The sequence below is a fragment of the Haematobia irritans genome, chromosome 2, assembly GCF_050003625.1.
Source record: "Haematobia irritans isolate KBUSLIRL chromosome 2, ASM5000362v1, whole genome shotgun sequence".
Lineage (NCBI taxonomy): Eukaryota > Metazoa > Arthropoda > Insecta > Diptera > Muscidae > Haematobia > Haematobia irritans.
Genome location: NC_134398.1, coordinates 21,485,683 through 21,629,861, shown reverse-complemented (window position 1 = coordinate 21,629,861; position 144,179 = coordinate 21,485,683). Strand labels below are relative to the sequence as shown.

The window sequence follows — 144,179 nt, the reverse complement described above, 5'->3', positions numbered from 1 at the left end:
TATATTTAGGAAGGTAGTTTCAAGCTATCAGATGATTACAATTTTTTCATTTGAGCAGAACTTTGATTGTCGGTATCTGCTTAATGGCATAGGCGTAGCTAAAGGGGTTTTATGGGTTTTTCATCTCCCCCTACCAAATACCATTCAGTATTTCTTCAAATCATGATTATATATCATTGAAGTAAATATTATGGTTTCTTCCCATCTATAAGAATTTATTTTTTTCTCTTTTTGAAGTATCTTCACAATGAGTACACATCGTAGCTTTTACCCCCTACGAAAATGTTGCTAGCTACGCCAATGTTTAATAGACAATTGTGACAAATAAAAATAAAAATTCAAAATAAAATTATTTTATACCAAAAATTTTGAATTTTCAATTTGCTTTAAATTTATAACAAAAAAGTATCGAAATAAATTATCCTCATAATTGATGGTAAGAATTACTTCAATTATTCTTGTAGACTGTATCATATTTCGAAGCATACATCGATCATTTCCAGATTTTCTCTATTTTAAATTTCCAACTTGTTGAACATATTATACAACAAGTGAGAAATTTAATTCAATTTGACTGACAATCAAAGTTTCAATATGGCGACTGACATTTTTGTTTTTGTAATACTAAAACTACCTTACTAAATCTGCCTTGAGAAAATTTTGACAAAATATTCTATAGAAATGAAATCTTGCAAAATTTTGTATAGTAATAAAATGTTGACAAAATTTTCTGTAGTAATAAAATTTTGACAAAATTTTCTATAGTAAAAAATTTTGAATTTTCTTTAAAATAAAATTTTTGGTAGATATTTTGACAAAATTTCGTAAAGACATAAAATGTTGACAAAATTTTCTATAGAAATAAAATTTGGCAAACTTTCCTATAGAAATATAAAATTTTGACATTTTCTATGGCAATAAAATTTTTGTAGATTATTTTTGAATCAAGTGGCAATCGTTTTTTCTGTGTTTGGGGACCGGTTTATTTGGGGGCTATACATAATATAGATCGATACGGACCAATTTTGGCATTATTGTTATGAACCATACACTAGCGAAATGTACCAAATTTCAACCGAATCGGATGAATTTTGCTCCTTCAAGAGGCTCCGGAGGTCAAATATGGAGATCGGTTTATATGGGAGCTATATATAATTATGGACCGATGTGGACCAATTTTTGCATAGTTGTTAGAGACCATATACCAACACCATGTTCGAAATTCCAGCCTGATCGGACGAAATTTGCTTCTCTTTGAGGCTCCGCAAGTCAAATCTGGGGATCGGTTTATATGGGGGCTATATATAATTATGGACTGATGTGGACCTATTTTTGCAAAATTGTTAAGAACCATATACCATCTCCATGTACCAAATTTCAGCCGGATCGGATGAAATTTGCTACTCTTTGAGGCTCCGCAAGCCAAATCGGGGGATCGGTTTATATGGAGGCTATATATAATTATTGACCGATATGGACCAATTTTTGCATGGTTGTTAGAGACCACGTACTAACACCACGTACCAAATTTCAGCCGGATCGGATGAAATTTGCTTCTCTTAGAGGCTCCGCAAGCCAAATCTGGGGATCGGTTTATATGGGGGCTATATATAATTATGAACCGATCTAGACTAAGTTTTGCATAGTTGTTAGAGACTATAAACCAACACCATGTTCGAAATTTCAGCCTGATCGGACGAAATTTGCTTCTCTTTGAGGCTCCGCAAGTCAAATCTGGGGATCGGTTTATATGGGGGCTATATATAATTATGGACTGATGTGGACCAATTTTTGCAAAATTGTTAAGAACCATATACCAACTCCATGTACCAAATTTCATTGTCGTGAGTCACGACAATTTCGTGCCATGTGCACACCTCTAATCCACACCTTAATAAATACTCCAGTTTTACAAATGCGGCGCCTAAAAGTATGCTATAAAAGTATTTCAATAAAAAAATAACATAAGATTAAAGCAATTATTTTTGACAAATTGGAAATGATTTTTACCCAATTTGCCTCAAATCGGAAATCTAGAGGTATTCTAGGACCATAAGGAGGTGTGCCGCAAATGGTGAGTATCGGTCCCTGTTTGGATATAGCCCCCATATAGACCGATTGCAGCCTAGTTTTTTAGATAGTCCTGAGGTCGAAACCTCTAGAGATTGCACAACGGGTCTCTTTTTTCCTTTATAAAAAAGTTTTACAAACAATGTATCATTGTAATGTTTTTTATTTTCACAAGAAATCATTCGCATTTCACACGTAGTATATAAATCTAAAACATTAATGCTCTTAAAAACAATCACAGATTTTGGCCTTGTTATTTTTTTGTGGATGAATTGAATAATCACAGCCTTTGATATCTCACATATTTGTACGTAGAGGAGTACTACCAAAAAAGATTAAATGCATTTTATAGGTCATTGCCTTAAAGGGTCCAATTATGGATATGACCAAAATTACAAAGGTCACAAATTTAAACAAACGTTTGTGGGTGAAATTGCGATTAAAGAATCCAGTATCATAGCCAAAGATTTGAGCTAACATGCCAGTAACAAATGTCAATAATCCCAATGAGGAGTGTATGAGTTTCATGGTCATACGAGTTGAAGGTAGTATCAATACACAAAAACCAGCCACAAAATTGATGAAACAGAATATACAGGCAGCCAAACCTGGAAATCACAAACAAAAAATGCCATTAAAAAATAGTTTCTTACTATTATGGATAAATCACAAATCTTACCAAACTTAGCATGCCTTGATTTGAAATGAATTTCTTTACCCCAGTATTTTTGTAAAGTTCCTATAATACCAAGAAATCCACCAATGAATTGTAACAAGGCATGAAGTAAAGTTTTACTCTCGGGTGTATAATCGGAAAATAGTATATTTGCTCGGTAGCGTACCATAACACCTTCAGCCATCAGTAAGACAAACTGGGGAAATAAAACAAAAAAAGAAAAATTCAATATACCATAAAATTTCCTTACCGCTGCATCTTATACTTACACCAATTGTACATAAATGAGCATGTAAAGCTGTCTTTTGAAATTCCAGAAGCCAACATTTGTAGACCATATATGAAGTGAGGGTCACAACTAACATGTGATTAAACAAATTCATTCCCACCGCCATAAGGGACGAGAAGCTATGTATATGTAGGGGACCCAAGGTATCAACTGGGTTGGTTATATTATATTGACCACCCATAAATGGATGTGCCATTGCATTTACATCAAAAACTGAAATGACAAAAAATATTGACGATAAAATCTGGAGTTGCATGAAATTGTGGTTATATGTACATACATATATGACATTTATAGATTACACTTAGAAAAATGTATACTAGCTTAAGTGTATCAAGAGAAAAATATTATTTTTGGTCGAGGAACATGTAACATGTTTGTCGAAACCATGTTATGTACTCGGAAATTATGTATCTGATTTCGGCAACCATGTATATGTTTATCGAGAAAACAAATTTTTGCCACAAAAATATTCCACGTTCCTCGTCCAAAAATAACATTTTGCTCCTGAAACATGTTTGAGGTGATCATATTGCTTCTCTGCGTGTATCTAGAGAAATAAAATTTTGACAAAATTTTGAGAAGTTTTCTATAGAAATAAAATTTTGAGAAAATTTTCCTTGGAAATAAAATTTTGAGAAAATTTTCCTTGGAAAAAAATTTTGAGAAAATTCTGTATAGAATTAAAATTTTGGCAACATTTTCAATAGAAATTAAATTTGGAGACAATTTTTATTTGAATATATTTAAAAATTTTAATTTTCGTACTAACCACAAAAAATTAATCAAAAACTTCAAAATATTAATTTTTTAAATTTGGTAGATTTTTGGTAACATTTTGGAAGATTATTTGAAGAAGATATGATAATTAAATTTATTCACCGTGTGGCAATGGTTTGCATGCCCGCCTTGCTTAAAAAAGTCGCGGTTACCAGAGAACGGCTGCGATCTACCGCAACCGACCAGTGTATTTAGTAAACACCACAATTTCAACCACCATTATCCAATGCATCCGACGACTGTAGGTGTTTGTTAGTATGAGTGTTGGTCTCTCGAAAACACCGTAGTAAAGCAATCACACAAATTACCCATATCTCAGCAGTTTGGTATTCTCTTATTTGGTACTCTCTCAATTCTCTTGAGCTAATGCCAACTGCTGGTAATTTTGTAAAATATTCTATAGAAAATTCAATGTATATTTAGGAAGGTAGTTTCAAGCTATCAGATGATTACAATTTTTTCATTTGAGCAGAACTTTGATTGTCGGTATCTGCTTAATGGCATAGGCGTAGCTAAAGGGGTTTTATGGGTTTTTCATCTCCCCCTACCAAATACCATTCAGTATTTCTTCAAATCATGATTATATATCATTGAATTAAATATTATGGTTTCTTCCCATCTATAAGAATTTATTTTTTTCTCTTTTTGAGGTATCTTCACAATGAGCACACATCGTAGCTTTTACCCCCTACGAAAATGTTGCTAGCTACGCCAATTGTGACAAATAAAAATAAAAATTCAAAATAAAATTATTTTATACCAAAAATTTTGAATTTTCAATTTGCTTTAAATTTATAACAGAAAAGTATCGAAATAAATTATCCTCATAATTGATGGTAAGAATTACTTCAAATATTCTTGTAGACTGTATCATATTTCGAAGCATACATCGATCATTTCCAGATTTTCTCTATTTTAAATTTCCAACTTGTTGAACATATTGTACAACAAGTGAGAAATTTAATTCAATTTGACTGACAATCAAAATTTCAATATGGCGACTGACATTTTTGTTTTTGTAATACTAAAACTACCTTACTAAATCTGCCTTGAGAAAATTTTGACAAAATATTCTATAGAAATGAAATCTTGCAAAATTTTGTATAGTAATAAAATGTTGACAAAATTTTCTGTAGTAATAAAATTTTGACAAAATTTTCTATAGTAAAAAATTTTGAATTTTCTTTAGAATAAAATTTTTGGTAGATTATATAAAACTATAGACCGATATGGACCAATTTTGGCATGGTTGTTAGCGGTCATATACTAGCGCAATGTACCAAATTCCACCACGTACCAAATTTCAACCGGGTCGGATGAATTTTGCTCCCCCAATAGCTCCTGAGGTCAAATCTGGGGATCGGTTAAAATGTGGGTTATATATAATTAAGACCGGTATGGACCAATTTTTGCATAGTTGTTAAAGGCCATATACTAACACACCGTACCAAATTTCAACCGGATCGGGTTAATTTTGCTCTTCCAAGGGGCTCCGGAGATCAAATCTGGAGATCGGTTTAAATGGGGGTTATATATAATTAAGACCGGTATGGACCAAGTTTTGCATGGGAGCCACCGTGGTGCAATGGTTAGCATGCCCGCCTTGCATACACAAGGTCGTGGGTTCGATTCCTGCTACGACCGAACACCAAAAAGTTTTTCAGCGGTGGATTATCCCACCTCAGTAATACTGGTGACATTTCTGAGGGTTTCAAAGCTTCTCTAAGTGGTTTCACTGGAATGTGGAACGCCGTTCGGACTCGGCTATAAAAAGGAGGTCCCTTGTCATTGAGCTTAACATGGAATCGGGCAGCACTCAGTGATAAGAGAGAAGTTCACCACTGTGGTATCACAATGGACTGAATAGTCTAAGTGAGCCTGATACATCGGGCTGCCACATAACCTAACCTAACCTAACCTAACCATGGTTGTTAGAGACCATATACTAATACCACGTACCAAATTTCAATCGGAGCGGGTTAATTTTGCTCTTCCAAGGGGCTCCGGAGGGGAAAGGGGGGGTTATATGGGGGCTATATATGATTATGGACCGATATGGACCAATTTTTGCCTGTTTGTTAAAGACCATATTCTAACACCATGTACCAAATTTCAGCCGGATCGAATGAAATTTGCTTATCTTAAAGGCTCCGCAAGCCAAATCGGGGGATGGGTTTATATGGGGGCTATGTATAATTACGGACCTATTTGGACCAATTTTAGCATGGTTACGATAGACCATATACTAACACCATGTACCAAGTTTCAATCGTATCGGATGAATTTTGCTCCTCCAAGAGGCTCTGCAAGCCAAATCTGAGCGTCGGTTTATATGGGGGCTATACGTAAAAGTGGTCCGATATGGTCCATTTGCAATATCATCCGACCAACATCAAAAACAACTAATTGTGCCAAGTTTCAAGTCGATAGCTTGTTTCGTTCGGAAGTTGGCGTGATTTCAAAAGACCGACGGACGGACATGCTTAGATCGACTCGGAATTTCACCACGACCCAGAATATATATACTTTATGGGGTCCTAGAGCAATATTTCGATGTTTTACAAACGGAATGACACAGTTAATATACCCCCCATCCTATGGTGGAGGGTATAAAAAAGCCACCGGTTGCAGTTCTCTGGTGGTTACATTATCTTAGTTATTTCACTCGTAATTCTTTAAGCTACTTGAAAACTACTAATGTAACTCTGGGACTGTATTTCATCTAATAAATATGTAATTAACAAAAGAATATTAAATAGATGTTTTTAGTGCTAACCGGTTTCAATTCCGATAAAAGTTGCTTCGAGAAGAGATAAAAATAAAAATAAAAAATAAAATTTTGACAAAATTTTCTATAGAAATAAAATGTTGAAAAAATATATAAATAAAAACAAAATTAATTCCAAAAAAAACTTTAAACCAAAGATACAAAATCGTCAAAATAAGTATTTGCCTATATTATAAAAATGTCTCCAATTTTCCCATACTTCTAATACATATCTATCGACCGGTAAATCATATATACACTTTTGCGAAGTTGCCTAAAAATTGTTTCAGATTTAAGTATTTCCCATATTTATACCCTGCTCCACACTGTGGAACAGGGTATTATAAGTTAGTGCATATGTTTGCAACACCCAGAAGGAGACGAGATAGACACATGGTGTCTTTGGCAAAAATGCTCAGGGTGGGCTCTTGAGTCGATATAGCGATGTCCGTCTGTCCGTGAACTCATTTTTGTAATCAAAGTCTAGGTCGCAGTTTTAGTCCAATCGACTTCAAATTTGGCACAAGTATGTGTTTTGGCTCAGAATAGATCCCTATTGATTTTAAAAGAAATCGGTTCAGATTTAGATATAGCTCCCATATATATATTTCGCCCGATATGGACTTATATGGCCCCAGAAGCCAGAGTTTTAACCTAATTTGCTTAAAATTTTGCACAAGAAGAACAATTAGTACTGTAGTCAAGTGTGCCAAATTTTATTGAAATCGGTTCAGATTTAGATATATCTCCCATATATATCTTTCGCACGATATGGACTAATACGGTCCCAGAAGCCAGAGTTTTACCCCAATTTGGATGAAATTTTGCACAGGGAGTAGAATTAGCATTGTAGCTATGCGTGCCAAATTTGGTATATAGCTTTCGGCCGATTTACGCTCATTTGACCATAGAGGCCAATTTTTTGCTCCGATTTAGTTGAAATTTTGCACAGGGAGTAGAATTAGCATTGTAGCTATGCGTGCCAAATTTGGTTGAAATCGGTTCAGATTTAGATATATCTCCCATATATAGCTTTCGCCCGATTTACACTGATATGACCACAGAGGCCAATTTTTAACTCCGATTTAGTTGAAATTTTGCACAGGGAGTAGAATTAGCATTATTGCTATGCGTGTCAATTTTGGTTAAAATCGGTTCAGATTTAGATATAGCTCCCATATATATCTTTCGCCCGATTTACACTCATATGACCACAGAGGCCAATTTTTAACTCCGATTTAGTTGAAATTTTGCACAGGGAGTAGAATTAGCATTGTAGCTATGCGTGCCAAATTTGGTTGAAATCGGTTCAGATTTAGATATAGCTCCCATATATAGCTTTCGCCCGATTTACACTCATATGACCACAGAAGCCAATTTTTTGCTCCGATTTTGTTGAAATTTTGCACAGGGAGTACAATTAGCATTGTTGCTATGCGTGCCAAATTTGGTTGAAATCGGTTCAGATTTAGATATAGCTCCCATATATAGCTTTCGCCCGATTTACACTCATATGACCACAGAGGCCAATTTTTAACTCCGATTTAGTTGAAATTTTGCACAGGGAGTACAATTAGCATTGTTGCTATGCGTGCCAAATTTGGTTGAAATCGGTTCAGATTTAGATATAGCTCCCATATATATGTTTTTCTGATTTCGACAAAAATGGTCAAAATACCAACATTTTCCTTGTAAAATCGCCACTGCTTAGTCGAAAAGTTGTAAAAATGACTCTAATTTTCCTAAACTTCTAATACATGTATATCGAGCGATAAATCATAAATAAACTTTTTCGAAGTTTCCTTAAAATTGCTTCAGATTTAAACGTTTCCCATATTTTTTTACTAAAATTGTGTTCCACCCTAGTGCATTAGCCGACTTAAATTTTGAGTCTATAGATTTTGTAGAAGTCTATCAAATTCTGTTCAGATCGAGTGATATTTAAATGTATGTATTTGGGACAAACCTTTATATATAGCCCCCAACATATTTGACGGATGTTATATGGTATCGAAAATGTAGATCTACAAAGTGGTGCAGGGTATAATATAGTCGGCCCCGCCCGACTTTAGACTTTCCTTACTTGTTTTTAGTAACATTGTGTTCCATGACAGGTCATTAGCCGAAATATATTTTAATGTCCATATTCATAATAATTTACTGACAGTTTATCGAAGGAATTTGTATGGTAATAGTAGGTTTAAAGTTAACGTTAACTTTTATGAATATGAGGGTAAGTCTATAGATTTTGTACAAGTCTATCAAAGTTTGTCCAGATCGAGTCAGATTTAAATATATATGGGAACAAAAACCTTTATATATACACCCAGAGAAGGAATATGATCACCTCAAACATGTTTTAAGAGCAAAATGTTATTTTTGGGTACCACCATGTAACATGGTTTTCGCAACCATGTAATTTTCTCGGAAACCATGTATCTGATTTCGGCAAGCAGGTTATATTTGACGGGAAAATAACATTTTAGTGACAAACATGTTACATGGTCACCATACAAAAATAACATTATGCTCTTGAAACATGTTTGAGGTGATCATATTCCTTCTCTGCGTGTAGATAGCACCAACATATTTGACGGATTTGACATGGTATCGAAAATGTGGACAAAGTGGTACAGGGTATAATATAGGCGGCCCCGTCCGACTTTAGACTTTCCTTAATTAATAAATATTAATTATTTTAAAGGAATTTGTCCTTAATATTTTGTACGCGTTAGAATTGTTGTTGTATCCTGGAAACCAGTTTCTGTAAATTGTCACATGTTGTAGTTGACTGTAGAAACAATAAGCATTGTTCGACTGTTCACCACTTAGGTGAATTCTAACAAGTTAGCTTTCTAAAAATAAATTTCGTGTTGTTGCATTACTATGTAACAAAACGAAATAAAAATAAGATTAAGGGACTTGTATGTTATATGAAAAGATGATGTACAGTGGGAGAAAAGATGATTCAATTTGTAAGAGGAAATTTCCGAAATGTTTTCTCCATAAGGAGTTAGCATAAAGGGCCCAAAATGGAGCTGTTGAAAGGTTCATTCGCCCGAACCGAAACATGTACAGTCCCGGCGTGTATAGATTTGTATCTGGCGTTTTCTTTTCAATGGCTCTATTAACCATGTTCCTTAATCTATATCTGTCCATAAAGCTCGAAAAATAATTGTATAATTAGGTAAATTGGGCATCAGAAAATTTTTAATATCACTTTAATATATTTTTCAGTGCGCTTTAGGTTCACCAGTGTTGGCTTTTGTTTAACGCAGTCCATGTTTTGATAAAGCCCCCATGTGGACCGATGTCCTTTCTTGGTCATATAGTTAGCGTATTTGTTATCCGATTTGCTTGAAAAGGAAAACTGTTTTTTTTTTATGTAGCCGACACGAAGCGATACAAAGTTCACACTTTTGTTTATGCGTTTTTCGGCCGAGCCTTTGCTTTTTTGTGTACTAAATATTTCGATTCATTTGATTACAATTTTGTCAATATTGGACCTAGGGCTTATTTGGAGATGCTATCGGGCTCTGGCCTTTACTCCAAGAAGTAGAGGTTTCTATTGTCTGTCTACATCAGCATACCAAATATCATATATATTGGCCACTTTTTCGCCAACCCTTTTACAAGATCTTGTTGAAAAATCACTTAACAAATTATAAGAACATTCTAATAAAAAAATCTCACCTTCGAAATTATTACACGACATTATGATGGTTAAGTCAATTAAAATCTAATATAGATAATTTTTTGCGATTAGCTTAAGAATAGAATAAATAAATAAATAATTGAAGCACGTTTTAGTGGCAAATGCCTTATCACAGATTTCACAAAATTAACACAAAACGGATATCTACAGCGATTGCAAATCTTATGCGAATTAACCAACGATTTGAACCGCACGCGTTCGTATATGTCTCGTGAATGAAACAGCAGCTTTTGTTACTCTCAAAGAACACTCACTCACCAAGCAGCAACAAATGTGATTCCTTTCAAATCTGGTAAAACAACAACAACGACACTAACCGTATATAGACAGAAATCCCCCCTTGTAATAATGATTCTTATGTATGTATTTTAATATGTATTGTTGTTGTTATGGGGCTTTTTCGACCTTAAACTAGAATAATGTAAAAGCATACAGCAAGAGAATAAACTTTAACGTTCATGTTAAAAGTTTAATTATCAAATCAAAACAACTTCAGTGCATAATAATATGGTTTGTGTGACGTCAAAGTTTTTTGCTTTTTTATTTTAATTGGTAGTAGTAAACCCCCACTTTTTGGCAATCGCAACAATTCCATTTGTCTCAGTTGTAGTTGTTGGTTGGATACAGTGTATTTTTAATGAGTCATGATCATGTTTCTCCAGAAGAAGAGAGAATTAGAGCAAACATTAAGATCAGAGATGGAAAAATAGTGTACTATAGTACTTTTCTAATGGTTGCCATAAAAGTACAACAAAGTAAACAATCAGTCAGGCAGACGGACTTCATTACCTACTCATTGTGTAGTGCTTGGCTCACTAAAAGTCCAAATAGTCAGATTATGGAGTTTTATAGAGATATAGTTACCTTGACATTATGCATGTGTAGCAAGGTTGCCACTCAAGCCAAAAATTTTAAGAAAATTCTACCAAAAAACAACCAAACAAAAAATCTTATTTTGTCAATATTTTATTTTTATAGAAAATTTTGTCAAAATTTTATTTGTAAAGAAAATTTTATCAAAAATTTATTTCTATAGAAAATTATGACAAAATTTTATTTCTATAGAAAATTTTATCAAAAATTTATTTGTATAGAAAATTATGACAAAATTTTATTTCTATAGAAAATTTTGTCAAAATTTTATTTCTATAAAAAATTTTGCCAAAAATTAATTTCTATATAAAATTTTGTCAACATTTTATTTCAATAGAACATTTTGTCAAAATTTTATTTCTATAGGAAGTTTTGTCAAAATTTTATTTCTGAAGAAAACTTTGTCCAAATTTTATTTCTATAGAACATTTTGTCCAAATTTTATGTTTATAGAAAATTTTGTCAACATTTTATTTCTGTAGAAAATTTTGTCAAAATTTTATTTCTATAGGAAATTTTTTATTTCTAATTTTGTCAAAATTTTATTTCTTTAGATTTTTTTTCTTCAAAATTTCTTTAGATTCTTTTTTTCAAAAATTTGTTTCTATAGAAAATTTTGTAAAAATTTTATTTCTATAGAACAGTTTTTATTTCTAATTTTCGTCAAAATTTTATTTCTATAGAAAATGTTGTCAAAATTTTATTTCTATAGAAAATTTTGTCAAAATTTTATTTCTATAGAAAATTTTGTAAAAATTTTATTTCTATAGGAAATTTTTTATTTCTAATGTTGTCAAAATTTTATTTCTTTAGAATTTTTTTTTCAAAATTTTGTTTCTATAGAAAATGTTGTCACAATTTTATTTTATTTCTATAGAACAGTTTTTATTTCTAATTTTCGTCAAATTTTGTTTCTATAGAAAATGTCACAATTTTATTTTATTTCTATAGAACAGTTTTTATTTCTAATTTTCGTCAAAATTTTATTTCTATAGAAACTTTTGTCAAAATTTTATTTCTATAAAAAATTTTGTCCAAATTTTATTTTTATAAAAAATTTTTTATTTCTAATTTTTGTAAAAGTTTGATTGCTATAGAAACTGTTCCCAAAATTTTATTTCTATAGAAAATTTTGTCAAAATTTTATTTCGTTTTGTTTTGTTATTGTTGGTTTTGTTTTTTAAGCATTGTTGTTGTTTTTTATTTCAGCTTAAAACCATACACCAAGAGAAGGAATATGATCACCTCAAACATGTTTTAAGAGCAAAAAGTTATTTTTGGGTGGTGACCATGTAACATGGTTTTCGCAACCATGTTATTTTCTCGGAAATCATGTATCTGATTTCGGCAAGCAGATCATATTTGACGAGAAAATAACATTTTAGTGACAAACATGTTACATGGTCACCATACAAAAATAACATTTTGCTCTTGAAACCTGTTTGAGGTGATCATATTCCTTCTACATTGACTAAACTACAAGTGTAGCTTAACCAACAGAGGAAAAGAATGTTTGTCAAATTTATTTGGGCAAAGCCCTATAATTCTATAATTGGTTGATAGTTTTGCTGCAAGTAGAGGATGCTAATGAGGAATGTGGTAATTCCGAAACGTGCGTCCATCCAACCCTCTTGCAGTCTATAGGGCTTTGCCCAAATAAATTTGACAAACATTATTTTTCTCTATCGGTTAAGCTACACTTGTAGTTTAGTCAATGTATGGTTTTAAGCTGAAATAAAAAAACAACAACAAAATTTTATTTCTATAGAAAATTTTGTCAAAATTTTATTTCTATAGGAAATTTTTTATTTTTAATTGTGTCAAAATTTTATTACTTTATAATTTTTTTTCTATAGAAAATTTTGTCAAAATTGTATTTCTATAGAACAGCTTTTTGTATTTATTGAGTTTGGTTCCTGCACAACAAGACTCAAGGTCCTATAATTTACAGTAAAGGCATTTGATTGTATGCGAACAGATTTATTTCTCATTTTCGTCAAAATTTTATTTCTATAGAAAATTTTGTCAAAATTGTATTTCTATAGAAAATTTTGTCAACATTTTATTTCTATAGAAAATTTTGTCAAAATTTTATTTCTACAGGAAATTTTTTATTTCTAATTTTGCCAAGACTTTATTTCTATAGAAAATGTTGTCAAAATTTTATTTCTATAGAAAATTTTGTCAAAATTTTACTTCCATAGAAAATTTTTTTCAAAATTTTATTTCTATGGAAAATTCTGTCAAAATTTTACTTCTAGAGAAAATTTTGTCAAAATTTTCTTTCTATTTCAAAATTTTATATCTATAGAAAATTTTGTTAAAATTGTATTTCTATAGAAAAATGTTTATTTCTAATTTTGTCAAGACTTTATTTCTATAGAAAATGTTGTCAAAATTTTATTTCTATACAAAATTTTCAACATTTTATTTCTATAGAAAATTTTGTCAATTTTTTTCTATATTTTATTTCTACAGAAAATTTTGTCAAAATTTTATTTCTATAAAAGTTTTATTTCTGTACAATATTTCTATATAAAATTTTTTAAAAATTTTATTTTTATAGAAAATTTTGACAAAATTTAATTTCTATACAAAATTTTTTAAAAATTTTATTTCTATAGAAAATTTTGTCAAAATTTCATTTCTTTGGAAAATTTTGTAAAAATTTTATTTCTTTAGAAAATGTTGTCAAAATTTTATTTCTTTAGAAAATTTTGCCAAAATTTTATTTCTTTATTTATTTTGGCAAATTTTATAGAAAATTTTGTCAACGACACTGAATTTTATCAATATGTTATTTTGTTAAAATTTTATTTCTATAGAAAATTTTGTTAAAATTTTATTTCTATAGAGAATTTTGTCAAAATTTTATTTCTATAAAAAATGTTGTCAACATTTTATTTCTATAGAAAATTTTGTCAAAATATAAAATTTTGTCAAAATTTTATTTCTTTAGAAAATTTTGTCAATTTTTTTTTTTCTATATTTTATTTCTGTAGAAAATTTTATCAAAATTGTATTTCTCTGGGAAATGTTGTCAAAATTTTGCAAAATCTACCAAAACATCAAGAATTCTACCAAATAGTGAACAATTCAACCAATTGTGTCAGCCGTGATAGAGGATCAGATAAACAGTAAGATCCTGGGAGCCACCGTGGTGCAATGGTTACCATGCCCGCCTTGCATACACAAGGTCGTGGGTTCGATTCCTGCTTCGACCGAAAAGTTTTTCAGCTTTGGATTATCCCACCTCAGTAATGCTGGTGACATTACTGAGGGTTTCAAAGCTTCTCTAAGTGGTTTCATTGCAATGTGGAACGCTGTTCGGACTCGGCTATAAAAAGGAGGTCCCTTGTCATTGAGTTTAACATGGAATCGGGCAGCACTCAGTGATAAGAGAGAAGTTCGCCAATGTGGTATCACAATGTTCTGAATAGTCTAAGTGAGCCTGATACATCGGGCTGCCACCTAACCTGACAATAAGATCCTGCCCACCGTTCTGGCTTATTTTCGTAATGCTGAGGGATTATATTTGGTGAAGGCTATTATTCACCAATTATTTTTCTTCATAAATCCGACTTTGACCTAACATATAGAACGAAGCCAATTAAAGGAATACTTCAAGGACACAGATCAGAAATTAGAACGTAAAATTCCTGCTCTCAAACTAACCTAACTCAACGATATTAATAATAAAACTTATTCATTGAAGTTCTCATTTATTAATAACACAAAAAATTAATTCCCTTCATTTTATGGATTAACTGGTTCGCTGATTTTTCACAAGTTCATTCAACTGTGAAAAAGGTTTTTTGTTTTGTGGCCCAATAAACTGAACGAAAAACAAATACGAGCTATAAACAACCCAAAATGATATATTATTGAAAAATGATATAATTAAAATCAAATGCATTAAATATAGTCACATAAAAAGACCATACAAAACATTAAAAAGGAAAGTACATTAGTGCCCCCCAATGCCAAACTATGAACAAGTTTAAATTAACAGGTGATTTATCCATGACGAAAATTTCAAATATATATTGTACTTGTTTCCTTGTATACCACACTGTTGTTAGTCATTAATTACTCAATTATATTTGATTATTATATAACAGTGGGTTAATAAATTATAAAAAATATTAAGTCATTATAAATCTCAAATTCTCAAATTTACATTCATTTATTTTGTCACAATTTACATTTAGTTTATTTAAAATGTCATGATAAATATTAAACATTTGACATCAATGTGGTTTTCACTAATATATGGAACATTTTCATCAAAACGAGTAAATCCGAAGTAATTGAGTAGAGCGACTAATTTGCTATGCTAATTTGTTATTAATTTAAATAAATTAAAATTCCTCATATTTTAATATAATTTGCTATGTCTTAAATAATATTGGTATACATTAAATCGATTTAATTTTATTTAATATAATAAAGGTTAATTTCATATCATTTCATTACGTTATAGTGGCGCCCGAGTAGAGATTACAGTTGCCACTCGTGCCAACGACAATCTACCAAAATTCGAGGAAAATATTATCAAAATTTAGCAAATTAAAAAATCTTATTTTGAAGTTTGTGATCAAATCTTGGTGGTTAGTTTAAAACAAAGTTTTTCTTCGAATGAATGAATGAAATTTTGACTGTGTAACTACCCTTGCATTGTAAATCTGTCAAATTTTATATTTTTTACGATTTTAGAAGTAGCTAGTGAAAATTGCCACTTCTACTAAAAGAGGAGACCTTACTCACAATGGACTTTGATAGTATGAAATAACACGAAAATTAAAATTTTTAAAAATATTAAATTATAAAAAAATTTTGTCAACATTTTATTCCTATAGAAAATTTTGTCAAAATTTTATTTCTATAGAAAATTATAGAAAATTTTGTCAAAATTTTATTCCTCTAGAAGGTTTTCTCAAAATATTTATGGAAAATTTTGTCAAAATTTTATTTCTATAAAAAATTTTTCTCAAAAATTTATTTCAATAGGAGATTTTGTCCAAATTTTATTTGTCTAGGAAATTTTGTCAAAATTTTATTTTTATAGAAAATTTTGTCAAAATTTTATTCCTCTAGAAAGTTTTCTCAAAATATTTATGGAAAATTTTGTCAAAATTTTATTTCTATAGCATATTTTGTCAAAATTTTATTTTTATAGAAAATTTTAAATATTTTATTTTTATAGAAAATTTAAAAAAAAAAATATTTCTATAGATTTTTTTTTAAATTTTATTCGTATAGAAGAACATTCTTTCAAAATTTTATTCCTCTAGAATTTTTTTGTTTCTATGGAGAATTTTGTCCAAATATTATTTCTATAGAGAATTTTGTCAAAATGTTATTTCTATAGAAAATAATCTCACAATTTTATTTCGGTGGAGAATTTTCTCAAAATTTTATTTCTATAGAAATTTTTTCAAAATTTTATTTGTATAGAAAATTTTGTTAAAATGTCATTCCTCTAGAAAATTTTATCAAAATTTTATTCCTCTAGAAAGTTTTCTCAAAATATTTATGGAAAATTTTGTCAAAATTTTATTTATTTATTTTTATAGAAAATTTTTAAATATTTTATTTTTATAGAAAATTTAAAAAAAAATTATTTCTATAGATTTTTTTTTTAAATTTTATTCGTATAGAAGAACATTTTTTCAAAATTTTATTTCTCTAGAATTTTATTTATTTATTTTTATAGAAAATTTTTAAATATTTTATTTTTATAGAAAATTTAAAAAAAAAATTATTTCTATAGATTTTTTTTTTTTAAATTTTATTCGTATAGAAGAACATTTTTTCAAAATTTTATTCCTCTAGAATTTTTTTTGTCCAAATATTATTTCTACAGAAAATGTTGTCAAAATTTTATTTCCAACGAAATTTTTCTCAAAATTTTATTCCTCTTTATTCCTCTAGAAAGTTTTCTCAAAATATTTATGGAAAATTTTGTCAAAATTTTATTTATTTATTTTTATAGAAAATTTTTAAATATTTTATTTTTATAGAAAATTTAAAAAAAAAAATTATTTCTATAGATTTTTTTTTTAAATTTTATTCGTATAGAAGAACATTTTTTCAAAATTTTATTCCTCTAGAATTTTATTTATTTATTTTTATAGAAAATTTTTAAATATTTTATTTTTATAGAAAATTAAAAAAAAATTATTTCTATAGATTTTTTTTTTTAAATTTTATTCGTATAGAAGAACATTTTTTCAAAATTTTATTCCTCTAGAATTTTTTTTTGTCCAAAAATTATTTCTACAGAAAATGTTGTCAAAATTTTATTTCCAACGAAAATTTTCTCAAAATTTTATTTCTATAGAAAATGTTCTCAAAATTTTGATTTCTATTGAAAATTTTGTTTCTATAGAAAATTTTCTCAAAATTTTATTTCTATTGGATTTTGTATACCATACCACCATAGAATGGTGACGGGGGTATAATAAGTTTGTCATTCCGTTTGTAACACATCGAAATATAGATTTCCGACCATATAAAGTATATATATTCTTGATCAGGGAGAAATTCTAAGACGATTTAACCATGTCCGTCTGTCTGTCCGCCTGTTGTAATCACGCTACAGTCTTCAATAATAAAGCAATCGTGCTGAAATTTTGCACAAACTCGTCTTTTGTCTGCAGGCAGGTCAAGTTCGAAGATGGGCTATATCGGTCCACGTGGGCTTATAGAAACGGTAGTTTTTATCCAATTCGCCTGAAATTGGAAATCTTGAGGTATTTTAGGACCATAAAGAGGTGTGCCAAAATTGGTGAGTATCGGTCCATGTTTTGGTATAGCCCGCATATAGACCGATCTCCCTATTTTACTTCTTGGGCTTATAGAAAACGTAGTTTTTATCCAATTTGCGTGAAATTGAAAATCTAGAGGTACTTTAGAACCATAAAGAGGTGTGCCAAAATTTGTGAGTATCGGTCCATGTTTTGCTATAGCACCCATATAGACCGATCTTCCGATTTTACTTCTTGGACTTCTAGAAACTGTATTTACTAACCGATTTGGTTGAAATTGGAAATCTAGGGGTATTTTAAGACCATAAAGAGGTGTTCCAAAAATGGTGCGTATCGGTCCATGTTTTGGTATAGCCTCCATATAGACCGATCTCCCGATTTTACTTCTTGAGCTTCTAGAAACTGTATTTACTATCCGATTTGGCCGATATTGGAAATCTACAGGTATTTTAGGACCATGAAGAGGTGTGCCAAAAATGGTGAGTATCGGTCCATGGTTTGGTATAGCCCCCATATAGACCGATCTCCCGATTTTGCTTCTTGGGCTTATAAAAAGTGTAGTTTTTATCCAATTTGCCTGAAATTGGAAATCTAGAGGTATTTTAGGACCATAAAAAAGTGTGCCGAAAATGGTGAATATAGGTCCATGTTTTGATATAGCCCCCATATAGACCGATCTCCAGATAATACTTCTTGGGCTTATAGAAACCGTAGCTTTTATCCAATTTGTCTGAAATAGGAAATCTGGAGGTATTAGGGGACCATAAAGATGCGCGCCGAAAATGGTGAGTATCGGTCAATATTTTAGTACAGCCCGATCTCCCGATTTTACTTTTTGGGCTAATTGAAACCGTAGTTTTTATCTGATTTTCCTGAAATTTAAATATATTGGAATTTTAGAATTAAAAAACAAAAAACGTGTATCGGATTTAGTTTTTATCGGTCCATTTGGTAAGGCCTCGATATAACATGTTGGCTGATAAGTCCCCGGTCTAACAAAGAAAAACACATTTTTTGTCAAAATTCGTTTTTATTATTCAACATAGTTCCCTTCAAGAGCGATACAACGATTATAACGACCTTCCAATTTTTTGATACCATTTTGGTAGTACTCCTTCGGTTTTGCCTCAAAATAGGCCTCAGTTTTGGCGATCACCTCTTCATTGCAGCCAAATTTTTTCCCTGCGAGCATCCTTTTGAGGTCTCAGAATAAGAAAAAGTCGCTGGGGGGCAGATCTGGAGAATACGGTGGGAGGGGAAGGAATTCGAAGCCCAATTCATGAATTTTTGCCATCGTTCTCAATGACTTGTGGCACGGTGCGTTGTCTTGGTGGAATAACACATTTTTCTTCTTCATATGGGGCCGTTTTGCCGCGATTTCGACCTGCAAACGCTCCAATATCGCCATATAATAGTCACTGTTGATAGTTTTTCCCTTCTCAAGATAATTGATAAAAATTTTTCCATGTGCATCCAAAAAACCAGAGGCCATTCTTTGCCAACGGACTTTTGAGTCCTTCCACGCTTCGGAGACGGTTTACCGGTCGCTGTCCACTCAGTCGACTGTCGATTGGACTCAGGAGTGTAGTCCATGGAGCCATGTTTCATCCCTTGTCACATATCGACGGAATAACTCGGGTGTATTACGAGTTAACAGCTGCAAACACCGCTCAAACACATCAACACGTTGTTTGGTCAAATGTGAGCTCGCGCGGCACCCATTTTGCACAGAGCTTCCGCACATCCAAATATTGATGAATGATATGACCAACACGTTCCTTTGATATCTTTAAGGCCTCTGCTATCTCGATCAACTTCATTTTACGGTCATTCAAAATCATTTTGTGGATTTTTTGATGTTTTCGTCGGTAACCACCTCTTTTGGGCGTCCACTGCGTTCACCGTCCTCCGTGCTCGTTTTACCACGCTTGAATTTTGCATACCAATCAATTATTGTTGATTTCCCTGGGGCAGAGTCCGGAAACTCATTATCAAGCCAAGTTTTTGGTTCCACCGTATTTTTCCCCTTCAGAAAACAGTATTTTATCAAAACACGAAATTCCTTTTTTCCATTTTTTCCACAATAACAAAAGTTGCTTCACAAAAGGCGCTCTATCTCACAAACTAATTGACTTACAGACGTCAAATTTTGACACGAATCATTTGAAGGTTGGTACTATATAAAAATAATATGCATTCAATACTAGCGACGCCATCTATGTGTCAGACCGGGGACTTATCAGCCAACCTGTTAGGCCGATTTCACTTCTTGAGAGTATAGAAGGCGCACTGATCATAAAAATTGTTTGAAACTGAATGTAAAATTTCCAGATTTTACTTCTCGTAAACATTTAAATAATGGGGATGAAAATCTACAGATTTTAGATTTCAAATCAAGGCGTAATTTCATCCACACTTAAAAGAGATTTGAATGATTTCTCTAAAACTCAAACAAAAATGGTTCTTATAAATCACGAATCTTCTATAGTCTTCATAGGTAAAATCTTTAAATTTATCCTCGGGAAGTGTACAGGTTGAACTGCTGTGCTTGGGAGAATATCTCTCATCAAACCTCCCTGAAATTTCAAAGGAAACTATAATATTTGATTCATGGTGGTGGGTATTTAAGATTCGGCCCGGCCGAACTTACTGCTTTATATACTTGTTTGTACATATTTACGGTTCTGGGATATTATTAAAACTTACAGTCCATTCCAGCAAAAACCAATCTGGGAGTTGTACAATTTCTTATAAAAATTCTATAAAAATTGTATATCTACAGAAAATTTTGTCAACATTTTTATTTCTACAGAAAATTTTGTCAACATTTTATTTCTACAGAAAATTTTGTGAAAATTTTATTTCCAAAGAAAATTTTATTAAAATTTTATTTCTATAGTTTAATTTAATTTCTGGCCTTTAAATGCAATGAATCAAAGGCTGTTACAACACGTGCTCGCCACTGTATAATTTATAGTAAAAATTTACAATGATAATTTAGTATCTTTCAAGAGTATCGTAGAAAATGTAACAATACGAATCTGAATAGAAATTCCGACACGCGTTATAATTGAATATTTTGAATAAGGGTATACCGATTTAGAATTGTATTTGGACATCCAGAATGCATACATAAATATTGTAATATTTTTAGAAATCTACCTAAGGGAACCGTAGCGAAATCTCACAACCAAACCTAGCCATTATTCAAAAATGTGACATTATTTCCGTTGATGTACATTCACTTTCTAAAAATATCACGAATTACAATACATTTGAAATTCTCAAGAAAAAAAAAACGAAATTGTTATCTTTCAAACATAAAGGGTTTCATGCAATTCTTATCATCTACGTGAGTTCATTGAATATTTTCAATAGGAGATAAATTGAATCAATGAATTTTTCAGAACACAACCCACACCCATAACATACAAGACTGTTGGCCATTCAAAACGAATCGATTTAGATACCAATAATATTTGAAATTCAATAAGATTCATTGCGACATACAAATGTTCATTTGTACGTAATTATCAATGTATACATGTCAGTGCGTTGTACATAGGTTATCAAAGGGGATAACTTGCAAGGCCTTATAATTTGGAGCCTGTATTAATGGGAACAAGTACAAATATATACACAATCAACATCCATGTTTTAAACACCAAAACCTAGAGCAATATAAAGTTAAAATAAATAATTACACACAGCAAATTTTTTCCAATTTAAATTTGAATTGTAAAAATAATCCATTAAAATTTAATTGATTCAAAAAAATTGTTTAATTAAAAAAAATCTAGTTCAAAAAATAACTATATCAATTTCTTTATTTTTTTTCCAACGGTCCCATCACCCACTTTCCCGTCCCTTCCGACCGTGAGGGCCTCGTTCCCATGACGTAGGGACTTGGACCAAGAAAGTTTTTAATTGATGATTGTTAACGGTACTATCATTTCTGTGATTGAAGAAATTTCAATTAAAAAATCATTATTTGAATTAATTTGGTTATTGAATAAAAATATTTTTCTGTGCAAGTGAATATCCCAGAAATGTACTCTACCACTTCGCCCACATTTTATACACAATTGGTAGGGGTTCAGTAATGAGAGGTTTATTTTAATGTAATATCCCAGCAAAAAAAAATTGGAAGTTGTTCCACAAAAATTTCTTTTAAAGCCCATCCCAGAATCCCACATCGATTTTTTTGACTTTGTCCTTTTGGACAAGTCCACAAACATATCTTCTAAAGCGCATCGTGGGATCCCCCAATGATTTTTTCCACTCCCGATGCAGTCCTTTTGGACAAGTCCACAATCATTTCTTCTAAAGCGCATCACAAATGATTTTTTTCTACTTCCGATGCAGTCCTTGTGGACATGTATTAGAAAGTACGCAATAAGGCTATTTTAAGTGCAAATTTTGGACAATTAAATTTCCCAAAAACAAAATAGAAAATTAAAAAAAAAATAGAAAATAATAAAAAAGTAAAAAATAATAATAAAAAAATAAATTGCATCCCCGCTGGGATTTGAACCTGTGTCGTTTGACTTTTTCGCATCCATGGAAGTTCTTTTGAGAAGGGTTTGCAAATTACGAGGATTTTTAATTTTTTTGTTGATTTTGAATAGAAAAAAATATATTTATACGATTATTTATATAAATATTTATACGATTTATATATATTTTTATTAGAAAAATATTTGATAAAAAAATTGCCCCTGGTGAGATTTGAACCTGCGTTTCTTATTTTTTCGTTCATACTAATAAAGAACATCTCGAGAAGCAATTAGAATGTTATTCTTTGGTGTCGTATTACGATCATATCACAAAAATTTGAATTGACCTTTCGACGTTTTATGTTCAATAACGTTTGTGGCTGAGTGTGCTAAGGCGTTCTGTTATGGTGCCATCAAACCCAGGTTCAACCCCTGGTCGGAGCGAAAAAGTTTTTCAAATTGTAAAAAATTAGATAATAGGAAAATAATATAGTGTAATAAAAAATATAGTTGAACAAAAAAAATGAAATTGATTGAAAAAAATTTTTTTCGCGTTTTAAATTTCTTCATTCAAATTAACTTCCAGGGCACAACTTCTAAAGCAATGCAAAGGATCCAAAAAGGGAGTACTTCCGTCCTATGACAAGCCCATGTAAAATTCATTGGAGATGATCCAAGTTTGCACTACTTCCGGATGACAGATTGGGGATCCAAACTACTTTTTTGGAAGCTCTTTTTTTGCTGGGATGCATCTCGCGAATGCCCAATGTTTTTTTAAGAGTGTCCAATTTTGAGTGTTTTTATTGTATTACTATATTTAATTTTTTTATACCCACAACCATACTATACTGATGGCGATAAAATAAATTTGCTATTCAGTTTGTAACATACCGATATCCGACTATATAAAGTAAATATATATTCTCGATCAGGGAGAAATTCTAAGAATATCTAACGATATCCGTCCGTCTGTCTGCTTTACTCATCCTAAAGTCTAGGATGAGTAAAGCAGAGGTAACACCATATAACATAACACCATATAGATAAGTGACCATCTTAGTAAATAGTTGGTATTGTAGAATATTGGAGAGGGAAACGAAGGTAAAGTAAATAATTAAGCTAGAGGTGTGCGATCACTCTAGCCACGTGTTCTTACGTCTCCTCATCTTCCCCTTTCCCACAGCTGTGCGACCACCAGGGTTGCCATTTTGGTCTGATCGGACCAAATATTAAATTTTAAATTTGGTCCGATGGTCGAACCAAATGGAATTTGGTTGATTTTGTCCATTTTCGTGAAATCGGTAATTTTTGAAAATTTTTAAGATTTTGACAAAATTTTCTGTGGAAATAAAATGTTGATAAAAATTTCCTAGAAATATAATTTTAACAAAATTTTCTATAGAAATAAAATTTTGATACAATTTTGTAAACAAATAACATTTTTGTATATATACAAAATTATGCAAAAATTTTGTACAAATTTAATATAGAAATAAAATTTTGCGATAATTTTCTATAGAAATAAAACTTTGGCAAAATTTTCTATAGAAATAAAATTTTGGCTAAATCGTCTATAGAAATAGAATTTTGACAAAATTTCCTAAAGAAATGAAATTTTGACAAAATTTTTTATAGAAATAAAATATTGACAATATTTTCTATAGAAATAAAATTGTGACTAAATTTTCTATTGAAGTAAAATTTAGACAAAATTTCTATTGAAATAAAATTTTGACAAAATTTTCTATTGAAATAAAATTTTGACAAATTTTTCTATATATATAAAATTTGTGTAGAAATAAACTTAAAAAAAAAATTTATAGAAGCAAAATTTTGTACAAATAAATAATAAAATTTTTGGCTACATTTTCTATAGAAATGAAATTTTGACAAAATTTTCTATAGATATAAAATTTTGACAAAATTTTCTATTGAAATAAAATTTTGACAAAATTTCCCAAAGAAATGAAATTTTGGCTACATTTACTAAAGAAATGAAATTTTGACAAAATTTCCTATAGAAATAAAATGTTGACAAAATTTTCTATAGAAATAAAATTTTGACAAAATTTTCTATAGAAATAAAATTTTGACAAAATTTTCTATAGAAATAAAATTTTGACAAAATTTTCTATAGAAATAAAATTTTGACAAAATTTTCTATAGAAATAAAATTTTGGCAAAATTTTTTATAGAAATAAAATTTTGACAAAATTTTCTATATAAATAAAATTTTGACAAAATTTTCTATTGAAATAAAATTTTGACAAAATTTTCTATAGAAATAAAATTTTGACAAAATTTTCTATAGAAATAAAATTTTGACAAAATTTTCTATAGAAATAAAATTTTGGCAAAATTTTTTATAGAAATAAAATTTTGACAAAATTTTCTATTGAAATAAAATTTTGACAAAATTTTCTGTAACAATAAAATTTTGACAAACTTTTCTATAGAAATAAAATTTTGACAAAATTTTCTATAGAAATAAAATTTTGGCTAAGTTTTCTATAGAAATAAATTTTGACAAAATTTGCTAAAGAAATGACATTTTAACAAAATTTTCTATAGAAATAAAATTTTGACAAAATTTTCTGTAGAAATAAAATTTTGACAAGCTTTTCATAGAAACAAAATTTTGACAAAATTTTCTATAGAAATAAAATTTGGACAAACTTTTCTATAGAAATAAAATTTTGACAAAATTTTCTATCCAACATTTTTACTTCTAAATTGTATTAATTAAATTTGGAAAAATGGTCCGCTGGTACGAATTTTAGTCCAATTTTGGAAAAAAGTTGGTTCAAAATAAAAATTCATTGTGGCAACGCTGTAGAAACAAAATTTTGTACAAATAAATAAATGAAATAAATTTTTGGCTACATTTACTATAGAAATAAAATTTTGACAAAATTTTCTATAGAAATAAAATTTTGACAAAATTTTCTATAGAAATAAAATTTTGACAAAATTTTCTATAGAAATAAAATTTTGACAAAATTTTCTATAGAAATAAAATTTTGGACAAACTTTTCTATAGAAATAAAATTTTGACAAAATTTTCTATAGAAATAAAATTTTGACAAAATTTTCTAGCCAAAATTTTTACTTTTAAATTGTATTCATTAAATTTGGAAAAATGGTCCGCTGGTAAGAATTTTAGTCCAATTTTGGAAAAATGTTGGTCCAAAATTCATTGTGGCAACGCTGGCGACCACTCTAGCCACGTGTTCCTACATTTCCTTCTCCTTTCCTATCCGATAGCTAGAGGCGTGTGTGATCACTCTATCCAAGTGCTCCTAGATTTCCTCCTCCTTTTCGCTCTGATAGGTGTGCGTGCTCATACTTTGCCTCATTCTTACCTATTCAACAGCTATAGGTGTGCGACCACTCTAGCCACGTGTTCCCACATTTCATTTAGGCCTAATCCACAGCTAGAGGTGTGTAACCGCTCTAGTCAACGTGCTCCTTCTTTCCCATATTCTTTCCTAGTCCGCAACTAAAGGTGTGTGTGTGATCCCTCTAGCCTCGGTGGGCAGCGTTTTTTGATTCTCTTCGAAAATTTCAATCTTTTATCACCAAAAAAAAAAATTGTTACAAAATTTTCAATTTCTACAATAAAAATATAATTTTTGATCCAAAAACACAATCCATTCCGTTTATAACAAGCACTGTTCTTTTCTGACTTTAAGTCTATAATAAGACATATTTTGAAGTTTCATAGTAAAAATTTAATATAGTATTAATATCGAACATCTTTTCAAAATCTTCAGAATGTATATAAAACCAAAACTTTTTGAACCCACGATGCTTTGTATGCAAGGCTGCTTGCTAACCATTGCTCCTCGGTAGCCAACTAAATGTATTTTTCTGTCAAATAAAGTTTCTTTACATCGACTCGTGGGCGCCGAAAACTATGCTATATAAATATAAATGTTTGACTGTTTGCGTTGCTCGTGCGCTGATGGCTACGATAATTGTCTGTTGATGACAATAACAGCTAAGTAGGCTAGTGTATATTGTGTTGGCTTACAAACTGTATGATCTGCAGTTCAATTTTTCGTCCAGGCAAAAGGTAGAATTTAAAAAAATTTATAAAATCGAATAATTTCTTCTACATTGTTTGTATTACAGAAAAAGGTGCTAAAAAGTAAAAAACAAAAAAAGAGTGTAAAGAATTTTTTTTTTTGCGTGTAGCATTAGATTCTCTTCACGCGTATATGATGTATTTAAAGTCCAACTTATATTGATAATAAACTCCACCATAATGTTTTTTAATCATCATATTTGGGCCCAATATGTCTGTACCTGCACTAATTTCAAATCATTGTAAGTTCACAACTCCATCTATTTATGTGCAATATTTTCAAGAGAATACAAATTCAAAAAGTTTTTGCTATTGCCTATTGATCTGAGATGTTATTTAAGGTCAAATTTGGTATTAGTATGTGGCAAACCAACGATACGTTTATGTCTAACCACAATTTACTCAGAACGCTCATTTGTTTTTACAATAGGTAATTTTGAAAAGGTTAATCGTCAAAATGATCATTGTTTTATTAACAATAACCCTACAGCATATATGTATGAGTTTACAAAAAATATTTGTATAGTTTGACTTGTTTCTTGATATTGATATAGAAAATGTTGTCCAAATTTTATTTCTACAAAAAAAAATTTAGTAAACATTTTGTTTCTATAGAAAATTTTATATAATAGGTTGGCTGATAAGTCCACGGTCTGACACATAGATGGCGTCGCTAGTATCAAATGCATATTATTTTTATATAGTACCAACCTTCAAATGATTCGTGTCAAAATTTGACGTCTGTAAGTCAATTAGTTTGTGAAATAGAGCTTCTTTTGTGAAGCAACTTTTGTTATTGTGAAAAAAAATGGAAAAAAGGAATTTCGTGTTTTGATAAAATACTGTTTTCTGAAGGGAAAAAATTCGGTGGAAGCAAAAACTTGGCTTGATAATGAGTTTCCGGACTCAGTCCCAGGGAAATCAACAATAATTGATTGGTATGCAAAATTCAAGCGTGGTGAAATGAGCACGGGGGACGGTGAACGCAGTGGACGCCCGAAAGAGGTGGTTACCGACGAAAACATAAAAAAATCCACAAAATGATTTTGAATGACCGTAAAATGAAGTTGATCGAGATAGCAAAGGCCTTAAAGATATCAAAGGAACGTGTTGGTCATAAAGGGTGATACGGTCAAAATTTGGTCAATATAAACTTGACGTATTTCTTTCAATTTTGCATTTAAAAAGACTGAACACCCCTCATTTTGAAGGTGTGTGTGTAGAATGTTGCTCCTATTTTGATTTTGGAATTCACTCTTCAGTTGTCAAAATGCCGTCCAAGCAAGAAGAGCAGCGTATCAAAATTTTGCTCGCACATCGCGAAAATCCGAGCTACTCGCACGCAAAGCTGGCAAAATCGCTAAAAGTTGCCAAATCAACCGTTACAAATGTAATTAAAGTGTTTGGGGAACGTTTGTCGACAGCCAGGAAGTCTGGATCGGGGGGAAATCGAAAACCGGAAGCCGCTGAGACGACAGAGAGAGTTGCCGGTAGTTTCAAGCGAAACCCTAACCTCTCTCTCCGAGATGCCGCAAATAAGCTGGGTGTATCGTCTACAATCGTACATCGAGCCAAAAAACGAGCCGGACTATCGACTTACAAGAAGGTAGTGACTCCAAATCACGATGATAAACAAAATACGACGGCCAAAGCGCGATCCCGGAGGCTGTACACGACGATGCTAACGAAGTTTGAATGCGTGGTAATGGACGACGAAACCTACGTCAAAGCCGACTACAAGCAGCTTCCTGGACAGGAGTTTTATACGGCAAAAGGAAGGGGAAAGGTAGCAGATATTTTCAAGCACATAAAACTGTCAAAGTTCGTAAAGAAATATCTGGTTTGGCAAGCCATCTGTACCTGTGGCTTGAAAAGCAGCATTTTCATAGCTTCCGGGACTGTCAACCAAGTAATTTACGTGAAAAAGTGTTTGAATAAACGTCTGCTGCCTTTCCTGAAGAAACACGGTTGTTCCGTACTGTTTTGGCCGGATTTGGCATCTTGCCATTACGGTAAAAAAGCCATGGAGTGGTACGCCGCCAACAACGTGCAGGTGGTTCCCAAGGACAAGAACCCTCACAACACGCCAGAGCTCCGCCCAATTGAGAAATACTGGGCTATTGTCAAGCGGAACCTAAAGAAGACCAAAAAAACTGCTAAGGACGAGCAGCAGTTCAAAGCAAACTGGCTTTCTGCGGCGAAGAAGGTGGACAAGGTGGCTGTACAAAATCTGATAGCAGGTGTCAAGCGTGAGGCCCGGCAATTCGGATTTGGAAAAGCGAAAGCCTAACTGAATATTTTTCCTGAATTTTATACTAATTGAACTTGAAAAAGAAATTTAATTTGATTTTTTAAATAAACGATTTCACCGATTTACACGCGTTTTCCCTTGACCAAATTTTGACCGTATCACCCTTTAATGGTGAGAATTATGGGGGGGTGGTCTGAAACGTCATAGACGCTAAAGATAAATTTGGCGAACTGCTGCAGTCACGCATAGGTTAGGTTAAAGTGGCAGCCCGATTAAATTTCAGGCTCATTTAGGCTATTCAGTCCATTGTGACTATCACCCATAATTCACGTTTCTTTTTTCCGCGTTTGTAATACAGTTTAATTAAAATTTTCTAAAATTACTTTTCATGTTAGCCTGATACTAATTAATTATTATTCGAGCTTTATGGAAAAAGAAGATTAAGGTTAGGTTAGGTTAGGTGGCAGCCTGATGTATCAGGCTCACTTAGACTATTCAGTCCATTGTGATACCACATTGGTGAACTTCTCTCTTATTTTGCAAAATCTACCAAAACAATATTTCTATCAATCTACCAAACAGTATAAAATCTACCATTTTTGACCAACTACCAACTGTTGCAACCGTGCTTGCAAACATACTTATAATACCATGTTCCACATTGTGGTGCTGGGTATAAAACTATTGAATACTAATCTTTGCTAACCGAGCAAAATTTTCAATTTTATTGTTTAATAGGAATACATTTATTTAATTATACCCTCCACCATAGGACGGGGGTATATAAACTTTGTCATTCCGTTTGTAACACATCGAAATATTGCTCTAAGACCCCATAAAGTATATATATTCTGGGTCGTGGTGAAATTCTGAGTCGATCTGAGCATGTCCGTCAGTCCGTCCGTCTGTTGAAATCACGCTAACTTCCGAACGAAACAAGCTATCGACTTGAAACTTGGCACAAGTAGTTGTTATTGATGTAGGTCAGATGGTATTGCAAATGGGCCATATCGGTCCACTTTTACGTATAGCCCCCATAAAAACGGACCCCCAAATTTGGCTTGCGATTGCTCTAAGAGAAGCAAATTTCATCCGATCTGGCTGAAATTTCGTACATGGTGTTGGTATATGGTCTTTAACAACCATGCATAAATTGGTCCACATCGCTCCATAATTATATATAGCCCCCATATAAACCCATCCCCCGATTTGGCTTGGTACATGGTATTGGTATATGGTTTTTAACAACCATGCATAAATTGGTCCACATCGGTACATAATTATATATAGCCCGCATATAAACCGATGCCAATATTTGACTTGCGGAGCCTCTAAGAGAATCAAATTTCTTCCGACTCGGTTGCAATTTGGTACGTGGTGTTAGTATATGGTCTCTAACTGAGACCATATACTAACTGCCCTGAGTGCTCCCGATTCCATGTTAAGCTAAATGACAAGGGACCTCCATTTTATAGCCGAGTCCGAACGGCGTTCCACATTGCAGTGAAACCACTTAGAGAAGCTTTGTCACCACATTACTGAGGTGGGATAATCCACCGCTGAAAAACATTTTGGTGTTCGGTCGAAGCAGAAATCGAACCCACGACCTTGTGTGTGCAAGGCGGACATGCTAACCATTGCACCACGATGGCAATGAGTCATTGAAAAGAAAGCGCCAGATACAAATCTATACACGCCTGACTGTACATATTTCCGTTCGGGTGAATGAACTTTTCCACAGTCTTTATATAGATCTGGCCGGGATTGATAGATAACTCAATTTGGGACCTCTATGCTAACTCTTAACCAAAATTTTCCTTCCTGTTGGGTTAACTGTTTTTTGAGTGTACGATGACTTGTCTTATCCATATGAAGTAGAAGAGGTAGTTAAATGCTATGTGGAACGAGACGTCATATGGATCTTTGAGTATATGTGCATAAATCGATTATTCATTGGAAGATCAAAACCAAATTTAATGCAATTTTGGCTTCAAGGACGATTCAATACAGTATTCTAGTTGACGGTCAAGAGTTACATGAGGTCAGTATCAATAAAGTATTTCGGTATACACTTACAACCTTGCCTAGGATACGCACATTAAATATTTGAAATCGAAAATTTTGCCAGCAATTGGAATCTGGTTCAAATTTAAAATTTAACAAAGAAATTTTTTTGACATTTTTTTGCCATAAGTGGGGGACATTATATGCTTTAAATTCTAACTCGACTTTATTAAATACAAGTTTGCAGTTAACAGTTTAAAACAAAAAATATTAGTCCGAAAATGTTAAACAAACAACAAGGAACTTTTAATTTTAGGCCAAATATTTGTTTTATTTTTAATTCTGAATATTATTAATTTGCATTTTTTACACATAAGTCAAAGGGAAATATCTCTCGAATATCATCTTGTGCCAGAGGTTTATTTTAACATATTTTTTACTTTCCTAAAAATAACCTAACAATATTTATTGTACGTTTCTTTCAATTCGTTTTAAGCGAGACTTTTGAAAATTTTCCTCTAACAGATGCTCTGGTCGCTGGTGGTGGCTGTAATTTTATTGCAATTTTTATAGATTGCTGCTGCAGTAATTCACATGGGCAACAACTGAGGGGATTTTTTTTTATTTTAAACTGTTATTCTTTTGTTTGTTTTAATGCAACCACAATCATATTTGTCAGATTTTTCGTAAAATCGCAGTTTTGTTTTAGATTTGCGAATTGAAGGGCGTATTGTGATGAGTTAGTAATAATTTATAAGTGCGAGGGAATATTCAAAGTAGAAAGTAACGGAAAAATGTGTAGGGAGTTTTAAAAATAAAACTCTAGCAAATACGTAGGCAAAGACGAAAAGCCAGATCTGATTTATATTTTTAGTTTTACTGGAAAAAATAAAAAAAAAAACGTAAAAAACCCATATCATGTCAAATTAAAACCCCATATCATGTCAGATTAAGATCAATTATTTTTAAATCACGAGAGTGTTGAAAACAGGTATGAGAATTATAATTACACTTTTAGTATATTTGTTTCAATTAAAATATAAATACGTCATCTTGCATGCAAAAAAAATGTGTAGAAGTTCAAAAAAAAGTGAGAAATTCAATGAAATACATAAGAGTGTCAGAAAAAGGAATATTGAGACTCTTCCCGGAACCAGGGTCTCAAAAAGTCCATACAAATTAGATAATGACCTGTTGGCAGGGTTGCCACAGTTGGTAGAATTCTACCAAAAATGGTAATTTTTTACTTATTGGCAGATTTTGCAAACTTTTCCTCTCCAACTAAGAAACTTCTACTAGAAATACAATTTTGACAAAATTTTCTATAGAAAAAAATTTTAACACAACTTTCTATAGAAATAAAATTTTGAGAAAATTTTCTATAGAAATAAAATGTTGACAAAATTTTCTGTAGAAATAAAATGTTAACAAATTTTCTATAGAAATAAAATTTTGGTAAAATTTTCTATAGAAATAAAATTTTGACAAAATTTTCTATAGAAATAAAATTTTTACAAAATTTTCTATAAATTCAAAACTTTGGACAAAATTTTCTATAGAAATAAAATTTTACAGGATTTTCTATAGAAATAAAATTTTTACAGAATTTTCTATAGAAATAAAATTTTGACAAAATTTTCTATTGAAGTAAAAATTCGACAAAAAATTTAATTTATTCTATACAAATAAAATCTTGACAAAATTTTCTAAAAATAAAGCCTAGACAAAATTTTCTATAGAAATAAAACTTTGACAAAATTTTGCTATAGAATTAAAATTTGTAAATTTTTTGGCAGTAGCCGACTATCAAACCTTTTTTCGGAAGGTTCAAGTGTTGTTCACTTTGGGTTGAGTGAATTACCCGAATTTATTCCGATAATTGCTTCAATAGATTGAAATTATTGACAAAATTCTCTTTAGAAATAAAATTTTGACAAAATTTTCTATAGAAATAAAAGTTAGACATCATTTTCTTTCCATAGAAATAAAATTTTGACAAAACTGTCTATTAAAATAAAATTTTCAAAAAATTTTCTATAAAAACAATATTTTGACAAAATTTTCTATAGAAATAAAATTTTGACAAAACTTTTTATAGAAATAAAATTTTTACAAAATTTTCTATAGAAATAAAATTTTGACAAAATTTTCTATAGAAATAAATTGTTGACAAAATTTTCTATAGAAATAAATTGTTGACAAAATTTTCTATAGAAATAAAATTTTTACAAAAATTTCGAACTCACGACCTTGTGTATGCAAGGCGGGCATGCTAACCATATATTTCTAAAGAAATACAATTTTGTCAACATTTTCTATGGATATAAAATTTTGACAAAATTTTCTATAGACATAAAATTTTGACAAAACTTTCTATAGAAATAAAATTTTTACAAAATTTTCTGTAGAAATAAAATTTTTACAAAATTTTCTATAGAAATAAAATTTTTACAAAATTTTGTATAGAAATGAAATTTTGACAAAATTTTTTATAGACATACAATTGTGACAAAATTTTCTATAGAAGGTTAGGTTAGGTGGCAGCCCGATGTATCAGGTTCACTTAGACTATTCAGTCCATTGTGATACCACATTGGTAAATTTCTTTCTTATCACTAAGTGCTACCCGATTCCATGTTAAGCTCAATGACAAGGGACCTGTTTTTTATAGCCGAGTCCGAACGGCGTTCCACATTGCAGCACAGAAAAAAATTTCACGAAAATTTTTCCAATTAAAATTTTAATTGAGTTTTAAAAAATATTCAATTAAAAATTTAATTGAATCAACAAATTTTTTAATTGAAACTAAAATTAATAGTATCAATTAATTATTTAATTGGATCAATTAATTTTTTAATTGGCCTTCAATTAATTTTTTAATTGATACTATCATTTCTGTGATTGAAGACATTTCAATTAAAAAATTAATTGGATCAATTACTTTCGTGATTGAATCAGAAAATTTTTTTTTGTGTGAGTGAAACCACTTAGAGAAGCTTTGAAACCCTCAGAAATGTAACCAGCATTACTGAGGTGGGATAATCCACCGCTGAAAAACTTTTCGGTGTTCGGTCGAAGCAGGAATCGAACCCACGACCATGTGTATGCAAGGCGAGCATTCTAACCATTTATTTCTAAAGAAATACAGTTTTGACAAAATTTTCTATAGATATAAAATTTGGACAAAATTTTCTATAGAAATTAAATTTTGACAAAATTTTCTATAGAAATAAAATGTTGACAAAACTTTCTATAGAAACAATATTTTGACAAAATTTTCGAACCCACGACCTTGTGTATGCAAGGCGGGCATGCTAACCATTTATTTCTAAAGAAATACAATTTTGACAACATTTTCTATAGATATAAAATGTTGACAAAATTTTCTATAGAAATAAAATTTTGACAAAATTTTCTGTAGAAATAAATTGTTGACAAAATTTTCTATAGACATAAATTTTTGACAAAACTTTCTATGAAATAAAATTTTTACAAAATTTTCAATAGAAATAAAATTCTGACAAAATTTTCTATAGAAATAAAATTTTTACAAAATTTTCCATAGAAATAAAATTTGTACAAAATTTTCTATAGAAATAAAATTTTGACAAAATTTTCTATAGAAGGTTAGGTGGCACCCGATGTATCAGATTCACTTAGACTATTCAGTCCATTGTGATACCACATTGGTGAATTTCTTTCTTATCACTAAGTGCTACCCGATTCCATGTTAAGCTCAATGACAAGGGACCTCTTTTTTATAGCCGAGTCCGAACGGCGTTCCACATCGCAGTGAAACCACTTGGAGAAGCTTTGAAACTCTCAGAAATGTAACCAGCATTACTGAGGTTGTATAATCCACCGCTGAAAAACTTTTTGGTGTTCGGTCGAAGCAGGAATCGAACCCACGACCTTGTGTATGCAAGGCGAGCATTCTAACCATTTATTTCTAAAGAAATACAGTTTTGACAAAATGTTCTATAGATATAAAATTTGGGCAAAATTTTCTATAGAAATAAAATTTTGAGAAAATTTTCTTTAGAAATAAAATGTTGACAAAATTTTCTATAGAAACAAAATTATGACAAAATTTTTTATAGAAGTAAAATTTTGACATTTTGTATAGAAATAAAATTTTGAGAAAATTTCCAATAGAAATAAAATTTTGGCAAAATTTTCTATAGAAATAAAATTTTGACAAAATTTTCTATAGAAATAAATTGTTGACAAAATTTTCTATAGAAATAAAATTTTGACAAAATTTTCTATAAAAGTAAAATTTTGACATTTTGTATAAAAATAAAATTTTGAGAAAATTTCCAATAGAAATAAAATTTTGACAAAATTTTCTATATATACATATTTTTTATGCCCAATTAAAACTGTGATACTATCTGTCGATAAATTCATTTTCGTGCTTGAAAACATTTCCATTAAAAATTTTGCTTCTATAGAAAATGTTGTCAAATTTTTATTTCTATAAAAAATTTTCTCAAAATTTTATTTCTATAGAAAATGTTGTCAAAATTCTATTTCTATAAAAAATTTTCTCAAAATTTTATTTTTATAGAAAATGTTGTCAAAATTATATTTTGTTGACAAATTTTTGTCAAAAGTTTCTATCTATAGAAAATTTTGTGAAATTTTTATTTCTATAGATTTTTTTTTTAAATTTTATTTTTATAGAAAATATTTTGTTGATATTATTTACTGTGTATCATTAGTATTTCCTGTGGAAAAATATATAAATAAATGTTCATGTATCTTCTCACAGATCAATCATTATATGGGGTATGTATACACTTGATATTAAATTAAACAAAGCATAATGTATCGGAGCACGTTTTTCTAATCGAAGTCAACAAACCCAATGCCATATTAATCCTTGGTACAATGAAAATCATTATGAATTATTTTTTGTTATTTTACCAATAAGATAAGAGTGGCTGGGCATGGAAATATTGAAAATTTATAAATATTAGAAAAATTTATAAATAAGATCCATATGATACTGTGACATACTATTGTATCGGATAGTAGTATAACGGGAAATAAGTTGTAAAAATTTATCACTTCGCTTTCGGACTCATAATAAATTGACCTCAACATGAGTCAAAGTTTACCTCAATTAATTATTCAACGTATTGAATATTTTTTCAATATTTTAACTCAAATTTGCATAGGCTTTGTTACCATCTACATGAGCTGGTTGTGCCTGCGCACAGGATTAGCAGGAACAGCTTTACACGCATGGCTCGCAACAATAGGGGTAGGTAGGTGGTGATAAAGTGAATTTAAATTTGAATAAAAGTGAAAAAGACACAGAGTGGTAACCAATTTCATGTTGCTATTATTTATAAACCTCTCACCTGATATCTCGTCGATTGGCCACTAAAACTATAGAGTTGCCGATACTGTAGGCGGCGTAACTGCCGACGTCCATAATAACAAAAGGAATATATTCTCTATAAATTTTTAACAAATTTTTTATGAAAATAAATAAATAATAACTAAAGGAATAGTCGGATTTTCTACAGCAGAGCATATTCCTTTAGTAATTATTTATTTATTTTCATAAAAAATTTGTTAAAAATTTATAGGGAATTTTTGTTAGGGATTTTAATTTAAATTGGGGATTTTTGGAAACGAAAGCTTCCAAATTTGGGAAGAAGAGACAGAGAAATACTGGCAACTTGAGTCGGATGCCTCTATATACGTCTCAATATATTCGATCGCCTCATGTAAGACAGTTTCTACTACGCCAATAATATTTCCATTGTTCTTTTAAAGGGTGATACGGTCAAAATCTGGTCAATATAAACTTGACGTATTTCTTTCAATTTTGCATTTAAAAAACCTGAACACCCCTCATTTTGAAGGTGTGTGTGTGTAGAATGTTGCTCCTATTTTGATTTTGGAATTCACTCTTCAGTTGTCAAAATGCCGTCCAAGCAAGAAGAGCAGCGTATCAAAATTTTGCTCGCGCATCGAAAAAATTCGAGTTACTCGCACGCAAAGCTGGCAAAATCGCTAAAAGTTGCCAAATCAACCGTTACAAATGTAATTAAAGTGTTTGGGGAACGTTTGTCGACAGCCAGGAAGTCTGGATCGGGGGGAAATAGCCAGTAGTTTCCAGCGAAACACTAACCTCTCTCTCCGAGATGCCGCAAATAAGCTGGGTGTATCGTCTACAGCAGTGCATCGAGCCAAAAAACAAGCCGGACTATCGACTTACAAGAAGGTAGTGACTCCAAATCGCGATGATAAACAAAATACGACGGCCAAAGCGCGATCCCGGAGGCTGTACACGACGATGCTGACGAAGTTTGACTGCGTGGTAATGGACGACGAAACCTACGTCAAAGTCGACTACAAGCAGCTTCCGGGACAGGAGTTTTATACGGCAAAAGGAAGGGGAAAGGTAGTAGATATTTTCAAGCACATAAAACTGTCAAAGTTCGCAAAGAAATATCTGGTTTGGCAAGCCATCTGTACCTGTGGCTTGAAAAGCAGCATTTTCATAGCTTCCGGGACTGTCAACCAAGAAATTTACGTGAAAGAGTGTTTGAATAAACGTCTGCTGCCTTTCCTGAAGAAACACGGTTGTTCCGTACTGTTTTGGCCGGATTTGGCATCTTGCCTTTACGGTAAAAAGGCCATGGAGTGGTACGCCGCCAACAACGTGCAGGTGGTTCCCAAGGACAAGAACCCTCCCAACACGCCAGAGCTCCGCCCAATTGAGAAATACTGGGCTATTGTCAAGCGGAACCTAAAGAAGACCAAAAAACTGCTAAGGACGAGCAGCAGTTCAAGGCAAACTGGCTTTCTGCGGCGAAGAAGGTGGACAAGGTGGCTGTACAAAATCTGATGGCAGGTGTCAAGCGTGAGGCCCGGCAATTCGGATTTGGAAAAGCAAAAGCCTAACTGAATATTTTTTCTGAATTTTATACTAATTGAACTTGAAAAAGAAATTTAATTTGATTTTTTAAATAAACGATTTCACCGATTTACACGCGTTTTCCCTTGACCAAATTTTGACCGTATCACCCTTTAGTAGAAGTTGTCATTATATGGCAACCCTATTTTTGTTGAGTTGACAGTTAGATGTATATTAAAAAACAAAAATTATGTCATCAGCTGATTATAAGACACGACCTTTATTAAATGTCATCAACGCCATTTCAAACCCTATTCCACAGTTCTCATTTCTTATGGCTGAAGCGATAATGTGTCATTACAATCACAATGTCTTGACCTTTAACTATAGTCGTTCTACCAAAAATCACCTGCATTGGATACTACAGGTATTGGGTGGAGGTTGCGGTATAGCTGCCGCTCTAATCAAATGTATACAACACAATTTCCAATTCTCCGATACACATGGAAAATTAGGTGAGAAATTTTGTAAATAAAATCTAGGAAAATTGAAATCTTATGTAATTTAAAAATATTTCTCACTTATAGGTTTCTCTGCCTTCATACTTTGTTGTGTGAGTTTGGTTTCAGGGGTAGCTACGTTTTTCTCGAAAAATTTGCGAAAATGTCTAAGTCCACTTTTCACGAAGATCTTTCATAATCTATTGGGTATTGGAACATTTGCTGTGGCCTTAGTGGCTCAATATTATGGCTATAATACGGGATTCTTTAAGCATTCCTCACCATCTGATGATTTTACGATTTTAATGAAGGTCATAACACTAATGATATTGATTCTGTCGTGTTGGGGACCCCTGAAATCTTTGTTTCATAAAATGTATTGCATGTGTAGAAGAGAATAATTGTAATTGTCATTGAATACTCTAAATAGTTTATAAGTAAATTTTGTCTATAATAAAAAAATGTTTATAAGTTAATGAAATGTTTTCATTTTTATCTAATTTATATATGACCAGCAAGGTGATGTTTTTTTTTCACAAAACGTGCTATAGAAAAAAAATTGTCAACATTTTTATAGAAATAAAATTTAGAGAAAATTTTCTATAGAAATAAAATTTTGAGAAAATTTTGGAAAAATGTTTCTATAGAAATAAAATGTTGACAAAATTTTCTATAGAAATAAAACTTTGACAAAACTTTCTATAGAAATAAAATTTTGACACAATTTTCTATAGAAATAAAATTTTCTTTAGAAATAAAATTTTTACAAAATTTTCTATAGAAATAAAAATTTGAGAAAATTTTCTATAGAAATAAAACTTTAGATAGAAATAAAATTTTGACAAAATTTTCTATAGAAATAAAATTTTGATAAATATTTCTATAGAATTAAAATTTTGGCAAATATTTCTATAGAAATAAAATTTTGACAAAATATCTATAGAAATAAAATTTTGATAAATTTTCTTTACAAATAAAATTTAGAGAAAATTTTCTTTAGAAATACAATTTTGAGAAAATTTTCTATTAAAATAAAATTTTGTGAAAATTTTCTATAGAAATAAAATGTTGAGAAAATTTTGAAAAATTTTCTATAGAAATAAAATTTTGACAAAATTTTCTATAGAAATAAAATTTTGACAAATTTTCTATAGAAATAAAATTTTGTGAAAATTTTCTATAGAAATAAAATTTTGAAAAAAATTTGAAAAAAATTTCTATAGAAATAAAATTTAGAGAAAAATTTCTATAGAAAAAAAATTTTGATACAATTTTCTATAGAAATAAAATTTTCTTTAGAAATAAAATTTTCAGATAATTTTCTATAGAAATAAAATTTTCTATAGAAAAAAAATTTGGAAAAAATTTTCTATAGAAATAAAATTTTGAAAAAATTTTCTATAGAAATAAACTTTCTATAAAAAAAAACTATTTTCTATACAAAAAAATGTTGCTAAAATTTGCTATAGAAATAAAATTTTGAGAAAAATTTCTATAAAAAAATAATATTTCAAAATTTTCTATAGAAATAAAATTTAGAGAAAATTTTCTATAGAAATAAAATTTTGAGAAAATTTTGAAAAAATTTTCTATAGAAATAAAATGTTGACAAAATTTTCTATAGAAATAAAATTTGGATACAAATTTCTATAGAAATAAAATTTTCTTTAGAAATAAAATGTTGACAAAATTTTCTATAGAAATAAAATTTTGACAAAATTTTCTATAGAAATAAAATTTTGACAAATATTTCTATAGAAATAAAATTTTGACAACATTTTCTAGAAAAAAATGTCAAAATTTTCAATAGAAATAAAATTTTGACAAATATTTCTATAGAAATAAAATTTTGACAAATATTTCTATAGTAATAAAATTTTTAAAAAAATTTCTATAGAAATAAAATTTAGAGAAAATTTTCTATAGAAATAAAATTTTGTGAAAATTTTCTATAGAAATAAAATTTTGTGAAAATTTTCTATAGAAATAAAATTTTGACAAAATTTTCTACAGAAATTAAATTTTGAAAAAATTTTCTATAGAAATAAAATTTAGAGGAAATTTTCTATAGAAATAAAATTTTTACAAAATTTTCTATAGAATTAAATTTTGAGAAAATTTTCTATAGAATTAAATTTTGGGAAAATTTTTTATAGAACTAAATTTTCTATAGAATTAAATTTTCAGAAAATTTTTTATACAAATAAAATTTTAGATAAAATTTTCTATAGAAATACAATTTTGACAAATATTTCTATAGGAATAAAATTTTGACAAAATTTTTTATAGAAATAAAATTTTGAAAAAATTTTCTATTGAAATAAAATTTAGAGAAAATTTTCTATAGAAATAAAATTTTGATAAAATTTTCTATAGAAATAAAATTTTGTGAAAATTTTCTATAGAAATAAAATTTGACAAAATTTTACAGAAATTAAATTTTGAAAAAATTTTCTATAGAAATAAAATTTAGAGGAAATTTTCTATAGAAATAAAATTTTTACAAAATTTTCTATAGAATTAAATTTTGAGAAAATTTTCTATAGAATTAAATTTTGGGAAAATTTTTTATAGAACTAAATTTTCTATAGAATTAAATTTTCAGAAAATTTTTTATACAAATAAAATTTTAGATAAAATTTTCTATAGAAATACAATTTTGACAAATTTTTCTATAGGAATAAAATTTTGACAAAATTTTTTATAGAAATAAAATTTTGAAAAAATTTTCTATTGAAATAAAATTTAGAGAAAATTTTCTATAGAAATAAAATTTTGATAAAATTTTCTATAGAAATAAAATTTTGTGAAAATTTTCTATAGAAATAAAATTTGACAAAATTTTCTATAGAAATAAAACTTTGACAAAATTTTTTACATAAATAAAATTTTGACACAATTTTCTATAGAAATAAAATTTTCTTTAGAAATAAAATTTTGTGAAAATTTTCTATAGAAATAAGATTTTGACAAAATTTTCTATAGAAATAAAATTTTGACAAAATTTTATATAGAAAAAAAATTTTAGAAATTTTCTATAGAAATAAAATGTTGCCAAAATTTTCTATAGAAATAAAATTTTGAGAAAATTTTCTAAAAAAATTAAATTTTGACAAAATTGTTTATAGGAATAAAATGTTGACAAACTTTTCTATAGAAATAAAACTTTGACGAAATGTTCTATAGAAATAAAATTTTGACACTATTTTCTATAGAAATAAAATTTTCTTTAGAAATAAAAATTTGTGGAAATTTTCTATAGAAATAAGATTTTGACAAAATTTTCATAGAAATAAAATTTTGACAAAATTTTATATAGAAAAAAAATGTAGAAATTTTCTATAGAAATAAAATTTTGAGAAAATTTTCTATAAAAATTAAATTTTGACAAAATTGTTTATAGGAATAAAATTTTTACAAACTTTTCTATAGAAATAAAACTTTGACAAAATGTTCTATAGAAATAAAATTTTGACACAATTTTCTATAGAAATAAAATTTTCTTTAGAAATAAAATTTTGACAAAATTTTCTACAGATATAAAATTTTTGACAAAGTTTTCTTTAGAAATAAAATTTTGACAAAATTTTCTATAGAACAAAATTGTTGATAAAATTTTCTATAGAAATAAAATTTTGACAAAATTTTCTATAGAAATAAAATTTTGACAAATTTTCTATAGAAATAAAATTTTGTGAAAATTTTCTATAGAAATAAAATTTTGAAAAAAATTTGAAAAAAATTTCTATAGAAATAAAATTTAGAGAAAAATTTCTATAGAAAAAAAATTTTGATACAATTTTCTATAGAAATAAAATTTTCTTTAGAAATAAAATTTTCAGATAATTTTCTATAGAAATAAAATTTTCTATAGAAAAAAAATTTGGAAAAAATTTTCTATAGAAATAAAATTTTGAAAAAATTTTCTATAGAAATAAACTTTCTATAGAAAAAAAAACTATTTTCTATACAAAAAAATGTTGATAAAATTTGCTATAGAAATAAAATTTTGAGAAAAATTTCTATAAAAAAATAATATTTCAAAATTTTCTATAGAAATAAAATTTAGAGAAAATTTTCTATAGAAATAAAATTTTGAGAAAATTTTGAAAAAATTTTCTATAGAAATAAAATGTTGACAAAATTTTCTATAGAAATAAAATTTGGATACAAATTTCTATAGAAATAAAATTTTCTTTAGAAATAAAATGTTGACAAAATTTTCTATAGAAATAAAATTTTGACAAAATTTTCTATAGAAATAAAATTTTGACAAATATTTCTATAGAAATAAAATTTTGACAACATTTTCTAGAAAAAAAATGTCAAAATTTTCAATAGAAATAAAATTTTGACAAATATTTCTATAGAAATAAAATTTTGACAAATATTTCTATAGTAATAAAATTTTTAAAAAAATTTCTATAGAAATAAAATTTAGAGAAAATTTTCTATAGAAATAAAATTTTGTGAAAATTTTCTATCGAAATAAAATTTTGTGAAAATTTTCTATAGAAATAAAATTTTGACAAAATTTTCTACAGAAATTAAATTTTGAAAAAATTTTCTATAGAAATAAAATTTAGAGGAAATTTTCTATAGAAATAAAATTTTTACAAAATTTTCTATAGAATTAAATTTTGAGAAAATTTTCTATAGAATTAAATTTTGAGAAAATTTTTTGTAGAACTAAATTTTCTATAGAATTAAATTTTCAGAAAATTTTTTATACAAATAAAATTTTAGATAAAATTTTTTATAGAAATACAATTTTGACAAATATTTCTATAGGAATAAAATTTTGACAAAATTTTTTATAGAAATAAAATTTTGAAAAAATTTTCTATTGAAATAAAATTTAGAGAAAATTTTCTATAGAAATAAAATTTTGATAAAATTTTCTATAGAAATAAAATTTTGTGAAAATTTTCTATAGAAATAAAATTTGACAAAATTTTCTATAGAAATAAAACTTTGACAAAATTTTTTACATAAATAAAATTTTGACACAATTTTCTATAGAAATAAAATTTTCTTTAGAAATAAAATTTTGTGAAAATTTTCTATAGAAATAAGATTTTGACAAAATTTTCTATAGAAATAAAATTTTAACAAAATTTTATATAGAAAAAAAATTGTAGAAATTTTCTATAGAAATAAAATGTTGCCAAAATTTTCTATAGAAATAAAATTTTGAGAAAATTTTCTAAAAAAATTAAATTTTGACAAAATTGTTTATAGGAATAAAATGTTGACAAACTTTTCTATAGAAATAAAACTTTGACGAAATGTTCTATAGAAATAAAATTTTGACACTATTTTCTATAGAAATAAAATTTTCTTTAGAAATAAAATTTTGTGGAAATTTTCTATAGAAATAAGATTTTGACAAAATTTTCATAGAAATAAAATTTTGACAAAATTTTATATAGAAAAAAAAAATGTAGAAATTTTCTATAGAAATAAAATTTTGAGAAAATTTTCTATAAAAATTAAATTTTGACAAAATTGTTTATAGGAATAAAATTTTTACAAACTTTTCTATAGAAATAAAACTTTGACAAAATGTTCTATAGAAATAAAATTTTGACACAATTTTCTATAGAAATAAAATTTTCTTTAGAAATAAAATTTTGACAAAATTTTCTACAGATATAAAATTTTTGACAAAGTTTTCTTTAGAAATAAAATTTTGACAAAATTTTCTATAGAACAAAATTGTTGATAAAATTTTCTATAGAAATAAATTTTTGACAAAATTTTCTATAAAAATAAAATTTTGACAAAATTTTCTTTAGATATATAATTTTGAGAATATTTTCTATAGAACATTTTGTTGTTTTGTTTTTTGCTAATATACACAATCAATATTTCCTTTTGTAATGAACGTATAATTTAGTTGTGAAATTTAATATTTCTCTACCGGTAACATATGATTCTTCCTCACACATTTCCCAGTTTTTTAACCTGTTTCTATCTTTGATGCATTAAATTATGCGTTAAAAACAAATGAGTTTCCACATATTCTTACACCTCGAAAAAAAATGAAGAATTGAAGAAAATTTATTTAAAAAAAAGAATATTTCATAAAATTGGAGTTAAAAAAATTTTGAACTGCCTTTAGACCTATATGAAATTCAAGAGGGGCACCTTTACTCATTTTAGAAACTTATGAAAACAATTTAAACTTCACTCATCACCCATTTGTATAAATTTTGATTGTAGTGAAAGAGTATTTTCTCCATAAGAAAATTTGTTCTAAAACAGGGGAACTTTGTTTATATAAAATTACGTTCTAGAGGAAAGTGTTTTTTTTTTCTTTAGGTGTGCGCATACTATTTATGAATAAAATTTCATATTGTTCTACAGGCTGGTTACGCATTATTCTTCCTCCACCCACTTTAAAGTTGATCAACTTGTTTCACTACTCGGAATAATTATCGATGCATTAAATTATGCATAACAAATGACTTAAAAAACTTTGCATATCATTTGCAAAAAAATTATTTGTCAGTAGTCAATTAAACGACACCAAAAGCTATTCTACAAGTTGTGCAAAAAAAGGTGAAACAATTATTTTAATTACTTCATAAAAAAATAATATTTATGAGTTCACACGATAACGCTAAAAATGTATGCTGGTGTACACAAAAATTTCACATATAGATGGCGGTGGTCATTAAAGTGAAAACATATACATTGGTCGCAAATTTGATGACAATTGGTGTAGGAATAGTTTGCAAAGATTTGATATCTCCATCTCACAAAAGTATGTAGAATAGTGAATTTCCTCATTTATGTGAATATTAAAATAAAATAGCCAGTGTCACTTCTACAAAAACAATTTTTTTTACTTCTAACGGCCATTTTCATATAGCTCCGTTAGGCTTTAACTGCCAGTTATCAGAAAGTAAATTTCAAAAATATTCTCTCCGGTTAACTATAACTGAAAATTTTTCGGCAGTTAAGTTCCTAACTGGCATATGGAATATATAGGAAAGATGACAGCGATGTCCACAATACGATTTAAAAATTCGTTGGTTAACGGAGCTTCATGAAAATGGGGGTAAGAACAATTTGTGCTAAATATTTTTAAATAATAATTATAAAAATTTTTCCCAAAATTTTATTTCTATAGAAAATTTTCTCAAAATTTAATTTCTACAGAAAATTTTGTCAAAATTTCATTTCTATAGAAAATTTTCTTAAAATTTTATTATTATAGAAAATTTTGTCAAAATTTCATTTCTATAGAAAATTTTGTCAAAATTTCATTTCTATAGAAAATTTTCTTAAAATTTTGTTTCTACAGAAAATTTTGTCAAAATTTTATTTCTATAGAATATTTTGTCAAAATTTTATTTCTATAGAAAATTTTGTCAAAATTTTATTTCTATAGAAAATTTTGTCAAAATTTAATTCTATAGAATATTTTGTCAAAATTTTATTTCTATACAAAATTTTCTTAAAGTTTTATTTCTACAGAAAATTTTCTCAAAATTTTATTTCTATAGAAAATTTTGTCAAAATTTTATTTCTATTATGTCAAAATTTTATTCCTATAGAAAATTTTGTTACAATTTTATTTCTATAGAAAATTTTCTCAAAATGTTATTTCTATAAAGGGTGATACGTTCAAAATTTGGTCAAGGGAAAACGCGTGTAAATCGGTGAAATCGTTTATTTAAAAAATCAAATTAAATTTCTTTTTCAAGTTCAATTAGTATAAAATTCAGGACAAATATTCAGTTAGGCTTTCGCTTTTCCAAATCCGAATTGCCGGGCCTCACGCTTGAGACCTGCCATCAGATTTTGTACAGCCACCTTGTCCACCTTCTTCGCCGCAGAAAGCCAGTTTGCCTTGAACTGCTGCTCGTCCTTAGCAATTTTTTTGGTCTTCTTTAGGTTCCGCTTGACAATAGCCCAGTATTTCTCAATTGGGCGGAGCTCTGGCGTGTTGGGAGGGTTCTTGTCTTTGGGAACCACCTGCACGTTGTTGGCGGCGTACCACTCCATGGCCTTTTTACCGTAATGGCAAGATGCCAAATCCGGCCAAAACAGTACGGAACAACCGTGTTTCTTCAGGAAAGGCAGCAGACGTTTATTCAAACACTCTTTCACGTAAATTTCTTGGTTGACAGTCCCGGAAGCTATGAAAATGCTACTTTTCAAGCCACAGGTACAGATGGCTTGCCAAACCAGATATTTCTTTGCGAACTTTGACAGTTTTATGTGCTTGAAAATATCTGCTACCTTTCCCCTTCCTTTTGCCGTAGGTTTCGTCGTCCATTACCACGCAGTCAAACTTCGTCAGCATCGTCGTGTACAGCCTCCGGGATCGCGCTTTGGCCGTCGTGTTTTGTTTATCATCGCGATTTGGAGTCACTACCTTCTTGTAAGTCGATATTCCGGCTCGTTTTTTGGCTCGATGCACGTTTGTAGACGATACACCCAGCTTATTTGCGGCATCTCGGAGAGAGAGGTTAGGGTTTCGCTTGAAACTATCGGCAACTCTCTTTGTCGTCTCAGCGGCTTCCGGTTTTCGATTTCCCCCCGATCCAGTCTTCGACAAACATTCCCCAAACACTTTAATTACATTTGTAACGGTTGATTTGGCAACTTTTAGCGATTTTGCCAGCTTTGCGTGCGAGTAGCTCGGATTTTCGCGATGCGCGAGCAAAATTTTGATACGCTGCTCTTCTTGCTTGGACGGCATTTTGACAACTGAAGAGTGAATTCCAAAATCAAAATAGGAGCAACATTCTACACACACACACACCTTCAAAATGAGGGGTGTTCAGGTTTTTAAAATGCAAAATTGAAAGAAATACGTCAAGTTTATATTGACCAAATTTTGACCGTATCACCCTTTAGAAACATTCGTCAAAATTTTATTTCTATAGAAAATTTTGTCAACATTTTATTTTTATAGAAATTTCGTCAAAATTTTATTTGTTTAGAAAATTTTGTCAAAATTTTTTTGCTATTAAAAATTTCGTCAAAATTTGATTCCTAAAGAAAATTTTTTCAAAATCATATTTCTATAGAAAATTTTCACAAATTAGTTTTCCATAGAAAATTTTATTCCTATAAAAATTTTGTCAAAATTTTATTTCTATAGAAACTTTTGTCAAAATTTTATTTCTATAGACAATTTCGTCAAAATTTTATTTCCATAGAAAATTTTGCTAACATGTTATTTCTACAGAAAATTTTGTCAAAATTTTATATCTATAGAAAATTTTGTCGTTTGTGTTTCGAAATGTAATCTTATTGCAAAACATATTGGAGATTTTTTGTGAGGAGTTTCATTTTAAATTGGGGAACGAAAACCTCTCAATTTAGAGACAAGATCCAGATGAATAGTGGCGACATTGAAACTCTGTTCCACAGAGAATTTAGTTAACAAATCAAGATACACTGCTAATATATACAAATTTACTTAACCCTCTAATGCCCCAATTTTTTTGCCAGCTGATTAAATTTTCAATGTTAACGACACAAAAGCAAGAGAACTAAGCAAAAAAACTTTATACTGTAAAATTCAGCATATGCTGCAAAGCCTCTTGAATAGTTTCAAATAAGTTTTCTTTTTATTTTGCCCGTTTTTGTTGTCTTAAGGTGTGTTTTACTAAAAGCTTCCTAATTAAATGAAAGCTTGGGCATTAGAGGGTTAAGACAGATTCTAAATACTGGTGCAAATTGTAAATATTCATGTAAACGATAAAATATTAATTTAATGATAAAGTATAATAAATTATTTTATTTTAATTTTTGCTTAATTTCACACAAATTAATTTAATTTTTTATAATTATTATTTTATTTTGTCATATAGTATTATAAAGCAAATATTATTAATAACTTTTACTATTACGCATAGTTCTATTCTATTTAAAACTAATCGTTATCAAATTTATGTGATTTTTGTTTTCATCAAATTTCTAAACATTTTCATCCCCAGATTCTAGAGACCAAACGAACGTCAAAGGTTTACGAAACTTTCAAATGAGACAAGAAAATAAAGACACACATTTGGAGATAAGGGAATTCCGGCAAGAATAACAAAACAACATTTGTACAACAACTTTAAAATTCATTTAAACAATTAAAAATACCAACAAAAAAGGAGAGGGAAATACATAAAATAAATAAAACAAAAAAAAAAAACAAAAAAAAAACAACACGATCTCTTTGCAACAAAAGTACCGACAAACTGAAAAAAATGGCATCTCGCAATACCACAACGTCCAGCAGTACCATACGAACCGACTACGGCAGCACAACGTTAAAAATTTCAATTGACAACGATACCCTCGATACCAATTCGGAGGATAACATTGTTGGAGTCTATCAGAGTTTGCCATATACGTCTACAACGAATTTATATGCCAAATCGTCAATGACTTCACGTTTTTCCAAAATGACCATTGACACCAAGGGCAATAATGATGCAAAACAAATTGGCCAACGAATTGAATCGGTTTTAAATGTAATCAATCAAATTTCTATTGGATTCGTAACCATCTATATGAGTTGGCTATGTCTAAGCATGGGTTTATGGGGAACAGCTTTGCATGCATGGCTCGTAACAATTGGGGTGAGTAACTAACCAGCTAAGCTGTGTCTTAAATGTGCCTTAAGAATTCAGATTGCACAACAATTAATTTTATATTAACTGCAAATAATGTGAGATAATTTTAAAAAACCCGGTTAGTAAACAAAAGGCTTCATCTTGTTTGCATTGTGTATATTAGTGAGGAGTGTAGAAAAAAGTGATATATTTTAAAGCCGGTAAAATTATTTTCGAATTTTGAAAATCAGTTTCACTTCGCGCTTAATAATTAATAATAACATTTTGACAAAATTTTCTATAGAAATAAAATTTTGACAAAAAATTCTATGTTATAGAAATAAACTGACAAAATTTACATTAGAAATAAAATTTTTACAAAATTTTCGATAGAAATAAAATTTTGACCAAATTTTCAATACAAATAAAATGTTTACAACATTTTCTATAGAAATAAAAGTTTGACAAAATTTACTATAGAAATAAAATTTTCACAAAATTTTCTACATAAATTAAAATTTTGACAAAATTTTCTATTGAAATAAAATTTTGACAAAATTTTCTATTGAAATAAAATTTTGACAAAATTTTCTGTAGAAATAAAATTTTGACAAAATATTCTAAAGAAACCAGTAAGGAAAGTCTAAAGTCGGGCGGGGCCGACTATATTATACCCTGCACCACTTTGTAGATCTAAATTTTCGATACCATATCACATCCGTCAAATGTGTTGGGGCTATATATAAAGGTTTGTCCCAAATACATACATTTAAATATCACTCGATCTGGACAGAATTTGATAGACTTCTACAAAATCTATAGACTCAAAATTTAAGTCGGCTAATGCACTCTGGAGCAATTTTAAGAAAACTTCGCAAAAGTTTATTTATGATTTATCGCTCGATATATATGCATTAGAAGTTAAGGAAAAATAGAGTCATTTTTACAACTTTTCGACTAAACAGTGGCGATTTTACATGGAAAATGTTGGTATTTTGACCATTTTTGTCGAAATCAGAAAAACATATATATGGGAGCTATATCTAAATCTGAACCGATTTCAACCAAATTTGGCACGCATAGCAACAATGCTAATTCAACCCCTTGTGCAAAATTTCAACTAAATCGGAGTTAAAAATTGGCCTCTATGGTCATATGAGTGTAAATCGGGCGAAAGCTATATATGGGAGCTATATCTAAATCTGAACCGATTTCAACCAAATTTGGCACGCATAGCTACAATGCTAATTCTACTCCCTGTGCAAAATTTCAACTAAATCGGAGTTAAAAATTGGCCTCTGTGGTCATATGAGTGTAAATCGGGCGAAAGCTATATATGGGAGCTATATCTAAATCTGAACCGATTTCAACCAAATTTGGCACGCATAGCTACAATGCTAATTCTACTCCCTGTGCAAAATTTCAACAAAATCGGAGCAAAAAATTGGCCTCTGTGGTCATTTGAGTGTAAATCGGGCGAAAGCTATATATGGGAGCTATATCTAAATCTGAACCGATTTCAACCAAATTTGACACGCATAGCTACAATGCTAATTCTACTCCCTGAGCAAAATTTCAACTAAATCGGAGCAAAAAAGTGGCCTCTGTGAGCTAATGAGTGTAAATCGGGCGAAAGCTATATATGGGAGCTATATCTAAATCTTAACCGATTTGGCTGATATTTTGCAAGTTTTTCGAGACTCATAAAATATTCGGATGTACGGAATTTGAGGAAGATCGGTTGATATACACGCCAATTATGACCAGATCGGTGAAAAATATATATGACAGCTATATCTAAATCTGATCCGATTTTTTCCAAAATCAATAGGGATCGTCTTTGAGCCGAAACAGGACCCTATACCAAATTTTAGGACAATCGGACTAAAACTGCGAGCTGTACTTTGCACACAAAAATACATCAACAGACAGACAGACATCGCTAAATCGACTCAGAATTTAATTCTAAGACGATCGGTATACTAAACGATGGGTCTCAGACTTTTCCTTCTTGGCGTTACATACAAATGCACAAACTTATTATACCCTGTACCACAGTAGTGGTGAAGGGTATAAAAACATTTTGTTGTTGTTTTTGATGCTGATGAGGAATGTGGTAATTCCGAAACGTGCGTCCATCCAACCATCTTGCAGTCTATAGGGCTTTGCCCAAATAAATTTGACAAACATTCTTTTCCTCTGTTGGTTAAGCTACACTTGTAGTTTAGTCAATGCATGGTTTTAAGCTGAAATCAAAAACAACAACAAATGTTGAGAAAATTTGCTATAGAAATAAAATGTTGAAAAAATTTCTATAGAAATAAAATTTTGAGAAAAAAATTGATAACATTTTCTATAAAAATAAAATTTTGACATAATTTTCTATAGAAATAAAGTTTTGACAACATTTTCTATAAAATACAATTTTGACACAATTTTCTATAAAAATAAAATTTTGACAAAGATTTCTATAGAAATAAAATTTCGACAAAAATTTTCTATAGAAATAAAATTTCGACGAAATTTTCTATTGATAGACAATTTTCTCAAAAATAAAATTTATTCTATACAAATAAAATCTTGAAAAAATTTTCTATTAAAATAAAATTTAGACAAAACTTTTTATAGAAATAAAATTTTGAGAAAAAAATTGACAAAATTTACTATAGAAATAAAATTTTCACACAATTTTCTACATAAATTAAATTTTTGACAAAATTTTCTATTGAAATAAAATTTTGCAAAAATTTTCTATAGAAATAAAATTTGGCTAAAATTTTCTATAAAAGTAAAATTTTGCAAAAAATTTTGTATAGAAGTAAACTTTGGCAAAAATTTTCTATAGAAATAAAATGTTAACAAAATTTTCTATAGAAATACAATTTTGACAAATTTTTTATAGAAATACAATTTTGACAAAATTTTCTATAGAAATAAAATTTTGCCAAAAATTTTTATATATTTATTATGATGATAATCCAATTAATTTACATATAACCCAATTTTTGGCCTTCTTTACAGTTCACATTTCTAATGGCTGAAGGGATAATGTGTCACTACAATCAAAACCCATTGACCCTTCATTATCGTAGAACAACAAAAACCACCATTCATTGGGTTTTACAGGCATTGGGTGGAGCTTGCGGTATTGCTGGAGTTCTTATCAAATGCATACAAAAAGGTTTCCAATTACATACCACGCATGGCAAATTAGGTATATAAGACGACATTGTAACCAATATCTAAAGAATTTTCTCCATAATAATAAAATAATACAAACACTTTCAGGTTTTTCCGCCTTCATATTGTGCTGCATCAGTATGTCATCCGGTTTAGGTGCTCTATATTCGATGCGATTTAAGCAATATTTGAGCCCACTTATGAATAAGACATTCCATAATATTTTAGGAATTGCAACCTTTGCTGTAGCCATGGTAGCACATTTTTATGGATATAACACTGGGTTCTTTTCACGCAGAACACCTTCGAGTGATTTCACCATTCTAATGAAGGTCTTAACACTAATGACTTTATGTCTATCGTCATGGGGTCCTTTGAAGTCATTATATAATAAAATGCGTAGCATTGCTAAAAATTATAGTTAAAAAAAATATAACTATGCGATTTAATGTTTAAAATTAATTTATATAAAATACATATTTTATAATTTTAATTTTATTTTTATCTTAATTGTAGTTAATTTAAAATTTGTGGACTATTAACAAATTATAGTCATAAGAAATACAGTGTCTTCTATGTTATATACCTTTCTTATATGAATGTATCTCATAATAAACGCTTAAAACTATATATGTAATATTATTATAATTATTTGACCTGTCACTGCTAAATACACCACAGTGCATTATACTCTGGTGGTCTCTTACACAAACTCCCTAAAGTATGCAAACATTTTTTTTTCTGCCAAATAAAACTAATTGCATTGTGTGAAAAATAAAGTCACACACACACACATGAAGACCAATTGTTTTATAGACGCCAAATGAAATATAAAAATATGTAATTATAACTTTACAATTATATTTTGTTTAGATTAATTTAATAAAAATTATTTAAGGTACATTTTAAGACATAGAATTGATGCCAAATTAAAATTAAATTACTTTGATGATTTTCTACAGAAAATTTTGTCAAAATTTTTATTTCTATAGAAAATTTTGTCAAAATTTTATTTCTATAGAAAATTTTGTCAAAATTTTATTTCTATAGAAAATTTTGTAGTAATTTTATTTCTATAGAAAATTTTATAAAAATTGTATTTCTATAGAAATAAAATTTTGACAAAATTTTCTATAGAGATAAAATTTTCTATAGAAATAAATAAATAAGAAATAAATTTTCTATAGAAATAAAATTTTGACAAAATTTTGACAAAATTTTCTATAGAAATAAAATTTTGACAAAAACTATATATGTAATATTATTATAATTATTTGACCTGTCACTGCTAAATACACCACAGTGCATTATACTCTGGTGGTCTCTTACACAAACTCCCTAAAGTATGCAAACATTTTTTTTTCTGCCAAATAAAACTAATTGCATTGTGTGAAAAATAAAGTCACACACACACACATGAAGACCAATTGTTTTATAGACGCCAAATGAAATATAAAAATATGTAATTATAACTTTACAATTATATTTTGTTTAGATTAATTTAATAAAAATTATTTAAGGTACATTTTAAGACATAGAATTGATGCCAAATTAAAATTAAATTACTTTGATGATTTTCTGCAGAAAATTTTGTCAAAATTTTTATTTCTATAGAAAATTTTGTCAAAATTTTATTTCTATAGAAAATTTTGTCAAAATTTTATTTCTATAGAAAATTTTGTAGTAATTTTATTTCTATAGAAAATTTTATAAAAATTGTATTTCTATAGAAATAAAATTTTGACAAAATTTTCTATAGAGATAAAATTTTCTATAGAAATAAATAAATAAGAAATAAATTTTCTATAGAAATAAAATTTTGACAAAATTTTCTATAGAAATAAAATTTTGACAAAATTTTCTATAGAAATAAAATTCTGACAAAATTTTCTATAGAAATAAAGTTTTGACAAAATTTTCTATAGAAATAAAATTTTGACAAAATTTTCTATAGAAATAAAATTTTGACAAAATTTTCCATAGAAATCAAATTTTGACAAAATTTTCTATAGAAATCAAATTTTGACAAAATTTTCTATAAAAATAAACTTTAACAAAATTTTCTATAGAAACAAAATTTTGAGAAAATTTTCTATAGAAATAAATGTTTGAGAACATTTTCTATTTTTATAGAAAATTTTGACAAAATTTTCTATAAAAATAAAATTGTGACAAAACTTTCTATGGAAATAAAATTTTGACAAAATTTTCTATGGAAATAAAATTTTGACAACATTTTCTATGGAAATAAAATTTTGACAAAATTTTCTATGGAAATACAATTTTGACAAAATTTTCTATAGAAATAAAATTTTCAAACAATTTTCTATAAAATAAAAAAAAAATTACAAAATTTTCTATAGAAATAAAATTTTAACAAAATTTTCTGTAGAAATAAAATGTTGACAAAATTTTCTATAGAAATAAAATTTTAACAATATTTTCAATAGAAATAAAATTTAACAACATTTTGAAAAAAAATTTTTATAGAAATAAAATTTTGAGAAAATTTTCTATAGAATTAAATTTTGACAAAATTATCTATAGAATAGGATTTTGACATCATGTTTTGGTACAATTTTCTCCAAATTTCGATAGATTATTTTTGGCACGAGTGGTAACCGTGCTCCAGACGCCGAAGGCTGATTCGTGGCCGATTATCCATTTTTGGCCAAATACGCAGCTGAAGCCGATTCTTCGATCGAGCTCTAATAGACAGATAAAAGAAATAATAGATCACAAAACTTAAAACAAAAAAATTCAAATGTTAGTTTATATTTATTCTGGTGAAAAAACTTCTAAAACGAAACCACTATATTATAATTACCTTAGATGAAGCCATGTCTCTTTAGATATTCGAAACGAAATGAATTTTAGATAAGATGGTCGCGAATAGTATTCACGCAGGTTTGTGATCCGACAGACAAGTGGTACACACATTGAAATTAATCAGAGAATAGATAGCATGGGATGAGAAACTCCCTCAAAAAGTATTGACTACTATGGCGCTCGAGAACATGTCTTCCGAATAGCTTGTTACTTCATTCTCTCTCATGATCGATAAGAGGAAATGCCACCACCAGAAGTAGAATATCAAAATCAATCAGCGAATGATTAGTTACAATAGAATTTCCAAAACCATTAGATCAATTTTAAGGGCAATATGCGTCAGACGGGTAAAATAGTGATCAATAAAGTTGAAAAGACAAAAACACCCAAATCGGGTCCACAAGCTCCGACGAAGTTCCAAATAACTGAATTTTTTCTCGTTTCCATAAATCGTTTACTCATTGGATTCGTTACGATTTATATGTGTTGGATGTGTTTGCGATTAGAATTCCCAGATATACCTTTTCATGCTGTATTTTGCACCATTGGGGTAAGTCCAGAGGCGACAGATCAACACTTATGGCGTCATGCTTTTATGCATAATAATATCAGTTATTTTTATGGTGATTTTTCTTTAGTTTGTCTGTTTAATGTCGGAGGGTTTAATGGCTCATTATCGCGGAAATGCATGGACTAAACTTTGCAATCGTGTAGAGAAAACACAAACACATTGGATATTACAACTACTAAGTTCCATAATTGGTCTAGTGGGTGTAGGAATAAAAATCTGCATAGAAGATATTCATTTTCATACCACACATGGAGTTGTTGGTAAGTAATATACTTTCTAGTTTTTTTTAGAAAATTTTATAACGATTTTTTTATTTCTTTAGAAAATTGTGTCAAAATTTTATTTCTATAGAAAATTCTGTCAAAATTTTATTTCTATAGAAAATTTTGTCAAAATTTTATTTCTATAGACAATTTTGTAAACATTTCATTTTATTAGAAAATTTTGTCAAAAAAACATTTTTTTTATAGAAAATTTTGCCAAAATTTCATTTCTATAGAAAATTTTCTCAAAATTTTATATCTATATACGGTGCACTCGCGGTAACGTGAACTAATTAAAATCAAGCGAGTTCACGTTAGCGAACTTCAGCGACTTTTAGAACAAAACATAGCCATATTCGGAAGGTTTACACGCTCTAGCGTAATAGTCTTTTATTTTTGTTATTAGTAATGCAAATAAAAAGAAAATTTTGTAAAAATGCCATTTCTTTGGAAAATTTTGTCAAATTTTTTTATAGAAAATTTATTTCTTTAGAAAAATTTTTCAAAATTTTATTTCTATAGAAAATTTGGCAAAATTTTATTTCTTTAGAAAATTTTGTTAAAATTTGATTTCTTTAGAACATTTTGTCAAATCTTTATTTCTAGAAAATTTTGTCGAAATTTTATTTCTTTAGAAAATTTTGGCAACATTTTATTTCTATAGAAAATTTTATTTCTATAGAAAATTTTATTTCTTTAGAAAATTGTGACAACATTTTATTTCTTTAGAAAATTTTGTCAAAATTTTATTTCTTTAGAAAATTTTGTCAAAAAAAAAAAAAAAATTTTTCTATAGAAAATTTTATTTCTATGGAAAATGTCAAAATTTTATTTCTATATAAAATTTTGTGGAAATTTTATTTCTAAAGGTTGTCGAAATTTGATGTCTATAATTAGAAATAAATAAATTCTATATAGAGAATTTTATGAAAAATTCTATATACAGAATTTTACTTATAGAAAATTATGTCAAAATTGTATGCCTGTAGAAAAATTTTCAAAATTTTATGTCTGTAGAAAATTTTTCAAAATTTTATTTCTGTAGAAAATTTTGTGAAAATTTTATTTTCTATTTCTATAGAAAATTTTGTCAAAATGTTATTTCTATAGAAAATTTTTTCAAAATTTTATTTCTATAGAAAATTTTGTCAAAAATTTTTTTCTGTCCTCAAATTTGTCGATGTTTGATTTCTATAGAAAATTTTGTCAAAATTTTATTTCTATGGAAACTTTTTTCAAAATTTTATTTCTATAGAACATTTTGTAAAAATTTTGTCAAAATTTTATTTGTTTAGAAAATGTCAAAATTTTATTTCTATAGAAAATTTTGTCAAAAATTTTTTTCTGTGCTCAAATTTGTCGATGTTTGATTTCTAAGAAAATTTTGTCAAAATTTTATTTCTATAGAAAATTTTGTCAAAATTTTATTTCTATAGAAAATTTTGTCAAAATTCTATTTGTTCGTTTTGTTTGTTATTGTTGGCTTCTCTTCAATCGTTATTGTGGTTTTTTTTTTTGTTTTTTGATCTCAGCTTAAAGCCATGCATAGACTAAACTACAAGTGTAGCTTAACCAACAGAGGAAAAGTATGCTTGTCAAATTTATTTGGGCAAAGCCCTATAGACTGCAAGATGGTTGGATGTACAGCTGTTTCGGAATTACCACATTCCTCATCAGCATCCTCTACTTGCAGCAAAACTATCAACCAATTATCAGAATAAATTCGGGTAATTCACTCAACCCAACGTGAACTACACTTGAACCTCCCGAAAAAGGGTTTGATAGTCGGCTACTGCCTAAACAAATTTGCCAGCATATCTCTTTTCCTTTGCCAAACTCAAATCATCGATTTGTATGTATTTGGCTGGGTTTGTTTGTGAGCGTGCTTCCTCTATCTTCATTCGTTTTGTTTGTTATTGTTGGCTTCTCTTCAATCGTTATTGTTGTTTTTTTTTTTTGTTTTTTGATCTCAGCTTAAAGCCATGCATTGACTAAACTACAAGTGTAGCTTAACCAACAGAGGAAAAGTATGCTTGTCTTGCAGTCTATAGGGCTTTGCCCAAATAAATTTGACAAGCATACTTTTCCTCTGTTGGTTAAGCTACACTTGTAGTTTAGTCAATGCATGGCTTTAAGCTGAGATCAAAAAACAAAAAAAAACAACAATAAAATTCTATTTGTTTAGAAAATGTCAAAATTTTATTTCTATAGAAAATTTTGTCAAAAAATTTTTTCTGTGCTCAAATTTGTCGATGTTTGATTCCTAAGAAATTTTTTTCAAAATTTTATTTCTATAGAACATTTTGTAAAAATTTTATTTGTTTAGAAAATTTTGTCAAAATTCTATTTGTTTAGAAAATGTCAAAATTTTATTTCTATAGAAAATTTTGTCAAAAAATTTTTTCTGTGCTCAAATTTGTCGATGTTTGATTTCTATAGAAAATTTTGTCAAAATTTTATTTCTATGGATTTTTTTTTTCAAAATTTTATATCTATAGAAAATTTTGTAAATATTTTATTTGTTTAGAAAATTTTGTCAAAATTCTATTTCTTTAGAAAATTTTGTCAAAATTTTATTTCTATAGAAAATTTTGTCAAAAATTTTTTTCTATGCTCAAATTTGTCGATGTTTGATTTCCATATAAAATTTTGTCAAAATTCTATTTCTTTAGAAAATTTTGTCGAAATTTTATTTCTATAGAAAACTTTGTTAAAATTTTATTTCTATAGAAAATTTTGTCAAAAAAATTTTTTCTGTGGTCAGATTTGTCAAAATTTTATTTCTATAGAAAATTTTGTCAAAATTTTATTTGTTTAGAAAATTTTGTCAAAATTTTATTTCTATAGAAAATTTTGTAAAAATTTTATTTGTTTAGAAAATTTTGTCAAAATTCTATTTCTTTAGAAAATGTCAAAATTTTATTTCTATAGAAAATTTTGTCAAAATTTTATTTCTATAGAAAATTTTGTCAAAATTTTGTTTCTATAGAAAATTTTGTCAAAATTTTATTTCTATAGAAAGTTTTTTCAAAATTTTATTTCTGTGGTCAAATTTGTCGAAAATGTATTTCTATAGAAAATTTTGTCGAAATTTTATTTCCATAGAAATTTTTGTCAACATTTTTTTATAGAAAATTTTGTCGAAATTTTATTTCCAAACGGAAATATGTATAGTACATCTTAGTTAGAGATGAATATTTGGCAGTCTACTAAAACATCAAGAAAACTTCGCAATGGTAACGCTGCTATAGAGTATTTTGCTCTCTTCAAGCAGTTTATTTAATTAGGGGTTTTTATTCTAAATTGTAAATTTTGTAGAACTTCTAAAATTTCTTTAACTAAATTGATTATTGCTTCTAAAGTAAATTATATTTGTCAATCCTTATACTTTTTATACTTTCAGGACTAGTGGCATCCATTTTATTACTTCTAGGCTTAATGAGTGGTCTTAGTGCTTTATATGCCAACGAAATGAAAAATTGCCTACAACCACTTTTCAACAAAGCTTTTCATAATGTTTGGGGCCTTGTCACTTATACAGTAGTTATGTTTAGTATGTATACAGCATATGATACAGATATTTTTATAGAGCACTCATTGGATGCGGCAACTTATGATGATTTCAAATGGTTAATACAAATGTCCATAATGACTATATGGATGCTGACAATCTATGGTCCACTGTGGTGTTTAATTTATACAAAATTGTGGAATAATACCTGCTGCTGTTGAAGACATAAATAAAACAAAGACATGGACAATTTTGTTTAATAACATTTATTTAATTTGCTTTTAAATTTTAAGATTTTTGTTTGCAGAATTAAGTGCAATTTCTAAATAATATAACTTTTTTTGGGATAATATAAATAATACTTTATCGTATTTGTGTTGCAGTTGTATGTGGGGGGTTTTAAATTAAATAAAAATTTGAATCATAAAAAATAAAATTAGTCAAATTTTGAATAAAATGTCATAATTTTAGTATAAATAATGTAAAACTTAGATATAATTTGCAAGAAAGGCTTTATACCTTATTTAGAAATTTTTCCAAAAAAAAAAAAAACAAAAACATTAATTTTGTATACAAATCTATAATTCTTATGTAGTATTGTATTGTGTTTAGTTGATTTTCTAAATAAAGCACTTTAAAGGCATTATTCAATTTTAATAGATCTTTTAGAATTATCATTTTGATTCGTTTGCTATTATTTTAGGGTTAGTCCTGCTATTTCTGTAATTAAGAAAATGGAATTCTATGTTTTTTCTTTTTGTTTTTCTTATAAACCAGTCATATTTAATCATTATCACTTTCTTAATGAAATATTTGGTTTAGGATATTTGCTAATCTTAGGAATATACATACATTTCTCTTCTTTTTGTGATTGGCAAGAGTTGATTTCGAGAAATATTTTATAAATAGAAATAGATTTGAGTTTTCTAATAATAGATATTTTCAGTAAATTTCTATTATTAACAAAATGTTGTGCACTATATTTATTTTAGAGAAAACGATCCTATGTCGAACCAAAGCAGCAAATTTCTAAAAAACATCAAATATACATCAAGAAAAAATTGTTAGCAGTTTTAATTGATAAAACAACAAAGGGATAGTTGTCGCGTTGGGCTGAACTGGCATATATTTTTTTTTAACTCATTTAATTCGAAATAACCTTAATCTCGGTTCCAGGCTTTTTTGGACTCAGAGAACACTCATAGAAAAAGTCTGCTAAAAACACAAATCTGCTGTTATATTTTTGTACTTCTGGATCTAACCAACAACAATTATAAAATTTTTAGGTTTATATATTTTTCCCCAAAGCATATTTAAGAACCAAATGAGGTTTTTTTTTAAATATTTTTGCACTGTAATATATTTAGAAGCTCCTCAATTTGATAAATATTCAGATTTTTTGCCAAATGCTATATTTGTTTCAGACAAACTATAACATGTTTTAGTGTAATCGGGCTTAAAAAATAACAGACACTGTTTGTTATTTGACTGATTTCCCTATTTCAGCAGACGTTTTGCTGTTTTAGCAGACTTTTCTAAAATTTTTCATATGGTTGTCTAAACATGTTTTTTTTTTTTTATCGGGCTTAAAAAATAACAGAGAATGTTTGTTATTTGACTGATTTCCCTATTTCAGCAGACGTTTTGCTGTTTTAGCAGACTTTTCTAAAATGTTTCATATGGTTGTCTAAACATGTTTTTTTTATCGGGCTTAAAAAATAACAGAGAATGTTTGTTATTTGACTGATTTCCCTATTTCAGCAGACGTTTTGCTGTTTTAGCAGACTTTTCTAAAATTTTTCATATGGTTGTCTAAACATGTTTTTTTTTATACATAAAATGTTTTGTTCTGATTGATCCTGCTCTTCCGCTGTCCTCAGTTGACGCTCTCCATCCCCGATTTTATTCAATTGTTTTCAGCAGACAAAAATATATATACAGTAGAGCTCGACCGCAGCGTTTTTTTTTTAAACGATGTTCGGCAAAAAAAGCAGTAATCGACCGAAGCCGATTATTTTACTCAAATTTGTAATTAAAGAAATTTGGTGTTTTTTAGTTCAATATTAGAATATTTTTTTTTTAACAAATGCATAAATACAACAATAAAAGGTAACTCATTTGATATTCACCCATGTTCCGATATCCACTTCAATTCCACTTCCACTATTCACGTCAAATCCACGAACGTGAAAATTTGATGTTCTTAATTCCACGTTCTTTTTTGAAATTTTCTGTAACCAGCTGGGTTGCACAAATCACCCAAAAATTCACTAAGGCGTAAATCAAAATAAGTGGAATCAATAGACTTACACCCATATTCCGATATCCACTTCAATTCCACTTCCACTATTCACGTCAAATCCACGAACGTGAAAATTTGGTGTTCTTAATTCAACGCTCTTTTTGAACTTTTCTGTAACCAGCTGGGTTGCACAAATTACCCAAAAATTCACTAAGGCGGAAATCAAAATAAGTGGAATCAATAGACTTATTATAATTTATTAATTTTTTAATAAAAATGACGCAGTTTTAATAAAACTCGTGTATTAAATATAAAACATTTCAAATTTTTTACGCTAGTACTTTTTTTTAACCGGAAATACACCCATCTTGGACATAATTCAACTTTCACCAAGACTTTTGCAAGTGAATTGATTTCACGAAAATTCCGGTGAAAGTGGATTGTAGGACACGAAAATCGTGGAATTGATTCATTCACCTGGAAGTGGATTTGGGAACATGGGCATTATTATAATTTTTTTTAATTAAAAATGACGCAGTTTTAATAAAACTCATGTATTAAATATAAAACATTTCAAATTTTTTACGCGAGTACTTTTTTTAACCGGAAATTCAACCATCTTGGACATAATTCAACTTTCACCAAGACTTTTGTAAGTGAATAGATTTCACGAAAATTCTGGTGAAAGTGGATTGTAGGACACGAAAATCGTGGAATTGATTCACATTCACCTGGAAGTGGATTTGGGAACATGGGCAATTATATTGACAAAACAAGATTTTTCATATTTTTTTTTTACGTATTATTTGTACTGGGTGTTTTGACTGAGACAAATTCAACACATGGACAATCCAATATCAAATAAATTATTCAAAAAGCTTCGGTTTCGGTTAATCGGCCTTTTGACGCCGAAGACCGATTCGTGGCCGATTATCGATTTTTGGCCGAATGCCGAAGCCGATGCTTCGGTCGAGCTCTAATATACAGTTAATTTGAATCGGAAAATTGGTGCCTTATTAATACAACCAAAGAAAATTGGCAAAAACAGCAGAATGTCTGCAAAAATCTCTATTTCTTGTTTTTTGAAAAAAAAAACTCTGGATAACATTTTAAAAACTGCAAATTGTACGAATTTGTTGTTCGCTAGACCATGAAGAACAAAAATATAATAGCAGACGCAGACTTTTTTCTATGAGTGTAGATTCTATAGAAGAGGGATCAATACGCGACGCTAAACGATGTACGGTGAAACTTCTGAAAGGTGGGCGACACTCACAGTCGCCTCAATTTTGTCCACATTTGAGGGAGGTTCAAGTTTCAAGAGATGTCCGGTTTTTAGAGTGTCCGAGTTTGAGAGGTTTCACTCTAATTTCAAATTCATTCAATTTTGTGGTAATAACCAGAGAATGAAGCGGACCCATTTTTGTCGCCGGCGACTGACACTAAATGACCATGAAGAACAAAAATATAACAGCAGACACAGACTTTTTTCTATGAGTGTAGTTTCTATAGAAGAGTGATCAATACGCGCCGCTAAACGATGTACAGTGAAACTTCTGAAAGGTGGACGACACTCACAGTCGCCTCAATTTTGTCCACATTTTAGGGAGGTTCAAGTTTCGAGAGATGTCCAGTTTTTAGAGTGTCCGAGTTTGAGAGGTTTCACTGTAATTTCAAATTCATTCAATTTTGTGGTAATAACCAGAGAATGCCGGACGACCCATTTTTTGTCGGCGGAGACTGACACTAAATTTTTGCCTCCGACTTCGGCGGCGACTTGACGACTAAGCCGATATAACCCTGTAATGCCCTTATTTCATAAGGAAGCTTTTAGTAAAACACACCTTGAGACAACAAAAATAGGCAAAATAAAAAGAAAACTTATTTGAAACTCTTCAAGAGGCTTTGCAGCATATGCTGAATTTTACGGTATAAATTTTTCTTGCTTAGTTCTCTTGCTTTTGTGTCATTAACATGAAAATTTAATCAGCTGGCAAAAAATTTGGGGCATTAGAGGGATAAATTTGTCCATTCGGCGGCGGAAAATTAACCATTATAAAATCAATTTAAAAGTATTCGAATGGTAATGAGATTAGTTGTACAACCAGTTTTACCATCAAATTTACATTTCGTTAAAATTTTCTGAGCTAAATTTTTGCAAAACTTATATAGCAATTTGAAATTGATTTATTGTCGGTAGAAGGTTTAAAATTTTGGCAAAAATACGACAATTATTAATACATTTTTCTTATTTAAATCGATATTTTTGATTAATCGGCGGCTAATTTTGAGTCGAAATGAGTCGACATATTGGCGGCGGCGTCGACTGGTAAAAAATGGTCGACGGCGACTGTAATCAGCGGCGCGACTCGGCGGCTTCATTCTCTGGTAATAACTCTTGTAGATACTGAAACAAAATCTGCTGTTAACATAATTGGGAATGTCGATGTTGAACACCAAGTATCCAATTATGGGCTGGCATTAATTGGGTTAAATCATTTGGGGGAAAAAATGTCATGAAAAATCGTTTGCATATTTAGCCAAGAAAAATAAGTTTTTTTACGAATATTGGTATATATCGCAAAAAAAATCTGCTCATAAAAAAACTCTGCTAATAATAGCAAACATCAGGTGCTATTTTTCAGCAGGCAAATTGCTGTTTTTTTTATTATTTGATGTTAAGAATTCTAATTTACTGAAAATTACTGTTATTTCAACCTGGAAGAATGGACTAAAACAGCAGAAATTAATCAGTTTTTCTTCTTATTATTATTTTTTCTATTTGAATGTGTTTACATCTAAACTGATAATTTCTTTATTTTATTATTAATGTTGGCTGTTGGCACATGCATTCAGATTTTCTTTGTAGAATATATGCGTATGTCCTAGTATATTAGTTTTTATTATTAGTACTCATTCTCGACCCTTTCTACAGTCATTCCTATATTCTGAGGACGACACAAGGAGTGTCTCCTTGTCCAAGGGCAACAACATATTAACCGATTTTTCATGTTCTTTAAATTCAGCATTTGATATTGGACACAAATCGATGTAAGACCTATTAGCTGTCATCTAATTTTCATTTTCAATGGAAAGCTCTTGACCATGAGGTAGTGTACATTTAGTGCAACGCGCCGACTAGAGAAATAAATCGGGTTCAATCCCTGCTTTCAATACCATAACGATCTCATCACTCCCAACACAGAAAAAAATTTCACGAAAAATTTTCCAATTAAAATTTTAATTGAGTTTTAAAAAAAATTTTCAATTAAAAATTTAATTGAATCAACAAATTTTTTAATTGAAACAAAAATCAATCACAAAAATTAATTGGATCAATAAATTTTTAATTGACCTTCAATTAATTTTTTAATTGAATCAACAAATTTTTTAATTGAAACAAAAATCAATCACAAAAATTAATAGCATCAATTAATTTTTTAATTGGATCAATAAATTTTTAATTGACCTTCAATAATTTTTTTAATTGATACTATCATTTATGTGATTGAAGACATTTCAATTAAAAAATTAATTGGATCAATTTCGTGATTGAATCAGAAAAAAAAATTTTGTGTGTAGCTAATCCAGTTCCTTTCGAGGCTGAACTTCACAACCTCTTTATACATCCCATGTCCTTTTGATCATGCTATGGAAATTTCGGAAACTTAACTAGAGGTGGATCTCCGAATATGTCAACAAGACTACAAGGGGCAGGTTTCAGTCGTCTAGTTGGTTCTTCGGGGTGCCCCTACTCTGAAAGAAATGTGTAACTCGACACAGCAAAAAAAATGCAAAAACCAAGAAGTCTTCAGAAAAAAATGAAAGTCTTCGATGATGCTATAGAGATGATTTCGAAAACTCCACTAGAGACCTCCGAATTTTTACGAAAGGCTACAAGAAGCAGGATTCAGCTATCTATTTGGTTCAATTAACTTCGATGTGCCACTACACTCAATAAAATGTGTTATTTGGCCACAAAAAAAAAAAACCGAAAAAGTCTTCTGAAAAAGTGAAAGCTTTTGATGATGCTATCTATAGATACACCCAAAGAAATTTGTTAGTACACATAGCAGAAAACTCTGCGAAAACAGCAAAAAGTCTGCTGAAAAAGGGAAAGAAGTCACTGTTTTAGAGCTCGGTCCTAGAATCGGCATTCGGCCAAAAATCGATAATCAGTCTTCGGTGTCGGAAGGCCTATCAACCAACCGAAGCCCAAGCTTTTTAAATAATTTATTATTTAATAGGGTATAACTGAATTACTTTTTGTTGTTGTTTTTATGCCTCTGTACAATAATCTTTAAAATTTGTACAAAATTTCTTTGTTTCTTTAATTACAAATTTCAGGAAAATTATCGCCTTTGCCAAACATCGGGTTCGGTCGAGCTCTACACAGTTTGCTGAAACAACAAACATTGTCTGCTCTTTTTAGTCTCGCATAAACTAAAACAATTTTTTAGTTTGGCTGAAGCAAGCAAAGATGTTAAACTAGAGGCTATCGTAACTAAATAAAAACAATATATAAGGAATGTGTTTTGTATTCCAACAAACAAAATGTTTGTTGATCGGATTTAAGGAATATTTGAGGACAGATATATCCAAAAACCTATTTTTGGCCCTTAAATATTATTTGAACATTTTAAACCCAAAAACAGTTAAACAGTTAATTTTCTTTATTCACCAGACCCAAAATATATGAGCAGACACCGACTGCTGTTTTTAGCAGACTTTTTTTCTCTGAATGTATGATTTCTGAGACCCAACTGGAAAACTTTTAATTTGAGAGGAGGGGTACAGAGGACAGGTTTCACTATTCATTGGGTGTCTATTTGGTTCGAAAATGCCCAGTATGTCACTACACTAAAATAAATATGTTTATTGATACAACCAAAAATTGCAAAATAGAAATAGTTTGCTGAAAAAGTGATGAACAGACATGATGCTTTAGTTTGTCTAAAACAAGCACAGAGCACGACTTAGCGGAGTTTTGTACAACAATATTGACTACCTTTTGGGGGACTTTATCACCAAACACTACTGCCATTATAGAATGCTTGCTATGTTAGTAAGAATAATTCCGCCTTGGCAGAAAATTTGTTGTTGAAACTAAGCAGACGATGTTTGTTACTAGGTTAAGTTAGGTGGCAGCCCGATGTATCAGGCAGAATATTCAGTCCACATTGGTGAACTTCTCTCTTATCACTGAGGGACCTCCTTTTTATAGCTTTGTGTTTGTTACTAACAGCTTACTATCCACCATCCATCTGTTCAAAAAAAAAACAAATATATAATCAAAATAAGAACATTCCTTTAGACGATAAGCAAATACCCAATAAATCAAAATATCCAAAAAAAAAATCTCCCTTAGAACTTAATGTGTATCTTTCTGTTCTTCTAAACAATTCAGCACTATCTTCTTAAACCCTTTTTAGTCCTAAATTTTATTGAAACGCTTTATAGTCAAGCCCATGGGAAATGCTTCAATATGTTGCCTAAGCCAGGAAACATTGCCATCATTCATACCCATGGCTGATCCATTGTGTTGTTTACGATTTTCCAAAAGAAATTTCGAATCATTGAAATCTTTGGAAGAGCAACAATATTTATCTGAACAAAAGCGACAATTATTATACAAATAGGAGGGAGGTAGTGGTGATGATACGAATACATCACTACCATCATCCACGGCTAATTTTGCTGATTTTTGGTCATAACGTAAATACAGAGTTAGACAAACAAATAGCAGGAATAGCAAAATACATGTAGCTCCACTGGCAATACTGGCCTTTTCCAAAATCGGACGTGGTCTTTTCGGTTGATAGGATCCATCTAATTCTTTGTATTCACAACGTGGCCCCATAAAACCAATAGCACACTCACAATTGTACATTATGGAATCGCCAATTTTTACCGTAAAACAAGTGGCTTCGTTTAAACAATACCAAGCGTCATAATTGGCTGGACATTTAAAAGTCGGAAATGTTATATTAGGACGGCTAGTTGTGGTTGTAGTAGTGGTAGTTGTTGTGGTCGTTGTACGTTGTGTTGTGGTAACCGGAGTTTTAGTCGATGTAGGAGCGGCAATTGATGAAGGTCTTGGCTTGGGTAGAGATCGACTAGAACAAGCCAAAGTGGAAGGAGGAAAATGAACAAAGGAAAACATCAAAAAATATAGAAATAAATATCTAATTTTTTGAAAAATAAATTTCAGTATCGGATGCATTATTATTGACAAGTTAAAGTCTTATAATTGTTTTGAGGAATGTTTCAAAAATTTGTTATCTATGGGAAATTTGCCTAGTATAATATATTTTTCTTTTTCTTTAAGCCGATGTTGACGGCTATTTTATTCTATTCTATTTGGTTTGAGTTTGTTTGTTCAATAAATAATATTTTTTCTTTTAATTATTTAAATATTTGGTATATTTACTTGAGTATGTAATATTGTGATGTGTTAATTACTACGTATACAGAGTGTGTTGTTGTTGGGGGCTAATGTCAACTTAAATTATTCGAGAACAATTCAATCTTATCACAATAATAATTCTTAAAAAATAAAATCTTAAATAAATATCAATGGTCAAATAATTTAAAAATCTTCTTTCTAAATTCTATATATCAAGTTGGAATTTTTTCTCCAATAAAACTTAAACAATAAATGAAATCAATTGTGTTTTTTCGTTTTTTTTTTTTTTTTTGGAAACTTTTCGGGGAAATATATCACTTTCTTAATTGCTTCTTTAAGAAAGGCTTGTGATCTGGGTTCCAAATTTCCTCTTAGGTGTAGTTGCACACACCAAGTAACTAGGTTATTTTTTTTAAATCCTTAGGTTCCGTGAGATATTCTCCTGTGTGGGGGATTAAGAAAAAAAAATAGATAATTATTTTTCTAGAATAAATTTCCCACACTATGTGATGATGCAGTGATGTTACTGAAATTATATGAGTATAAAAGTATTTCAATTATATAATATGAATTCGATTCGTTAAGAAAGCTTAGTTTCAAAGCAATAAACACAAAAAAAATTAAAATGCATGATCAAAGTTAAAATTGACACAAGGTTCTATAGATCAACTACGGCATTTTGTATAGGAAACCGTCCATCATATCGGTTGAAACTTATATATTAACTGAACTAATACTTCTACAACAGAATTCTGGCATTAGAAAAGTTGTTGTACTCTGATTTACTGAACACAAATGTCCAAAATGGTTTCAATAAAAATGAAGGATTTTATATAGAATATCCCAGCAAAATAGTAGTGAAAATTTTCGTTTTGGATCCAAAAATGACGCTTGCCTGAATCGTTTGAACTCAAAATATTTTAAAAATTCAATAAAAAATATTAATTCTTACTCTGTTTTTAACCTATTTGAAACAACAACAAAAAGATAAAATTGCGACTAGCTTATTGTATTCGCCGTCGCGAAAAAAATATTTCGCCGATGGCAAATGCTATTTTTAAGAAAGTACAAGTATTTTTTTGAGCGACAAAGTAGTTTTCAAGAAAAATTCCTTTGGGTGATTATTGTCAAGAGCTCCTTTAAACTGAATTTTAAAGAACATAATGTTTTATTTGGAGTTGATAATTTAAATTTTCTTTTACTTTTTATATTCCATACCATAGTTTACTATAACCAGGGTTGGTAGAATTCTACCAAAAATGGTAGTTTTTTTACTGTTTGGTAGAAGGCATGGTACTTCATACATTTTTGACAACATTGTTTATAGAAATAAAATTTTTACAAAAGTTTCTATAGAAATAAAATTTCTACAAAATTTTCTATAGAAATAAAATTTTGACAAAATTTTCTATAGAAATAAAATTTTTACAAAATTTTCTATAGAAATAAAATTTTTACAAAATTTTCTATAGAAATAAAATTTTTACAAAATTTTCTATAGAAATAAAATTTTGAGAAAAATTTCTATAGAAATAAAATTTCGGATAAATTTTCTATAGAAATAAAATTTTGACAAAATTTCCTATAGAAATAAAATTTTGACAAAAATTTCCTATAGAAATAAAATTTTGACAAAAATTTCCTATAGAAATAAAATTTTGACCAAATAAAATTTCGAATAAGTTTTCTATAAAATAAAATTTTGACAAAATTTCCTATAGAAATAAAATTTTGACAAAACTTCCTATAGAAATAAAATTTTGACAAAATTTCCTATAGAAATGAAATTTTGACAAAATTTCCTATAGAAATGAAATTTTGACAAAATTTCCTATAGAAATGAAATTTTGACAAAATTTCCTATAGAAATGAAATTTTGACAAAATTTCCTATAGAAATGAAATTTTGACAAAATTTCCTATAGAAATGAAATTTTGACAAAATTTCCTATAGAAATGAAATTTTGACAAAATTTCCTATAGAAATGAAATTTTGACAAAATTTCCTATAGAAATGAAATTTTGACAAAATTTCCTATAGAAATGAAATTTTGACAAAATTTCCTATAGAAATAAAATTTTGACAAAATTTCCTATAGAAATGAAATTTTGACAAAATTTCCTACAGAAATCAAATTTTGACAAAATTTCCTACAGAAATCAAATTTTGACAAAATTTCCTATAGAAATGAATTTTTGACAAAATTTCCTATAGAAATAAAATTTTTAAAAAATTTTCTATAAAAAAAAAAAATTGAGAAAAATTTTTATAGAAATAAAATTTTGACAAAATTTTCTATAGAAATAAAATTTTGAGAAAATTTTCTATAGAAATAAAATTTTTACAAAAATGTTGGAAGATTTTTTTTGTCTCAAGTTTCAACCGTGATTGGAAGCGTAATATAGAATCACATACATTTTTGACTCTGGCTTTTACCAAATCGAGATTTTCTTTCCGCATGAACTTGTCTGTTTTGCCAAATTTGTAAAAGACTATTAGCTAGTAACTTGGTTAAAGACGTTCTCAAAATATTAAAATATTTCGTCAAAACTATTGTACCATAAATATCGGCTCAAAACTGTACACCCAAAGAAATTTGTTAGTAGGGACAGCAGAAAAGTCTGCTAAAACAGCAGAAAGTCTGCTGAAAAAGGGACAGCAGTCATTGTTTGCTGAAATAGCAAACATTTCCTGCTATTTTTGAAGCTCGATTACACTGAAACATGTTTTATTTTGGCTAAAACAAATAAAAATGTCAACTTAGGAGCTATCCTAACATAATTAACACAATATTTTATGAATATCTATAGTATTTGACAAAAATCTGAATATTTATCGAATTGAGGCATAACAGCAAACAAAATGTTTGCTGATCGTATTTAGGAGCTTGTAAATATATTACAGTGCAAAAATATACCAAAAACTACTTTTGGTTCTTAAATAGGCTTTGAGGAAAATTTTATAACCTAAAAATTTTATAAATTGTTGTTCATTACGCCCCTGAAGTACAAAAATATAACAGCAGACATCGACTGCTGTTTTTAGCAGACTTTTTTCTATGAGTGTATACACAAAACGTTACTAAATCATTCGCGGAGGTACTACGGTATTGACCAGGGTGAAAAAGTATTGAAAAAATACTATAATACTGCATTTTCCCATCCCTGCTACAAACTATCGCTATGGGTATATTTACACACTCAGTACATGTCAAGGAGTTTCTCCTTGTTCTAGAATTGTTATTGCAGATCTCACATCCCCCATACATCTACGGGGGAGATTGTTCCAGTACTGAAACCAGGAAAGCAGGCACAGATTGGAAATAATATTGCCATCGATTTGTATTGAAGAGTTTATTGTTGTTTTCTTTTCTTGTAAAAAATGCGTCCTTTTTTTGCATTTTGCCCGAAGAATTTACTTTTTAAGTTCTTTTCTAAAAAAAAAATAGGCAAAAGTGCGAAAAGGCTTTGAATTGTGTTGTGAAAATAGTGCCACGCCTAAAGGCAAATTGCGGGTATTTTCAGCACTGTTGACAAAAGAGAGTGCTGCGTTTGCTCCTTTGAATTATTTTCTGCCCACCGAAATGATGGCATTTTTTTAGGTTGCTGGCTGACAACATTTTAAAAATGCGCATTCTGTGAAGGCAAACCACTTCTTTCCGAAAAGAAAACACCATATAACTAATTACAAACGTATATGAACCAAATTTTGCATGATTGTTAGAGAGCATATCATCACGTACCAAATTTTAATAGAATCGGAAGAATTTTGTTCTTCTAAAAGACTCCGGAAGTCAAATCTGGTCAAATACATAATTACGGACTGATATGAATTTCAACCGAATCGGATGAAATTTGATCTCCCGAGAGGCTGCGGAGGTTGGTTTTTATGGACCGATATGGACCAATTATTGCATATGATGGTTGTTAGAGGGCGTATACCTACACCAATTTCAATCGAATCGAATGAAATTTGCTCTTCCAAGAGGTACGTAAATTAAACCTGGAGGTCGGTATATATGGGGGCTATACCTAAAAGCAGCGTTACCGTTGTGACACTTTTTTGGCCAATGCCACTTTTTTGGCCACTAAATGTGATACTTTTTATGATTTTGTGTCACTTTTCCAAAAGTTTAAATTTTATGAGGAGTTAGCATCGTAAGAAGATACGTTTTTCAGAAAACTGAATATTGTTCACCAACGATAAATATCTATTTTCCAGTAATTCTTATTATACGTGAACCGATATAAGTCAATTTACGTTGGTAAAGCGTAATCTGAATAAATGTCAAATTTATTGTAGTGGTTTGAAGCTTATTTCAGTTAGTTAATTTTGTGCAAGTGTAAGTTGTGCTAAAAGTTGATTTCATTCTAACCAACGAATTGCAAAAGAAGTCACATGTATTTTCCCAAATGGATATGTAGTGAAGCGCTATTAAATACAGTTCCAATGATAATGATGAACATTTTTTTATGTTTGGATTCCATGAAAGCTGAGTTGAAAGAAAAAAAAAAACTTTGAAATCACTCTTGGAGACTGATAGTACTAGATCGACAGACTATATTTCTGAAATTGATGAAAATGTAACGAGCTTCCAAAGGTAGAATATTTTCTAAAAACTACAGTAAATTGGTATAAATGGGTTAGGCAAAACAAGAAAACAAAAAGACCTATTTGCATTGATTTAATAAATCTAATAATACATAAGTTAATAAATATAATATGCCACTACTTTTCAAAAATAATTGTGCCACTTTTTTCGACAGTTGCCACTTTTTGGAAATTCCCAACGGTAACACTGCCTAAAAGTGGTCAGCCCGATCTACATCAATAATTGGTATTTGTGCCTAGTTTTTTCGACAGTTGCCACTTTTTGGAAATTCCCAACGGTAACACTGCCTAAAAGTGGTCAGCCCGATCTACATCAATAATTGGTATTTGTGCCTAGTTTCAAGGTGAAGGGTATAAAAAAAAACAGAGGAAAATACTGATCCTGTTCTCGGAGTCCGTCCACCGCCCATATCACCGGAGGAAAGAGACCTCCCATGGCAGACTAGGGTAGTTTTAGCCCAGTTAAGATCAGGCAAGTGCAGTCGCCTCAATTCCTATTTATCAGTGATTGATAACAGCGTAGCTGACGTATGTTTAATTTGCAACCAAGGGCCACACGACACGCGTCATCTTTTCTCTTGCCCAGCTAAACCAACCGGACTTACCGCCAGGTCACTCTGGACGCAACCCACCTTAGTCGCAGAGTTCATCGATCTGGCCACAAGTTGAAGTACCAAAGCGTATAACATAAAAATGGATGAAATCACAATAAACTGTTACAACAACTGATCTCTGATACTGATCCCTCTAAATTGATCTGCAAACTTTCAAATGTAAAAAAAAAACACACTAGCGAACATTTGTTCTTACTTTTCCTTCTATCATTAGTCATGGTTTGTTTGTTAGGATTTGAAAGGATTATTATTCATAAATATGGATATTTATTCATGGGCGAAATTCTGTTCACTTTATGTTAAATTCACGTTTTTTTATATTAGCTAAACTAGAAACATCATAAAATCATCAAAAAAATATGTCTAAATATTTTTAAATGTTGTCTTATAACATGGAAACCAAAACATCATTCTGTAGTGACTTTTTCGTTTATACTTCAAGTATGTGTATACCATTATTTTCTCTCTAAGAGAATTACATACACTTTAATACACAAATGATTATATTATTGATTAAATCGTTGTATTCCGTTGATTATCCTAGCTCATCAAAGCTGGCTGTGATATGCGTTGAAAATCCATATCACAACCACTTGATGAGGCTTAGATAAGCAACATTTTCATAATATTCAAATATAATGAAAATATTTCTTTTATAAAAAGTATTGTATTGTATTTAAAAGTTTATATTGGAATTAAAAAATTTTCTTTCTTTTATTTTTTCACATTTATTTATAAAAAAGTGCAAAAAGTAAATAATTTTTTTTTGTATTTTTCTGTTTATTTATTTTTTTTTTAATAAAAATAAAAAAGTGCAAAAAGTAAATAATTTTTTTTTTTTATTTTTCTGTTTATTTTTTTCTGTATTTTTAAAATATTATTAAAATTTCTTTTTATTATTATTAATTTTTTTTCACATTTATTTCATAAAAAGTGTCATTATTTTTATATGTATCACTTAAACTCAATTTGGTTTTCTTTAATTTTGGTCGTTTTTATTACAGGTCTAAGCTCATCAAAGCTGGCTGTGATATGCAATTTTCAAAAAAGCACAAATCGAACTTTTCAAAAATCAAAGTCAATTTTAAGCATTTCACAACCACTTTGTGAGGCCAAGACAAGCACTCATTATCAATTTTGTTGTTGTTTTTTTTTTTTTTATTTTTTTGTTCATCTTTGGCGGCATAATATGTAGAATTCATTATAGGCAAACTGGTGGTTCACTGTGTAGAATTTCTAATGAATGATATTGTAGAAAGGTTACACAAAAATTCGTAACTCTTGCCCAAGAAATCCATAAACAAATCACTCAATCTTAAAAAACACTGGATGGAATTCACGTTTATAAAATAAAATTTACTATTATTTTGTTTAGATTATTATTAAGACAATTAATAGGTGACGACCACACTGTAAACTATATTGTATGTTCCGTTGTTATTTCTATTATCTTTTGTGGATTTTTTTTACATTGAATTATACTATGTATGACTCGATGACCATAGACATAGATGATGATTTTTTTTTAAAGAAATGTGACGCTCCTCAAAGCTGGCTGTGATATGAATATTAAAAAAGTTTTCACAAAACTGAGGTACTTTTTTATTTTATAAAGAAAAGAGAAAACATTTCGCAACCACTTTGAAGAATGCCACAATTCTTTCTTTATACATACACGAACACACGAACACACCGTCACTTAAAACTCAGATCTGCAAGTAATAGCTGCTGAGCATATAAATCCCTGTATTACTCGAAATTCCAATAGGTTTTTCAATAAATTCCGAAGACACATTTGGTTATTGATATACAAAATTTCTGCTCGCCGCCACTAATACATTTAATCGAAGAATTCCAATACTAGGGGCCATCTACAGCACACTCTTAGCTTATAAACAAAATTAATTACGCCGTCAGTAATCATAATTATTATGCTCCTGCAATTCGTTCTATGTTTGAGATAAGAAAAAGAAATTTTTTCGCACCATACTTTGTTTCAATCGAGATCAATGAACGTACATAATTTTTATTATGCTTAAATCTAACATATGAACGGACGATATTGGTCAAAGGTGCCGAGGTTGTTGTACACATTTTTATTTTGTTTATAAATTGTTTCTACGTTTTTGTAAAAAACAAATATCTTTTTTAAATTCTCAGAACAAACTGACGCAACTCATCATGCGATTTCCAAAATACGGGTAAATAACTTAATAAATAAACTTAAATTGACATGTGAGGAATTTCCAGAGTTAGTGATCTATATAAAGAAATTTTTTGATTGAATTATTATTACTAGTAGCTGGTCAGAATTTTAAGTTTTATTTTTCAAACATTAGGTCACTAGTGGAAGAGGTCTCTTGTCATTGACCTAAACATGGAATCGGGCAGAACTCAGTGATAAGAGAGAAGTTCACCACTGTGGTACCACAATGGTCAGAATAGTTAAGTGAACCTGAAATAACGGGCTCCACTTACCAAAACACTACGAAACAAAAAATCTTATGTTGTCAATAATTTTATCAAAATTTCATTTTATAGAAAATTTTTGCAAAATTTTATTTCTATAGAAAATTTTTGCAAAATTTTATTTCTATAGAAAATTTTTGCAAATTTTGTTTTTGGAGATAATTTTTGCAAAATTTTATTTCTATAGAAAATGTTGTCAAAATTGCATTTCTATAATTTTTGCAAAATTTTATTTCTATAGAAAATTTTTTTCAAAATTTTATGTCTATAGAAAATTTTTGCAAAATTTTATTTCTTTAAAAAAAAAACTTTTGCAAGATTTTATTTCTATAGAAAATTTTTGCAAAATTTTATTTCTATAAAAAAATTTCCAAAATTTTATTTCCATAGAAAATTTTTGAAAATTTTATTTCTATAGAAAATTTTGTAAACATTTTATTTCTATAGAAAATTTTTTGCAAAATTTTATTTTTTGCAAAATTTTTGCAAAATTTTATTTATATAGAAAATTTTTGCAAAATTTTATTTCTATAGAACATTTTTGCAAAATTTTATTTCTATATAAAATGTTGTCAAAATTTTATTTCTATAGAAAATGTTGGCAAAATTTTATTTTTATAGAAAATTTTTGAAAAATATTATTTCTATAGAAAATTTTTGAAAAATATTATTTCTATAGAAAATTTTTGCAAAATTTTATTTCTATAGAAAATTTTTGCAAAATTTTATTTCTATAGAAAATGTTTGCAAAATTTTATATCTATTTATATCTATATTTGCAAAATTTTATTTCCATAGAAAATTTTTGAATATTTTATTTCTATAGAAAATTTTGTCAACATTTTATTTCTATAGAAAATTTTTTGCAAAATTTTATTTTTTGCAAAATTTTTGCAATATTTTATTTATATAGAAAATTTTTGCAAAATTTTATTTCTATAGAACATTTTTGCAAAATTTTATTTCTATATAAAATGTTGTCAAAATTTTATTTCTATAGAAAATGTTGGCAAAATTTTATTTTTATAGAAAATTTTTGAAAAATATTATTTCTATAGAAAATTTTTGCAAAATTTTATTTCTATAGAAAATGTTTGCAAAATTTTATATCTATAGAAAATTTTTGTTTTTTTTTTTTTTTTTGAGATAATTTTTGAAAAATTTTATTTCTATAGAAAATGTTGTCAAAACTGCATTTCTATAATTTTTGCAAAATTTTATTTCTATAGAAAATGTTGTCAAAATTGCATTTCTATAATTTTTGCACAATTTTATTTCTATAGAAATTTTTTTTCAAAATTTTATTTCTATAGAAAATGTTTGCAAAATTTTATTTCTTTAAAAAAAACTTTTGCAAAGATTTTATTTCTATAGAAAATTTTTGCAAAATTTTATTTCTATAAAAAAAATTGCAAAATTTTATTTCCATAGAAAATTTTTGGAAAATTTTATTTCTATAGAAAATTTTTGGAAAATTTTATTTCTATAGAAAATTTTGTCAACATTTAATGTCTATAGAAAACTTTTTGCAAAATTTTATTTCTATAGAAAATTTTTGCAAAATTTTATTTCTATAGAAAATTGTTGCAAAATTTTATTTCTATATAAAATGTTGTCAAAATTTTATTTCCGTAGAAAATTTTGTCAAAATTTCATTTCTATAGAAAATTTTTGGAAAATTCTATTTCTAAAGAAAATTTTTGCAAAATGTTATTTCTATAGAAATTTTTTTGCAAAATTTTATATCTATAGAAAATGTTTGCAAAATTTTATTTCTATAGAAATTTTTTGCAAAATTGTATTTCTTAGAAAAGTTTGTAAAAATTTTATTTCTTAGAAAAGTTTGTCAAAATTTTATTTCTTAGAAAAGTTTGTCAAAATTTCATTTCTTAGAAAATTTTGTCAAAATTTTATATTTCTAAAGAAAATTTTCTCGAAAGTTTATTGCTATAGAAAATTTCTGGAGTACCTCTCTTAGTTGGAGAGGAATATTTTGCAAAATCTACCAAAACATCAAGAATTCTACCAAACAGTAAAAATTCAGATTTATAGAATTCTACCAACTGTGGCAACCGAGCTGCCGAGCGAGTTAGAGATATTTTTCTATTTCGTTCTACGCTTTAATTTGAAATATGGAAAGAAGATAAAATGAGGATATTTTTGGCGTTTTTCCTAGTCCGCATTACAGTCTTACACAGTTGCTCTATAAAATGAAGGTCATATACACAGAAACCGACCTTTTTCCAATTTGAAAAGAATTAAAAAAAATTAATTTATTACAAAATTTTATATTAAATCAATCAATCACAAAATTAACTATATCAAATAATTTTTTATTTGGATCAATTTATTTTTTTTATTTGGATTTATCTTTTCTGTGCTTGAAGATATTTCAATTAAAAATTAATTGTATCAATTAATTTCGTTGTTGGGGAAAAATATTTTTTTGTGTATCGTCAGAGATGAAATTATTAAACGCAGGAATTCATTTAAATGGGAGAAGATGATTCCTCTCACCCCTCCTCTCATAAATTGGTAATGGAAAATATGTATAACGACTTAAATAAAATTCTGTTCCCCAGTGCATAATTATTAAAAAAATATATATAATAAAATATGAGAGATATATGTTATACCCTCTCTGAAAATAATCAATCCAGACTAAAAAAACCTAAATAGTTGACGCCAATATGTAAATAAAATTCAATTAAAAAAATCTTAGCGCCACTTTTTTTTCCTAAAATGGAACACAACAGTCCCTCGAAATTCAGCATTTACCAATCTTTATCTGTTCAAATATCACAGAGGCGTCAAATATTACGACAATAATGTGATGATGATGGTCACCACTCATAAATTCAATTGGTGCTGATGTGTGAAATGTAACAACAACAAGGCAAATAAAGAAAAAATCTTCTTTTAATGGTGGATTAATAATGCGATCGAAAATCTCGAATTGCCGCCAACAAAAAAGACAAATAATAAAGTTCAGCTACAATGTTAAATGTGATATCGCTCACAACAACTTGGCGTCAATAAAACTGGCGGCAGTTGGTCAATTTTTGAATGATGGAAAGAGATACAAATATACCAACAGTAACCACCCGGGAAGTTCATTCTCATCCTCGAACATATCTTCATGCATACAGGGAGAGCGAGAGTGAGTGAGTGACAAGGTGAATAACCAAATAATTAAATTAACAAGGAGGCCAAACACAAAGATGTGCCGAATTAAACAAGTGGATGATTATTATGCAGGTCGGTGGTGATACTTCAACACAAACGAAGTTAAAAACCAAGAGAATGGACATTGTAATATGTTTATTCCTCGGGTTGAATTACAACTAGTGAGAATTTTTTGGCAACTATTGCACCGTGAAAATGAATGAACAAATTATGGCTATGATAAGTTTCATCGTTAGGACTTCGCCCATTGACCTCAATATTCCTAGATCATCTTTGATTAGTTTATATAATATTCTTAATAGAAATGCCACAATTATGTTCTGATGGAGAGGTCCTCTGTTTAGCTGTGTTAACAGGAACCAACCTAACCATTGATGACTTCTAAAAACTTTGCAAAAATGTTCACATTTTAGAAATAAAGTGGAATACTATTTTTAAGTGACACAATTTTCTATAAAAGAAAAATTCATTTAAATGAATTTTATTGTTTCTATGATATTATGACTTTTTTTTCTTCAAAATTAGATCTAAATATCATTTGATCTATATATCTATATTTCATCGAAAACCGAAGTTCAAGAAATTGACGTTAATGGGAGAACCCAAAAACACAACATTTTCTTTGCATATTTTCAGGCGTCAATTGTCCGCTTGATAAGACTAGGGGTTGGGAAGATAAGTTTTTTTTTTTAATATGGGCACATTAGTTCGATTTTATGTTCAAAGGGATCTACTAAAAAGGAATTAATTAGCAAGTGGCACAGCATGGTAACAAGGTGGCACAAAAAGTAAAAAAAGGTGACGCAAAAGTCTCAATGCTTAAAAAAGTAGACAATTTTCCACTAAATTAACACACCGGTAAAACTGACAGGAAAAGGTTTGCTTGTCTCAGAGTAGTCCCTCGACCGACCATTAAACACCAGCATCAAACATCAGCTTTCGATTGGTTTAAAAGTGTATAGATTTCAAAGAAATTCTGGGATTGCCCCCAAAGGCTTTGACCCACACTGAAAGCAAAGATCCCATAGTAAATACTTCTACAGATGACGAATAGTCTGTCATTCATTCTAAGGTTCCCAAGAAGAAGAAATGAGAATAAGCTTATTAGACTGAAATGCTTTATATCAGAATGGGAGGATTTGCCCGCCTTGGAATTGGACATAAATATAGTTTATGTCCCTCCAATTTTGGGCAATGGTCAGGATCCCTAATACGAAGGAACACGATTTTTCTCTAAATGGCTACAAACACAATGTGACACGCCCCATCTCATACGAATGCTTTCATTTGTATTTAACCAAATGAAATAAAATTTTCTCCGAAGAGCTCTTGATTTAAATAAGCTTTATCAAAATTCGATAAATTTTCATAGACCAAAAACTTTACTACTCATTTTGGAAAATCAATGTATACTCATTTAATAAAACTAATTTCAAAAACGAAAAAAGCTGAAAATGATTCGAATTCGAGCGAAAAAAAATTAAGGCAAAAAATTGTGACAAAAATTTGCATAAAAATAAAATGTCAAAATTTTCTATAGAAATAACATTTTGACAAAAATGTCTATAAAAATAAAATTTTGACAAAATTTTCTATAAAAAAAAATTGACAAAATCAAATTTTCAATAGATATAAAATTTGACAAAATTTTTATGGAAATAAAATTTTGGTACAATTTTCTATAAAAAACATTTTGACAAAATTATCTATGTATATAAATAAAATTTTGACAAAATTTTCTATGGCCATAAAATTTTGACAAAATTTTCTATAAAAATAAAATTTTTGACAAACTTTTCTTTACAAATAAAATTTTGACAAAATTTTCTATAAAACAATTTTTGACAAAATTTTCCATAAAAAAAAATTTACAAAATTTTCCATAAAAAAATATTGACAAAAATTTTCTATAAAAATAAAATATTGACAAAATTTTCTATCAAAAAATTTTTTGACAAACTTTTCTATAGAAATAAAATTTTGACAAAATTTCCTATAAAAAAAATTCGTTTTGTTTTGTTATTGTTGGTTTTGTTCTTTAATCATTGTTGTTGTTTTTTTGATTTCAGCTTAAAACCATGCATTGACTAAACTACAAGTGTAGCCTATCCAACCGAAATAATAATGAACTGCCTGAATTAATTCTGATAATTGGTTGATAGTTTTGCTGCAAGTAGAGGATGCTGATGAGGAATGTGGTAATTCCGAAACGTGCGTCCATCCAACCATCTTGCAGTCTATAAGGCTTTGCCCAAATAAATTTGACAAAATTCTCTATAATAATACATTTTGACAAAATTTTCTAAAAAAAAAAATAAAATTTTGACAAAATTTTATATAAAAATAAAATTTTGACAAAATTTTCTATAGAAATGAAATTTTCAATAGAAATAAAATTATCACAAAATTTTCTATAAAAATAAAATTTTGACAAAATTTTCTATAGAAATAAAATTTTAAGAAAATCTTCAATAGAAATAACATTTTGACAAAATTTTATATAGAAATTAAAATTGTAAAATTCCTATAAATTCAATATAAAACATATCTTTCGAATAAAATAAAATTTTTTACTAAACACAAACATTTGATCAACAACTTCAAAATAAGATTTTTGGGTAAAATTTTCTTCAAATTTGCTAGATTATTTTTTGGAACGGCCAACCGTGGATATATATATATCCCTTATCACTGATTTAGATCGGGCAACATTTATTGAGAAGACTACAACCTGAGTTAACGCAAATGCATAATATGGTCTAAGTGGGTACGTAACACACACAAAAACTATCATTAAATATTTTTCATATCTTAATTGCATTTAATATATTTTCAATTAAAAAATATTTTTTTATTTGTTAATGAGAACAAAAACAACACCACAAATGCACAAAAATATTCTTTGCGAAGTTTATTGCCGCGTTTAAAAAATTATTCGATTCAATCACGAGATTAGGTTAGGTTAGGTGGCAGCCCGATGTATCAGGTTCACTTAGACTATTCAGTCCATTGTGATACCACATTGGTGAACTGCTCTCTTATCACTGAGTGCTGCCCGATTCCATGTTAAGCTCAATGACAAGGGACCTCCTTTTTATAGCCGAGTCCAAACGGCGTTCCACATTGCAGTGAAACCACTTACAGAAGCTTCGAAACCCTCAGAAATGTCACCACACACAAAAAAAATTCACGAACATTTTTCCAATTAAAATTTTAATTGAGTTTTAAAAAATATTCAATTAAAAATTTAATTGATTCAACAAATTTTTTATTTGAAACAAAAATCAATCACAAAAATAATAGTATCAATTAATTTTTTAATTGGATCAATTAACTTTTTAATTGACCTTCAATTAATTTTTTAATTGATACTATCATTTCTGTGATTGAAGACATTTCAATTAAAAATTAATTGGATCAATTAATTTCGTGATTGAATCAAAAAAATTTTTTTGTGTGCAGCATTACTGAGGTGGGATAATCCACCGCTGAAAAACCTTTTGGTGTTCGGTCGAAGCAGGAATCGAACCCACGACCTTGTGTATGCAAGGCGGGCATTCGTACCATTGCACCACGGTGGCTCCCGAGATTAATTGATCCAATTAATTTGAAATGTCTTCAATCACAGAAATAATAGTATCAATAAAAAAATTAATTGACAGTCAATTAAAAAATTAATCGATCCAATTAAGAAATTAATTGATACTATTAATTTGTGTGATTGATTCTTGTTTCAATTAAAAAATTAGTTGAATCTATTAAATTTTTAATTGAATATTTTTAAAACTCAATTAAGATTTTAATTGGAAAAATTTTCGTGAATTTTTTTTTCTGTGTATCAATTAAACTTTTAATTACAAAAATTAATTTCGTTTAAAAGCACTTAAGGGATTGAACATATTTCTATTAAAAATTTAATTAGATCAATTAATTTCGTGCTTGATGAACAACCTGCGAGCGCACTTTCCAAAACCTTCTTTTCCAAGGTTGCCTAAAAATCCCATCGACTGAAATAGTGACTACTACTGTTAATAGCAAACTCTTTGAAGGGGTCATGTCGCATGGGAATGTATGATATATGCATAAATTAGTATGAGGTATAATTTATATTTTATGTATCATCAAATAAACGAATAAAAAAATAATAACCATTGTCTCTTACCCTTCAAAAACAAACTTGACGATTACCTATTTTACATACCATTTAGTTGTACAATTTAACGCTTTCGAAGAGAGACGTCGTGGGGCTATATGATTGGATCAACAACTAACTTAGTAGAATCCATATAGTGATGTACTTCTTTTGGCAGCAGATTCCTGCGCTTTATTTTGTCGTGTCTTCCATATATGAGATTATATCGAAATTAAATTCAACTTTTCTTAGCCAGAGCATAAAAGCCTTACATCCCCATATTATTATATTATTAGCCTGGTTCTAACTCTGAAAGTGTCTGCTTGTATTTTTGTTTTTACACACATAGAAAAACTAAGAAGCGTCTGCGGCAATGCTATGTATGATGGGGTACAGGCAACAGGGAATTTTTAATGAATAGCAGTACAAATAGTAATGGTAGCGGATTTCTATAGTCGTAGTAGTACAAGAAGACGCCACACGAAGTGTAAATTGAAAACCCCAAAGGCTTAAAAGATTTCAATTCTATTGTGGATGATGTTAGAGTTACATGGTGTTTTTTGCATTGTTGTTGATGTAGCTACAAGTTTCCAATGTTGATGGGGAGGATGATGGTGTGGTTGTTGTTTCTGTTTTTGTTATTGTGGTTTTGCGTGTTTTGTTATTATGCTTCAAAAGACATTAGCTAGTAGCCTGGCTTCTTTAACATCCACCAATACTTATTTTTATATTCTTTCCCGGCTTCCCAACCAAACAGTCCTAAATGCAATGGTAAAAGGGCTTTGGCAAAGGTCGGCACTGTTGTTTTCTTCAGCCAGTTTGGTATAGTGGCTCTCTTGCTCCTTACTATTCGGTCGTCGATCCACGAGTGGTAATCGTCACACTATTTAAATTGTGAGAGTCCAAAAAGGAACGGCAAAAAACTGCAAATAAAATCACAGAAGGGTGAGAAAAACAAAAACATTAAAAACTTGGAAAAACATTAAAAGAGAAACTACAGTAAATAAAAAATGAAAACATTAAAATGGAAATTACGTTATACTAGAAACACGAAGCTAGCCGATAAATTCACACCAGAGATGTATGGCCGAATAATGAGATTCGGTCTTTGGCAAAAGAAAATAAATATATGGAATTATCAAAGGACATTTTGTGCATATATACCATCATCGATAGAAGGTACAAAGGTGGTCCGATAAGTACTTAGCCTACAGAAAAAGAAAATAAATATCGAAGATTTATTTTTCAGCATATAGGATTACGAAGTTACCCATAAAATACTGGGTACCAAATATAGACAACATTCATTGCATAATTTTAGGCTGAGGCAATGGGATGACCGAAGCATATTAAGGAAGTTAGTTTTATTATTACAGAAACAACAATGTCCGCCGCCATACCATATTACCACTTTGATTGTCAGTCAAATTGAAACATTGTTCAACAAGTGAAAAATTTAAAATAGAGAAAATCTGGAAATGTATCGATGTATGCTTCGAAATATGAGGAAATGTGTTGCGGCCACAGTTACCAGTCGAGCCATAAATAATCTACCAAAATTTGAAGAAAATTTTACAAAAAACAAATACCAAATCAAAAAATCTTGTTTTGCTGAGTTTGATCAAATTATGGTGGTTATTATGGAAAAATGTTTCTTCAAAAGAAATGTTTTATTAGTTTATTTTAGAAGTTTATTATTTTTTAATCACTACAATATATATGAGTGCAATAATATCCCTTCAGACTTTGATAGTATGGCTGGCCTATAACAAAGATTAAAGTTATTTATAGAAAATGTGTATATTTATAGAAAATTTTCTCGAAAATTTCATTTCTATAGGAATTTTTGTAGATTTTTTTCTATCGAAAATTTTGTCAAAATTTCATTTCTATTGGAAATTTTGTCAAAATTTCATTTCTATAGGAAATGTTGTCAAAATTTTATTTTCTATGGGAAATTTTGTCAAAATTTCATTTTTATAGGAAATTGTCAAAATTTCATTTCTATAGGAAATTTCAAAATTTCATTTCTATAAGAAATTTTGTCAAAATTTCATTTCTATAGGAAATTTTGTCAAAATTTCATTTCTATAGGAAATTTTGTCAAAATTTCATTTCTATAGGAAATTTTGTCAAAATTTCATTTCTATAGGAAATTTTGTCAAAATTTCATTTCTATAAGAAATTTTGTCAAAATTTCATTTCTATAGGAAATTTTGTCAAAATTTCATATCTATAGGAAATTTTGTCAAAATTTCATTTCTATAGGAAATTTGGTCAAAATTTCATTTCTATAAGAAATTTTGTCAAAATTTCATATCTATAGGAAATTTTGTCAAAATTTCATTTCTATAAACATTTTCTCAATATTGTATTTTTATCAGGGACCGTAACGGTTATAAGTGCTATCAAAAAAGTTATTTTTTAATCGTTATTTTGTGAGTAAAAAATAAAAACTCGATTGAAACTGTTAAAAATAGAGTTTTATTCATAGTTTTATTCATTTTTTATTTAAGACGGCCTACTTCCAAGGCCGTGCTATGTTCGCCAAATTTATTCGACGAGGATGTTGAAAGCTTTCTCAAGGGACCTTTTTCAAAAAATCTCCGTGTTATGAGAACAATCAGTCATGTGTGCTGCTCCTTCACTGCAACTGTTTGTGAAGGATTACTTTGATACAATTTGTAGATTTATTAAAGCGCGTTCGAGACTTAGACTTTTATGCATCTTTGTTGTATACGAGATATATATAATTCCCATCTTTAGTAAGTTAAATTAAAATTTATTTTAGGAACATGACAGGGAACAAATTTGCACAATTACTACGGATACTGGTCGGAATTTGATTGAAATGGTAAAATTATTCGACGAGGATGATGAAAGCGAGTCTGATAACACTGTCTCAAGGGACCTTTTTCAAAAAATCTCCGTGTTCTCAGTACTATTAGTGAAAAAGGGTTTTATTTTCCGAAGAAAAAAATAAAACTCCAAAAAAGAGTATTATTTTCTGAAGAAAAAAATAAAACTCCAAAAAAGAGTATTATTTTCTGAAGGAAAAAATAAAACTCCTAAACAGAGTTTTATTTATTACCTTTTATTTTTACGTTGAAAAATAACCGTTAACTTTGGAGTTGGGAGCGTTTTTTTAATATCACCATAGATTCTGAAAGAGCTTTCCGAGATGAATCTTATGGTATATGACAGTATAGGTCTCCGTTGACTCTAACATGAAGAGTTTTTGAGTTTAAATTTTCTGGATAACAGTTATTTACGGTCCCTGATTTTTATAGAAAATTTTTTCAAACTTTTATTTCTATTTATTTTATTTATATTTGTGAAGTACTTTCTAGTAGGCGAGAAATATTTTGCAAAATCTACCAAAACATCAAGAGTTCAACCAATCTACTAAACAGTAAAAAATTTACCATTTTTGGTAGAATTCTACCAAACGTGGCAACCGTGGTTGCGGCTCGTAAGAATAAATGAAGTAATTCGTACCATCAATTATGAGTACCATTTATTTCGATACTTTTATGTCATATATGTAAAGCAAATTGAATATTTAAAAATTTGTTGTATAAAATAATTTTAATTTGAATTTTTATTTTTATATGTCACAATTGTCAGTTCAATATGCTAAATATGCCTTGAGGCTGAAACTATAACCTAGTAGTAGCCTTTTTAAACTACACACATTTAACATCTAACATCAATTTGCCAAAGATTTTAACATTTTTCAATACTAATTTGGACGTCGTACACCTTAAAAATGTTCAACATCTTTGGAAAATGTTCCTATTTCACTTTGTTTCAACTCATTGTATTCGATTATTTAAGTGTCTTCACTAGAAAAAATGACATAAATGATATAAATGTCAACATTGTTTTTTTTTTTTGAAATATAATTGTTAAGCACTACAAGTATGTACTTTTCAGCTCATTATTATATATGTTTTCCCATTTAGTGAAACCTCATCATTTTAGCAACAAATTGCACCTATCAACGCGTACCGGGTCGTAAGAAATATAGAAATATACGAGGAGTTTAATGAAGTTTTGGGTGGAAGGATAAAACGACCATAATGAACCTTCTGGCAACAAAGTGAACTTACGCTAAAAAAATTATATTACACAATTTAAATAAAACATTTTAAACAAATTCATAATTCAAGTAAGTCACAGTTATTTCATTTAATCATAAGTTTCACCAAGAAAACTGATTTTAATTATTGGGTTGCCAAAACTAATTTGGTCAACTATAAAATATAAGTGGCTTATTCCATCCTCATGTTGCACTCATGGTAGTTCTTTCAACTGCACTAGTTATTGTTACTGTTGTTTAGTTGAAACCGTCAAATAGTTCTTAAAAAACATTATATTTAGATTTTTAGCTATTAAAAGGCGACGATTTTTTTAGAAGGGAAACGTCAAATTGAAAGATGTGAAATGTTAAATGTTGAGCATATAAACGCAATATTTCATATATCGACATTTTCCGTTCATTCCCCGTAAATGTGCTTAAGTGTAAAAAGGCTATAACCCAACATTGGTCTAAACCAAACATATTTTTTAATAACCTCTCTGGTTCGGCCGAATATTGTTAGGTATGTTTTCAACAACAATATTAACACCTAAAACCCCGAAGCTGTAGCATGTCTGCCTGGAAAGAAATAACTACAAAAAAATGGGAGGGAACACATCAAAACGACGATTATGACCAACAACCGATGTGATGGGAGCAAGAATGAAATGGAGGAAAACCCATAAAAATGCAATTACAACATATTATAGAGTACAATAACAGTTTGTGGACATAAAAATGGAAACACTTGCTCATAAATCTATTAAGTATCTAGAGTATATGCATGTGAAAGGAAAACTGAAAGACGTTCTTTCGAAACGAAACTCAAAGAATATAACAAAATCGTGGAAAGAAAAGGGTTTTTAGATTTCAAATTGGTTTATACTTTTGAGAGAAACTCTATAAACAAAAATAGGTTGCATATCACCATTAAGTGGGTTACCTTCGTGGAAGCGATGAAATATGAATTTAAACTCATTCAATCACTACGTTGCGGCATATATTAAAATATCGGAGGTCCTCTTGATATCTGGTGGAATTACATTGGGGGTTTTTGGTACAAACATTTTCCTAGAAATTGGCATAACCAAAAATATAGGCGCAAAACAAGAAAAGCCTTCTGTAAGTGAAAGTCCCATCAAATGAATATAGATCGAAAAATATGCAGCAAAAAGATGCATCATATTTTGAAAAGCGAGTTGAAGGTAAAGCCTTAGAAATTCCAACAGAAGCTGTTTTGAATTTCATTCATTTAATGCGTTTGGGGATACACTTCCGTTTCATCTTTGATGAGATTTGTCCAAATTATCTACATATTCATAAATATTTGTGCACATTTCTTTTGTAATTTCGATAAATTTCTAAAAATGCTTTTTCGCATTTTTTTATGAACACCTGCATAAAATCCAAATCAAAATATTTGTGTGTGTGCCAAAATCCTTACTGTAAAATTGCATTACACACACACTCTTATAAAAATACATGACAAACCACCTAAAAAGACGTCAGCAACACAACATTGCTAGTACGAAGGAATGCCGTCCAAAACATGCCTCATTTACTTTTTCTTGGGAGTTGTGGCAGAAAATATTCTAAGAATTCTAAACCAGAAAATATTTTTATAGTTGCAAAATCACCACAACAAACAACGTAGAGAGAGAGAGAGAGAACTGATTGTTAAAATTGTTGGCTGCTTCATAAATGGATGTACAAGGCAAGGAAGGCTAAGGAAAGGAAATGTTTAAAGCTTTCATAGCAATCCAAGTTTTTGGATGAAAATTGAATAAACAAAATAAATACAAAAAAAAACGTAGCATCAAACCATGGTCGCAGCGTATAGAATTTGTAGAAGGGGCCAAAGACGAAAAGAGAGCTTTGTACACCACGCAAGCAGTAACAAAGAATTTGCTTATAATTCGTTCATATTCGTTTAGGTTGGACACACAAATGTAGGCTAACGAGACCACCATTGTGATAGCAATGATGGTGAATTTTTCCATCATTCAAATGCTCGCAAGCCTTAAAAATATCTCAAAATCCCTATGGTCCATATATTCTTAGGTCTTAGGGTATTAATCCTTAAAATCCATTTAATCTACTACGCCAATGCGGCCATCCCTCCAATATCAGCCGCAAAAACCCATAGCCATAGGAATTATGGTAGAACATTGCTTCGACAATGACGAAAATGGCAGAACCGGTTAGTTCTCCACAACACACAACATTAACAAGAAATGTGAAAATCGCGCGCGCATTTTAGTTTCTGATGAAGATTACTATATGGATGTCAATAGCAAACACATTCTTGAGTATGGAGCATGTATGGATAGAATAAACAACAAGCATCATGTGAATATGCCTCACCGTGTGGTTTAGCGATGACAACGAAAATTATTTTGCTACTCTGATGATGATGCTACAGGTATTTGAACTATGCTCTATGCTGGTAGAGATGGTGTTGTTGATGACAACGTCACTGACCGCCCATGGGGAGATGGGAGAATGGGAAATTTTCTATAGAAATAAAATTTTGACAAAATTTTCTATAGATATAAATTTTTGACAAAATTTTCTATAGATATAAATTTTTGACAAAATTTTCTATAAATATAAAATTTTGACAAAATATTCTATAGAAATAAATTTTTTGCCAAAATTTGCTATAGAAATAAAATTTTGACAAAATTTGCTATAGAAATAAAATTTTTTACAAAAATTTCCATAAAAATAAAATTTTGACAAAATTTTACATAAAAATAAATTTTCACAAAATTTTCTATAGAAATAAAATTTTGACAAAATTTTCCATAGAAATAAAATTTTTACAAAATTTTCTATAGAAATAAAATTTTGACAAAATTTCCATAAAAATAAAATTTTGACAACTGTTGACAAAATTTTCTATAGAAATAAAATTTTGACAAAATTTTCTATAGAAACAAAATTTTGACAAAATTTTCTATAGAAATAAAATTTTGACAAAATTTTCTATAGAACTACAATTTTGACAAAATTTTCTATAGAAATAAAATTTTTACAAAATTTTCTATAGAAATAAAATTTTTACAAAATTTTCTATAGAAATAAAATTTTTACAAAATTTTCTATAGAAATAAAATTTTTACAAAATTTTCTATAGAAATAAAATTTTTACAAAATTTTCAATTTTCAAATTTTGACAACATTTTCTATAGAAATAAAAGTTTGACAAAATTTTCTATAGAAATAAAATTTTCACAAAATTTTCTATAGAAATAAAAATTTGACAAAATTTTCTATAGAAATAAAATTTTGACAAAATTTTCTATAGATATACAATATTTAGACTAAATTTTCTATAGATATAAAATTTTGACAAAATTTTCTATAGAAATAAAATTTTTACAACATTATCTATAGAAATAAAATTTTTACAAAATTTTCTATAGAAATAAAATTTTGACAAAATTTTCTATAGATATACAATTTTGACAAAATTTTCTATAGAAATAAAATTTTGACAAAATTTTCTATAACAGGTTGGCTGATAAGTCCTCGGTCTGACACATAGATGGCGTCGCTAGTATTAAATACATATTATTTTTATATAGGACCAACCTTCAAATGATTCGTGTCAAAATTTGACGTCTGTAAGACAATTAGTTTGTGAGATAGAGCGTCTTTTGTGAAACAACTTTTGTTATTGTGAAAAAAAATGGAAAAAGGGATTTCGTGTTTTGATAAAATACTGTTTTCTGAAGGGAAAAATACGGTGGAAGCAAAAACTTGGCTTGATAATGAGTATCCAGGGAAATCAACAATAATTGATTGGTATGCAAAATTCAAGCGTGGTGAAATGAGCACGGAGGACGGTGAACGCAGTGGACGCCAGAAAGAGGTGGTTACCGACGAAAACATCAAAAAAATCCACAAAATGATTTTGAATGACCGTAAAATGAAGTTGATCGAGATAGCAGATGCCTTAAAGATATCAAAGGAACGTGTTGGTCATATCATTCATCAATATTTGGATATGCGGAAGCTCTGTGCAAAATGGGTGCCGCGCGAGCTCACATTTGACCAAAAACAACGTGTTGACGATTCTGAGCGTTGTTTGCAGCTGTTAACTCGTAATACACCCGAGTTTTTCCGTCGATATGTGACAATGGATGAAACATGGCTCCATCACTACACTCCTGAGTGCAATCGACAGTCGGCTGAGTGGACAGCGACCGGTGAACCGTCTCCGAAGTGTGGAAAGACTCAAAAGTCCGCTGGCAAAGTAATGGCCTCTGTTTTTATTTTATTTTTATTTTCATCATGTAATTTGAAGCCACATAGCGGCCAATTTATATAAATTACAACGGGATGCGCATGGAATAATTTTTATCGATTATCTTGAGAAGGGAAAAACCATCAATAGTGACTATTATATGGCGTTATTGCTGCGTTTGAAGGTCAAAATCGCGGCAAAACTGCCCCATATGAAGAAGAAAAAAGTGTTGGTTCGCCAAGACAACGCACCGTGCCACAAGTCGTTGAGAACGATGGCAAAAACTCATGAATTGGGCTTCGAATTGCTTCCCCACCCACCGTATTCTCCAGATCTGGCCCCCAGCGACTTTTTCTTGTTCTCAGACCTCAACAGGATGCTCGCTGGGAAAAAATTTGGCTGCAATGAAGAGGTGATCGCCGAAACTGAGGCATATTTTGAGGCAAAACCGAAGGAGTACTACCAAAATGGTATCAAAAAATTGGAAGGTCGTTATAATCGTTGTATCGCTCTTGAAGGGAACTATGTTAAATAATAAAAAATTTTGACAAAAAAATGTGTTTTTCTTTGTTAGACCGGGGACTTATCAGCCAACCTGTTACATCTAGTTGACAAAACATATTTAAGCACTAAAAATATTTTTTTGTATATTACTGCACTATTATCCTTAAAAACTTCAAATTATTAAATATTCCGATTTTTTGGGCAAGACATACATATCGAGCTTAAAAGATATCAGACATTTTTTGTTATTTCAGTAACCCTTTTTGTAACAGACATTTCTGCTGCTTCTAGTAACAAGTTTCTTTGGGTGTAATTGCATTTCTTGCGTTTTTGTTCATCAAGTATGTTAATATTAAATGAAAGATCTCGTAATTTATTTAATTAAAATATATTTTAAAATTGACTTTTTCTTTGGCCAAATATGATGAGTTTTTCCCCGAACACCCACTTCGGTCGAACTCTAATAACCATCCTTAGCTCCTTGGAAGTTACCATTAAAAATAAAAAAAGGCAAAATATGGGCGTTATGTTCTTCATCATCTATTTAACGTATACATACAGGAATATATGTATGTCTGCCTCTCGTCTATGGATGTGTGTGTGTGCGTGTGACCATAATTTCTTTCTATTTCATGGTGTTATGCGGAATGTTGATTTCGGATGCGTTGGCCATAAAAAGAATGCAAGCTATAAAAATATCCACTTGGAATTCTTTCTTTCTTAACGGTTTTCGCTTATTTCCCAGTTTCTTAAAGGCTGCAGACAAGGTAATGGCATTGTTATAAGAGGTTTGACTGGAATAATGTTTGTTTTTCTTTTCTCCATTTTATTTTGTAGCTGGAGACAATATTGTGAAAATATTAGAAATTCCTTGGACGAAATGTTAGCTTATTCTCATACAAGAAAAAATATGCGACTATAAGCATCTTATGTTGTTCTCGAGGAGACAATATCGTGCAGATTAAATATAATGTCAATGTATACAATAGAAAATTTCAATTTTCATCCAATGGCTATGAGGAAATTGTTATGGGAGGTTTGTTAAAGAAAGAATTATCCAAGGATTTGCATGAGTTAACTGAACGTCTTGCATAGGAATGATCATAGGGTTAAACTCAGTTTCGATCGCAGACCAAAAAGTTTTTCAACAGTAATTTGTTTTATCGCAGTCAGGGTTGCCATAGTTGAAGAATTCTACCAAAAATGGTAGAATTTTTACTGTTTGGCGGAATTCCTAATGTTTTGTGTAGATCTTAGACAAAATTTTCCGTAGAAATAAAATTTTGACAAAATTTTCCATAGAAATACAATTTTGACCAACATTTCAATAAAAATAAAATGTAGACAAGATTTTTTATAAAAATAAAATTTTGACAAAATTTTCTATACAAATAAAATTTTGACAAATGTTTTTTATAGAAATAAAATTTTGACAATATTTTCTATAGAAATTAAATTTTGACAATATTTTCTATAGAAATAAAATTTTGACAAAATTTTCCATGGAAATAAAATGTTGACAAAAATTTTCTATAGAAGTAAAATTTTGACAAAAGTTTCTATGGAAATAAAATTTTGACAAAATTTTTAATAGAAATATAATTTTAACAAAATTTTTTAAAGAATTAATATTTTGACAAAATTTTCTATAGGAATAAAATTTTGACAAAATATTCTATAGAAATAAAATTTTGAATATAATTTTCTATAGAAATAAAATGTTAACAAAATTTTCTATACAAATAAAATTTTGACAAAATTTTCTATAGAAATAAAATTTTGACAAAATTTTCTATAGAAATAAAATTTTGACAATATTTTCAATATAAATTAAATTTTGACAATATTTTCTATAGAAATTAAATTTTGACAAAATTTTCTATAGAAATAAAATATTGACAATATTTTCTATAGAAATTAAATGTTGACAATATTTTCTATAGAAATTAAATTTTGACAAAAATTTTTCATGGAAATAAAATTTTGACAAAAAATTTTTATAGAAATAAATTTTGAGAAAAAAAAATTGGCAAAATTTTATCATAGAAATAAAATTTTGAAAAAATATTTCTATAGAAATAAAATTTTGACAAAATTTTCTATAGAAATAAAATTTTGACAAAATTTTCTATAGAAATAAAATTTTGACAAAATTTTCTATAGAAATAAAATTTTGACAAAATTTTCTATAGAAATAAAATTTGGACAAAATTTTCTGTAGAAATAAAATTTTGAGAAAATTTTCTATAGAAATAAACTTTTGAGAATATTTTTTATAGAAATAAAATTTTGAGAAAATTTTCTATAGAAATAAAATTTTGACAAAATTTTCTATAGAAATAAAATTTTGAGAAAATTTTCTATAGAAATAAAATTTTGACAAAATTTTCTATAGAAATAAAATTTTGACAAAATGTTCTATAGAAATACAATTTTAACAAAATTTTCTATAGAAATAAAATTTTGACAAAATTTTCTATAAAAATCAGAGTTTGATTAAATTTTCTATAGAAATGTTTTGACAAAATTTTCTATAGAAATAAAATTTTCACAAAATTTTTTTATAGAAATAAAATTTTGACAAAATTTTCTATAGAAATAAAATTTTGACAAAATTTTCTATAGAAATAAAATTTTGACAAAATTTTCTATAGAAATAAAATTTTGACAAAATTTTCTATAGAACTAAAATTTTGACAAAATTTTCTATAGAAATAAAATGTTGACAAAGTTTTCTACAGAAATAAAATTTTGACGATATTATTCATTGATTGATTTGTTTAAGTTTGGTAGATTTTTGGTATATTTTCTTTTCAATTTTGGTAGATTAATTTGGTAGATTTTGGGTTATTGGGTTAACCATCCTAATTTTAATTTTCTGGACATATCCATAGAAAGTGCTCCATGATCAGACAGCATTACAAGATTCTTGAGGATACTTTTAAGTGATTAGCTACAAAATTGTAATTATCGACTACCGTCATTGGTATGCGTAAGCAGACTTGCCTGGCGGAGAGAAATGAAAAATAAAACGTTATCGATTGGGGGATCCGATTCTTGATTTTGGAAATTAAATACCTTTTTGGTTTGTGTATACGGATATTGTCCTCCCTTGATAACTACGCTCAAAAATTGATGTATTAGCCACATCCAGGTGCCCCTAGAACGGTTACAATTCAGGTCAATGTAACAGAAATCCATAATCTCATATTGGAAGATTGGCCGAAGAATGTTGGTCTTGAGAAAGCTATCGGAGCGATTGGCGACGCTTATGTTCCCAAATCCTGACATCAAGCTCTATATTTCAGAGCTCTGTTTCAACTCTAAATCTTATTCCGATGGATGGTATAAGTCATTTCGTAACAGTCGGGAAAACGTGGATACACTGTGCCATCGACCATAAAATGATGGCCACCATTTTCTGATCTACATCCACATCGACTACCTCGATAAGAGTAGGATGATCACAAAGTTGTATATACAATATACCAAATTATTTGCCCAATCTATCGGTGAATAGAAAAATACGACCCTCACACGTCGAAGCAAAATAGACACCTCTCGCCCAACTACGGACAGGATTATGAACTGTCTTCCCACCTACTTTTTTTTAAGAGATTCACTTGGACACAAGGTCCTCACAGGCCTAGGGAAAAAATATTTTTCTGACTATGCTGGGCCACAAATAAAATTACTTAATCATCACTTTTTCAAAAAGTTTTCTTACAGGCTACCTCTTACGCTAGTAAAAATGTTTAAAGGTTTGATATTTACAAACACATTATGCGAAAAAAATGAGTCACAAAAAAAGAAAAGTATTAAGTTTCGCTTCATTGGTATTATAGGTTCTAATATTGCCGAAACCGAAATATAAATCCACCGATACCGTTTTGTATTTATCATTTTGTAATTTTTAATTACACCAAATTATTTGAAGACAACAATTTTAAGTTTTTTTTCAAAATTTTTATAAACAGTTAACGTGATAGTATTTATCTTTATGTTTCATCAATACAAGGACTTCTCGATTTCGAACTCCACCAGGCACAAGACAAACACTTACTAAATCAGTCTCAAAAGCATAGATGTATCCTAACCGTAAGTGCTACACACTACATACAAGCTTCAAATCCCATCACACAGCCCACACATCACATAGGGCAAACAAAATTCACCAGCTTAAGCGGCAACATTGGCAGAGATACATAACCGCTGAGATTAAATTATTTACACAAAATCCATAGCCAACGTAGAAGGAACAAAAGATCTCTCAGATAGAGAAAAAGATCAGTGGTTTAAATGCTAAAGAAGTCAATAGGGAAATATTTTGCAATTCAATTTTCCAAACGGGAAAATTTAAGAGACACAAAATTCCCTTTGACATAGACATTTTTTAAGGTCAAATAAAATAAAATGTCAAAAATAAATTTTCTATAGAAATAAAATTTTGACAAAATATTCTATAGAAATAAAATTTTAGAATATTTTCTATAGAAATAAAATTTTTAGAAAATTTTCTATAGAAATAAAATTTTTAGAAAATGTGCTACAGAAATAAAATTTTTAAAAAAATTTATATAGAAATACAATTTTGACACAATTTTCTATAGAAATAAAATTTTGACAAAATTTTCTATAGAAATAAAATATAGAAAAAAATTTTTATATAAATAAAATTTTGAGACCATTTCCTGTAGAAATACAATTTAGACAAAATTTTTTATAGGAATAAAACTTTTGAAAAAATTTTCTATAGAAATAAAATTTTGACAAAACTTTCTATAGAAATAAAATTTTGACAAAATTTTCTATAGAAATAAAATTTTGACAAAACTTTCTATAGAAAGAAAATTTTTAGAAAATTTTCTATAGAAAGAAAATTTTTAGAAAATTTTCTATAGAAATAAAATTTTGACAAATTTTTCTATAGAAATAAAATTTTTAGAAAATTTTCTAAAATTTTCTATAGTAATAAAATTTTCAAGAAAATTTTCTATAGAAATCAAATTTTTAGAAAATTTTCTATAGAAATAAAATTTTGACAAAATTCTCTATAGAGAACAAAATTTTTAGAAAATTTTCTATAGAAATAAAAAATTGTTTATTTTTATGTAGAGCTTTGGTCATTTATTATCAATCATCTCCCTAAAGCAGCAATCTTCTAAGACAATACCAATTTATTTTCTCCTAATATCCATTTTTTCCCTGAATCCAAATTGCATATCTTCATATTTCTCCTATAGTTTCTCCACAACCTCTTGAAGTTTAACCATTTACATAGCAATGGAATAAAAAAAGACAAAAGTCTTTATTTAATTCACCACATGTATTTGATGCTTCTTAGCTGGTATGGTATCTTCTGATGATCACCGACCGTCGATACAATGTTGCAGGCACAAATTGGAATTCGACATGGGAAAAACAAAGTAAACTTCACCAGCCAAAGTGGACAAACAATACGATTTATCATATCCTTAATTCTGGGAATAAAAACACAATTTCGAAATAAACGTACGTACGGGTCGTGTACGAGGAGACAACAAACCCACATAGTAAAAAAATACAAAAAAAAAAGAAAACAAATCCCATACCGTAGTAGAGAGGAGTTTAGCGCCAATTTTGAAAAATGAAAGAAAACGAACGAAACGGTCGCAATCAAAGCCATAAAATGAAGGCGACATCGTAAACAACATTTGCGCAAAGAGATTGGATGCGTAAACAACAAGAACAACAATCCAGACAAGCAAAATTGTAAATGAATGCAAAACAAACAAAAACAAAATCAGTCTGCATATTGAATGTCCTGGGTACTCCAATCTACCTCGTATATACTCCACCCCTCTCACATAAGGGAAAAGGGCGCTTTTGCGCGCATTTCAAAAACAACACAACACCAGTGATCGAGATCGCAATCATCGTTAGTGCCTTACTTTAAATAGGCGCACAAGAGAGTCTTTTGTGAATTGAAATCGAAATCATAAACAACAACAGGAATGGGACGACAAAAAAATCCAAAAACTAAAAATATACATACCACAGCCATTCGTTCTCTGTTTGGCAAGATCACTACTCTACTATAACCACACTCTCTTCCCGTCGTATTCTTTGCGTCTGTCACACTGTCTGTCTGCCCGTGGTATGATTTCTGTTCTACCATAGTTGGTACCACCATTCTTCTAAACCAAAAACCAATGAACTCTATGCTGTCGCCCGTGTTGTTTTCTTTTATTTCTCAGATAAAGAAAACTGCAGTCCTTGAATGTTATTGACTTGTTTTCGTTGAGTTCGAACTCCTTTTACTTGGTGGCAGTTGCTTACCCTCCCTTTCTGAATTAAGTACATTAAGAAGCTACCTCAAGATATTAATGTGTATACCACCACCATACCTCCTAAATAGCACACTCACTGTTTTTAATACTGGATGAAATGATGGTGTGGTGGTGCTTCGGGATTTAATAATGACTTTTTTTTGTATTCCCAAAAAAACAATTTTGGCGCGCAAATTCTTTCTTGACCATTACTACGAAAAGTGTGTAGATAAGTCTCCGATTAATGTGCTTGGGTTTTTGTCAGTAACAAGAAGTACAAAAAGTATATAGAATTTCACTCCAGAATTAAAAAAAAAAATAAACAAGAAAAATATTTGAGTTCGTGATCGAAAAAAACAGATCACAAGACATTTGAATGGAGGCACATCGTCACTATAAACTATGATCAGTAATCAAAACTATATTGTAGCGTTTAAATCAATCGACATTGTCACACTCGACACCTAGAAAATGGGAATAGTGGGAAACCGCTACTGAAGACGAATGAGGGAGAATCTTTCACGCCCAACAATAACAGAAAGTTGGGTACTAACTACAAAGTTTTTCGACACGAAGTAACAATTTAGATAAATATTTTATATAGAATTTTGAAATATATCTATATTTTTTTAAATTTAGATCCTCACTAACCTAAAAATCATTTTGTCTGCTTTTCATTCAAAACCATTCCTTGAAATTTAATATTAACCCGCGGTTTATCTACTATACAAAATTTCCTTTGTATACTTTTAGGCGAACACTTGTCCACTGAGATCATTATGTCACAAAAGGGCAAATTGTTCACAAACTCGATTATATATCCACTCGACGATACCCATAATCTTTTCGGTATTTAGGGTCACAAGCACTGTTGCACCTCGTGCCAAAAATAGTCTGCCAAAATTTGAAGAAAATTTTACCAGAAAATTAAAAAAAAATAATTTTTTTGTATTAATGATTTTATCTAAATTTTATTAGAAAATTTTGTCAAAATTTTATTTCTATATAAAATTTTGTCAAATTCAAAAATTTCAAAAATCAAAATTTTCTTTCCTAGAAAATTTTATCAAAATTTTATTTGTATAGAAAATTTTGTCAAAATTTTATTTCTATAGGAAATTATGTCAAAGTTTTATTTCTATAGAATATTTTGTCAAAATTTTATTTCTATAGAAAATTTTCTCAAAATTTTACTTCTATAGAAAATTTTCTCAAAATTTTACTTCTATAGAAAATTTTCTCAAAATTTTATTTCTATAGAAAATTATGTCAAAATTTTATTTCTATAGAAAATTTTCTCAAAATTTTATTTCTATAGAAAATTTTCTCAAAATATTATTTCTATAGAAAATTTTCTCAAAATTTTATTTCTATAGGAAATTATGTCAAAGTTTTATTTCTATAGAAAATTTTTGCAAAATTTTATTTCGATAGAAAATTTTTGCAAAATTTTATTTCTATAGAAAATATTGTCAAAATTTTATTTCAATAGAAAATTTTGTTAAAATTTTATTTCTATAGAAAATTTTGTCAAAATTTTATTTCTATAGAAAATTTTCTCAAAATTTTATTTCTATAGAAAATTTTCTCAAAATTTTATTTCTATAGAAAATTTTCTCAAAATTTTCTTTCTATAGAAAATTTTCTCAAAATTTTCTTTCTATAGAAAGTTTTATCAAAATTTTATTTCTATAGAAAATTTTATGAAAATTTTATTTCCAAAGAAAATTTTATCAATTTTTTTTTTTTGAAAATTTTGTCAAAATTTTATTTCTATAGAAAATTTTGTCAAAATTTTATTTCTATAGAAAATTTTGTCAAAATTTTATTTCTATAGAAAATTTTGTCAAAATTTTATTTCTATAGAAAATTTTGTCAAAATTTTATTTCTATAGAAAATTTTGTCAAAATTTTATTTCTATAGAAAATTTTGTCAAAAATTTATTTCTATAGAAAATTTAGTCAAAATTTTATTTCTATAGAAAATTTAGTCAAAATTTTATTTCTATAGAAAATTTTGTCAAAATTTTATTTCTGGGTAATTCCAAAGTAAATGACCCCTACAGTTTAAAAATAAAATTATTATTTTTTATGTATTTGTCCGCTAATATTACACATTCTTTTGCTATAATCAGCAACGAATTGACAACGATTTATGCAATAGAATATAGCTTTTCGTTTATGTTGTTTTTTACCCACAATAAATAAATTCAAACACAAAAATCGTTGAACTTTTTATATTGTAACGACCGTTACTTTTTAAAAGAATTTTGTTTTTATAAATAATTTTCTTTGATTTGAAAACAAACCTATTACTGAAAGAAAACATTACAAAGAATTTAATCAGATTTTTTACATGACACATCCTGTGCAAAATTTTACAATACATGATATTTGTTTCCGAAATATGAAAACAGCATATTTATAAAGTAACGACCGTTACTTTTTTAATGGTCAAAAATAGTATTGAAATTAGATTTTTTATGAATTCTTTCGGTTGCTACCGAAGCTTGAACTTTCGTAGGTCCAAAATTAAGCAATCCTCGTGACATATATTCTTAGGGTGGAATTTTATTTAAAAAATCACAGAATATCGGTAACGACCGTTACTTTGGAAACACCCTTCTATAGAAAATTTTGTCAAAATGTTATTTCTATAGAAAATTTTGTCAAATTTTATTTCTATAGGAAATTTTGTCAAACAAATAAAAAAACATCTTAAAGTATGAAGAGATCTTTTGCAATTGGCATTGGAGTTTATCGAGCTGTACAAAAGACATAACTTACCTTAAGGCCAAAAGGTTGAATAATCAGTCTTGCTTAGACCTGTAAAGAAATATAAGATGAAAGGTTATTAGGATTTCCGTAAGGCTTTGGAAGGGTTCAGAGACCCATTCAGGGCTGCTCACAAAAATGACAACATACTTGTTCTATGGAAAGGTCTACATTGCATGAACTCGGCTTTATGAAAGCCTAACTATCTGCATTGTCAACTTTAAATGTTGTTAAAGGGATACAGGGTTTGATAAGCGAACTTTTACTCAGCAAAAAAATTGGATATTGTTTCACAAAAATTTCTTTTTAGACGCATCCCAGGATGTATCATCAATTTTTTCCACATCCGATAAAGTTCTTTTGGACAAGTCTTAGAATATATTACATCCAAAGGGAATTTCGATATCACCTAAGGAGATGAACTTAAGCGTGGGAATCTTACATTCGTTGCAGTACGCAACTACTTCCGTTTTTTGCAGGATTTATTCCTAGACCAATTTCCCTCTTGCTCATTTCCCAGCCATCTGGAGAGGTCCTTCCTCTATAATATCTCTAATAAGAGACGTTTGTTTTACTTAAACTACAGTCTTCTTTCCACCTTTATCAATTTGGACTTTTTTTCTATTATCCAATAGATGACATGCACTACTAATGCCTCTATGTTCAATATTTCAATCAAAATATTAATAAATTTTTTTCTTTGAAGCCCTCTTAGAAAAACAAAACCATTTCCACTTTACCATGAATAAAATAAATATGTATGTATGTATATTGTGTTAAGCATGGAAAACGGAGTTTGGGGAAATCTACTTAAAATTCAATTACATTTATTTTAAGAGCGAGCGTTAGTTGATTTTTATATTTCCATTTTGATTTTCTTCTCTTAACTGACAACGGAGGATTTATTATACAAATGGCTGCTGTGTTGTGGAGCTACTTCTATGGCTGTCAATTCTATCATATAAAAATCTCCTTAAAACGTTATTGTCGTCATCATTTTTGCCACCACCCTCACAATTTTCCTCACTATGTGTTCACAAAAAGTTCCCAAGATTCGCTCTCAGATGACTAAAAGTATATCGGTTGGTCTATCATTGCTCCCCTCCTGTCACGCTCCTTTTTTATTTCTACATCATTACTCTGTTTTTCGTGAGCTTAGTGGTATTGTCACATCTCCAAGTTGTAAAAATCAAATTAGAATGAATGAAAGTACATTAATGTATTTATGCTGGTACAAGAGTTATAGACAAATATGATGGAATATATGAATGTAGAGTGATTACATGTAAATGTTGATCGTTTCATAGCAAAATTATATTCTTTAGTTTCCATAAAAAATTGTTGATTACATATATCGCATATACTTATAGTGATATCCCCTAAATTCTATGAGATACGTTAAAAACAAATCATCCACTAGTAGAAATCTGTAATGTAGAAAGAGTACATATAGTGATAAAACGTATGAAGAGAGGCCCACAGCTGCCCTTTTGACAATTTTTCAGGGCACACCATAAGACCACATGGGGATAAAAACATTCGTTATAACTTTTTGCGTGTAGGAAGGAGATATCGGTATTTATCAAAATTTTATTTCTATAGAAAATTTTGTCAAAATTTTATTTCTATAGAAAATTTTGTCAAAATTTTATTTCTATAGAAAATTTTGTCAAAATTTTATTTCTATAGAGAATTTTGTCAAAATTTTATTTCTATAGAAAATTTTGTCCAAATGTTATTTCTAAGAAAATTTTGTCAAAATTTTATTTCTATAGAAAATTTTGTCAAAATTTTATTTCTATAGAAAATTATGTCAAAATGTTATTTCTATAGAAAATTTTGTCAAAATTTTATTTCTATAGAAAATTTTTGCAAAATTTTATTTCTATAGAAAATTTTTGCAAAATTTTATTTCTATAGAAAATTTTCTCAAAATTTTATTTCTTTAGAAAAATTGTGTCAAAATTATATTTCTATCGAAAATTTTGTCAAAATTTTATTTCTATAGAAAATTTTGTCAAAATTTTATTTCTATAGAAAATTTGGTCAAAATTTTATTTCTATAGAAAATGTTCCCAAAATTTTATTTCTATAGAAAATTTTGTCAAAATGTTATTTCTATAGAAAATTTTGTCAAAATTTTATTTCTATAGAAAATTTTGTCAAAATTTATTTCTATAGAAAATTTTCTCAAAATTTTATTTCTATAGAGAATTTTGTCAAAATTTCATTTCTATAGAAAATTTTGTCAAAATTTTATTTCTATAGAAAATTTTGTCAAAATTTTATTTCTATAGAAAATCTTGTCAAAATGTTATTTCTGTAGAAAAATTGTGTCAAAATTTTATTTCTATAGAAAATTTTGTCAAAATTTTATTTTTATAGAAAATGTTGTCAAAATTTTATTTCTATAGGAAATTTTGTCAAAATTTTATTTCTATAGAAAATATTGTCAAAATTATATTTCTATAGAAAAATTTGTCAAAATTATATTTCTATAGAAAATTTTCTCAAAATTTTATTTCTATAGAGAATTTTGTCAAAATTTTATTTCTATAGAAAATTTTGTCAAAATTTTATTTCTATAGAAAATTTTGTCAAAATTATATTTCTATTGAAAATTTTGTCAAAATTTTATTTCTATAGAAAATTTTCTCAAAATTTTATTCCTAAGAAAATTTTCTCAAAATTTTATTTCTATAAAAATTGTTGCAAAATTCTAATTCCAAAGAAAATGTTGTCAAAATTTTATTTCTATAGAAAATTATGTCAAAATTTAACAAAATCTCGTCCACTCGTAAAAAATCTGTAATGTAGAATGAGTACATATAGTAATAAAACGTCAAAGTTTGTCAAAATTTTATTTCTATATTACTACTGGTGCAATATTATAAATGGCTACTAAAGTTGTTTGCCAACTTTTTATTACAGATCTATTGAATTCCAACTAGATGTAACGTTCTTTAATATACTAAAGATTTTGGATACAGGTCTTCTTAATGCTAAACTTTTCCCAGTACCCCTCCTCCGAATAAATAAAAGGGAGTCGTATTTATTGTGCGTCTGGTTGATGAACAATGATGATTATGATGATGTTTTTATTGTTGTCTCTTATTGGGGTGTCGTCTTCCTTCAATGTTTTGAATTTTGTTTTGCTTTTTGTTATTCTTTGATATTTGTTGTTCAATAAGTTGTTCTTCATTCTCACACAATGCAATTGCAATAACTAACATAGGTTGGAACAATTGTTGTTTTGTTTTGTCTGCTGAGCGGGAAAATGCGAATAAAATCGCTTATTGTTGGATTGTAGTTCAACGCCCTTCTACCTAACACATTTACATACATCGACATACATGTGTGAGGGTATGAAAAAATACTGTTGATGACATTAGACTACAAAATAATGCAAAATTATAAAAATATTTAGACAGGAATTCGACATACCAGATTATTTACCCATTGATATTGCAACCATTGTTTTTGGCGCGATATTTCTCACCTCTATAGCAGGGCAAATATTTCAAAGGTACCACAGTTGGTGATGTTAAAACAAGATATTGGATCAGGCGGATTTACACCAAACTGTGAAACTTGGAACAATGCAACAGAGAGGGTAGGGTAAAATTCTAATACGCAGGTCTAATCAACATTTTAGATTCATTTTCCTTCTTTAACTTTAGCCCTAGACATTCATCCTTCGTCAAAATGACATTGCGTAATTTTAGTTTCGATCTAAAATGCGTTTTTGACGATTGGGAAATGATAAATTTAAATTATAATAATTCAACCATTTTAAAACAATTTTTGTTTTAGAAAAGAATAAAATCATAAAACTTTTTGGCAACTTTTGTAACAACTTCGTGGTGAAGGATCCAAAGCAAGAATTGCAAATGTTTATTACTTGTTAAAAGTAACCGTGAAAAAAGTTGCTGTTTTAGCGCGATAATTCGATTTTAATAGAAATTTCATTTCTATAGAAACTTTTGTCAAAATTTTATTTCTATAGAAAATTTTCTCAAAATATTATTTCTATAGAAAATTTTCTCAAAATTTTATTTCTATAGGAAATTATGTCAAAGTTTTATTTCTATAGAAAATTTTTGCAAAATTTTTGCAAAATTTTATTTCTATAGAAAATATTGTCAAAATTGTATTTCAATAGAAAATTTTGTCAAAATTTTATTTCTATAGAAAATTTTGTCAAAATTTTATTGCTATAGAAAATCTTATATCTATAGGATTTTTTTGAAAAATTTCTCAAAATTTTATTTCTATAGAAAATTTTATCAAAATTTTATTTCTGTAGAAAATTTTGCCAAATTGTATGTCTATGGAAAATTCGGTCAAAATTTTATTTCTATAGAAAATTTTGTAAAAATTTTATTTCTATAGAAAATTTTGTCAAAATTTTATTTCTATAGAAAATTTTGTCAAAATTGTATGTCTATAGAAAATGTTGTCAAAATTTTATTTCTATGGAAAATTTGGTCAAAATTTTATTTCTATAGAAAATTTTGTAAAAATTTTATTTCTATAGAAAATTTTGTAAAAATTGTATTTCTATCGAAAATTGTCAAAATTTTATTTCTATGTAATATTTGGTCAACATTTTATTTCTATAAAAAAATTTATCAAAATTTTATTTCTATAGAAAATTTTATCAAAATTTTATTTCTATAGAAAATTTTAACAAAATTTTATTTCTATAGAAAATGTTGTCAAAATTTTATTTCTATAGAAAATTTTGTAAAAAGTTTATTTCTATAGAAAATTTTGTCAAAATTGTATGTCTATAGAAAATGTCAAAATTTTTATTTCTATGGAAAATTTGGTCAAAATTTTATTTCTATAGAAAATTTTGTAAAAATTTTATTTCTATAGAAAATTTTGTAAAAATTGTATTTATATCGAAATTGTCAAAATTTTATTTCTATGTAATATTTGGTCAACATTTTATTTCTATAAAAAATTTTATCAAAATTTTATTTCTATAGAAAATTTTAACAAAATTTTATTTCTATAAAAATTTTTGTCAAAATTTTATTTCTATAGAAAATTTTAACAAAATTTTATTTCTATAGAAAATTTTGTCAAAATTTTATTTCTATAGAAAATTTTGTCAAAATTTTATTTCTATAGAAAATTTTGTCAAAATTTTATTTCTATAGAAAATTCTGTCAAAATTTTATTTCTATAGAAAATTTTGTCAAACATACTTTTCTATAGTAAATTTTGTCAAAAATTTTTTCTATAGATATTTTCTATTTTTTTATTCAGAACAAATTGTAAAAATTTTATTTCTATAGAATATTTAGTCAAAAATATATCGATTTCATAAAACATCATAATAAAAAATTATAAATTAACTAATTCATAAAAAATCAAAAGTTTACTTCACTAATTTTCTCGAAAAAAAATAAAAACACGAATTTCAATACATGTGGCAACCTCTGCTGTCACACAATGAGAGCAAGAAAACACAATGTATGCGGTTTGGCATAAACAATCTATTTGCTGATCACAATATCACGCAGAATTGCAAACAACAACAAAAAACAAGATATACACAAATTGGTACTTTACCAATGTAGCAAAAAAAAAAATACTTCAAAAGTACCAGATTAACGAGTATTGCATCTTAAAAATGTAAACAAACCAGCAACACAAAAGAAACTGACGAAAAAATATGCATACATACGAAAACAACATCATCCCCACAAAGTGAACGATTGAGACAGATATGTATGTTGTAAAGGGTGATTTGTTAAGAGCTTGATAACTTTAAAAAAAAAAAAAAACGCATAAAATTTGCAAAATCTCATCGGTTCTTTATTTGAAACGTTAGATTGGTCCATGACATTTACTTTTTGAAGATAATTTCATTTAAATGTTGACCGCGGCTGCGTCTTAGGTGGTCCATTCGGTAAGTCCAATTTTGGGCAACTTTTTCGAGCATTTCGGCCGGAATAGCCCGAATTTCTTCGGAAATGTTGTCTTCCAAAGCTGGAATAGTTGCTGGCTTATTTCTGTAGACTTTAGACTTGACGTAGCCCCACAAAAAATAGTCTAAAGGCGTCAAATCGCATGATCTTGGTGGCCAACTTACCGGTCCATTTCTTGAGATGAATTGTTCTCCGAAGTTTTCCCTCAAAATGGCCATAGAATCGCGAGCTGTGTGGCATGTAGCGCCATCTTGTTGAAACCACATGCCAACCAAGTTCAGTTCTTCCATTTTTGGCAACAAAAAGTTTGTTAGCATCGAACGATAGCGATCGCCATTCACCGTAACGTTGCGTCCAACATCATCTTTGAAAAAATACGGTCCAATGATTCCACCAGCGTACAAACCACACCAAACAGTGCATTTTTCGGAATGCATGGGCAGTTCTTGAACGGCTTCTGGTTGCTCTTCACTCCAAATGCGGCAATTTTGCTTAGTTACGTAGCCATTCAACCAGAAATGAGCCTCGTTGCTGAACAAAATTTGTCGATAAAAAAGCGGATTTTCTGCCAACTTTTCTAGGGCCCATTCACTGAAAATTCGACGTTGTGGCAGATCGTTCGGCTTCAGTTCTTGCACGAGCTGTATTTTACACCAAGATCTTTGCGGGTTTACACCAAGATCTTTGCGTAAAATCTTCCATGTGGTCGAATAACACAAACCCAATTGCTGCGAACGTTGACGAATCGACATTTCACGGTCTTCAGCAACACTCTCAGTAACAGACGCAATATTCTCTTCTGTACGCATTGTACGCATTCGTTTGGTTGGTTTAATGTCCAATAAAGTAAAATGAGTGCGAAACTTGGTCACAATCGCTTTAATTGTTTGCTCACTTGGTCGATTATGTAGACCATAAATCGGACGTAAAGCGCGAAACACATTTCGAACCGAACACTGATTTTGGTAATAAAATTCAATGATTTGCAAGCGTTGCTCGTTAGTAAGTCTATTCATGATGAAATGTCAAAGCATACTGAGCATCTTTCTCTTTGACACCACTTTAGAAGACTGCAACTCAGGGATGGAAAATACAATTTTTAAGAAAGTACAAAAAAGGTATTTTTTTGATCGAAAAAGTACTTTTCACCTAAATCAACAAAAATTCCATTGGAAGATTGTTGACAAGAGCTCCATTAGACTGAATTTTAACGAAAATAAAATTTTGTTGAATTGACCTCAATTTTAAATATATTTTTTGGTTTAGTTTTATATCCTCCTACAAAGACTACCGTAGCATTGTAATCACGGTCGCTACAGTTGGTAGAATTCTACAGTTTGGTAGATTGGTAGAAATTTTATTTCTATAGAAATAAAATGTTGAAAAATTTTTTTATAGGAGTACAATTTTGACAAAATTTTCAATAAAAATCAAATTTTAACGAAAATTTTTCTATAGAAATAAAACCTTGACAAAATTTTCCACAGAAATAAATTTTGACAAAATTTGCTATAGAAATAAAATTTTGACAAAATTTTCTACCAAAATAAAATTTTGAAAAAATTTTCTATAGAAATAAAATTATGACAAAATTTTCTACCGAAATAAAATTTTGAAAAAAAAAACATTTCTATAGAAATAAAATTTTGACAAAATTTTCTGTAGAAATAAAATTGTGACAAAATTTCTATAGAAATAAAATTTTGACAAAATTTTCAATAGAAATAAAATTTTGAAAAAAAATTTCTATAGAAATAAAATTTTGACAAAATTTTCTACCGAAATAAAAATTTGAAAAAAAAAATTTACAAAAATTCTATAGATATCAAATTTTTGCAAAAATTCTATAGATATAAAATGTTGACAACATTTTCAATAAAAATAAAATTTTGACAAAATTTTCTATATTTTTTTTTTTTTGACAAAATTTTCAATAAAAATAAAATTTTGACAAAAAAATTTCTATAGAACTAAATTTTGACAAAATTTTCCACAGAAATAAATTTTGACAAAATTTTCGATAGATATAAAATTTTGAGAAAATTTTCTGTAGAAATAAAATTTTGATACAACTTTCTGAAGAAATATATTTTTGAAAACTAATACTTTTTTGGTAGTATTTGATAAGATTGTCTCCAAGTGTTGGTAGATTATTTTTATCTCAAGTTTCGACCGTGACTGTAATGGTTTGCATTATTTTAGTACGCGATCGATAACTTCTTATTTAGAAAGTGTTCGTGTGGATGTGTAATATAGAATCACATGCTTTTTTCTACTAAAACTTTCTTCAAATGTAAGAAATATTGTTCTATGGCGTTTCCAAAATCGAGATTTTCTTTCCGCATGAACTTGTCTGTTTTGTCAAATTTGTAAGAGACTATAAGCAAATAAGTTTGTTAAAGACTCTCAAAATATTAAAATATTTTGTCAAACCTATTGTACCATAAATCTGATATCGGCTCAAAAATGTCTCCACAAAAGGTACTAAATCATTCGCGGGGGTACTACGGTACTGACCAGGGTGAAAAAGTATTGAAAATAGTACTATAGTACTGCATTTTCCATCCCTGCTGCAACTCTTAGGCGACAGCGAGCAAAAATCCCGCATACAACAAATACAAAACTGTACATAACACACACAAAACAAAAACAAATGTTGCCATAGGAAATCAACATGAAGAGCATAAACAAAAACCCACAAAAACAAAAACTGAACGACGAAATATACAATAATAACAAAACATAATAAAGCGAAACGCATAGTAAAGAAGAACCGGCATTTAATACGGGACGACAACGATGAGATTGGTAATGCTGAATTGCCTTATACCAATAACGATTCATGAGATTCTCTTCAACAGCATTTGTTTTTTTTTTTGTTTTCGTAATGAAAACAAAACACACAACAGTACAGTACACAACAAAAATACTATAAACTTACTACGAAAATAAATACACAATAAACACATATGAAAGAAACATACATACCCGGACAAACAGCCAACATAATGGATGGGAAGAGTGAACGAATACGGTAGAGTCATTACATTGGAGTAAAGGAGATAGTTAACTGTGAGAGTGTTTGTTCAACATAATGAAATCAGGGAGACATCATAGGGAACGAATGGAATAGAATTTTCACAATGCTATATTTTGTAATGGAACTTCGAGAGCATAACTAAATGAGATGAAGAGACATTATAGTTCTCGTACTCACACATCTAGATACAAATACCACCATGCAATCATAACACACATTTTTTGAAACCTCATTAAAAACAGGAAATCCATAAAAACAGGAAATGGTTGAAAAGAAGAAGAGCAGAGAGTTAAAAACAAAACACAAGAGGCAACATTCTTTTGGTTTTCTACAGATAGAGAGCAAATATATTTAGTATATTTGGACAAAAGGCCAATGACGTTTTGCTTATTCTCAAAATGGGGAAAAAATGAATGACTTCGAGAGAAATGTATTCGGGTCGTCTCTGGATTTGTCGCCAATATACACATATACTAACTTAAGGAATGTTTTTCAGCTTCTCGTTTAACAGGATATAACATTTGGGCAGTGTATTTTCACAAGTTGTAGGTATAGAAAAAATTTTTACTACTCTTTAGGGAGGAAAGAGGAACAACAATTTCCCTACACTAAAGAATTCGTGTTTTTTTTCTTTTCATCCAACAGACTTCGTAAACGTTTTAACATGTGGTGTGGTCTTCCGATTGTTGGTCAAATTGACAGACGGTGTCTGGTCTGCCGGTTGTCTGATGTATATATCTTCGTTTTTATACGGTCATCAACATTACAGCAAGCGGATGTGTAAGAGTTCGACTGCATAGACACAGAAGACAGGACAGACACATGCCGCGAACCAGAGTAGCTCTTCATTGGGTTATTTTTGTGTACGCCCGAATGCTACTGTAAAATGTTTTGGGTGAAGAAGATCTCCCATAAAATAAAAAAAAAACATAATTTGCTGCTGCAGCATAAGACACAGTTTTCTGTGATGAACTACAAATACCAGCTGCAGTCAGTAGCGACGAATTTTGCAGTAAAACGCCCAACATTTTTGGAGCCCTTTTAACAGACAGCACACAGACAAAAGCTCGTCAAATATATACACAATGCCTTCTAAGAATTATCCAATGTACATATAAAAGAAGAATGTACGAAAACAATGAACTGTACCTTCACATGAATTCTTAAAATTAACACCTGTTACCTCTGGGTGTATACCAACTGTCTTCGTCTTCAATATAAACCGGCCGCATGGTAAAAACAAATTCGGTGAAGTTTTTCAATACTATTTTTTTTTTCAATTTATCATATTACCAATAAGTTTTTTTCGAAGAAAATTTGATAGGACATTGCTTTAACAATACATTGAAAATAAAAATAAATTGAAGAACCACTCAAAATTACAATATAATGTGGAAGTGGCCAGGACCGATATTTAGCCTTGCATTCAGATAGTTGTCATTTTTTAACTAAAGAAGCTAACCAGGACCTACGTTCGTACTTGGCTATTACAAATTAAGACTCCTGACAATTTGGGCTGGACATAGTTTTGGAGTTTCGATCACGGTTTCCACAGTTGGCAGAATTCTACCAAAATTGGTAGATTTTTTACATTTTGGTAAGGTTGGAAGCCACCGTGGTGCAATGGTTAGCATGCCCGCCTTGCATACACAAGGTCGTGGGTTCGATTCCTGCTACGGCCGAACACCAAAAAGTTTTTTAGCGGTGGAGAGAAGTTCCTCACTGTGGTATCACAATGGACTGAATAGTCTATGTGAGCCTGATACATCGGGCTGCCACATAACCTAACCTAACCTAAGGTTGGTAGAATTCTCAATGTTTTGGTAGATTTTCCATAATATTCTTCACAACTAAGAGGTACTTCATAATTTTTCTATAGAAATAAAATTTTGACAAAATTTTCTAAAGAAATAAAATTTTGACAAAATTTTCTATAGAAATAAAATTTTGACAAAATTTTCTATAGAAATCAAATTTTGACAAAATTTTCTATAGAAATAAAATTTTGACAACATTTTCTATAGAAATAAAATGTTGACAAAATTTTCTATAGAAATAAAATTTTGACAAAATTTTCTATAGAAATAAAATGTTGAAAAAATTTTCTATAGAAATAAAATGTTGAAAAAATTTTCTATAGAAATAAAATATTGACAAAATTTTCTATAGGAATAAAATTTTGACAAAATTTTTTATAGACATAAAATTTTGACAAAATTTTTTATAGACATAAAATTTTGACAAAATTTTTTATAGACATAAAATTTTGACAAAATTTCTTATAGAAATAAATTACAGTGCACTCGCGGTAACGTGAACTAATTAAAACCAAGAGAGTTCACGTTAGCGAACTTCAACGAATTTCAGAAAAAACATAGCCATATTCGGGAGTTTTACACATTCTAGTGTGATAGTCTTTTGATATTGATATTATTAATACTAAAAACTTAATTTAATTTAAAGAAAAAATTTAAAAAAAGAGATCGGAAAAATATCAGTGGGTATGGAATTATAAAGCAATTTAAATTAATAAATAAAATTCACGACAAAAGGCAAACTAAATCAATAAAAAATTCCGTAATTGTATTTGGCATTCAGAATCTGCCTTTAACGTCAAATTTCATGTTCTCAGCGTTACGAAGTAGTTAGTGTAAGAAAAAGCATGTTCACATTATGCGGAGTTCACAAATTTTTTATAGACATAACATTTTGACAAAAATTTGTATAGACATAAAATTTTCTATAGAAATAAAATATTGACAAACTTTTTTATAGACATAAAATTTTGACAAAACTTTCTATAGAAATAAAATTTTGACAAAATCTTCATTAGAAATAAAATATTGACAAAATTTTCTATAGGTAGTTTTTGGTAAAATTTGTTCTTAATTTTGGAAGATTATTTATGGCTCGAGTGGCAACCGTGGTTTCGAAGTACTTTTCGATATAAGATCTAAGCTTAATGGGGAGTGTTAATCCAAAGTTAAAAAAATAATTATTGCAATCTATACTCAGATTAATTGTTAATAAATGGTGGTACAATATGGCAATTTTCATGAAAATCGTCCGATATTAAAATATGGGATCAATACCTAATACTGCTTCAATTTTTTCCACATGGAAAAGTGTTAATTCAAAGAATTTCGATTTCGGGAGATCAAACGTTTCATGTCTTTAATATACAAATACGAAGTTTGCTTATTATAAAGTCGATAAACCTTTCAATGAAGCCGTTTTGTCCTTATAAAGGGTGATTCTTTTGAGGTTAGGATTTTCATGCATTAGTATTTGACAGATCACGTGGGATTTCAGACATGGTGTCAAAGAGAAAGATGCTCAGTATGCTTTGACATTTCATCATGAATAGACTTACTAACGAGCAACGCTTGCAAATCATTGAATTTTATTACCAAAATCAGTGTTCGGAAAATCCGCTTTTTTATCGACAAATTTTGTTCAGCGATGAGGCTCATTTCTGGTTGAATGGCTAGGTAAATAAGCAAAATTGCCGCATTTGGAGTGAAGAGCAACCAGAAGCCGTTCAAGAACTGCCCATGCATCCCGAAAAATGCACTGTTTGGTGTGGTTTGTACGCTGGTGGAATCATTGGACCGTATTTTTTCAAAGATGCTGTTGGACGCAACGTTACGGTGAATGGCGATCGCTATCGTTCGATGCTAACAAACTTTTTGTTGCCAAAAATGGAAGAACTGAACTTGGTTGACATGTGGTTTCAACAAGATGGCGCTACATGCCACACAGCTCGCGATTCTATGGCCATTTTGAGGGAAAACTTCGGAGAACAATTCATCTCAAGAAATGGACCGGTAAGTTGGCCACCAAGATCATGCGATTTGACGCCTTTAGACTATTTTTTGTGGGGCTACGTCAAGTCTAAAGTCTACAGAAATAAGCCAGCAACTATTCCAGCTTTGGAAGACAACATTTCCGAAGAAATTCGGGCTATTCCGGCCGAAATGCTCGAAAAAGTTGCCCAAAATTGGACTTTCCGAATGGACCACCTAAGACGCAGCCGCGGTCAACATTTAAATGAAATTATCTTCAAAAAGTAAATGTCATGGACCAATCTAACGTTTCAAATAAAGAACCGATGAGATTTTGCAAATTTTATGCGTTTTTTTAAAAAAAAAAAAGTTATCAAGCTCTTAACAAATCACCCTTTAGTTAAGCGATTCAACATAAAAATTTGACATCTTATATAGGAATAATAGGAAAAATTGTTTGAGCAAGGTAAACAACCTGGCTTCAATAATTCTGAAAAATTCTTCAACGCCTTTAAATTTGCTGACTTTCTGTGCCTTGATAAAAAAAAAAAACCAAAAAATCGTTTAACATTAGGAAATGTATTTCAACACTTTACATTAAAGACGTCCTAATTTGCAAATTTAAGGTGTCGTTAACACATAAAGTCCTTTATAGGACATGAAGAAAAAAGCTAAAACAACGAATAATTTATTTGTTTCCTATAATCAAGTACACAAAACTCAAATTGTATCCTTAATTCAATTCGGCGCGTCTTTGACTCGGAAGTGTAAAGACAAAATCTTTGGGACCGGGCATCCTTTTTTTGAGTGTAGGTTTTTCCCTAAGGCTAGGTATTTAGGCTCATTTAGACTGTTGAGTTGGATCCATGGGTACACGGTTTTCGATTAATGCGAAAAACACCTATGTTTTCATATGTTATTCACCATCCCTGTGGTAAATAGCTGAGCAAAAAGCAATTTCAAAAAAAAAATACGTTTATTTAACATGTTCCCCTCGAGAGATTTTTTATTCGTATTTTTCTTAAATTCTTTTTTGCACAAATTTACTTTTGCTTTGCACTAAAATATTGGACTAAATATCAAAACCACTGGAAGTACATTTCCGGAAGTGTACATGCATATGGAGGCTATACCTAAAAAAAAGTCCCATACATTTGAGCTCGACCGAAGAATTGACTTCGCAAAAAAAAACGTTCTAGTCGAGCTCTACCAAATTTCTAACTTTTGGTAGGAACCATGCGAAATTTTGAATATTTCGCATGAAAATTTCCACGAATAAATCTGAAAACATGTGGTATATTTATATGTGGACTATAGCAAACTAACATAATCGTTGCTAACTAAATAGCTTCAAAATACTTAGGTGTAACGAAAAGTAAAAGAAAGTTCATAAAATGTGTTTCTTCTTTACAGAAGAAGAAGAAAGCCGTCTAGTAATATGCACTTGACTACATTGTGTGCGTCAAGTTTTCTTTTGCGTCGTCGTCTTCGTCTCTTTTTTTTCCCCCACAAGAAATAAACAAAAATACTATTAAAGATAATCTCATTCAATCGGCCACAATGGAACTCACTTAAAAACATGAGGAATTTGTGTCAAACGTCGGCCCCACCATCAATGTAACGAAATAAATTCTTTCTTTCCTTTCTCTCTATTGAGAGGAGATGAAGCGAGAAAAAAATCTCCGCTTTAGTCATTAAGATACTTAAGTATTGAGAGGAGACATTCATTCATTGAATGAGTTGATGGGGGGATGGTTGTTAGCGGCTGGCGAACCTAATTCAATTCGGTTTTTACACGCTACTATTATTGCTACTCACAGAGTGTGAGGAAACGAGTACAGGGCGATGAAAACAAAACTGAAAATATTTGAAAATCAAGTGTAACGGTTCCTAGTAGTGTTCGCACACAATTTCATAACGGTATGCTGCAATGGTTAGGCCTATTATACGGCGTCTGCTGTCGTTCGTTCTTTGCATACGAATGACATACGTAAGAATGCAATGAAACAGGGTTGCCACATTAGATAGTTCATCATTTGAAATGGAATTCACACTTAAAGCATGCAGAAATTGCAAGCAAACGAAAAAAAAAAACAAAATAGGCGAGAATCGTACATTTATGCATTTGTCTATAGACAATGTCCGGCCACCGACCGCACACAAAATAAATTGAGTTTGCATATGGCGACGACGTGGGGTAATGTTGACGATGGCGATGACTGACATTTCGACCTAGATTTTTCTAAGAAATGTCAATGAATTTACTACGTAATTTTATATACGAGTAAACATTTTTTATTTTCCAGCAAATACCACCCACTCACATATACATACATTCGTGAATGGAGCATTATATTGTTCACCCATAAAAGTCTTCGAAATTCTCCAAGGATGATGTCAACACTAGTTTACAAAAAAACTAAAAATTTCGCAGATCTAGAAAATAGGGAATTTTCGATATGATAATACTGCCATCTATATAATATTATCACCCCCACACATAGATGTAATACAGGACTTCGAAATAGTTAGGATATATATGGGGTAGCTGACACCTAGCATAACCAAGTTGAAGGTGATATATGTACAGTGAAACCTCTCAAACTTGGACACTCTGAAAACCGGACATCTGCCAAACGTGGCCTGTTGTCTGGGGACGTGGCCTGTTGTCTGGACATTAAAATTGACACTCATATGTGGACACCTCCCAAATGTGGACAAAATTTAGGCGACCGTCAGTAACCACTTTTCAGCTAAAATAGAGATAATCTGAAAATATATCCTTCGAAATACAGTCGAAGCTTTGTGTTTAACGAATATCCCCATTTAGCGAAAATCCTATTTAACGAACGTCCAAGTTCTTAACATTGAGTAGTCTAAATAACGAACGGTTGAACTAAATTTACGTTCGATTTAACGAAAATGCTTTTAATCTTAAGAAAATAAACAAAAAGCAGCAGTATTTGACGATTCTGAGAATGGCTTAAATACTTAGGAAATGTCCACAAAGTACGGCATTCCCATGATATTTAGATTCCATCAAATGTTTGCAAATATATATTCAATTGCCGGGTAACTAGGTAAAGTTAGGTTAGATAGAGTGGCAGCTCCGCTACGGGAAATGGATCTACCGCAGAACCGGTACAGGACCACTCACTGGTGTGAATAGACCAGTCCCAGTTCTGGTCGAAACGTAGGGAAGGGATCGGCCACATTAATACGGGATTTTTCATTGACGGGAGGTAAATTTTACACTGCAGGACACAGCTTGGACTCATTCCAAAGTACATGACTTAGTAGGACTAGACAGGTCCTCATGAACCAGTCTGGAACAAAACCTTAGGAACCAGTATTATTTTGATCATCCCAATTGCACCAGAGGGAAAAACTTTTGACCCATAGGTAAATTTCTAAATCCAATAAAATTTTAAAATCGAGAGAGTATACAAATCAATAAATTATATGAACATTTAAAAACTGCGACAAACTGGAGCACTGGTACTAGACCTGTGATAAGTCCGTTAGTGGCAATATGCACAAAATTTTCGTAGGATCGCCAGTTGGACAGGTGCTGAATTTTTCTCTTATTAATGAGTGCTAACCTATTCTATATTTAGCTCAATAACAAGAAACCTCCTTCTTATAGCTCAAGAGAAACTATGAAATACACAGGAATGTCAACACCATTAGTGAGAGGGATAAACTACCGCTAAAAAAACTTTTTTGGTGCTCGGTCGTAACGTTCTATCTAGCGTTGAGAGTACATCTATGCCGACAGGAGCAGCACAGTAATGGTGTATATAGAACGTTTTAGGAAGATGTTACTATGAACACTACCTATGCCTGGCCCATATTGAAACCGGGGACTGGAAACAAATTAGGCAATTCGTCTAAGAAGTTAGATATTGACATTGGTGAAGGCCTCCATAAGACATCAAATCTTCGATCCTCTTTTCAATCTAACCTAACCTGCATCAGTTTTTAAGGATTATTTAAAGTAATATATTATAAGTGCCTCTGTAGTTAAATTTTTCCAAATGATTATGAATTTTTACTCATCTGCTAAAAAAACTACAATTTTCAATAAAAGATGACGTTCAGCTGATCTTTACTGGTGTTAGGGGAATTCCACTTGTTCTTGAGTCAGGGATTAATGATAATTTGCGGTCTCTTTCGGGGTGGTTGACGGATAATGGCTTTGTCGCCAATCCGGATAAGACTAAGGCGTTTATGTTCCGTACCGGTCATCGTTTGTTTTCATACCCGAGGATTCATATGTACTGATATTGAATTCGTTGACAGTACTGTGTCTAGGGGTGATGATTGTTTGAATTTTAGTCACCATATTGATTATGTTTCCTGCAGGGTCACATTGGGACTTAGGAAATTGTACAGTTGTGGACTGAATTTGCCTCTTCCGGTGAGACGTATGATGGGTTTTGCGTTCCTAATGACTCAGGTAAACTACTGCCTTGAATTGGTATCATGTACTCAACACTATAATAGACACAGGATCAGGCTCATTGTCAATAGAATAGTGCGTTTTGTATACGGACTTCGTAGGTTTGATCATGTCAGTGACTATGTTAAGGAATTCCTAGGATGTAATTTTGAACAATATGTTTCATTGCGTAAATTGACTTTTTTCTATAAGGCTATTCAGAGATCGTTACCCGCGGATTTACTTTCGAAATTTATTTTTTCCCACTCTGTTAGGAACCCACAGATTACCACACCTCAGATTTCCTGTCCGTTGCTAGAATTTGGAATTCTCTCCCAATAACACTCAGGTGCTTCAACTTTACTGTTTACCAATTTAAGCAATTCTAAATGAATGATTTATAGAAGAATAAATTGATTAATAAAGATGTCTGTCATTGCCAATGGTAGTTATCCTTATTTTCTGGAATAAGTATTGGTGGATATTATTTGAACCTTTAGCCATATTTTACTTTTTTTATTTCTTAGTTTTATTTTTATTATTTGCTTTATTTTTGCTTATTTCGTTTGCACTTATATATTCTACACTTTTTCTAAAAATTCATTCATATTGTTATTTAATTAAATGGTAAATTTATTTTAGATTTTATATAATTAATTAGTTATAGAGGCAATGCGCTATTATCGGCCTTTCTGGCTTATTGTATTGTCGAAAATAAAAAAAAGTTAACATATAATATTCCCGTTCGATTTACGGCCATTTTCATGTAGCTCCGTTAGGCTTTAACTGCCAGTTAACACAAAGAAAAATGGAAATATCTTTTCTCCAGTTAACTTTAACTGAAAAAATTTCAGCAGTTAAGTTTCTAACTGGCATATGGAATATATTATACGCAAGATGACAGATATGTAGATATCACGGTTTGAAAGTTCGTTAGCTAACGTAGCACTAACGGAGCTCCATGAAAATGGGGGTTAACGAATTTTTCTAAATAACGAAAGGGCCTGACAATATATCGTTCATTAAACCGAGCTTCGAGTGTGAGAAAATGTGTTGCGGTTCGTAAGAATTATTGAAGTAATTCTTACCATCAATTATGAGAACAATTTATTTCGATATTTTTCTGTCATAAATTTAAAGTGAATTGAATATTAAATTTTTTTTTACAAAATAATTTTATTTTTATTTGTCACAATTGTCAGTTAAACATTGGCGTAGCTAACAACGTTCTCCTAGGCAGTGAAAGTTACAATGTGTACTCATTGGTAAGATACCTCAACAAGAGAAACAATTAATTCGTGTAGATGGAAAAGAACCAGTATTTTCAATTCAATGATATATAATCATAGTTTAAAGAAATACTGCATGGTATTGGGTAGGGGGAGATGACAAACCTATAAAACCCCCTTTAGCTACGCCTATGTCATTAAGTAAATACCGATAATCACAAATGAAAAATTAAACTACCTTACTAAATAGGCCTTGATGACATAGATTTATCATTTATCAAATGATAATCGTAGTTATTTTGACGAAGGATGGTTATCTGGGTTAAGAAATATTTTCATTTAAAAAAATGTGGTTCTCCGAACTGGTAACACTTAATATCAGCTATACTTTAATTTTCTAAATAGAAGCTCGACAAAACATAAAAAGGAAAACTTTAAATTATTTTTCCGTTAAAAAGGGCTACATTGAAAAAAAAACTTGTCAATTTCCCAAATTGTTTGTTACTTTATCTATGTTAAGTAGTTATCGGAACCACGCTCGCACAGCACATTACATTATAGCAAAACAAAACTATCTGGCATATAAAGGAAATGTGGAATTTTATTGCCATATCGATGGTTTACCGAATGGAATTCAACACTAAAAATGTTTGAATCCAAATTACATTGATGAATGAAAAACAAAAAATCCCCCCTTTATTCCCAAATGTACGGAGTATTGTCACACAAAAGACATACGTATGAACCGGAAATAGTAATTTAAATATCTGCGAAAATACTATAGAAATATGAATGAATGAATGTATGGATTTTTGAAGAGAACACACAACGCAAATTGTCAATGTGCTTATTAGTCACTTTTTTATTTGGAATTGGCGATGAGACGAGAACACAATGTTTTTTTTTTTGAAAAAGATAACGTCATACATTTGCATCGGTGACGGTGTAAGTGGTTCTTATTCCGATTTGCATATGAGATAAGGCCAACAATGATTTTCTTCGCCTTTGCAAAACACATGGAAACATTAATTTGCTCTTTCCCAGGGTAATTTGATTTGTAAACATGTAATGATACTCTAGGCATAGTAACGATATGGGGGTATTGCGTGAAGCGAACATAAAAATCTTCATACCAGAGTATAAGCTAGCAGGTGTGCCTTGGCCCAGACATTTTTCGCCAGCCGATTTCATCGCAGATTATTAGGCATCAGATCCACTAAAATATAGCCAACGATGCAGACTAGTCATTTATGCTTAATTCACTTTTGTAGAATTTATGCCACACCACTACATCACACATCTCTTATGCATCTGTAACTGTCAAATAAAAAGTACCAAGTCGGTCAATAGAAGGTTAGCTATAATGACAGCCCGATATTTCAGGTTCATTTAGACAATTCAGTCTATTGTCAAACCATACACTCTTATCACTGAGTGCTTCCCGATTCTATGTTTAGCTCAATGACAAGCGACCTCCTTTTTACAGTCAAGTCCGAACGGCGTTCCATATTGAGGGGAAACCATTTTGAAACATTCAGAAATTACTGAGAGGGCAATTTTTTTGGTGTTTGGTCAAAACTGGGATCGAACCCATGATCCCCCTTTGTATGCAAGGCAAAATGTACGTTTATATTGAACTTTTGCAAACTTCTGAACATTGAAATTGAACTCAACAGATTGAGTACAATTTCGCTTTCTTAGTAAAACGAAATACAGAATTTAGCTACTTCTCTGAGTGAAAAACTAACATACGATGGTGGTCCCACAACTTATTAGCCTCACCATCTGAGACAAGCATTTTGGTATCGTGTAGTACATTCTCGCTGCATTTCTGAGTGAAAAACTAACATACGATGATGGTGGTCCCACAAGTTATTAGCCTCACTATCTGATACAAGCACTTTGGTATCGTGTAGTACATTCTCACTGCATTCACCTGGTAATTCAAATTTTATTTTTTCGATGTTTTTCCTCAAAATTCGATTAGTCGTTTTTGGTGGCTATAAAAAGTCGAATAGACGATTTATACCAACATTAGTCGATAAGTCGACTTGATTTTCAAGCAATTCAGAAGTCGATTAGAGTATTTCGAGGGGATCACATGAATCTTTTTTTTTTTAAGGTAAATTAGTCGAAAAGCCAAATCGACGGTTGAATTTATGCGAGATAACTAATAGGGATTTTCCAAAGATCATGTGGTCCATCCTTTATGAAATTTCGGGAATGGGAAAACAGTCGGCTCGATCGGCATTTCAGAGCTGTATTTGAGTATTCAAGAGCAATCCTAGAATCGGTTCGAATTAGGCATGCTGCTCTCACGCTTAATTAAACATAAAACCGCCACACTTGGCGAAGAAGAGGAGCTCTTATACCATTATAACGCTCAAGTTGCGAAGGTGTAACGACATAAAAAAGTGCCACTTTATGCAAGCAAGATACTTAACGGACGATTCTCATAAAGATACCTATACTATACTATACTACGGTAAGTATATATATTTAAAAAAACAAAATTTTTCCATAAATCCGGACATAACAGAGGATCCCCTCTGATGTGCTTGAGTGTCGGCTTCGACTCTCCCCAGCAAAAAATACTTCAGCAGTAAGAGTTTAGTTGCGCTGTTTGGTATACAATAAAGTATGCAGTGCATCCACATTGCATGAATCGGTGGCAATGACGTAAATGTGTAATCAAACTAGTTTATGATCATTCGTTTACGCTATTGCAACCAATTCATGCAGTATAAATGCATGAAAGGTACTGCTGATTTCCTTCACGCCAACAATGCTATACTCAAGATTATATATCACTTCTGAGCAATATTTCTATTAAAATGAGCAATTATATCAGCGCTATGTAGAAGCTGCTCTAAATCGGGACATCGCCCACAAAAAACAGCGCCGATTCGGTTGTTTTGAAAGCAGTTGGTACTGCCTCTCTCCCTTACAATCCTGCTGAAATAGTGCTCCATTTTTTGCTGGGTCAATACCAGATCAGGCACGGTGGTGCAAACCCATTTTTCGACCTAAAAAGTGGTTAGTTGACACGCCCAACGTGAAAACACAGTATGTTGCTATAACAGTGGGATAACTGGAAATTTATTTCCCATATAATTGAGCAGAGCAGGCAAAGCAAGAAACCATTCAAGGAGGTTGGATTACAGATTCTGAACGACCCTAGCTAGATACTAAGCAATAGATGTTTTGCACCTAGAAAGTTTTTAAATAAACGTTAACATTTTATTTTTGGGCATATGACGATGACAGATGGCCCAAAAAATAAAATGACAAGTGTTTAATACATCCGGTCGGTAGTTGGCGGTTGCCACACCATCAAGGCGTCATGCAGCAAACACACAAATTTTTAATTTCCATTTTGGAATCCCATACATACCGCCTGCATCCACAATGAATGGATTATATACACAAAAGGAAACAAATCAGCAAGACTGGCTGGCTGGGTAAGAAAACAACAAGAAATCGGAATTATGCCCACATACCACACAAAAAAAAAACATCGAATAGAATGCAACAGAATAATGTGAAAAATAACTAACCTACGCTAATGCAAACATTGCAACTACATACGTATGAAGAAATAGCGAAAACACAATGCTACACACGAATATAATTTGTTTGTCGACCCCACATTCACTTTGCTATTCTGTACTGTTGTAGTTGTGTTGTTGGTATTTTAAAACGACGTTGAAAATAAATGAAAAATGAGCTAAAAGGAAATTAAACGTAACATAAATAACGGCTTGAAATGTATGTATGAAAAAAGAGCAATGTAATTGGCAACGCTGTTATACGAGAAGGAAAAGAGAGAGAGAGAGTGGAAAGAAAATGGTTTCTCCTTTTCAATTTGTTCCCTTTCATACAATTGGTTTGGCTCTCTCTCTCTGTCTCTGATTGAAATAATGGCAGCGGTTTTCAATGAGACTTGCGAAACAACAGAGAGACAAGTGTATGTGCATGTGTGTTTGCAACTACATTTAGGAATCAAACAATAAAAAGGAAATGTTAAGAAGGCATTAACCGCTGCTGGCTTTTTCTTTGGCGTCGTCGCGATACCTCTACGCAGCACAGAAAAGTGCCAACGACTTGTACACTACTACGTCAACGGAGAAGTCGAAGTTAACATTTCACTGCCTTACTAAACTTCGAGGCCAGACAGACACTTATTGCTGTTGTTGTTGATATTGTATTGTTGGCCAAGTGAAAGAAACGAAACGATAAAGAAGAGTTTCAGCAGTAAATCAAAAATTCTATGTTATGTATGAAATGGGTGTGCGTGAAGCATTTCATTTTTACGTGTTGTTGTTGTTGTTATTGTATATATATATATATGTGTGTGTACATTGCGGCTTTTTGCATTTTATAGTATTTATTATTGTTTTTATGTCTGCTACAGCGGCGAAGAAGCAAAACACATATAGCAAACAAACAACACATATATATACAGATGTCGGGGCGTTGATCAGAGATGCCAGAAATAGTGAAAACAAAATATGTATATTCTACCTTGCACGGGTGTGATATTGGTATTCTTTGTATAATCCCAATAAACACAGGATGAGCGTTTTTCAAATGCAACAACTTTTCAGTTTGAGGGTAAATATAATTTTCAACATAAATTCAACTTGACTTGAAATAGCTCATCTTCAATACATCTTCAAATTGTTTGCGAATTACTTCCAATTTGCCAAAATGTTGACGAAATCTTTGAAAAGGTGTTGAAGATAATATGAGAAAACTTTGACAAAACACTACCCTAAAATGCAACGAAAAAACCATGTGGTTTTCAATACTTATTTGTGCAACGAAGTTCGTGGTCAATTGAAAGAAATCAAAAAAATGGAAAATTTTAGCCAAATAACCAAATAGTTTATAAAAATAGGTAAGTGAAAATAATAAATGAAATAAAACTTTAAGGAAGTCACTAAATGTATATCTCTTTGCAGAAAACTAAAATTATGGATTCTACGTTTTTGAAAACATTAAAAAGCTGATGAAAAAATGGTGGACAATTATCTAGAACTGCTTCAAATAGTTTATAATAATTGGTACGTCAATATGAAAAATTAAATCAACACTTTAGAGAAGTCACTAAATTTAAATCTCTTTGCAGAAAACTAAAATCTTTGGATGCTACATTCTTGCAAACATTAAGAACCTGACCAATGAAAAATGAGTGGCTTATCGACAAGAAAAAGAAACATTACAAGTGCAACCAATTAAAATTGTTAAAAACAACAAATTGTTGAAATCAACAACTTCTGGATGAAAATGGACATCACATCGTCAGTTTAATTCATATGCTATTATCAGTTTAAAATGGATATTTTGTGAATTTCTTCTGCTGGAAATCAATTCTAACACGCGGTCCAGTACGTTCCTAATTTCAAATTGCCCGCTTGTTAATAAATTTTAATGCTGTTTTATGACACCAAAAGGAAGGAAAACGAATTATCAATGCAAAAGTGTTTACTAATAATGTTTAAGATATTTAAAGTTTCGTTGTTTGTTTTTTTTTTTGTTCTTATTTGTTGGTATGTTTAATAAGATTATTATTTATCAATTGGTATTGTAGTGTATTATGTAGTGTAGTGTATTATTATATATTTTATTTTGATGAAAATGAATAAATTATACAAAATTCATAGAATTTTGGCTTTTACTTTCAATTTGAAGTGGGGATATCATTCATACAAATTTAGGTTGAAAAGTATTTGCAACGATGTTAATTTTGAATTTGACTCGCATCGAAAATTGTTTGACAAATTATTGAGTAGCGATGCATTTCAATTTGAGGATAATACTTGAGATATTTTTGCTAATGTGTTGAATTTCACTGTTGAGGGTAATGTCTGTTTTTTGTTGAGAACGCGATTTTCTCAACAATTTCTCAACTTGAATATTACCCTAATCCTTTGAAAAAATGTTTGAAAAATTGTTGAAATTTAGCATTTTTCAAACGTTTGTGTTTATTCCCAATAAACACAGGATGAGCGTTTTTCAAATGCAACAATTTTTCAGTTTGAGGGTAAATATAATTTTCAACATAAATTCAACTTGACTTGAAATAGCTCATCTGCAATACATCTTCAAATTGTTTGCGAATTACTTCCAATTTGCCAAAATGTTGACGAAATCTTTGAAAAGGTGTTGAAGATGATATGAGAAAACTTTGACAAAACACTACCCTAAAATGCAACGAAAAAACCATGTGGTTTTCAATACTTATTTGTGCAACGAAGTTCGTGGTCAATTGCAAGAAATAAAAAAAAATGGAAAATTTTAGACAAATAACCAAATAGTATATAAAAATAGGTAAGTGAAAATAAAAAATGAAATAAAACTTTAAGGAAGTCACTAAATGTATATCTCTTTGCAGAAAACTAAAATTATGGATTATACGTTCTTGAAAACATTAAAAAGCTGACCAATGAAAAAAAGGTGGACAATTAACTGGAACTGCTTCAAATAGTTTATAATAATTGGTACGTCAATACGAAAAATTAAATCAACACTTTAAAGAAGTCACTAAATTTAAATCTCTTTGCAGAAAACTATAATCTTTGGATGCTACATTCTTGCAAACAATAAGAAGCTGACCAATGAAAATTGAGTAGCTTATCGACAAGAAAAAGTTTCCAGAAACATTACAAGTGCAACCAATTAAAATTGTTAAAAACAACAAATTGTTGAAATCAACAACTTCTTGATGAAAATGTGCATCACATCGTCAGTTTAATTCATATGCTATTATCAGTTTAAAATGGATAGTTTGTGAATTCCTTCTGCTGAAAATCAATTCTCACACGCGGTCCAGAACGTTCCTAATTTCAAATTGCTCGCATGTTAATAAAAGGAAGGAACCAAAAGGAAGGAAATCGAATTATAAATGCAAAAGTGTTTACTAATAATGTTTAAGATATTTAAAGTTTTGTTGTTTGTTTTTTTTTTTTGTTCTTATTTGTTGACGAAAAAACCACATGGTTTTCAATACTACTTTGGACAACAAAGTTCGTGGAAGAAATAAAAAAATGTGGAAATTTTTTAATAATCAATTGAAATTGCTTATAATAATTGGTAAGTAAAATTAAAACACGAAATGAAAACTTTAAGGAAGTCACTAAAATCAAATCTCTTTGCAGACAACTAAAATATTTGGATGCTGATTCTTGGACACATTAAGAGACTGGCCGATGAAAAATGATAGTGGCATATCGAGAAGAGAAAGTTTCCATAAATCAAAGTGCAACCAAAAACACGTGGTATTTATTCTTTTCCATATCAACAACTACTGGATGATAATTCGCATCACATCGATAGTTTAATTTACATCGCATCATCGGTTTAATTTGTTATTTTGTGAATTGAAATTGCTGGAAATTTATTCCAATTATCTAGTCATCAAGTTCCTGAAAATTGCCAGTATTTTAATAACAACAATTTTGTAAAACCAACGTTCTTGAGGAAAACACGAAGTACGTGGTCAGTTGGAAGAAATACAAATTGGTAAGTCAAAATAAAAAGTGAAATGAAAACATAATGGAAATCACAAAACTCGATTGTTTTGCAGAAAACTAAAATAATTGGATGGTATATTCTTGGAAGATGTTGGCCGATGAAAAACCGATGAAGGGAACAACAAAGAAAAGTTTTCAGAAAACTTACAAGGTGCAACCAATTAAAACAAAGTGCAACAATTCCTATATCAAGAACTTCTGGATGAAAATGTGCATTACATCAATTTACATCCCGTCATCAGTTTGATATTTTGTGATTTCCTCTTGCTGGAATCTATTCTAACACACAAGCCAGCAAGTTCCTCGATAGTAATTATTTCAAATTGCCAGGATATTAATTAATAGTTATTTGACACCAACATTATGGAGGAAATGGAATTATACATGTAAAAATGTTTAAGATATTTAAAGTTGTATTCATAGTTTTATTTATTAATACGTTTAATAAGATAATTACATTTTGATTGGTATTATATTATTATTTTTATATATTATTAATGTTATTTTTAAGATTATTATATTTGTTAACGAAAAAAATAATAAAATTTACAAAATCTCTAGAAATTTAGTATTGACTTTCAGTTAGAACTAGGATTGACTTTCATACAAATTGTGGTTTGAAAGTATTCGCAACAATGCTATTTTTTTATTTTTATCACATTGAAAACTGTTTGAGAAATTATTGAGTAGCGATGCATTTCAATTTGAGGATTACAATTGAGAAGTTATTGCTATTGTGTTGAATTTTACTGTTGAGGGTAATGTCTGTTTTTTGTTGAGAACGCGATTTTCTCAACAATTTCTCAACTTGAATATTACCCTAATCCTTTGAAAAAATGTTTGAAAAATTATTGAATTTTAGTATTTTTCAAACGTTTGTGTTTATTGGGTTGGGATAAAACTAAAATGTAACATTTCCACAGAATTATATTAAAAATTTTCACGTGGTACAATAAAATTGACTGATTTTCGTTAACTAACTCAACACTGAATAATACGAAGGCAATTTATAAAACAGTAGAAAGCACTGGGAGTTTTCGGGCAAACAATTAGGAATTTTGTTTTAAATTATTCACTGGCATCACTGAATTCAACTTATAAGAGCAAGCAAAACGCGGGACACACGAACGGGAAGTAGCTAGTATGTATGTATAGATTTCTTAAAACGCAAATCCTTTTTTCATTAAAAAAAAAGACCATGAAAAATCGCATTTACCATTCTTTTCTCTAATTTTTAAAGGGGTGTAATGGCATATATATGTATATTCTGCGCAGAGGATAAATCACTATATTCCACTCTTCTATTACTTACCGTTATTTTAAATAATTCATATAGTTTAGTTTTTTGTTTTCTTTCAATTGTATTTGTTCTCATTGGATATATTTAGTTGTGTCTTTTTGTTTCAATAGAGTTTTATTTATTTTCTATTTTTTCCATTTAGCTTTGCTCACTGAGAAGAAAACCCATACACAGCACCGACGGACGCAACAAAAACAACGATACGTACTCCATCAAGCGGTTTAATGAAATGAGAAACTTTACAGAGCAACATTATTTTCTCCTCTTCAGCGTGTGACATTCATTGCGAAATGATAACACCCCTTGTAAGAGGTAAGAAACGTGCCTTAAAATGTTACCGTGCCATGGTATCATTTAAAACGTTTCATTTCGTTTCATTCCTATTGTACTCCCTCTCTCACTGTCAATTTATTAGAAAAAAATCCCAATGTCTCCGTCAGGGTTGAACAGCGTAAAGTAGCGCGAAATAAATTTGTACACAAGTGGTACTTAATTTATATTTTATAGCGTTGCTGCAATACTGCAATTGCCAAAACTTTCTAGAGCCACTGGACAAAAAAAAGAACATTTGTAAAATAAATATTCCAATTGAGATAGGGAAATAAATATGTTTTTTGTAATTTTTTAACTAGCACTAAGTTAGTTTCAATGAAAGATAGCCAAAACCATTTACTTTGAGATAGTTTAGATTCAGTGTTGCCAGAGATTAATTTTACGGAATGTTCGTGAAACTTTGCTCACCGAACTGGCAGTAAAAGATTGGTCAAAAATCATTAAATCTGGACCTAAAGTTCGATGCTGAGTCATAAAGGACTCAGCCAGCATTTTTTAATTCAACGGCACTTCTTAGTATCTCCACCCCGTACAGTCGTATGCGATATCCAGATCTGATCGGGAAAGGGTCTTAACTATTGAGAGGTTGTACCACGCCAAGTTACTAAATTAAGGGGTTATTATAGATACTTTACTATGCGTCAATTAAGGCGTACCCAACAAAGACTATTCAAATGCATTAATATAAGATTTCATAAGAATATTGCTTTTTGATTTGTTCATTAATTCTCATTTCTTTCAAAAAATTACAAATACAACATATCACTTAGAATGTCCCTATCACTACAACAGCTATTTTCGTTTTATTTTTTGGTGATTATGTACCAGCGTCCGTGCATGGCAAAATTGTAGAATCTTTCTGTATGTTATTTTAGTTTTATTCCCGACGAATGAATCGTGTCGTGCAGGCCGATTTTCAGTTTTACGAATTGGGCAGTTAGCTTGAGCCACAAATTATCTACAAAATTCTAAAACATCAGAAAGTCTGCTGTCACTGTTTGCTCAAATAACATTTTCTACCATTTATACCCTGCGCCACACTGTGAAACAGAGTATTATAAGTTAGTGAATATGTTTGCAACACCCAGAAGGAGATGAGACATATGGTGTCTTTGGCAATATTGCTGAGAGCCGGCCCGTGAGTCGATGTATCAATGTCCGTCTCTCTGTGGACACATTTTTGTGATCAAAGTCTAGGTTGCAATTTAAGTCCAATCGACTTCAAATTCGGCACCAGTATATGTTTTGGGTCAGAATAGAACCCCGTTGAAGAAATCGGTTCAGTTTTAGATATAGTTCTCATATATATCTTTCGCCCGATATCTACGAATATAGCCCCAGAAACCAGAATTTCAGCCTGATTTGGTTTAAATTTTGCACAAGGAGTGCAATTGATAGTTCCGTAAAGTATGCAGAATTTGATTGAAATCGGTTCAGATATAGCTCCCATATATATCCTTCGTCCGATATCCACTTATATGGCCCAGAAGCCAGAGTTTTGCTCTGATTTGCTTTAAATTTTTTACAGGAAGTAAAATTAACGTTCTGGATACGCATTCCAATTTTGGTTTAAATCGGTTCAGATATAGATATAGCTCTCCTATATATATCGTCGCCTGATTTATACTCAAATCACCACAGAGGCCACAGTTTTACTCTGATATACGTGAAGCTTTGTAAAGGGAATAGAATTAACGTTCTTGATATGTTTGCCAAACTTGGTTTAAATCGGTTCGGATTAGGTATAGCTCCTATATATATCTTTCCCCGATTTTCACTCATATGACCACAGAGGTCAGAGTTGTAATCCGATTTACGTGAAATTTTTTGAAACCCTCAGAAATGTCACCAACATTGCTGATGTGGGATAATCCACCGCTGAAAAACTTTTTGGAGTTCGGTCGAAGCAGGAATCGAACCCACGACCTTGTGTATGCAAGGCGGACATGCCACCCATTGCACCACGGTGCCTGGTAGAAGTCTAAGAAATTTTGTTCAGATCGAGTCAGATTTAAATGTATGTATTTGGTACAAAATCCTTTATATATAGCAACCAACACATTTGACGGATTTGATATGGTATCGAAAATGCGGATCTACAAAGTGGTGCAGGATATAATATAGTCGGCCGAGTCCGACTTTACACTTTCCTTACTTGTTTTAATCTCGATTATCATAAAACATTTTTTTCGCTGGATGGAACAAAGCTGTTAAACTAGAGGCGAATACAAACCAAATTTTCAATCTATATTTACTTTACTACCTAGCCCATGTATAAAAACACTGGCTCTCAAACGTCTGTACGTCATCATAAAATTGTGTAGTCTTTCCTCACAAGGAAAAAGATTTTGAAGCGATAAGCACATAATGTGTGGAATTTTGAGTTTTTAACTAAAGTCAGAATTAATACAAGTGCCAAGATCTTATGGAATCATATATATGTACAATAGAATTGTTTCTACATAGACGCATAATGAGAGATGCTCTAAAAGCCGTTACTTTGGTAATTTGGAAAATTTTGGGAAGACCTATAAGTGTATCCTAATCCGATATGAAACCATTATGAAATCTTTGAAGGAGATATCTACATGTCAAATAAACAAATTAGGTTAGGTTAACACGGACCACAGTAAAAAAACAAACAAACAAAAAAACTAGTTTAATTAAATTCTTTCAATAATTTAATTAAAGTGATAAAATTGCTGTTAAATATTGCTCCAAAACAGCTTGAGCTAATGTCGAACCATTCTCTATTGATAGTGAATAGGCTGTATCACCATTTTCATTGGTTGCCGTCATATCGGGATCTCTCGATAATAGTTCGTTACACGTATGAGGATGATTCCCTGCAGCAGCATACATGAGCGATGTGTTCCCCACTATATCCATATGTGTATAATCGGCACCTTTGTCTAATAGCAAGCGAACGATTTCATGATGTCCTCCAGATGCTGCCAATATTAAAGGAGTAACCATTTCGGGTGCTTCTTCATTAATGCTGGCCCCTGCCTCTACTAAAGATTGTACGGTGGCCAATTGTCCATAATAGCAAGCCTTAAAGGAAATTGAAAAATAATATTTATAAATCAATAAATATTTCATAAAATACTATACTCATATACTTTACCCAATGCAGTGGTGTAAAGCCGGAAGCATCTTTAAAATCGATATTAATTAATTTTTGCTGAGATATTTGTTCATCCGTTAATTCACCTTGGCCAGCCCTTTCGTGGAATGATAATTTTACTTCGACTGGACAAAAAGTGGCTTCTGTATTACCCCTTTGGAGATTAGTAAGGACTGTAGCTTGAGGCCGATATGGTAGAAAAGCAGATTTATGTTTTCCAGTCGCAGCAACTGAGGGGTCATGAAGAAAGCTGGAGGAATGCAGTGAATTCGGTGTAGATAGAGGTGTTGAAGTTGTGGTATTTGGCGATGGTGTATCAGTTTGTCGTTGAGACTCTTGACTAGCAGTGGGCGATATTTGAGACATAGTGCTACTGAAATTGAAGTGAATAAGATCTGTTAAAGTCATCAGTACAAAACTCGGCCAGACCAAAATGGTTGTAATAACCCCAAAAGATGCATTTAAAAGTAACGACAATAAAATAAAATCTTCACTTTGAAACACGCATTTACATACGCCTACAGTTTTGCGCATCCATTTTGGTGATAACACTGAAATATCTTTCTTTCCGATAAGTTGGCAATACTAGTCTATCTCTGTAAATGGCTTTGCATTGTTTGGTATATAAACATGAGAGGAAATTAAACGTCGTATATATTTACTTAACTTACCCCTAATTTCTGACAGGAATCATAACACACATATAACAAATAATATATTTTACGTAAGTATAATTACTATGTCCAATCTTTTGCGAAATGTTTTTACAAACCTCCGTAGTTGAATAAAACACTTGTACTGTATGTGTTGAAAGTAATATACAGTACAACTGGAAATGCAAACATTCTCAGAGCTGGGAGTGTCAAATGCCTATCAACCCTTGTGCACTCCTTGGATAAGTGCCATTTCCACGTGCGGATTATTATAGCGAATTATGGAAATATTTTATTTTTAATATTATTTTCTAAAAACATACATTTCGTCCCTGTAATGGATATATAAAAGTTTCAAAAAATATCCAATAACTAAAGGAATAAAAATTACGTTTTAAAATCAATGTGGGGTCAAATTGACCCAAGGAGTGCACAAGGGTTAATAAAGCTTGCTTTCAAGTAAGATATGACAATTTTAGTGCTATAAACTGCAATGACATATTTTTTTCAATGCACTTTTTAATTTTATATATATTGCATTATGGTGCAATGGTTAGCATACCCGCCTCGCATACAAAGGATCGTGTGTTCAATCCCCGTTTCGACGGAAATTCAAATTCAAACTTTCAAAAACTTCAAAATTTCATACTCATATTTCGGTATGATGCGTGAAATCTTATCTCTTCTTAAGAATATAAGGACAAGCTAAAGTGTCACATATAAATTTACATAAGGTTAGGTTAGGTTAGGTTATGTGGCAGCCCGATGTATCAGGCTCACTTAGACTATCCAGTCCATTGTGATACCACAGTGGTGAACTTCTCTCTTATCACTGAGTGCTGCACGATTCCATGTTAAGCTCAATGACAAGGGACCTCCTTTTTATAGCCGAGTCCGAACGGCGTTCCACATTGCAGTGAAACCACTTAGAGAAGCTTTGAAACCCTCAGAAATGTCACCAGCATTACTGAGGTGGGATAATCCACCGCTAAAAAACTTTTTGGTGTTCGGTCGTAGCTGGAATCGAACCCACGACCTTGTGTATGCAAGGCGGGCATGCTAACCATTGCACCACGGTGGCTCCATATTTACATAAGAATGAAATGCATTGCAGAAGTCTTCGATATTTTAATGTTGGTAAATGAATCAACTTACATCGATGCTCATAGGGTGTAAGTGGCTCAGTAAAATTAAGTGGACTTAAGCAAATCTTCACATAAGGATCTTGAAATTCTGTATGGGGTCGTCTGATCAAAGCTAAGAGGGCATATGCTTTTGGCGTTATGTAATCAATCAACCAAAACGTTTATTATAAATTAGTGCATATGTTTGCAATACACACAAGGAGACGAGATAGACATATGATGTCTTTGGCGATATTGCTCAGGGCGGGTTCCTGCGTCGATATAGCCATGTCCGTCTGTCTGTGAACACATTTTTGTGATCAAAGTTCAGATCGCAGTTTTAGTCCAATCGAATGTGGCACAAGTTTCTGTTTTGGGTCAGAATAGCACCCTATTGATTTTGAAACAAATCGGTTCAGATTTAGATATAGCTACCATATATATCATTCGCCCGATATGGATCCGCTACGGGAAATTGGTGCAAATTGCCACTGATGGACCTATTGCAGAACTGGTACCGGAGCTCCAGTTAGTTGCTATTTTGAAATAGTCGTAATTTATTGATTCCCGTACTAGCTTGATATTAAAATCTTATTGGATCTATACATTTAGTGAAATAATATCAGAATAACTATTTTTAAGAACAATACGATATATTGGCCACGAAGGCTTACTGTGTTGTTAAATAAAATGAAATGAATAACCTATTGTTTGACATATATAAAAAGTTTTTGTTTTTCATTTCGAATGCGATTCGGAAGCCTAAAATGAAACAGATTTCTAAGTGTTTGTCTGAGAGTGGACCTGTCTATGGTGTGCTCCTGCTAAATTGTCCCAGGACGTGCCCTTTGGAATTAGTCCAAGGCGTGTTCTAAAGTGTAAATTTACCCCGTCAATGAAAACCCCTTGTTAAAGTGACTGGTCCCTTCCGTACGTGTTGACCAGAACTGGCACTAGTCCATACACACCAGGGACTAGTCCTGTACAGCTCCTTTGGTTGTTGCATTTCCCGTAGGGGACTTATATGGCCTCAGAAACCAAAGTTTTACCCCTATTTGCTTGAAATTTTGCACAAGGAGAACAATTAGTACTATAGTCAAGTAGGCCAGATTTTTATTGAAATCGGTTCAGATTTAGATATAACTCCCATATATATCTTTCGCCCGATATGCACTTATATTGCCCCAAAAGCCAGAGTTTTACCCCAATTAGCTTAAAATTTTGCACTAGAAGTACAATTAATAGTGAAGTCAAGTGTGCTAAATTCTATTAAAATCGTTTCAGATTTAGATATAGCTTCCATATATATGTTTTTCCGATTGGGGTAAAAATGGCCAAAATACCCACATTTTCTAATACATATTTATCAACCGATAAATCATAAATACCCGTTTGCCAATATGGCTCTAAATTGGTTCTGATTTATATATTTCCCATATTTTTTACTAACATTGTGTTACACCCTAGGGCATTAGCCAAATAAATTTTATAGTCTATAGTTTTTGCACAACTCTAACATATTTTGTCCAGATGGGGTCAGATTTACCCTAAGTATAAATAAATATATGTATATGGGAACATAAATCGGTATATATAGCACCAGTGTTGCCAACTCCCCAAGGCCAAAAAGCACCAAAAATATGTTATAAATTCTAACATACCACCTTCCACCACAAAATCGAAAATTACATGCTCTACTTAAAAATAAAAAAAAGATGTGTTATAGAACTTTTGTGAATTGAATTTTAAGAAGTTAAGGTGGGTATTAAGATCGAGTTTAGCCGCTAAAATAGTCATTTTTTCACAATAACATTCCTTTAATAAATAATTTTAAGGAATACAAACTTTGTGAAAATTTGCTTTTGGCTACTCCCCATCAAGTTATAATAAAATTTGCAGCAAATATGCCCATTTTTACTGATATAGTTTTCACTTTAGCGGCAAAACTCAAACTTAGTACTCACCATTAGGAACCGCTATTCAAGTATACACACTCAAAAAAAAGTGAACTCTCTATTTCACTAAAGCCAATTTAACTTTATTGTAGTTCATGGAATTATTATGTTTGGAGAGAGTTTCTTCTACTCTAATAATTTTTTGTGTACGTTAGACAAATGAAGGATAAAGATTAACTAAATTCGTGTCTTCCACAAAATAGTTCAATATTTCTTTAAATTTGTAAATTTTACTACAAATGCGTTCATCATGAACTTTGTATGTCACTAAACACATTCTTGCAATTTTCAACTCCAATTTTTTCCTTCAAACTACAAAATTTTCTTTAACAAGTGAAAAAAACTAATTAAGTCTAATAAATTTTCTTGAATTTGTCGAAAAATATTTACTTATTTTTATGACATCGGCGTGATGCCAGCGTTTGTTATACTATTTAGTTAACATTTTCTAAAAATATTCAAAATTTTCTAAAATTAACCGAAATTTTTCTTCCTGGTGGGTTCACTGTTTTTTCAGTGTACCTTGATCAGTTTAAATGCTTTCGTCCAATTCATTTTGATCAGTTTTTGAACTTTCAAAATATTAATATATGGAAAGAGTCGATTGCTTATTTCATTTGTGCGTGCTTTTGTGAATTTAATACAAACGTTTTTAATGACATCTTTACCAAATTAAAAAATTCGAGACTCATCGCTCGACTTTCCTACAGAATACCCTAAATAACAATATTAATTAAAAAATAATCAATACCAACTTTATAACAATCAAATTCTATATTTGGCAATAAATTTGAGTTTCTTCGGCTCTTGAAAGTCTAATCAAAATTTTTGTATCAATTAAACTTAATACTGTTCAAAATAAAAAAAACACCCAAAGCGCTAAATGAAAATGCCAGAAAGCACCAAGTTGGTGCTTTTTTTGAAAAGGCACCAAAAAGGCAATTTGGTGCTTCTTAGACATCAAAAAGCACTAAATTTGGTGCTAAAAGCACCAAATTGGCAACACTGTATAGCACCCAACAGATTGGACCCTCATGTGATGTGAGGCTTCCTTATCTGTTCAACCTAATGAAAATTTACGTTTTCAAAAACGTAAAATAATTAGGTATAGCCTTTGAAAATATTTAGACAACCCTGGCATTGTAGAACATCTGTTTTCCGTCACAACTATTTGTAGCAGAAATATTTTATTGGAGACCACGACAAGAATTCTAAAAGTCCTCACGATGAGTATACCCAATGGTATAATTACACATACTCGTCGCGTGCAAAGCCTCTACAAGAGGGCTTTGCGTAATTGCGAAGCCTGGTATGATCGCAGGTTTGTAAAAATAATGTTTCCACAGTGAAAGGCAAAAGGTTATGTAATTTACGGCTTTCCTCCATTCCATTAGAGAAATTTACCGCTATAGGGCTGTTCAACTTCGTCAACGTTTCGAAGAGAATCGCAATGTATCTGACATGGCCAAAGCAGCAAAACTCTTGGCAGCAGGGGAACAGGAACTCTTCAATACCCAACATTACCAACCCATTAAACGTAGGTCTTGAGAATCGATTTCCCTAAAACAAAAACTATTGAATTCCCATTTCAGAGGCCAACAGCCCTGGAGGATGTGCCTTCGAGCGTGATGTAGAACCCCCAGATTGGGTTTTGGACTATTGGCATCCTTTGGAAAAGGCTCAGTATCCAGAATTCTTTGCTCAACGTGAACAACGCAAGAAAGAGTTCGTTGCTTGGTGGGAACAACAATATGGAAAACCTGATCCCAAAGACTTGCACCATTAGTCAGCGTAGAATATGTTGTTAGTTAATATGGTAAAATCATCGATGAGGGCGTCATTGGAATGATGTGAATAAAATAAATTAGTAAAACAATTTAAGATGCCGGAAATTGGAGGATTTTTAAAAAGTATTTTTTTTAATAGGTCAGTGTTGTTGAAATTAAATTTAAAAATCTAATTCTTATAATTGAATTGGCATTGCGAGATTTCATAAAAACTCGCAATGAACTACTTATAAATCATGATTATAAATCTCAGTTCTAGCGAACCGTTTTTGACCCATCCATATGAGTTGTCCAGCATTATACCATAGGGAGGTATGCTGTCGGATTCTTTTTTTAGCTCAATGATGAGGTTTCTTAGTTTTTAAGAGCTAAATTTGCATGGTGTGAATCCATATAAGGTATCTTTCAGTATCCACCGTTGAAAAGTTGTTTAATGTTCGGCCTGAACTAGGATAGAAACCATACATATCTATGTAAGACGAAAATTCTAACCAATGAACCACTTTAGCTTTCCATGGTGACTCATTGGAATTATCTCCTCTCCTAAAAAATCATTAATTCATCAAAGAAATTTGTTGTTTTTGCTATTTTAAAAATCGATTACCCTTAAACATGTATTAGTTTTGCTGAATCAAACTAAAATGTTAAAATCGTACACAGAAAAAAAAAACTACTTGTCAAATTTATTTGGGCAAAGCCCTATAGACTGCAAGATGGTTGGATGTACACATGTTTCGGAATTACCACACTCCTCATCAGCATCCTCTACTTGCAGCAAAACTATCAACCAATTATCAGAATAAATTTGGTTAATTCACTCAACCCAAAGTGAACCTTGCGCAAAAAGGTTTCATAGTCGGCTACTGCCTAAACAAATTTGCAAGCATATCTCTTTTCCTTTGCCAAATTCAAATCATCGATTTGAATGTAGTTGGCTGGGTTTGTTTTTGGAGTAGAGGATGCTGATGAGGAATGTGGTAATTCCGAAACAGCTGTACATCCAACCATCTTGCAGTCTATAGGGCTTTGCCCAAATAAATTTGACAAGCATACTTTTCCTCTTTTGGTTAAAATTGTCACCAATATATTCCCAATTAAAAAGTTGATTGAAGTTGAAAACTTTTTCAATTAAAAAATTAATTTATACATTTAATTAAACTGGAAACATTAAGTCAATGATTGAAATTTTAAAAAATTAATTGGTACAATTAACATTTTAATCAAACTGGGAAAAGTAGGACAGTTAAAAAATTATGGGATTTTGTTTTTAAATTCCTAATCAATTTTTTTTAAACTATTAATTTTTGAATCAAACTTAAAAGGATTAAAAAGAGTACTAGCAAGTGATTGAAATATAGTACATATATTAAAAATTGTGTCTTTTTAATTAAAAAATTAATTCAATTTTACAAACCAACATCAATTAAAAATAATTGAAATCAAGTAATTTTTAATCAAGTATGTTTTGATGCTCAATTGAAACTGTGATTGATACTATCATTTTCGTGATTGAAGGTATTTCAATTAAAAAATGAATTGGATCAATTAATTTTGTAATTGAATCAGAAAAAAAATTTTTCGAGTGTACTTTGAAATTAATGTCGATTTTGAAGATTACCTAAGATGGGCTCTTTCTACACAAAGATGATTTTCAACTTTTCTATTCCTTGTTCAATCCGATGCAATGTTATTATACCTTCAACCACATGGTAGTTAAGGTTATAAAAGGGCACTTACATTTTCGAAGATGGATTTTATTGCACAGAAATTGATAAAACCAAATAAATTCGTCCTAAAAAAATTTTTTTTCCTACAACCAAACCTTATGTTTTGACGTCAAGTCTGAAACTAATAAAAACTCAGTTTAGATATTATTTTTTTTTTTATTAAAAAAAATTATAAATATTAAAGTAATTCGAAATTATTCAAATTTTATATTCTATTGTACGTTAAATTAATGATTAATTCACGAAAAGACAATGGTTGAAAATGAAAAAAAAGAAAACAAACTTAAAAAACAATCAAGATGCGCTTGTCACAAATTGAGGAAACACACAACTTAAAAAATCATTTTAATATTGTATGTGTTTTTTATTAAAGAAGATTGTGTGCCAACTCTTTAATTTGCAAGCTCTTTTCACATTCATCTCATAATTTCACTCCAGCCAGCTAGTATCTAATTCGAAATTACTTATACTCTTTAATTTTTTACTCAGCTTCCAGACGAGGACGTTTTTTACAATTGTTACCTGGTCCATTGTTCGCACTACCTTCGTTGGCATGGTCCCGTTTTTTGGGTAATATTTTCTTGTCCCATTGCTGTGTTAGATAGCGTAAAAGCACGGAACGCTTATCAAGTACAATATGCTGTTCCGAGGGATAGTCTTCAGTGGGCAGATAAACGGATGGTCTTTTTTGTGAGCCTCGCATAGCATGCTCTGTATTAAATTGTGAGAAATTTTCTGCATTGTGGCAGGGTAGACCTTTTATGAAATCAGTGACTGACATGTTTGGGAATTGTGTGTTGTTTGGCTACTCGGGATTCTACTATTGTTCAACAGTAAATTTCTGTGACTGCTCTAACGGACACAACGCCGATGCTCCTCCTCTATTGCTTACCTCAGCCAAATAGTTTTTGTTGTTGTTACTAGTAGTTCGCAGAGGAAGATTGGCTATCCAAATGATGTTTCTTTATTTACCCTTGACTTATTTCACAAACTCTTTGCAGTCCCTGATATTCCTTAGTGTACTCTTTATTAATTGAATAACTTCCAAAAGAATATTTTAGGATTGATGGTCTTTTGTGTTGATTTTTATTTGACGTTTTAATGTATGATGTGAATGCTTTGTTATTTCTACAACAAGGTAAGTCAAAGACGAAGAGGTCGAAATTAACGCCGCCCCATTGTTGACAATATAGAGAATGAGTACAATCGCAATGAACATTCTAGTACTATTACGCCGATTAATAGCCGATACTAAGTTCGGTTTTTGAGTTGAGAATCAATGTGTTTAGGTTACCTTTTTACCAATGAATAAAAATATAAATGAAAACAAATATATTGCTGTTAAATCTTGACAAAAAGGGAATAAAGAATTTTGTAAAATATTTATTAGGCGTCTAATTCAACGTAGCTAATAATAGGCTTGTGTTTTAGTACTGGATGCTATCAAGTAGGGATCTATAAATCGAAAATCTATTAATCGATTATTCGAATTTTGGCATGAAAATCTAAAAAAGTCGAAATCGATTATTAAGCTAAAAATAATCGCAAAATCGATTTTAGATTTTCAACTAATTTTTAATTTTGACCACCAAAAATTTAGTTTAAATTTTGAACTAAAGGGTGATTTGTTAAGAGCTTGATAACTTTTTTTTTTTAAAAAACGCATAAAATTTGCAAAATCTCATCGGTTCTTTATTTGAAACGTTAGATTGGTCCATGACATTTACTTTTTGAAGATAATTTCATTTAAATGTTGACCGCGGCTGCGTCTTAGGTGGTCCATTCGGAAAGTCCAATTTTGGGCAACTTTTTCGAGCATTTCGGCCGGAATAGCCCGAATTTCTTCGGAAATGTTGTCTTCCAAAGCTGGAATAGTTGCTGGCTTATTTCTGTAGACTTTAGACTTGACGTAGCCCCACAAAAAATAGTCTAAAGGCGTCAAATCGCATGATCTTGGTGGCCAACTTACCGGTCCATTTCTTGAGATGAATTGTTCTCCGAAGTTTTCCCTCAAAATGGCCATAGAAACGCGAGCTGTGTGGCATGTAGCGCCATCTTGTTGAAACCACATGTCAACCAAGTTCAGTTCTTCCATTTTTGGCAACAAAAAGTTTGTTAGCATCGAACGATAGCGATCGCCATTCACCGTAACGTTGCGTCCAACAGCATCTTTGAAAAAATACGGTCCAATGATTCCACCAGCGTACAAACCACACCAAACAGTGCATTTTTCGGGATGCATGGGCAGTTCTTGAACGGCTTCTGGTTGCTCTTCACTCCAAATGCGGCAATTTTGCTTATTTACGTAGCCATTCAACCAGAAATGAGCCTCATCGCTGAACAAAATTTGTCGATAAAAAAGCGGATTTTCTGCCAACTTTTCTAGGGCCCATTCACTGAAAATTCGACGTTGTGGCAGATCGTAAGTCTATTCATGATGAAATGTCAAAGCATACTGAGCATCTTTCTCTTTGACACCATGTCTGAAATCCCACGTGATCTGTCAAATACTAATGCATGAAAATCCTAACCTCAAAAGAATCACCCTTTAGAAAAATAAAAATTCTGATTTTATTAAATAAAATATCAAATTGGTGGAAATGAATCTTTGTGTTTTCAATTTCCTTGAATTTATAGTGTAATTATTTGGGGAAATAAAAATTAATGATTGGCACATGTTAAAAATTTTATATTGAACATTTTAATTTTTAAACAAATTTAAAAATTAACATGTTTGACTGGAACACTAATTTTTTGCTTTTCTTACCAAATATTGTTAATAATACTAACAAAAAGACAAATAGATCTCATAAAATCGAATATTTTTTAGAATCATTATTTCTATGAAAATCGAATATTCGAATTTTCATTGGTAAAAATAATCGAAAATCGATTTTTGATTAAAAGTCAATAATCGAAATGTCGAAAAATCGATTATTAGTTTGTACTATAGATCCCTACTATCAAGAACATCGTTGCAATTAGAGGTCTGCACAATTCCATTTGTAAATGCAGAGTACACGTGTACTTGCTACATGAGTACATCTATTTGAGAGAGTCGCAAAACAATTGGTACACATTTTAATGAACATCAAAAGCCACGAGTAACTTCTTGTTGCTACTCTGATGTCTTCACTACCAACAAACACATATTCCTCTTTCTCTCTTATTGAAGTGTACTCAGATTGATCACGTCGAGTATGTTGCGAGAACAAAACTTCATAGAGTACTCCATGTACCACGTGAAGTTTCAGAAATACAAGAAAACAGTTACTCTCCATAATATATGTTTTCGGATTGATATAAAGAACGGAAAACGTTAAGGTAAGTGTGTGACATACATAAATATATGAAATATGTGACATACATACATATCTATGAATAATAATAATGGAAAGTTTTGCTTCGCACATAGCTAAGCAATACTTGTGGTACCACGTGAAGTGAAGAGAATCCATGTTGTACTTTTTCTCAAGTACTTACATTTTTATTGTTCCTTTTTTTCGGAACACATATTGTTTCGGATAAGTACTTGGTGGTATTTGACAAGCAAGCGTTCTCTTCACTTCACTACTTGCGCTCTGAGAGAAAGACAGTGTATGTACTATATTCGACAGCGAATTGCATACATGTAGTGAAAAGTTATTCGATGCAGACCTCTAGTTGCAATGGTGTTCTATCCAGAACATTTCATCAATGCAAATCGCGCCGTTGTTACCAGATCGCATTTTGATAAAGTCCTCGGTTCACAATAACGTATTATTGTGATTAATTAGTCGAACAATATGAAATTAAAAATGGTAAAGGGTCATAAATAATCACAGCAGTAATATGATATATATGAGTACTCTGTTTTAGTCCGTCACGGCTTAAGTTATCCAATACTAAAAGAAAGCAATCCTAATATGGATATTAAAATGTCGCTTTCGCTACAAAATCCTCAACATCTGTTTTAATTTTCTGACCCTGTCATTGCAAAGTTCGATTTTATCCCCATCTCTTCCATAGACACTATAACAATCGTCAACTGTAATGGGGAAATGCACCAAATATTTTGACATCACTATTGTCAAATTATTTGAAGAAACAAATTGTGGAATATATATTGGTGAAAAATTGTCGAAGTTATAGGCTGGTAATAAGTTCCCATTATCGCGCTAATATTTTCATTTTTTCACGGTTACTTTTCCTTACTATTTCTTTTGACATTCCGTTTGTTACACATCGAAATATTGCTCTAAGACCCTATAAAGTACACCCAAAGAAATTTGTTAGTAGGGACAGCAGAAAAGTCTGCTGAAAAAGAGACAACACAAAAGTCTGCTGAAAAAGGGACAGCAGTCACTGTTTGCTGAAATAGCAAACATTTCCTGCTATTTTTTAAGCTCGATTACACTAAAACATGTTTTATTTTGGCTACAACAAATAAAAATGTCAACTTAGGAGCTATCCTAACATAATTAAAACAATATTTTATGAATATCTATAGTATTTGACCAAAAACCTGAATATTTATCGAATTGAGGCATAACAGCAAACAAAATGTTTGCTGATCGTATTTAGGAGCTTGAAAGTATATTACTGGGCAAAAATATACCAAAAACTACTTTTGGTTCTTAAATATGCTTTGGGGAAAATGTATAACCTAAATATTTTATAAATTGTTGTTCATTAGGTCCTGAAGTACAAAAATATAACAGCAGACATCGACTGCTGTTTTAGCAGACTTTTTTTCTATGAGTGTATATATATACTGGGTCGTGGTGCGTCTGTTGAAATCCGCCCATAAAACCGAGCCCCCAAATAAACCGATCCCCAGATTTGACCTCTTGGAGGATCGAAATTCATACAATCTGGTTATATGGTATCTAACAAGCATGCAAAAATTAGTCCATATCGGCCCAATATAATAAGATATTTCAGTTGTAGCATTTTATCATGCGCCTTAAAATAATAATATAATTTGCCAAGAGGTTATTCTGCTTTTACAGACTTACTTTTAATTTTAGCGGCCAAACACGAAATTAAAACCCACGTTAAAGGAGAGTTCTAAGTTCGGGTTTATCCGCTAAAATCAAAAATAACTGTGTTAAAAAAGAACACCTTTATGGGCAAAAAAGAAAAAAATGGATAAAATATCTAAAACAATAAAATTGTTTACGTGTTATTAACAATTTTAAAAATTTTCCAATTCATAATTGTTGGATTTGTGACATTTGCTGTACCATACATTGCCTAGTACAAACCTAACCTTAATAGAGCATGTTTGATAAATTCAACAGATCTTTCGTCCACACCCTTTTAATTTGATTATGTTAAAACAAAAACTGTAAATGCTCTCTCCTCGAATTCTGTACAATTTTGTTTGTTAATTGTTGCTTTATGTTAATTCTTCTGTTAAGGTTCCAACATAAACAAATGTTATCACTCTGTTATATCTAGCATTGCCACATTGCAATTTTGAAATATTGTCATTTTCTTGATCTCTAAATGGAATTGTAGAACTGCTGCGTATTTTTGCCATGGAATATAAATCACTTT

The 144,179-nt window shown here is 29.9% G+C and overlaps 8 protein-coding genes and 2 long non-coding RNA genes across 12 annotated transcripts; 6 read left to right on the top strand and 4 right to left on the bottom strand.

The window, feature by feature from the left end:
* Positions 1 to 2,215: 2,215 nt before the first annotated feature.
* LOC142223666 (uncharacterized) lies at positions 2,216 to 10,528 on the bottom strand. Its single transcript, XM_075293518.1, has 4 exons — positions 10,276 to 10,528; positions 3,016 to 3,248; positions 2,750 to 2,942; positions 2,216 to 2,678 (listed from the first exon to the last, which is right to left on the bottom strand). The coding sequence occupies exons 1-4, from the start codon at positions 10,295 to 10,297 to the stop codon at positions 2,368 to 2,370; spliced, it is 759 nt and encodes a 252-aa protein (XP_075149633.1). The 5' UTR covers positions 10,298 to 10,528; the 3' UTR covers positions 2,216 to 2,367.
* Positions 10,529 to 31,523: 20,995 nt separating this feature from the next.
* On the top strand, positions 31,524 to 52,705 carry LOC142223664 (transmembrane reductase CYB561D2-like). Of its 2 annotated transcripts, XM_075293516.1 has the most exons (5): positions 31,524 to 31,769; positions 35,553 to 35,569; positions 48,118 to 48,753; positions 51,748 to 51,940; positions 52,015 to 52,705. In XM_075293516.1, exons 3-5 carry the CDS (start codon positions 48,379 to 48,381, stop codon positions 52,329 to 52,331), a joined length of 885 nt encoding a protein of 294 aa, XP_075149631.1. In that variant the 5' UTR covers positions 31,524 to 31,769; positions 35,553 to 35,569; positions 48,118 to 48,378; the 3' UTR covers positions 52,332 to 52,705. The 2 variants fall into 2 exon arrangements, with proteins under 2 accessions (XP_075149631.1, XP_075149630.1); XM_075293515.1 differs by lacking the exon at positions 35,553 to 35,569.
* On the top strand, positions 35,779 to 38,636 carry LOC142223668 (transmembrane reductase CYB561D2-like). The gene is made up of 3 exons (XM_075293520.1): positions 35,779 to 36,047; positions 37,978 to 38,170; positions 38,243 to 38,636. The coding sequence occupies exons 1-3, from the start codon at positions 35,886 to 35,888 to the stop codon at positions 38,554 to 38,556; spliced, it is 669 nt and encodes a 222-aa protein (XP_075149635.1). The 5' UTR covers positions 35,779 to 35,885; the 3' UTR covers positions 38,557 to 38,636.
* A 1,733-nt stretch (positions 52,706 to 54,438) lies between the features above and the next one.
* LOC142223667 (uncharacterized) lies at positions 54,439 to 59,737 on the top strand. The gene is made up of 3 exons (XM_075293519.1): positions 54,439 to 55,285; positions 55,374 to 55,566; positions 58,973 to 59,737. The coding sequence occupies exons 1-3, from the start codon at positions 55,070 to 55,072 to the stop codon at positions 59,299 to 59,301; spliced, it is 738 nt and encodes a 245-aa protein (XP_075149634.1). The 5' UTR covers positions 54,439 to 55,069; the 3' UTR covers positions 59,302 to 59,737.
* A 792-nt stretch (positions 59,738 to 60,529) lies between these two features.
* On the bottom strand, positions 60,530 to 128,234 carry spi (spitz). The gene is made up of 4 exons (XM_075293517.1): positions 127,945 to 128,234; positions 100,673 to 100,711; positions 82,810 to 83,663; positions 60,530 to 68,170 (listed from the first exon to the last, which is right to left on the bottom strand). The coding sequence occupies exon 4, from the start codon at positions 67,543 to 67,545 to the stop codon at positions 66,757 to 66,759; it is 789 nt and encodes a 262-aa protein (XP_075149632.1). The 5' UTR covers positions 67,546 to 68,170; positions 82,810 to 83,663; positions 100,673 to 100,711; positions 127,945 to 128,234; the 3' UTR covers positions 60,530 to 66,756.
* On the top strand, positions 123,525 to 124,765 carry LOC142227258 (uncharacterized). The gene is made up of 3 exons (XR_012719810.1): positions 123,525 to 123,997; positions 124,062 to 124,163; positions 124,229 to 124,765. It is a non-coding gene; the product is annotated as an uncharacterized LOC142227258 (long non-coding RNA).
* Positions 125,105 to 127,196, top strand: LOC142223663 (uncharacterized). The gene is made up of 5 exons (XR_012718852.1): positions 125,105 to 125,430; positions 125,495 to 125,600; positions 125,666 to 126,192; positions 126,258 to 126,621; positions 126,686 to 127,196. It is a non-coding gene; the product is annotated as an uncharacterized LOC142223663 (long non-coding RNA).
* A 2,440-nt stretch (positions 128,235 to 130,674) lies between the features above and the next one.
* Positions 130,675 to 132,230, bottom strand: LOC142223660 (uncharacterized). Of its 2 annotated transcripts, none has more exons than XM_075293512.1 (3): positions 132,064 to 132,230; positions 131,393 to 131,762; positions 130,675 to 131,319 (listed from the first exon to the last, which is right to left on the bottom strand). In XM_075293512.1, exons 2-3 carry the CDS (start codon positions 131,756 to 131,758, stop codon positions 130,951 to 130,953), a joined length of 735 nt encoding a protein of 244 aa, XP_075149627.1. In that variant the 5' UTR covers positions 131,759 to 131,762; positions 132,064 to 132,230; the 3' UTR covers positions 130,675 to 130,950. The 2 variants fall into 2 exon arrangements, with proteins under 2 accessions (XP_075149627.1, XP_075149626.1); XM_075293511.1 differs by having other exon boundaries at positions 131,393 to 131,765; positions 132,064 to 132,229.
* A 4,044-nt stretch (positions 132,231 to 136,274) lies between these two features.
* Positions 136,275 to 137,016, top strand: ND-B22 (NADH dehydrogenase (ubiquinone) B22 subunit). Its single transcript, XM_075293513.1, has 3 exons — positions 136,275 to 136,445; positions 136,519 to 136,661; positions 136,717 to 137,016. Exons 1-3 carry the CDS (start codon positions 136,351 to 136,353, stop codon positions 136,908 to 136,910), a joined length of 432 nt encoding a protein of 143 aa, XP_075149628.1. The 5' UTR covers positions 136,275 to 136,350; the 3' UTR covers positions 136,911 to 137,016.
* Positions 137,017 to 138,774: 1,758 nt separating this feature from the next.
* On the bottom strand, positions 138,775 to 139,800 carry LOC142223659 (DET1- and DDB1-associated protein 1). Its single transcript, XM_075293510.1, has one exon. The coding sequence runs from the start codon at positions 139,417 to 139,419 to the stop codon at positions 139,120 to 139,122; it is 300 nt and encodes a 99-aa protein (XP_075149625.1). The 5' UTR covers positions 139,420 to 139,800; the 3' UTR covers positions 138,775 to 139,119.
* Positions 139,801 to 144,179: the final 4,379 nt, after the last annotated feature.

Bases quoted from the DNA above. Each gene is read 5' to 3' on its own strand.
- LOC142223666 (XM_075293518.1), bottom strand. From the start codon at position 10,297: ATGTCGTGTAATAATTTCGAAG. The intron at 2,943-3,015 runs GTAAGTATAAGA...TTATTTCCCCAG, and splicing joins CTCATTTATGTACAATTGGT to TTTGTCTTACTGATGGCTGA. The intron at 2,679-2,749 runs GTAAGATTTGTG...TGTGATTTCCAG, and splicing joins ATCAAGGCATGCTAAGTTTG to GTTTGGCTGCCTGTATATTC.
- LOC142223668 (XM_075293520.1), top strand. From the start codon at position 35,886: ATGAGTCAAAGTTTACCTCAATTAATTATTCAACGTATTGAATATTTT. The intron at 36,048-37,977 runs GTAGGTAGGTGG...CCTATTCCACAG, and splicing joins CATGGCTCGCAACAATAGGG to TTCTCATTTCTTATGGCTGA. The intron at 38,171-38,242 runs GTGAGAAATTTT...TCTCACTTATAG, and splicing joins CGATACACATGGAAAATTAG to GTTTCTCTGCCTTCATACTT.
- LOC142223664 (XM_075293515.1), top strand. From the start codon at position 48,379: ATGGCATCTCGCAATACCACAACGTCCAGCAGTACCATACGAACCGAC. The intron at 48,754-51,747 runs GTGAGTAACTAA...CCTTCTTTACAG, and splicing joins CATGGCTCGTAACAATTGGG to TTCACATTTCTAATGGCTGA. The intron at 51,941-52,014 runs GTATATAAGACG...AAACACTTTCAG, and splicing joins TACCACGCATGGCAAATTAG to GTTTTTCCGCCTTCATATTG.
- LOC142223667 (XM_075293519.1), top strand. From the start codon at position 55,070: ATGCGTCAGACGGGTAAAATAGTGATCAATAAAGTTGAAAAGACAAAA. The intron at 55,286-55,373 runs GTAAGTCCAGAG...ATTTTTCTTTAG, and splicing joins CTGTATTTTGCACCATTGGG to TTTGTCTGTTTAATGTCGGA. The intron at 55,567-58,972 runs GTAAGTAATATA...TTATACTTTCAG, and splicing joins TACCACACATGGAGTTGTTG to GACTAGTGGCATCCATTTTA.
- spi (XM_075293517.1), bottom strand. From the start codon at position 67,545: ATGCATCCGATACTGAAATTTATTTTTCAAAAAATTAGATATTTATTT.
- LOC142223660 (XM_075293512.1), bottom strand. From the start codon at position 131,758: ATGTCTCAAATATCGCCCACTGCTAGTCAAGAGTCTCAACGACAAACT. The intron at 131,320-131,392 runs GTAAAGTATATG...ATTTCCTTTAAG, and splicing joins GCTTTACACCACTGCATTGG to GCTTGCTATTATGGACAATT.
- ND-B22 (XM_075293513.1), top strand. From the start codon at position 136,351: ATGAGTATACCCAATGGTATAATTACACATACTCGTCGCGTGCAAAGC. The intron at 136,446-136,518 runs GTTTGTAAAAAT...CCATTCCATTAG, and splicing joins GAAGCCTGGTATGATCGCAG to AGAAATTTACCGCTATAGGG. The intron at 136,662-136,716 runs GTAGGTCTTGAG...TTCCCATTTCAG, and splicing joins ACATTACCAACCCATTAAAC to AGGCCAACAGCCCTGGAGGA.
- LOC142223659 (XM_075293510.1), bottom strand. From the start codon at position 139,419: ATGTCAGTCACTGATTTCATAAAAGGTCTACCCTGCCACAATGCAGAA.